The following is a 139,742-nucleotide window of genomic DNA, read 5'->3' as shown; positions in this document are numbered from 1 at the left end:
GGGGTATAATGGGAGGGTATGGGGGGTACTGGGTGGGGGGGGATTGTATATGGGGCATAATGGGAGGGTATGGGGTGTACTGGGGGGGGGGGGCGTGTGTATGGGGCATAATGGGAGGGTATGGGGTGTACTGGGTGGGGGGGGGAGTGTGTATGGGGCATAATGGGAGGGTATGGGGTGTACTGGGGGGGGGGGAGTGTGTATGGGGCATAATGGGAGGGTATGGGGGGTACTGGGTGGGGAGGGAGTGAATATAGGGCATAATGGGAGGGTATGGGGTGTACTGGGGGGGGGGGGAGTGTATATGGGGCATAATGGGAGGGTATGGGTTGTACTGGGGGGGGGGGGGGAGTGCGTATGGGGTATAATGGGAGGGTATGGGGTGTACTGAGTGGGGGGAGGAGTGAGTATGGGGCATAATGGGAGGGTATGGGGGGTACTGGGTGGGGGGGGATTGTATATGGGGCATAATGGGAGGGTATGGGGTGTACTGGGGGTGGGTTATGGGGTGTCCTGAGGATGCAGGGAGCAGCCATACAAAGGTCTGGGTCTTTGGGATGCTCCCACACGTGCAGCCCTGGGGGACCAGGAGGGTTTGGGTCGGGTCCATCTGCCTGTGCTCCCCCAGGGGCTGCAGGGCTGATCCTTACTAATCCCACACTGGCCCAGTGCCTGAGCTCAGCACCTTCCCACCACCCCATCCCCTTCTGATTGGTGCTCAGTGCCTTCATAAGGGGCAGAACAGAACCTGGGCTCATCCTGAGGTCCTGTGGTCACCACCTGAGCTCTGTTTGGGGACGATGAAGCTCTATGCAATGCTGCTGCTGGCAGGGCTGGCCTGCTGCCTGGCTGCGGGCTGTGAGTAGGGCAGCACCCCAATGGGGCAGGACGTCCCTTAGAGGGGATGTATGTCCCACTTGTGGGGTGGGCTGTCCCCAATGCTTGGGGTTGGTGACGCCGTGTCTCTTCCATTTGCAGTGCCCGCCAATGAGACGCTGCCCGCAGGGAATGGTAAGTGGGGGGTCCCACGTTGGGATCAGTGGGGCTGGGATTTCACTAGGAACCCTCTGAGCATCCCGAGCAGACAGAGGATGCTTCTCTTGTGCTCTGTATGTGGGTGAGTGATGCTCCTTCATCCCTCCCTGCCCTCCAAAGCATTGGGATCTGAGCTGCTCTAGGGATGGGGATGGGGGTTGGGGGTTGAGGGGGGGGGCGTTCCATGCATGCCCAGCTCACACAATGGGCAGCTCCCAGACCCCCATTTCTCCCCATAGATCCGAAGGTGAGTGGAAGAGCTGCTGAAGGAGCCCTGGTGGATGTGGCTGACGTGGTTGAAAACCTCCTGCGCTCCCTTGGGGACACCTTGGCTGGGGCAGTCAGGCTGCTGATAGGGGGAAAAGAGAGTGAGAAGGGCATCGGGGTGGGAGGGTTTGGGGTCTGCGGTGCTGGGGGGGGCACCCACAGCCCCTCCTGTTTGAGGGGGGGGATACATCTCACCTCTCTGCTCCTCTCTCCTAACAGAATAGCAGCCAGCACGGTGAGCGCTGCCCTCCGCTATTGGGGACATATGGGGACACGGTGCTCTGCTCCGTGCTCAGGTGCCACCGATGCCACCGGTTCTTCCTGCAGCTCTTCCTGCTTGAACACGGCTCCAAACGAAGCTTCCAATAAAGCAAAGTGCTAATTGCTGCCTGTTCTGTTCCCTCCTGCTGCTTGCTCTGACCCGGCGCCGTCATCTCCCTTGGATGAATGGGATCTTCCCGACCCCATTACCCATCCAAAGACCCAATTCTAGTGTGTGAATCCCATGGATTCCTTGTGCTTTCATAGCAAAAAAAAGCCCCATATCTTGGCACTATCCCACATTGCTGTAGGGGTTGGAAGGGACCCATTGCTAAACCAGGTTACTCACATCAGGTCTCATGGGTGGGCATCCACATAGGGCATCTTGGGCATGTCCAGAGCAGGAGAGCCCACCACCCCTCTGCTCAGCCCCTTCTAGTGCTCCATCACCGTGACAGCAAAGTCTTCCTTGTGTTAATATGGAATATTCCAGCGTCCCATTTTCTGCCCTTTGCCCCTTGTTCGACACCAAAATAGAGCCCACCCCCATTGACTCCCATGTGTGGTGCTCCTACGATGCCCACCGACCCCTATAGTCAATGCCTGCAGCCCCATGGCACTGCTGTGGGGTGACCCAATGGGATCTGAGTGCTTTGGGACACATAGGGCTTGAGCTGTGGGGTCAGGCTGTTATGGGTCTGTAGGGAAGGGCATAGGGGACACTGGGGTTGTGCTGGTGATGGAGAGCATCCTCCAAGCACAGCTTCTCCTTTGGGATCCCATGGGAGCATCCTGTGACCATGACCTTATGGGAGCATCCTTGTGCCATATTTACTCACTGGGGGTCCTGACCCCCCCCCCCCAATTGGATGAGGGGAACTGGGATGCTCAATAAGGGGGGGGGGGGTTATGGAACCAGCCCTGGCTCAGACCCTTTCCAGAGCCAATTTGGCCAATCCTTTGTGGTCCATCCCTGTGCCAGATCCCCTCCCCACAGCCGGATGCCTCCTGGGTTTATTTCCCTTCCTGGAATTCCCTCTCATTAACAGAGTTCGTTTCATTCCAGAGGGTTTTTCTCAGCCTTTTTTTATGGTCTCATTCACCCACTCTGCTGGCTCTGAGGTCTCCCAGTGCCCCCATTCAGGGAGATAGGACACCCTGGGGTGCCCTGTGTGCAAGGAGGGCTGGTGGTCTTTGAGGGCACAGATTGTCACAGGGTGGGATCTCCACCTTCCTCATTGCCTCACCCCCCACCTCCTGCCACCCACTTTGGGGCTGATTGGGCTCCCTTTTCCCCCCTGCTCAGCCTCAGGGTTGGGACCAGCCCTCCCTCAATGCTGATGCTCCCATCACAGCACCCACCACCGACCCCATCTCCTCCATGATCCCACGAGCCACCCACCCGTATGCAAAAGGGATGTGACAGAGATGACTGAAACGTTTCTCTTATGCAGGAGGAGAAACCCACTCTGGGCTCCCACATCCATCACTGCCCATCACAGGAAGGTGAGCACCGGTCCTGATCCATTTCCCATCTCTTTTCCCTTCTGCTTGAGGTAGGAGCTCAGTCTTCAGGCTTGAACAGCAGCTGGCATCTCCCATCCAAAATAAAGCCCCATCCCTTCTCTCCTCCCCACTTCCTTCACAGCCCAACCTTGTGTGTGTGGGGGGCTCAGGGTGTCAAAATGTGCAACGCTGACACCCCACGGTGCTGCAAACAGCCGGGGGATGCTGGGTTGCCATGGAGATGAGGATGATGCTGGCAGCGCCGTGGGAGGATGCTGATCTATCCAGGAATGGGGGGGGAGAAGATTCTTGTCTTGCATCTTGGAATCGTGTGCTGTCCCAATTGGAGCACCAGCAATATGCAGAGTGATGGCCAGGAGGGGTCGGTCCCATGGGGTGTACCCCAAAAGCTGGGTGTGAGAAGGGAAATGGGACGCTAGGAAAGCAAAGCACGGCCTTCTGGTGTCCCTAATCTCCGTCCCATTGCTCCCTGGTGGCCCAACCCAAAACTCAATGCCTCCTGGTGTCCCCCCTGTGGATCCTATGGGAATCCTCCTGGACTTGCTGAACTTTGTTTCAGCTTGGAGCATTGGGTTTAGGTGGACAAAAGGAGGTTGTCCACCAGCAGCCCATCTCAAAGCCTTCTCTCCAGCAGCGTGGGGATGCCCTGAGATTGGGTGGTGGCAATGCCTGGCATCCCTTAGAGCAAGATCCCTTTGCAGATAAGCAGACCTGGGCTGACAGCAAACAAGCTGAGCTGCCTTCTGCTTCCATTCCTAAACCACAGAACCATGGAATCATAGAACCATAGGATGGTTGGGTTGGAAGGGACCTCAGAGATCACAGAGCCATAGAATGGTTGGGTTGGAAGGGACCTTAAAGACCACAGGGCCATGGGATGGTTGGGTTGGAAGGGAACTCAAAGGTCACACAGCTATAGGATGATCGAGTTGGAAGGGTCCTTAAGGATCACAGGGCCATGGAATGGTTGGGTTGGAAGGGTCCTTAAGGGTCACAGGGCCATAGGATGGCTGGGTTGGAAGGGACCTCAAAGACCATAGAGTCATAGGATGGTTGGGTTGGAAGGGACCTTAAGGGTCACAGAGCCATAGGATGGCTGGGTTGGAAGGGACCTCAAAGACCATAGAGTCATAGGATGGTTGGGTTGGAAGGGACCTTAAAGACCACAGGGCCATGGGATGGTTGGGTTGGAAGGGAACTCAAAGGTCATACAGCTATAGGATGGTTGGGTTGGAAGGGACCTTAAGGGTAGCAGGGCCATAGGATGGCTGGGTTGGAAGGGACCTTAAAGACCATACAGCTATAGGATGGCTGGGTTGGAAGGGTCCTTAAGGGTAGCAGGGCCATAGGATGGCTGGGTTGGAAGGAACCACCACCTTCCAGCACCTGTGGGCAGCTCAGAGCCAGCCAGCTGCGCTGTGATGTCTCAATCCTCCATCTGCACCAGCCAAGTAAAGCACAGGGGGGTGGATAAACGTATGCAGCGACGACAGCAGCGCTGCACTGCCAGCAGCAGCAGCAGCTCCCACCTCCAATGTGCCACCTCAGGTGAGAAAAGGCTCGTGTTTTGCTGACAGAAGGGCTGCTGGGAGCTGCCACTGAGTGGGATGCCCTCAGGGGAGATGGCACACAGCATCCTGCTTGCTGTTTGAGGTGGGTTATGGCATCAGCAGTGATGGGTTTGCTCCCTCTGAAGGAGGCTGAGGCCAACAGAGCCCTGGTGGTTGCATTGAAGCACAGAGCAGTGTGGCTTCGTCCCCAAAGCATGGGGATGGACCTTAAAAAGGTGGCACTTTGGGCACCAAAGGGCAGGGTGAGGATGCTTGGGGATGGGGATGGGGATGGGATGGGATGGGGATGGGGATGGGATGGGATGGGATGAGATGGAGATGGGATGGGATGAGGATGGGGATGGGATGGGATGAGGATGGGGATGGGATGGGATGAGGATGGGGATGAAGATGGGGATGGGATGGGGATGAGGATGGGGATGGGATGGGGATGGGGATGGGATGGGATGGGGATGGGGATGGGGATGGGGATGAGGATGGGGATGAGGATGGGATGGGATGGGGATGGGATGGGGATGAGGATGGGGATGGGATGGGAATGGGATGGGATGGGATGGGATGGGATGGGATGGGATGGGATGGGATGGGATGGGATGGGATGGGATGGGATGGGATGGGATGGGATGGGGTGGGGATGAGGATGAGGATGGGGATGAGGATGGGATGGGGATGTGGATGGGGATGGGATGGGGATGGGATGGGGATGGGATGAGATGGGGATGGGGATGGGATGAGATGGGGATGGGGCACCCATGGTGGTTGTACCCTGTGACAGCAGCCCCCAGATGTCCCCATAGGACTGGGGAGACACTGGGGGTTATGGAGAGCCCTGCAGCCACCACGAGAGGGTGCACCTCCATCCCTTACAGATGGGTCTGAATTTCACCCCAGCAAAGCCAGCATGAGGCTCTGAGCCCTCTTGGAGTCCCATTACCTGGAGATGCAGCAGCCCTGGTCGCTGTTGGGTATGGATCCAAACACGAACACACCTCGTTTAACCCCAACCCTTCCGAGGAGCACCAGGAGGGGATGCAGCCCCCTCCAAGGCACCGTCTATTGCTGCACTCTCTGCTGTTTCCAAGCTGAGCCAATTCAGGAGCCTGGAGCTGACCCAGCTGGCTGCGAGGATCTCAGTTAACTCAATTCACTGCTATTACTGTCAGTCAGACCTAACGACCCGACGCCGACTATCAGCCCTTTGAGGACCCGTTTCTTAATTAACGCCCTCTCATAAACTAATGAATGGATTTTGCTTGTAAGTTCGAAAATCCACACTCCTTGCAAAGAGCAATCCTTTCTCTTTGGGGAGAACACACTATGAGGATGCTCACATCCAACCCCAGCCAACATTCCCCCCCCCCCCCCCTCTTCCTTTGCTCTCCAATAGCCTGGAAAATCCCTTGGCTGGATCCAGGTGCCAACATTGGGTCCCATCTCCCTTTCCCTGGGGCTGCTTTGCTCTGAGCTGCACAGGGCCGGGCAATCTTCATGCCTGGTCGGGGTTTGGGTCAGGGCCAGCTGGACCGGGACCGTGGCTGTTCCTAAGGGCTGTTATGGGGCTGTTTGGGAGGCAGCTGTGCCAGGAGGCTGCCAAGCGGGCAGGGAGCTCAGCCATGCCCGCAGCGCAACATCTGGGGCCCACCACGGTCAGCCAGGCAGCAGTGTCCTCATCTGTGCCAAGGAACAGCCCTCCTCATCCCCCCCATCCTCCTCTTCTTCCTCTCCTCCTCATCCTCTTCCTCCCCTCCTCCCTCTTTTCTTCCTCCCCTCCTCTCTCTTGCCTTCCTCTCCTCTTCTTCCCCTTCTCCTCCTCCTCTTCTTCCCCTTCTCCTCCTCCTCTTCTTCCCCTTCTCCTCCTCTTCTTCCTCTCCTATCCCCCCCCTTCATCCTGCCCAAGGCATGAGACTGAGAACAAACCTCCTCCATCCTCTGGGGACTTCTGGCCAGGCTCTTCATGGGATGAATCCAATCCCAAGAGCCACGGGATCCTTTTATTCCCATCATGATCCCAACTTAACACTGAGGCTGAATGCTGCCCCACAGCCCGTCCTGCATCCTCTGCCCCATCGCGCCGGCAGCGCTCAGGATTACACGAGCTTGAAGAGAACTCAGCGCCCAGCAGCTCCCAGTGCCTCCCAGTTTACACCAGATCCCCAGTCCTGGGATGGAGAGCCACCCACCACTACGGGACACGGTCACCCAGCGGGGCTGTTGTGTTTTCCTACCAGCAGATGTCAGCTCCCGCTCGGGGATGCCGCACGCCGTGATGCTCCATGAGGATGCGGTGGTGACACTGAGTGCTTGGGGGCAGCTCAGGGACGGGCAATTGGGGGCGATGGAGCCTGAGCTGTGCCCCCCAACGCAAAGGATTGGGGATGGAGGCAGCTCCTTGCGCTTAATACGAGCAGATGTCGGAGCTCTCGGCCGAACGGATGGACTTTGGAGACGCATTGAGATGCAAAGCAGGCTGGCAAGGGGCCGGGATGAGAACCGATCGCTCCCTACAGCACCCACACCAGCTCCGGGGATCCCACTGCGGGGATGGGGTGCTGCTCTCCCCTACCCTGAATGGGGACCACGGGTGCCACTCACCGCCCTCTATATGAGCTGCGTCTGCTCCAAACAGGGACTGCCCCCACTTGGGGACGCCCCCAACCCCTCTCTGGGGCTCAGGATGATGCCCGGCATCCCTGCCAGCTCTATGGGGCCGCGGGCGACTGGGAGAGAAGCTGGGCTTTCCCAGCTGTGCCATCAGGAGTCCTGCAGGCAGCCAAGAGCGGAGAGAGCCAGAGCGTGTGCTGGCCCTGCGCCCTGTGTGCTGCGCAGGGGGTCGCTCCCCGGGGACAGCAGCGCTGGGTGCTGAGCCCATCTGTGCCTCCAGACCCCATCTGGGCAGCGTCCCAGTCCCTCCTGCCAACCCTATGGGGGTTGTTTGGTGCACAGGAGGGGAAACTGAGGCAGAGAGCCACGAGAAAAGGCTGAGCAGCCCTCAGCAAAGGGGTCTGTGTGAGCACAAGTGTGGGGCTCCCATCCTCACACCGGGTGGGAGGAGCAGCTGAGATGAGCATCCCCGACACGGGAACGCTTCCCAAAGGACACGGACACACAGACGGTCCCTTCTCGCTTCCACCGCGCTGTGACAACCCCCAGACCCACATTGGGACAGGAGAGACCCCCATAGCCGAGCCCTTGGGGACCCCTTTTGTCACACAGCTCATCACCCCCCCCCCCATCCAATCCCTGCTCCCACCATCGCTCAATGTGACAAATACGGGTCAGTGAGCGCCGGCCGGGGCTTTCCCCCCTTTACCAAAGCCCAGGCGGGCCCCCCAGCCCTGATTTCACTTTAATTGCATTCCCCAATGTTATGCAAATCAAGCGGCCTCGGCGCAGCTGTCAGGATTAAATTAGACCCCGTTAATACGCGGTAATTGCGTTTCCTTACTGACCGAGGAATTCCAGGCTGGGTTGTGGGCAGCGGGGCCGGGACAGCCGTGTGCTTTCACAATATTTACTCTGGCAATTACCTTCCCTTCCAGGCCACGGCCCTGCAGAAAGAATCAGATTATGGGATGGAGAGAGAAGTGCTGGCCTGTGGGTTGGGCGTAGAGGGGGAGAGGGGGGGGGGGTTTGTCCTCTCCTTTACTCCATGTGCTGTGAGATGCTGGACCCCAAATGCAGCCCCTGGTCCGTGCAGCTCTGTGTGTCCCTAAATCCCCCAACCCCACAAATAGGATCCTAAAGGGCTGTGGTTTCATCTATGGGATCATCATAGAGAGGGGTTAGGGGGCATCTGTGAGGGGAGGCAACCTGAGAAAGGGGCAGGGGGTGGCACTGGGGTGGGGGACGTCTCCAGGGTCACCAACAGATGGGGGGAGATGGACATGGACCTGCTGCCTCCACTCCAGGTGCCATCCAGGCTGGGGGGGTATCTGTTATATATTCCTGTTGGGCTGAAGCAGAGGGAAACTGAGGCACAGGGATGGGGATGTGCAGCACGGTGGGGACACAGTGTGTGACACTGATGCCTGGGGAATGGAGACGTGGGGATGGACATCGGGTGGTGGTGGGGAGGTCCATGGGTGATGGGAAGGATGGAGAGGCACTTGGGGGGGTGGGTGGGACATACAGGGGTGATATGAGGACATGTAGGGTGAGGAGGAGGGGGGGGGGGTTCAATGGAGGACATATGGGAGGGATGGAAGACACCTATGGGGAGGGGATGGAGGGTGCCATGAGGGGATGGGTGGGCATCATGGGTGCAAGGAGAACAGGCAAGGTTATGGGGCTCTGAGGGAGGACAGCTGGGCACAGGTTGGCTGCAGGCATCACCGCAGGGGGCGTATCAATGGGAACACCCAGCAGAGCGTCACCCGCTGGGGATACGAGGGTCTCCATTCCCACCGCAGCCCCCCCCACCCTCCATACATCCAATCCCCCATCCCTGCTCTCCCGTGGGTTCACTGCCAGCCGAGCGGGAAGGGGAACATCTTGCACGAGCAGTCCCGGGAGGGGAGGGGGGTTGTTTGGAAGGGGGGGGGGGGGCTCCGAGCCGCAATAACCCGAACAGATGCGAAGCCCCCTTACAATGGGATTAACGTACGGCACGTGGACGGCCCCGGAGCGGCGCTGAAAGGCAATAGACAAAGCGCACTGCCCGCATCCGGGGGTCAGCAGTGCTCCCAAGCGTTTGGGGTTGGGGTGAGGGGGGGGATTGAGCACCGTTATCCTCCATGCGTGGGGATGTGGCCGTGTCCCCCCGGCGTTGGTCCCATGCCCCCTTTGTGCATCCGAACCTGTTGGAGCCATCTGTCAGGGAGGGGACGGGGTGGCAACAGGCAGATTTATTGGCTGCAATCTGTTTCCAACCCCCCTCAACCCCCTCCCCAAAGCTCTGCCCAGCCCGGCCCGGCTCTGGGAAGGAAGCCATGAAGCCACTAATGAATTAATTAGTATTCCCTGTAATCCCTGACTGCCAAGGATGTGATTGTGAGTGTTCTAAATGAGTGTGAAGGGTCCTCCAAGTGTGTGCAGGGAGAGCCCCACGCAGTGATGGTCAGCAGGGGTGGGAATGAGATGGGATGGGGATGGGGATGGGATAGGATGGAATAGGATGGGATGGGGAAGGGATGGGATAGGGATGGAGATGGGGATGGAGATGGGGATGGAAATGGAATAGGATGGGATGGGGAAGGAATGGGATAGGGATGGAGATGGGGATGGAGATGGGATTGGATGGAATAGGATGGGATGGGATAGAGATGGGGATGGAGATGGGATAGGATGGAATAGGATGATGTGGGGAAGGATTGGGATAGGGATGGAGATGGGGATGGAGATGGGATAGGATGGAATAGGATGGGATGGGGAAGGGATGGGATAGGGATGGAGATGGGGATGGAAATGGAATAGGATGGGATGGGGAAGGAATGGGATAGGGATGGAGATGGGGATGGAGATGGGATAGGATGGAATAGGATGGGATGGGGGAGGGATGGGATAGGGATGGAGATGGGGATGGAGATGGGATAGGATGGAATAGGATGATGTGGGGAAGGATTGGGATAGGGATGGAGATGGGGATGGAAATGGAATAGGATGGAATAGGATGGGATGGGGGAGGAATGGGATAGGGATGGAGATGGGAATGGAAATGGAATAGGATGGAATAGGATGATGTGGGGAAGGAATGGTATAGGGATGGAGATGGGGATGGAAATGGAATAGGATGGGATGGGGAAGGAATGGGATAGGGATGGGGATGGGGATGGAGATGGGATTGGATGGAATAGGATGGGATGGGGAAGGGATGGAATAGGGGTGGAGATGGGGATGGAGATGGGATAGGATGGGATAGATAGGGAATGGGATGGGATGGTGGACATAGGAATAGAGGGTGGATTTGGGGTGCAGTTCCTCCTTTCAACCCCATGCTCCCAGGGTTGCAGGGGCTCAGCCCCTTACCTGGGTGTCCGCATCCCCTCTGGGCTGAGGAGGTGAGTGATAGGTTCAGCAGTCAGGGGATGAATAAGGAAACCAATAGCTGAGTGGTTTGTACTGGGGAACACTGGGAGGGAGAGGGAAACTGATGCTGGGGAAGCATCTGTCCCAGGTAGACCAGGAGTAGAGACTGGGGCCAGCCCTGCCCTGCTCCATGAAGGGCTCCCCTTCTATCTCCTCCTTAATTAATCTATTCTACTTATTCTCCATTGCTCCCTCCCACTGCCCAGAGCCAGACCTGGAGGCAGGAGCCCTGGGCCCCTTCTCTTGTCTGCCAGCAGTGAGCTCAGACGGGCCCCTTCTGGCCACACCAGCAATTAATTACTCCCCCTTGCACTCTCATTACAGCCAGGAGGGAGACGCAGCCACCGTACCCATCCCAAGCACCTGTGTCAGAGCCAGCAGCACCCAGGGCTGTGCTCTGTTGGATGGGGACCTCTCCATGGGGAGAGGACTGTCCTGGTGCTGGGAAACTGGGGATGATGTCCAGTGGTGCCCATCCAGGGGTACCCATAGTGGGGTACCCATCCGGGGGTGCCCATCCAGGGGTGCTCATCCCAAGGGTGCCAATCTGGGGGGGCCCATCTCACCAGTGTTGTTCATCTGATGCTGTTCATCTCGGGGTACCCATCAAAGGGTGCCTTTCTGATCTTGGGGGGGTGTTCATCTGGGGATATTCACCCCATGGAGGTGCCCATTTGGGGTCACTCATCCAAAGGAGCTCATCCAGTAGGTGCCCATCCAGTAGGTGCCCATCTGAGGATGCTCACCCTGGGGTACCCACCTGGAGGTGCCCATCTATGGCTTCCAATAGAGGGGTACTGATCCAGGGGTACCCAGCCGGGGATGCCCATCTGGGGGTGCCCATCTGGGGGTGCCCATCTAGGGGTTCTCACCCCGTGGCTCCCACCTGGAGGTGCCCACCCAGTGATGTCCATCCTGAGAAACCCACCCCCATCTCCATCCAATGATGCTCACCAGGCTCACCCACCCCGGGGGGGTCGATATGGATCCCCACTCCGGAGCACCCACCCGTGTTTTGCCGTCGGGGTCCCTTGGGGCAGCGGGAGGAGCCGGGATCGGTCACCTCCCCCCCGGAGGAGGAGTCATAGGGGAACGGAGGCAACTGCAGGAGCCGCGGGCAGCGCGGAGCTCTCAAAACCGCCCCGAGAGCGAAGCTGCCGGTGCCGCTGCCGGTGCCGCTGCCGGTGTCGCTCCCGGTGCCGTCCGCACCCACCGGGGCTGCAGCCACCATGAGTGAGTGACAGCGGGGGATCGCTCCGGTGCCCAGGTAAGGGCGGACCGGGACCTCTAGGGATGCCACGACCCCTCCGATGGGGCTCCACGCCCGGCTCCGTGCAACCCCGACGGCGGGACACCGGGGGGTGTTAGTGCCATCGGCCCGAAGGCAGCACCAGGGGGGTGCGCTGCCCCCGGTTCCTCTGACTCCCAGCTGTGGTCCCGGAGACGGATTGGGACCCCCATTGGGTTTTAGCTGGCACCGGACCGGGCTCTCCCATCACGTCGGGGCTGATCCGATGCTCGGGCTGGAGGTGATGGAGCTGATGGGGATGTATCCCAGCCGACAGCCTTTGATCCTCAGCTCTTGGAGAGGGCCGGTGCCCAGCGGAGGGAGTCGGGGGGGGGGGTGGGGGTCCCAGTGCCTTCCCCTAACTAACCCTTCCTGGCCCAACCTGGTCCCACAAACTCCCCCCATCACCTGCAGTGCTGCATCCCGAGATCAGGCTGAAGGTAATGGATGAAAACACCCCCAGCTCCCCCTCACCTTTCCAGGGGTGCAGGGATGATGTCCTTGAGCAGATTCCCCTCCACCAAAATCCATTGCATCTCCTCTTCTCTGTCCCTGCTTGGCTGAGGAGGGAACTGGCACCAAGAGTGGGATTGGGGCTGCAGGAGCTCCCGTGACAGCAGCGTTCCCACAGCCATCCCATGGCCATACTGGGGTTGGAGGAGCAGCATCTCTCGTTGGCAGCTGCTGGGTTTTCTGCATGATGTTTGTGTACAGCTGGACCACATCCTGCTGAGTTCCTGGGCAGGATGCAGCACGGATCTATTGAGTAAACCCTCATTTTCATGGTCGTCCTGTGGGTGTTTTTGTCCCTCCTGCCCCTCTCTGTTCCTGCTTTATGCCTTGTTCTCACACCAGCATCCTCCCAGCATCCTTCTCCCTGGGGTTTTCTTCTGCTTTGGGTTGTCCTGGTTGGGGTCGGGCTCTTCAGTTCATGGGCTGTGCAGCTCTTTGTCCTGAAGGAAGGGCTGGAATCTGATTCCTGGTCCTGGAATAGGAAGCAGGAATGGAACAGGAGTGGGACCCTCTTGTTTTGGGGTGCCTGGGGACACAATGAGGGAGCGAGGAGTGCACAGGAGAGCTGAGCCATTGCAAGCTGGGAAGTGAGGTTTAGTTTGAACAGATTTGCTCCTACAATCATAGAATCACCAAGGTTGGAAAAGACCTAAAAGATCACCCAGTCCAACTGCTCACTTATTACTAATAGCTCCCATGGGTTCCTTCTGCTGGTTGGTTCAGGATGGAGACATCCAAAACCAAAGGTATCCCAACAAAACAGGCTGGAGGGGTTCCCTTTCCACAATGTCCTCCCAGTTCTTCTCATTGATAAACTGGGAAGCAACTGGGGCTCACAGCCCCAATGCTTTGCTGATGATCCCACCAGGATGCAGGAAGGACCAACTCCAGCCCATCCAGGTGTTCCATCAGCACCTCACCAGATTTCAAAGCATCTGATGCTCTCCTGCTCTACCTGAGAGCTAATAGAAGCCACACGGTCCTCCTGGGCTACGGTGGATGCAATGAACACCCTAATCCAGCTCACCGGCCCCATCTTGCATATTAAAAAGTGGGATTTTCCACGTGGGGTGGATGGGGGTGATGGACCCAGGGTTTGGGCAGCACACTTTCAGCAAAGCTGCTTAGATGTTAAGCTTTATTAAATGAGTCGGGCACGGTGACAGGATCTGTGGGGCTGATGGACATGAAACCACGGCTGCTTTGTGCAGGGTGGCTGTTCTCTTAGGGCAGAGGTAAAGGACGGGCTGATAAAACATGCTCAGGTTGGAGGAGATGGGGAGCTCAAGCTCCGACCCAAACTCTTGGCTGAGAATAATCCCTCTGGATTTGGTTGACATCTCCTGTTTTCTCCACCCCCTCCTCGTTGCAGAGCTGAGGGATGACGAAGACTTACACCAAACCCAAGGAGATGGCAGAGCTGGTGGGCACCCAGAGCTGGATGGATGAAGCTCTGAGCTCCAAGGATGAGCTGAAGGCAGAGAACGGCAGGCAAGGAGCTTTTGGGTTGGTACCGGGCTTGAACGAAGAGCACGACAGCATCGAGGAGGAAGAGGAAGAAGAGGATGATGGGAGAAGCCGAAGAGAAGAGGACCAAAGAAGAAGAAGATGACCAAGGCCAGGTTGGAGAGGTTCAGGGCTCGGAGGGTGAAAGCCAACGCTCGGGAACGCACAAGGATGCATGGACTGAATGATGCCCTGGATAACCTGAGGAGGGTGATGCCCTGTTACTCCAAAACCCAGAAGCTGTCCAAGATCGAGACGTTGAGGTTGGCAAGGAATTATATCTGGGCTCTGTCCGAGGTGCTCGAAACTGGGCAGACTCCAGAAGGGAAGAGCTTCGTGGAGATGCTCTGCAAAGGTTTATCCCAACCCACCAGTAACTTGGTGGCCGGCTGCCTCCAGCTGGGGCCGCAGACCTTATTCCTGGAGAAGCACGAGGAGAAGACCTCAGGGTGTGAATCGGCCATTTCCAGCCACTCCTTCACCTACCAGTCCCCAGGGCTGCCCAGCCCCCCCTATGGCTCAATGGAAACCCACCTGCTGCATCTAAAACCCCCCGCCTTCAAGAGCCTGGTGGATGCTTCTTTTGGGAACCCCCCCGACTGCACCACTCCCCCATACGAGGGTCCCCTCACGCCGCCTTTGAGCATCAGTGGGAACTTCTCCTTGAAGCAGGATGGCTCTCCAGACCTGGATAAACCCTACACCTTTATGGCTCACTACCCTTCGGTCAGCCTGGCTGGTGCACATGGACATCCCACCCACTTCCAAAACGCAGTGCCCCGCTATGAGATCCCCATAGACATGAGCTATGAGTCCTACCCTCACCACGTGGCTGGGCCTCAACTCAATGCCATCTTCAATGAGTAGCAAAGCAGGGTCGGATCCAAACTCTTGGCACAGTGATGGGCCACGTTGAGGAGCTCTTTTATTAATGGAGCTCGACTGGAGCGAGGAAATCACACTGTGGGGCAGTGTGGTGGACTCTGAGCATCCCCATGGGATATCCCCGTGGCCCTCCTGTCCCCTCCCACTTGTGTCACCGTGCTGCTTTTCAGAGCCATCCCCAGGAGCCATGCAAACCCTTCCTGTGAGCCACTGCACTGCGGAGTCCCACACCTCCATTGAACATCACACCTTTCCGGGGGGGTAATTTGTGGGTTTCAAAGCAGAACCAGCTCTGAGGAGCGACTGTATCTATGGGTCTCCTCCTCCACAAGCTGAACCCATTTGGGGTGGAGGAGCCTGGGGGTTGTATCCACCACCCCCTTCCCCATCCCTCAGGGATGCTCGTGGAGGAACCTTTGCCCCACAATGCTTCCCACCTTTGTTCCATGGGATCCTGCTCCACGTCTCTGGTTTGCCACACCATCCTGACTCGCCTCGGGGCAGTGGGATGCTGTGTGTGATGTGTCCTGCTCCAGGTGGGCTCCAACCCATATCCCTTCCCTACACCCCAATGATGTCGTGCTTCCCCAATGGGCTCCCAGGACCACCTGCCAGAACCCAAAGGGATTTTTCCTCCACGATGCTTCCCATCCAACAGAGAACCCCACCACTGTGATCCAGCCAGGCTCACACCTTCCTCAGCTCCATCCCAACCTCAGGGACCAAAAGAGGTAGACCCAAACTCTTGGGGCAGAGAGATCAGTCACAGTGTGGGTCCCTTTCTATAAGAGATGCAACCAGAGTGATGGCGTTCCTTCTGTGGGGCCAGGTAGGGAACTGCTGAGCATCACTGTAGGACTCCATCCTCCTCCTGAGCATCACTGTAGGACTCCATCCTCCTCCTGAGCATCACTGTAGGACTCCATCCCCCTTCTGAGCATCACTGTAGGACTCCATCCTCCCCCTGAGCATCACTGTAGGACTCCATCCTTCTCCTGAGCATCACTGTAGGACTCCATCCTCCTCCTGAGCATCACTGTAGGACTCCATCCTCCCCCTGAGCATCACTGTAGGACTCCATCCTCCTTCTGAGCATCACTGTAGGACTCCATCCTCCCCCTGAGCATCACTGTAGGACTCCATCCTCCCCCTGAGCATCACTGTAGGACTCCATCCCCTTCCAAAGCCCCACTCCTCACTCATGATCCCTTGGTTGGGATTGTGGGCGCACGGGTGTGATGCCTTCATGGGTGTCCATACCCAGGCTGAGCCCTGACCCTTGCTGTACCCGAAGACATCCAGCCCAAAGAACTTCATCTTCTCCTTCCCCTCTTTTATTTATTATTTACTCGGGGTGCGGACGCCATCTAACTTATTTCCTTCCCCCACCTTCCTCCTTTCCCATCCCCGTGCGTTGCTGGGGAGGTTCTCATCATGCTTTCCACCACTCCGGGATTATTTATTAGCCATTATTTATTTAATTTATTTCCCCCTCCCCCCTCCAGACCCCGATGATCCATTTTCCATCGAGTAACCTCAGCCCTCAACCCCAGGGTAACCCACCATCGTGGTGAGCTCTGTATTTCATACTGATACTTCTCATCCTTTGGATGGTGCCCGGCAACTCCCAACTCATCCCTGCTTCTTTCTATGAGCAATAACTTGGAAGGCTATGCAATACTTTGTGTTTTATTTCACCCAAATCCAGGCAACTGCACCAGCAAATCCCATTGGCCTGGTAAGCCCAGCTGGGCAAAACCTTGCCATCATACAGAGGTGTTCTGTATCGAGGTGGGAATTTGGATGTCCCTTCCCACCAACCAACCACCCCCTACCCTTCCCCAACCCCCCCAGATCCCTTTTGTACGGAGAGCAAATGTTTATCCTTTTGTAAAGAAAGTAGAATTGGGGGTTTTTAGCTCATATAATAAAGTTGTGGTCTTGTTTGATGCAGCGTCGCCCTGGGGCTGTTCTTCTCCTTGTTGGTGTGGTGATGGGGGTGGGGGGGACCGATGGGAGGTGTGATCCCAAAGGTGAAGTGTTGGGGTTGGTGGGGGGTGGGCTGGGGTCAGGATGGGCCCAAGAGGGTCCCCAAGTGGGGGTAGAAGAGGGGGTTGAGGGGCTCTGGGTGTTGCTGGGTTGAGGATGAACCTAGGAGGGTCCCCATGGTGATGGGGTGGGGATGGAGGGGTGAGGACGGTGGCATCTGACCCCCTATCTCTGCCACTGGACGCTGTCCCTTGTCACCTGCAATGGGGTGCTCATAGGGTGCTCAGCACACCCACATTCACACTCGTGTGCACATCCACACACACACATAGGGTTGCATGCAGACCTACCCGCGTGCACCCCCTGTGCCCCACGTGCAGGCAGCACTTTGCACGGCTCCTTTTGCACTCTGCCATGCAGATCTGCACACACTCACACATCAGCAACATGCAAAGGTGCACACACACAGGTGTGCATGCACAGAGCGTCCCATCTCCCCCCCCATCCACACTCAGGGTGTGCATTGCACTGATGCTCAGCGCATTGCTCCTGCAGCCCCGTGCCCCACAGCTGTCCCCAAAACCATGGGGACCTCTCCTCCCTCCATCCCCCAATGTGGGGCTGTGCCACGTGTCCCCACGCAGCTCTGGGCCTCCCTGTCCCCCCCAGCCCCACGCCGGCTGCTGCACCGAGCCCAATGGGATCCCAATGGGATCCAATGAGTGTCACATCCCTGCAAGCTGTGCACGGTGAGGGGCTCTCCAGGGGGGGGGGTCTGCAGCTGCAGCCTCTCTGCAAAGGGATTGGGGATGTGCAATGGGGGATCTCCTATGCCCCCAACTCATGGGTGGGTGTGGGGTGCATGGCTGGGATGGGGCAATGCAGACGTGTGTGCACAGACCCAGTAAACCTTCCTTACCCATGCACACACCTATGCACATGCATGCACAGACCTATACATGTGCATGCACACACCTATGCACATGCATGCACACACGTATGCACATGCATGCACACAGCCAAACACACACAATCCTATGCAACAACTCCCCCCGGATATGCAGCAAGGAGCCCCTTTGGGTGCTCCTTTGGGTAGTCCCAGAGGGTCCCAACCCCAAACCGCCCCTCTTCCCCCTATGGGGTGGCTGTATAATTGCTAAGCCTTTGTAAAACCCAGCTTTAAAAGCTGTAATTCTGATATTGTTTGTAATCTGATAACGCCGTGAGCCACTGAGCTCCTAATGTGGCCAGCTTGGGAAACCACGAGGATTTTCCCACTAAGCTGAAATATCAGACTGCTGGTTCTCGAGTTAATCGTCTTTCCTCCCCCCCCCCCCCCCTTTCTTTTGGGGTTTGGGGTGGGGGAAGACACATCAGATTTTGGCAGCTTGCTTTTCTTGCTGGTCAATGTGATCCCATGGGTGAGGAGCTGTGCGTGGTCACCATGGGGACACAGTGGTGGCACTGCGGATGGCACCTGGGGACGTGGGGCTCAGCGTTGGCCATCAATTGGGTTTAAATAGGGTTAAAATGGGGTGGTTGCAAAGCTGGGACCACGGGCACAAAGCGCCCAACCCATCCCTGCTGCTCTCAGAGAGCATCTCCTCCTACCACGGTGCTGGAGGTGGCCCCATGTTTGGGTAGATCCCTTCTGCTCCAGGAGCTGAGATGCAGATGTGTCCCCAAATGGTAGAAGATGCCCATAAACCCAAAGGAGATGAAGGCAGAGGGCTTTGGGATCACATCACCCCACAGCGACCGCATTCCCATTCATCTGAGGGCATGAAGACCACTCATAGCTCCTCAGGGCAGCGCTCCCCAACCCTACAGCCCCCCATTGCTACCTCCCTCCATACCCTACTGGGGTATAGGAGACTGGGACTGAGCCCCACAGCCCCACAGAGCCAGGCCAGGCCCCCCATCCCACAGCTCAGGGTGGGGAATTCACCTAAATCCCATTGCTGGCTCCATGAAGCCCCTAAGCTCCGCGCTGCGCTCCAGATCAGCCGTGCTTCAATCTGTTTGCAAAGCTGTACTGAGTGTTTACGCAGCAGGGCCGGGGCCAGGGGATTAGGGACGGCGTTCCCCCAGCATCTGCTCCATCCATCCTGCATCTGGAGTGTCCCACATCTACAGGGCATCCCATATCTAAAGAGCATCCCATATCATCTACAGAGCATCCCATATCTACAGGGCATCCCATATCTACAGGGCATCCCATATCTACAGGGCATCCCATACCAACAGGGCATCCCATATCAACAGGGCATCCCATACCAACAGAGCATCCCACATCTACAGGGCATCCCATATCAACAGGGCATCCCATATCTACAGAGCATCCCATATCATCTACAGAGCATCCCATATCAACAGAGCATCCCATATCTACAGGGCATCCCATATCTACAGAACATCCCATATCTACAGAACATCCCATATCTACAGGGCATCCCATATCTACAGAACATCCCATATATACAGAACATACCATATCTACAGAGCATCCCATATCAACGGAGCATCCCATATCTACAGAACATCCCATATCTACAGAGCATCCCATATCTACAGAGCATCCCATATCTACAGGGCATCCCATATCTACAGGGCATCCCATATCAATGGAGCATCCCATATCATCTACAGGGCATCCCATATCTACAGAGCATCCCATATCATCTACAGAGCATCCTATATCTACAAAGCATCCCACATCTACAGGGCATCCCATATCTACAGAGCATCCCATATCAACAGGGCATCCCATATCTACAGAACATCCCATATCTACAGGGCATCCCATATATACATAGCATCCCATATCTACAGGGCATCCCATATCTACAGAGCATCCCATATCATCTACAGAGCATCCCACACCTACAGAGCATCCCATATCTCCTGAACATCCCATATATCCAGCACATTCAGCATCTATGGAGCATCCCATGGCTCCACATCATCCCCTATCTCTATAGCATCCCTCATACCAAGAACAACCCCACATCCCAGCACCATCCCAGCTCAGCCACCATTCCCAGCCCCACTGAGAGAGGGGAAAGCACTGCCCATAGAACATCATAGGGACGGGGCAGCTCCAACCCTGGCTATGAGGCAGTGCTGGCACACACAGCCCAGCACACACACGTTCCTTTTTCCCCCCCTTTTTTTTTTGTTTCCAACCCTACTATTATAATACAAGTTCAGGAACCTCCCTGCTTAATCCCCACCAGATAAACTAACAGCGGAGAGATTGGGAGTTATTGACCAAGTCTTGCTGCTCGGGTGAGATTAGAGCTCTGCCTTAATCTTATAGCACGAGGGCTTGGGGATGGTTTAATCAGAATTTGAACAGGAATAATCCCGTCTTTAAACTCGACCCCCCCCCAGGTCACAAACAGGGGGTGGGTCTCCTATGAAGAGCCCCCAAGGATGGGGGGGGGGGGGGGTTTGGGGGTGGGGGGCGGGAATGGGGGTGATTGTGGGATCCCATAGGGATGCAGGGAGTTGAGGGGGGAGCTGTAAGGCTTTGCGCTCACACCTGGGTGCATCCCCCCACCCGGATGGGGAAACTGAGGCACTGAGCTTCAATGTGAGGGGGCAGTGAGAGCTGAGCTCGGGGGGGGGGGGGCTCATCCAGGCAATGGGGGCATGCAGAACCCACCAAAGGACCCTCAAATCCAAGAGGAAATAGAAAGCGCCCCCAAACCTGAGTGCGCCCATAGGGCCAGCAGTGAGTTTTGCTCCCCAAAGCCAACCTGGTGCTGCTCCGTGCCTCAGTTTCCCCTTCTTCAACCCCCCCCCCACCACCACCAACAACCGCCTCCCCGGGGGGGAAATGCAGAGCCCTGCAGCCTCTACGGGCCGCTTTTGTGCACCGCTGTCCCTTTCAAGGAGCACAAAGACGGGACCCGGCGGCACAGATGGACCCTTTTCAGAGGGGGAGAGCTCTCCTTTCTCCGTCTGCCACCGGGCTCTGCCTTCCGTCGCAATCCCCCCCCCCCTCCATCCCCTTTAATTGAATCCGCACTTTCATAGCTCATTACCCCCCTGATGGATTGGATTAGCCCGGCCTGCGGCCCGACGGCCTCAGCGGGGAACAGTTGGCTGCTCCGCGTCCCCGCGGGGTGTCCCTTATCATATGGGGGGGGGGATGAAGGGATGACATGGGGAGAGGTGCGTGGGGACACGCTCAGCCCCGGCCGTTGGCCCCGCGTGGCTCCGCAACGGCTGCAGGCAGCTGTGGGTCAATAGCAATGGGGGTCTCGCCCCATAGATGGGCCTGACCCACAGCCACTGAGTGCTCTGTGATGGGAGGGGGGTGAGGGGATGCGTTGGGGGGGGTGCATGAGGGGTGAGGGAGGATGTGGGGGGGATGCAGGTGGGATGTAGGGGGGATGAAGGAGGGATGCAGGTGGGATGTAGGGAGGAGGTAGGGGGGGTGCATAGGGGATGCAGGAGGGATGTAGGGGGGATGTAGGGGGGATGCATAGGGGATGCAGGTGAGATGTAGGGGGGATGCATAGGGGATGCAGGTGGGATGTAGGGGGGATGCAGGTGGGATGTAGGGGGGATGTAGGGGGGATGCATAGGGGATGCAAGAGGGATGTAGGGGGGATGCAGGAGGGATGCAGGTGAGATGTAGGGGGGATGCAGGAGGGATGTAGGGGGGATGCAGGTGGGGTGTAAGGGGGTTGCAGGAGAGATGCAGGTGGGATGTAGGGGGGAGGTAGGGGGGATGCATAGGGGATGCAGGTGAGATGTAGGGGGGATGCATAGGGGATGCAGGTGGGATGTAGGGGGGATGCAGGTGGGGTGTAAGGGGGATGCAGGAGGGATGCAGGTGAGATGTAGGGGGGAGGTAGGGGGGGTGCATAGGGGATGCAGGAGGGATGTAGGGGGGATGCAGGAGGGATGCAGGTGGGATGTAGGGGGGAGGTAGGGGGGATGCAGAAGGGATGTAGGGGGGGTGTAGGGGGGATGCAGGGAGGATATGGGGGGATACAAGACGGAGGGGATGCAATGGGGAGTGAATGGAGGGTGCAGGGGGGATGCAGGGGGGGGTGCACAGGGGAAGAAGGAGAGGTGTAGGGGGGATATAGGATGGATGCAGGGGGGATATAGGATGGATGCAGGGGGGATATAGGATGGATGCAGGGGGGTTGCAGAGGGGTTGCAGGAAAGACGTAGGGGGGATGCAGGGGGATGCAAGAAGGATGCGTGGGGGATGAAGGAGGGGGGTGCAGAGGGGATGCAGGGAGGTGGCCCTGAGCATCTCCGTAGTCGGAGCATCGTTGCTCTCACACCCCGTATTGCGGCTGGAACGGAGTCTGCAGCTGTGGGAAGCGGTGGAGAAGAGGGGAGCTCTGACCCAAACGTTGCCAGCATCCCGGCACGCGTCGCTCCCAGCTCGCGTGCCCATATGTGCTAACGGCCGCGCTCATATGGGGCTGCGCTCGTTAACCCCGCTCTAAGCTCAGCCCCCCCCCCAGCCCAGCTGCCAGCAATGCCCCCTCAGGAGGGGCTCCGGGTTTGCAGCCCAGAGGGAAACGTTGGCTGTGAAAGGAGGATCCGTGGTGCTCAGAGCCTGCCAGTAGGATGCAGCCCCCTCTCCTACATCCCCAAATGGACCGGGTTGGGGGGGGGGTCTGTTCTAGGATGCTCAAGGAGCAACCTGAGCTTGTTTGGGGTCATTTCATCCACTCAGGGAGGGGGTGGCAGCTTTCTGAGCCCCCTCCTGTGCTTGGGATAGCATCTCTTCCCTGGCACAGAGCTGAGCATTGCAGTGCAGGGCAGAGAACGGGGTTGGTGCTGGGAGGGTGGGGGGGGGGGGGGGGGGTTTGCACCGAGCATAGGGAGCTGGACGGCAGGTGGCTGCATGACGTGGGGCTCTTTGCAAGGGGCACGAAGTGAGGAGGGGGGGGGTCTCCAAGGTGCCGGCGTGCCCAGATGGAGCCTCGGCTCCGACATCTGATCGCCACCGAGAGAACAGCGCCCGCGGCGTAAATGGTTTATCCTACACCCCCCCACACCCCCCACCCCCTTCTGCATCCTCATCCTCTTAGCACAGCTCTGTGCCGGGCAGCCCCCTGTGGGTTGTGTGACCAGATGTGGTCAGAGTCCCATCGGGGCAGTTAGGGCCATATCGCTTACTGGAAGGGGATTAAGAGCCTCCAGTCGGCGTCCCACTCCCTGCAGCCTCTGGGATTAGGATGGCACACTGAGGGACCCTCCTCATCCTCACTCCTTAAAGCTCCCATAGGGACGGTGTGGCACCCGGGGTCTGGTTGTGGGATGTGGGGCAGAGCCATGCCTTAGGATGGGAACCTTTCTGGGGGTCTCTTGCCCACCTTTGGGGCCACTCATCTTACCCAAAGGCGATGATTTGGGGGCGCACAGCCTGGTGCTCATTGCACCCCCCTGCATGATGCTCATTGCCTTTGTGCAGCCCCCAAAGCCACGTTGCAGGGCTGCTCTCTCACCTCGCCTCTCATAACCCTGACTGGAGGAAGGGGGCACATCTGCCAGGCGAGTTTCTATGGGGCACCACGGGGGACGGCCCTGTTCCTCCTGGGTGCAGCCCCACACCTCCCCCCTCAGCCCCACATCCCCGACTGCGCTCAGGTGGGGGACGTGGCCGTGTGTCCCCCCCCGAGAGCGAGCATCGTCCCCATCAGACACAGCTCTGGGGGGGGGGACCCCTATTCCCTGAGCTGGCAACAGATGGCTGGAGGCAGCTTGCTGACACCTGCCCCTCCTCTCCGCCCTGCTCCTGCCCTTCCCTTTCTTCTCTGCTTGTTTTGTTCCATTGCCCAACACTTTCTTAGGGGTCCCTCTACTCTATGTGGACTCTGTCCCCAGAGCAGGAGGGATGGGGTGGCCCTGGAGGGTCCATTGGTCCATTGGGGTCCATTCTGGCAATGCACAGGATGCAGGACACCAAGGGGTCTTCAGGGTCCTTGGCCACGTCCCTATGGATGCTATGGGTCAAAGCTGGAGCAGGACTGTGCCCATGCTGACCCTCTGGTTGTGTTCTGCTTCTGGGTGCCCTCTGCAGCCTTCAGGTCCTGGTTCCCAGCTTCCAGCCCAATGTGATCCCCAGGAACATGCCCTCCTCCTTCCTTCTTGCACCTGCAGAGCCTGCAGCAACAAGGGAACGTCCTTCTGGATGCAGCCAAAGTGCGGAGCAGCCCCCCAGCGTCACCCATGCATCTCACATCCCCATTGGGATGGAATGGGAGCAAGGTGGGTGAGCTGCAACCTGGTGGGCTTTGCCTCCATTTTCACCCCAGAAATGGGTGCAAGGGAAATGAGTCCTGGGTGTCCTGCAGCTGCAAAAGGAGAGATGCAAAGGGGAGAGCTGCAAAAAGGAGAGCTGCAAAAAGGAGAGCTGCAAAGGGGAGAGATGCAAAGGGGAGAACTGCAGGTGGGAGAGCTGCAAAGGGGAGAGCTGCAAAGGGGAGAGCTGCAGGTGGGAGAGCTGCAAAGGGGAGAGCTGCAAAGGGGAGAGCTGCAAAAAGGAGAGCTGCAAAGAGGAGAGATGCAAAAGGGGAGCTGCAAAGGGGAGAGATGCAAAGGGAAGAGCTGCATCCTCTGTGATGCCGGGATCCTTGTGGATGGACAGGAAAGGACAGTTGGGCACCGTGGGGAGGATATCTGAGCTGGGGTTGGGGAGGAGGAGCTGGATGCTCTGCCAGGGCAGCCCTGCAGCAAGCAGCCGCCACCAGCTGCCTTGATAGCTCCGCTTGGAAAGCTTTTAGGGTGGGCTCCAGCAAGTAGATATGCAGGGCATCATCATTCCCTCCCTGTGCTCTGCCCTTTGCAATCTGCCCCTTGCAAACCCACCCAAACAGGAGTTGGGACCCCATGCGTCTGGCTGCATGGCACGGAGCTGGGGAGGGAGAGAAGCACCCCCCCACCTCCCCCCCCCAACCCTGCACCCATCCGTCCCACCCCCCATTGCTCCCCAGTGCCTCCCTATAAATCACGCTCTGGCATGCCCCCCTCCCCTGAGGCGGGGTTTGGGGTGGGGGGGGGGTCACCTGTGACCCCTGGCAGATGGCGAGGGGACGCCCACCCCTCCGCCAGGAACTGTTGCAGCCGCCATCTGTCGGGCAGCTCCAATCTCGGCGGTGCTGCCCTCCAGAGCTGCATCCCTACCCTGGGACCCGGCGCTGCTGCATAAGGAGGAGGGGATGGGGATGGAAATAGGACGGGACACGTAGACATACGCACATCAAGTCGCCCCATTGCTGGAGAGGAGGAGAGGGTGCATGTGTGGGGGGAGGAGGGTGGGAGAGGAGAGCTTGGAAGGGGCTCAGCGCAGCTTTGGGGTCTTTTGTCACCCCCAGGGTGTGGGGACAATGTGGGGTTATGGGGACAATGTGGGGTTATGGGGACAATGTGGGGTTATGAGGACAATGTGGGGTTATGGGGACAATGTGGGGTTATGGGGACAATGTGGGGTTATGGGGACAATGTGGGGTTATGGGGGATGGAGCTACTTTGGGTGTCGTCTCCTTTGGACAAGCTGCACAAGGGGCTCCTGGGTCTGTGCTCCGTGCTGGGGGCACTGGGGAGGGATGGGGGTCTCAGGGGAGAGTTCAGCTGGGCTTCAGTGTAGGCAGCCCCCCAGTTCCCCTGTGATGGTCCTCAGGGAGGGGATACAGCCTCAGGGATACGGCTTGAGGGGCACAGCAGCTCGGAGGATCCCCAGAGGAGCTATTCCTTGGGGCAGGACCCACTGGCAGCTGCCTGGAGCAGGAATTAGCCCGTTAGCATCCAGCTGGGATGAAGGGAGGAAAGGGGGGGAGGACGATGACAACTTATAGGGTGCTGCTCCGGATGGCGAGGCCCCAAAACCCACCCTGACCCACAGCAGTGAGGAACTGAATGTGTTTCCTTCCAGCATCACTGTTTATTCCACTCAGGGTTGCTTTTGTCCACTGCAAATCCCACACAGCCCCCCCCCTCCCCCTTCCCAGCTCTCCTGCTATGAGCACGCAATGCCTCCACTTGATGGCAACTGGGGCTGCCCTGCTCCACACTGTGGCCATCTGCCTCCCAGGGCAGGACCAGCCCTGCCCTACACAGGAGGGCCATGCTGTGGGGCAGCCCATGGCCCCAGAGCAGAGGGGCTGCAGCCACCCCGTTCCTCCTGGCTGGGATGTGGATGGGCTCAAGGTGAGACGATGTAGGCCGTGGCGATGTATTTCTTGCCGTGGCCATAGGTAGATTTGGTCCATGTGTAGGTCTGGATGCTGACACCGTGGCCACCCAAGCTCAGGTGACACCTGTAGGGGACACATAGCACTGCTCCACCCCATCACCTCCACCATGGGGTGCTCCTGGTGTCCCCAACCCCATCCCAAAGCTGAGGGCAGCGGGACCAGGCTCAGCTGTTCCATAGGGTTTCCCTAATCCAGAATGGGCTCAGCTGGCTCCATGGCCAAAGGACAGACAGACGGATGCAGTACTTACTCCCTCCCAGGTCGGGCAATGAAACACAACGTGTAGATGCCAAATTCAAACTCCGGGCTGCAGCCAATGAATGCGGAGCCCACCTCCTTGTAGAAGCCATCCCAGCTGAACTGCAGCCCCAGTACATCAGGGTAGGTGTCCCACTGGGAACAGCAATAGGGGGTTTGGGAATGAGACCCTCCATAGCACGACATGGGAGCCAAGCAAAGCCTGTCTGCACCCCAAGCAGGGCAATCCCAGCCCCACATCTACTCCATTCTCCCGTTGCATTGGGACCTCCCCACCCTGCTTCCATCCCAGGGTCCCTATATGGGGATGCAGAAGGCTGAGCAGCTCTGCCCCACATCCTGGGGGTCTTGGGATGCAGCTGAGGGAGTGGGGTCAGCATTCCCTGCCCAAATCCTGCACTGCCCCATAGGATGACTCACCGGCCCGTCGAAGTTGTGGCTGAAGTAGTTGACCAGTCCTTGCTTTTCCAAGAGGTAGAAGCGGATCCAGTTGTGAAACCCACTCACTTTCCCCTTTTTAACCTCCCCTAAATACAAAGGGAGAATCGAGGTGAGCCACCCCAAATCCCCCAGCTCTGCCCCCGTACATCCCGGATGCGCTCAGCTTGGGTTGAACCCCCCAAATCCCATCTCTGCTCCCCCAACCCAACCCAAAAGCCCATCTAGGGCCCCAATGAGCCTCTCCACACTCCCCATCCTTTTTGGGGTGCACTCCACCTGAGAAGACGTGCTCGAAGCCGCTGGAATCCTTCTCTCCATCACCTCGGGAGTAGAGTCCAAACCACATCTCCTTCAGATCCTGCAGGAATTCCTCCTCAGATCCATAACGATCTGCATTCAGATGGAAGGAGCCACGAGATCAGCAACATGGAACCCACGGTGGCCAACCCAAGCCTTGATCCACGCTCACTTTTCTTATGGAGGAAAGCGTAGAGTTTCTTCATGAGCTCCGTCTTCATCACCTCCTGGAGGAAGATGTTCTGCTCCTGCAGCTCTTCGGCTGTCACCTCTTCCTCGTGGCCTGTTGCCCTCTGGTAGTTGTCCAGCAAACGGATGAAGCTGGCATAGGTGGGTTTGGAGAAGAGCTTCTCATTGACGTATGCATAGAGCCTGGGAGAGAGAAAGACCTCAGCTGAGGAGGAGTAGGGAGGTCCTATAGAGGGGTCTGGGTGGGTTGCATCCGTGGGTTGAGGTCAATGGGATGAGGTCCAATAAGGCCAAGTGATGCATTTGGGGTCATAACAACCATTAGGAAAGACGAGATGCTGGTGTGTATCCAGAGAGGGGAATGGAGCTGGGAAGGGTCTGGAGTCTAAATGTGATGGGGAAATGGGATGGTTCAGTCTGGAGAAGATGGGGCTCAGTGGGGGGACATTATTGCTCTCAATGACACCCTGAAAGGAGACTGAGGTGAGGTGGGGATGAGAGGTGATGGCCACAGGTTGTACAGGGGGAGGTGCCATCCCTGCCCCCAGCCCTGGCCATAGCATCCCCTTGGAGCCATAGAATCATTAAGGCTGGTGGAAAAGCCCTTTCAGACCATCTAGCCCGACCTCTTGGCCATGCACTGACAAAGCACACTCACGGCTCAGGGGAGAGATCCTCCTGGAGCCCCGTTTGGTCGGGGGCAGCTCGGTGTTGTGGGTTAATGCTGATGTCGTTGGGTTGAGCCTTGTTGTGATCCACCCCATAGAGCTGCTCGGAGAGATGGAGCAGCTCCTGGTCGCTGATGGCATCGTGGCTGCTGGAGAAGTGCTCTGTGGGCAGAGATGGGAGCTGGGGGGGGCACGGCAAGACCCCAGGGCATGGAGGGGTGCTCCCAGCCAGCACCAAGCCCTCCCTTTGTGGGTAAAAGCCTTCAGGTGTATCACTGCTCCCCTCATTCCCTATAGGGGTGATGCTGCTCACCTGCAGTGCGTCTGTGCGCCGCTTCCTCACCTGCACAGAGCCAAGAGAAGAGCTCAGGGTGACGGAGCTGCACCCAACTGCAAAGCAGCCCCTTCTGCACCCCATTGCTGGGTGCTGCCCACCCATCCATGCTCACCCTCCCCGCAGTGCTCTGGGTAATCCCAGCAGCAGCTGTTGCGGCTCCGGCAGTCGGCATCGCAGTGGCATTCATCCTCATGGCTGTAGGGTTCATCGCAGCGTCCCCTGCAGGAGTCGGGGTCCGTGTATAGGGCTTATATGGGGAGAGAAACAACAGTGTGGTTCTGTGGGGTGGGCTGGCAGCTCTGCTCCATTCAGACCCAAATCCAGGACCAACTCTTCCTTCTGGGTCCTATTGCACAAGGGGACAGCATGGGGACAAAGGGATAGCATGGGGACAAAGGGATAACATGGGGACAAAGGGATAGCATGGGGACAAAGGGATAGCATGGGGACAAAGGGATAACATGGGGACAAAGGGATAACATGGGGACAAAGGGATAGCATGGGGACAAAGGGATAACATGGGGACAAAGGGATAGCATGGGGACAACCACACTGGGGGTGTCCAAAGGGGAGACTGGCTGCTATGGGGCTGAGCAACCCCTTGCTCTGCAGCATCCCAATGCCCACAGTGCAGCCCGTGTGCTCCGGCACAGCTCCCTCCTCACTTAGACAGAGTGAAATGGATCAAGACCCACAGCTGGAGCTACTCATGATCCTTTGAGGGTTGGGTTTGGATTGGATGAGTCCTCAAGGACAACATCCCTGTGGTCATTCAACCACATGGACATTGCGGCCACTTGGCACCAGGAAGCACCTTCTTGACTCCTCCATTCATTCCTACCCTGATTCACCCACTAATGCCCGGCTCAGCCTATGCCCAAAGGAGGACCACATTCCAGACGCCCTCATTTGCAATTTGCAATGAAAACAGGGGACTCCTTCCTGAGCTATTTATACCATCCATGTGTCGCGGAGCTTCATTACACACCTAAAATTAGAGCTGAGCCTTGAGCTGTGCTATGAGCGGTGCCAACGTCACGGCCCAATAGGGGCACTCGCAAGGCACTGGATGGCACCGAGGTGGGAGACAGTCCAATCCCAATCCAACCCCGAGCCCTCTGCGACCTCCCAGTGTTGCACTGAGTGATTCCTCCCTCCAACCTCATTCCTTGCTCTGCTGTCTTGCGTTTCACCCCAGCCATTTCTGCCTCTTGGAGCTGCCAATGCATGGAGCCATAGGAGGTATTGGTGGGAAGGAAGAACCTCTTTGCCCCAGCAATCCTATTTGGGCACTACTGAGTGCTGCTTGGCTTCCTGAGGTGCTCCCGGAGGAGATTTGCTCGTGGTTCTGCTTTGTTCCATCTGCTCCATCAGCCCCCAGGTCACCCAACTGAGCCCCAATGGGGATGAACAGCAGCAATCCCCATCCTGTCTCCCCATCCCTCTCACTCACAAAGAGCCAGTGGGGATCAGTCACCCCAAATGACACATCCAGGCTCATCTTCCAGCTGGAGGCCCCAGGGGAGGATTGCACAAGGCAGGAACTGCCTACGCATGATCAGCACTGAGATGTTACCTGAGTGTGCTATGGCAAAGCCCAGCCAACTGCAGCTCAGTGGGGCTGGGAGCTGCACAGAACCCTTAGAGAGAGCTCAGCATTGGCCATTCCTTTCCAAGGATTAGGTACAAGAAGAGCTGCAGCATCCCAGACTTTCCCCTGCAGTGGGATGGCTTGAACCTAAATACAACCAGGCAGCTATAGGGCAGCCTGTAACTCTTCATGGTTATGTTAGAGCTGTTGGGACTCTTTGGGGAGAAGAGCCAAAGGGAGAGCTGGCAATGCTGGAGGAGGTCAGGAGGAGCAATGTTCATCTGTGCAATGCTGTGCCCAAAGGATACTGTGCCTAAATGCTGTGCCCAAAGGATGCTGTGCAATGCTGTGCCCAAAGGATGCTGTGCCCAAAGGATGCTGTGCCCAAAGGCTGTGCCCAAAAGATGCTGTGCCCAAAGGATGCTATGCCCAAATGCTGTGCCCAAAGGATGCTGTGCAATGCTGTGCCCAAATGCTGTGCCCAAATGCTGTGCCCAAAGGATGCTGTGCCCAAAGGATGCTATGCCTAAATGCTGTGCCCAAAGGATGCTGTGCAATGCTGTGCCCAAATGCTGTGCCCAAAGGATGCTGTGCACAAAGGATGCTGTGCCCAAAGGATAATGTGCCCAAATGCTGTGCCCAAAAGATGCTGTGCCCAAATGCTGTGCCCAAAGGATGCTACGCCTAAATGCTGTGCCCAAAGGATTCTGTGCCCAAAGGATGCTGTGCCCAAAGGATGCTGTGCACAAATGCTGTGCCCAAAGGATGCTGTGCCCAAAGGATACTGTGCCCAAAGGATGCTGTGCCCGAAGGATACTGTGCCCAAATACTGTGCCCAAATGCTGTGCCCAAATGCTGTGCCCAGGCAATACTGAGGATCTGCGTGGAGGAATCCGGGCTTGTCCTCCTGCCTTCACCTCTAACCCATCACTCCCATACAAAGGAACCAAGCTTTCTGCCCTCCCCCAGCAGAATCCTCTCCCTGTGGTTGCCAAATGAGGCAAGTTGAGGCCAGATGTGGTTTTGGCAGCCAAGTCCTCAGAATGGCCTCCAAACGATGAAGGAGTCTGCACTGAGCTTGTGCCAAGGTCAGTGGATACTCTGCCTGTCTGGAGCCAAACAGTTCTTCAGCTCCTCGGCCAGAGCTGCGCTTCCTAACGAGGGTCATTAATCAGGATGAGAACGTGGTGACTCCTCATGGGCAGCCCAATGTGGGAGCAGCTCCTCTTACACTTCAGCCTTGCAAAACTCCTCGCTGCTCATCCTGCCTGCTTCTGGAGCATCAGCTCACGGCGTCAGAATGGTGACGAAACTCCTTTCCTTGAGAACAGGCCGCGGGTCCACACTTCATGCAAGAATGCAGCAGTGACAGCAGCTCATCACGTGCAGCGATGAGCAGAGCCAAAAGCATGATGCTCAGACACTGCTCCTTCTTGCAGCAGCCACCCCCATCCACGCAGCATTCGAGCCCTGTGCTCCAGCCCCGCACACTCTGCTCTGCCCCATCTCCCAAACCCTTTGCATTGCATTGCATTGCATTGCACTGCATTGCATTGCACTGCGTTGCATTGCGTTGCATTGCGTTGCGTTGCATTGCGTTGCATTGCGTTGCATTGCATTGCATGCAGCTCCTGACCATACAGAGAGGGGCTGAGCCTTCTAACTCACACCAACAGCTGCAAGGATGATCTTCGAGCTCCTCAACCACCTCTGTGTGACCCATGGGGTGACCAAACCCGCTGCCACCAGACCTGTCCCACAAGGTGCTGCTGCCCCATTGACCTGGGTTGCTCGCAGATCTGAAAGCTGCCAGCAGTTCTGGTGATGCACAGGATGGTGATGACAGCTTTCACATGGCTTTGCTCACTGCCTGAGGTGTGAGTTGGCTCAGGGTGAAGCCAGGTGAGAACCCTCAGGGTGCTGGGAGCCCCAGAGCATCCCAGTCTGCTTCCAATGTGAGCTCTGGAGCTGTGCTGGTGTGACTGAATTGGGCTCTCTGAGAGCTCAGGCTGCTGCTTGCCATGGGCAAAACACGCACATTCATGTTGGGCCTTGCTGGGCTCCACCACCCCCATCCAGCAGCAAGAAAAAAGGTTTGTGGGTAAGGAATTGGAGCAACTGCCCTCAGTTCTCCCCCCGGGATGAAGGAACAGAGGGAAGGTGGGTCTGCAGGAGGAGAGCACAGCAGCATGCCCAAACCCAGCCAACAGAAGGACAGCCCCCATAGCATCACCTTAGGGAAAGCATCCAGAATCATCCCCCACTACTTTGGGAAGGATCCGACCCCATTCCAAGCACCTGAGCTCCCCACTCCTTAAACCCCCCCTTCCTTCAGCCCAGCGTAGCCCCCCCCTCCCCACTCTGGTACTCACAGCCCAAGGCCATTCCCACCCCGAGGAAGAGGATGAAGGCCTTCATCATCCCGGTGCTCAGCAGCATCTCAGCTCTCTGGCAGTGATGTGGGTGCTGCTGAGCTCTCCCTTCTATATGTGGGTCCCCGGAGCTGAGGGAGGAGCCTGGTAAAACCGTGGACTTCACTGCAGGCTGCACCCCAACTTCAGCAGAGCTCATTACGTGTGTGTCCTAATTACAGCCTGCCCAGAGTGGGAGGAAGGCTGGTAATTCCAGCTCCTGGGATTGCTCCACTCCTCTGTCTGCGCTTCCCCAGGGTGATGGTTGTGGAGCAAAGGGAAAGCGCCTCGGGGGGGGGAGAGAGGGGGGTCCTCACCTCTATGGGGGGGTCAGTGCAGGTTTGGTGCCTTTGGGTGCTGTATCTCCACCTCCCCCTGCCTGTGCTTTCCAAGGGAGCCCCACCACAAGCCTTGCATGCAGCCCACAGCCCTGGGAGCTGCGTTTTCCTTCTGCCCATTCCCACTTCAACACCATAAGCAGGATCCCCTCCCCAACTCTACACCCCAAACAGAGCTCCCTGCTCTGAGCAGCACCCAGCTCAATGAATGCAATGTGACCCCCCCCCCATCCAGCAGTGCCCATCCTACCCACACACCTCACCCCCTGACACACAGCTGAGCAGTTCCGTGCCATAAAGGAACAAGGTCTGGCATCCTTCAAGTCATTTCCTATCCTGCTGACCCTGCTGACACGTCCGTGCTGACAGCAGCTTCTGTTTTATGCGATGATTTGGTGTCATCACGAGCTGAGTGTGCACACTGTTGCTCCTCACACCCTGCACATGACCAAGCTGGGAGATGTGATGAGATTTGGGATTTTCTCATGCCTGTAATTGCTTTGGGACCGGCTTGCCATCAGCCTGAGGCACCCGACGTGGGCTGGGCTCTGATTAATGCCAGTTGATGGGGGGGAAAAGCGGCCAACAAACAGCAAAGGTGGAGGAAACAAGGGAAAAGAAAGAGGGATTCCTGGCTGCGAGAAATGAGAGCGATGCCACAACGCTGGGAGTTGGCTGCAGCCATAGGGAGCCTATTCTGCACCTCTATGGGATGGCGTGTGGGTCCTTCAGCCCCATAGGAGGAAGAGGAGGAGATGTTGGGGGCAGCCCCATGGAGGAGGTGGGAGCTCAGCACCTGCTCTCTTCTCTTGCACCCAGAGCTTCTTCATATGGAGGACAGCAGCCTCGTGGGGCTTCTGGTCCCCATGGGATGGGATCTAAAGGAGGAGGGGGAAATCCCAGCGTGGATTTATGGAAAGTGAATGGGATGGGGGGGGGGGGTGCTTGAACAGGGAAGCAGACAGGGCTCAGCTTTTCCACTTGAGCAGAGATTCATGCAGCCAAGGTTGATGTCAGGGTCAGCATCGTGTCTGCAGGAGGAAGGGAGAAGCCCTGGGACACAACCACGGGCCCCAGGCAGCAGATCTGAAGGTAATCCACAGGCTGGAAAGCACACAGCTCCTGCTTAACCCTTCCTTCCCCAAAACAGGCTCCTCCACATCAGGGTTCCTCGAGGGCAAAGAACCTGGAGAAGGTGATGGAAGGAGCTTCGGGCTGCCTGATTTGGGGTCACATAGCAGGGCAAAGCTCCCCCGCTTTACCCCAACTCACCTGGATGTACTGAGGGGGGCACAGAGCCCCAAACCAGGGGGATACGGGGGTGATAAGAGCTGGTCCCAGCTTTCCAAATGGGGATGTTTAGCAGGGCAGGACTTGCTCCAGCACTGACACCGTGCTGTGCCATGTGCTGTCAACCCAGATGCAAACACCTCGGGATTGTTTTAGGGAGTGCAGAGGCTGCTGAGCATTGGGGGGCTCTGAGTTGGGCTGGTGGTCCTCCATGTAGGGTCCTATTGGCTGTGTGTGGCTGCAGGACAATGGTCCTATGGCAGAGCTGAGGACAGTACCCAGCATTGCCCAGATCTGGGCAGGTCACACCTGGATCCCAAATGGTTCACAAGGGGAAATGCTCCATTCAGGAGCCAAGGAAGATGGGAATCAAACCCCCTGCCCACCCCACTGATGGAACAACCCCAGAACCAAAGAGCAGGGGATCTCAAAGGCCCTACCATGGACACAAGGGGGTCCCAGGACCCCACGTCTCATCCTGGATCTGGCTACATCTGAATCTTCTCTTAGCTGTGATGGGGAACTTTATTGTAAGCAACCCACCCTCATGAACTGCAAGGTGGAACCCAGCCGTGCTCTGATCCCTTGTACCCCAGCCTTGCAATGGTGGGAGGACTTTAGGGGGCAGAGATCAGCCTTGAAGCCCACCACCCTATTCCTCCTGTTCATGGCACTGGGACAATCATTGCTCCATGCACAGAGGTGCTCTGCAGGGAGGGGTGGGTGGGGGGTTTGGGAACAGCCTGATCCGATCCCCATCTCCATCACTGCATCTCCCTCCCACCACAACGGATGCTGTCCCATCTCTGTGCTGTTCCTTCTGTTCTTCCCCTGTCCGTGTAGGGAAACTGAGGCACGCAGGCGGCTGAGCTTAGCCCAAGCTGTGCTCCCCAGGGAGCTGAGATGGAAGACACAGCCCATCCCAGGGGGCAAACAGGACAGAGGGATGGACACCCCCCCAGCCCAGCACCCCCAGGGCAGGCAGCATTGGTGCTGGGAGCACCCATGGCACCCCGACTGCAGAAATAAGGTGAGCACAGCCTTGCATACAAAAATACCTCTATTGCTCACTGCGTGGGGGCTGCAGACCCTGCTGTCCATGGCTGCACCTGCCCACAGCCCCCTTGGGCTCCTGACTGCATAGCCAGGCCTGGCTCCCAATAGCAGAGCCATGGGGCTGCTGTGCCATCAGCACACGCAGTGCCACGTCCCTGCTGCATCCTCGCTCCGTTTCCCTCCTGCCCATCAGGACTCCAGGTCTCTGGAGAGCCGCAGCAGCTCCTTCTGGCTGTCGATGGCTTTCAGGTGCTGTAGATAAGCCCAGGTGGAGACGGGGCTCCGTACGCTCAGCGACTGCTCCGAACCTGCAGGGTGATGGATGAGCTCAGCCAGACCCCCCTCCTCATTGCTCACATCCCCATCTCTGCCTGCAGCCTGACCCACGGCTCCTCCTCCAGCCCCCCAGCTGGGTTTGTGGATCCCATCTCATCTCAGTCCCCTTTATCACCCCAGCTTGGTTCAGGGGTCCCCCCTCTTGACCCACCCCATTGGAACCCATTCCATCACCTCCGCTTGGCTTCTTGGGTCCCCTCTCTTGCTCCATCCTCTTCAATGTGGCTCTCTAATCCCATTCCATCACCCTTAGCTCAGCCCACTGAACCCTCTTTGCGTGGCTCATGGATCCCCTCTATTCCCCTCTGCTCACTTCCTTTAAATACCCCCAACCCCTCTCTGGTTTCAGTTCCAGCCCCCCCTCGGCACTAAAGGAACAGAAGGAAATGGGAACAGGCGTGTTCCATGGGGCAAAGTGACATCCAGCTGGAAATGCCAAGGAACCAACAGCACCATCCCAATGTTCACAGCCCTCCACCATCAAAGAACACCAGGCACACCAGTGGATCCCATTAATGCACTTAATGAGTGGACCCCATTAAGAACCCGAGGTCTCCCAACCCCACACTTACACGTGCTGATCCTGACTGCCCTGGCATCCTCTGGTCGGTGTGGGGAGCGATTCCTCAGCGGGGACAGAGGAGCTGGGTACATACAGAAAGCAGGAGCTGAGCAATGGACCCCCCCCAGCCCTACAACAACCCCACAACCCCAAAGCTTTGCTTACCATGTGCCTGACCCCGGCAGCGCTGCAGGACGCGCACCGTCTTCGCCATCATGTGCTGTGGGGCAATGCACAAAGGTGACTTGCTGCCACCCAGCACCATTTTGCTCTCTGCCCTGTGCCCTCCCCATCTCCACTGCAGGGCACTGATGATGCTGTGTGGATGCTCTGGACCAAGCAAAGGGTGGTCCAAAGGGAGCAGCCCCCCCAACCTGCCACCACTCACCATCTTCTCAAAGTTGATGAGGTTCTCAGCCAGCGTGCGGTTGCCCTCGTGGATGAAAGTCATGTCTGCAACAGGAAGGGGTTGGAGGGGGGGTCGGGGTGAGCTCTGGGTTTGGGTTCTTGGTCCCCTGTTGTGCACAAAGCTGTGGTAACGCACCTTTAAGGAGGAGGGGGATGAAGGGGATGATGGGGGGGCTCAGCTTGGCGATGGCCAGACGATAGACCCGGTGGTTCCATGATGGGTCCTGGGGACAAGGCAGAGGGATGTGGGGGCTGATGGGGCAGCAGAGATGTGGGGATGGGGTGCCCTGGAACAGCACATCCCAAATGTGGGAGCACAAGTTGCTCTGTGCCATCCCCATGACTCTATGTATTAGGGGCAGCAGGGGCAGCAGGGAGTGGCATTAAACCCAGAGATATGGGGCAGGCACAGACCCTCCAGCTCTGCTCCATGACCCCTAAACCCCATCCCATCACTGAGACCCTCCAGCTCCATGGGAAGCAGCCACACTCACCAGCATCCGCTCCAGCGCAGCGTGCAGCTTACGGATCTTGTGGGGCAGCCTCTGCACAGAGAGGGGGTCAGGATGGACCCATGCAACCCCCTAAATCTCCATGCACCTCCAAGGCCCTCATCCCAATATCCCTCTTTAAGATCTGTTCTGTTGCTTGCTCTGGGTGCTTGGCAGCATCGGTCCTTCCAATCCAACCATCCCATGGTTCCATGATCATTAAGGACCCTTCCAACCCAACCATCCCATGGTTCCATGATCTTTAAGGACCCTTCCAACCCAGCCATCCCATCATCCCATGATCTTTAAGGACCCTTCCAACCCAGCCATCCCATGGTTCCATGATCATTAAGGACCTTTCCAACCCAACCATCCCATGGTTCCATGATCTTTAAGGACCCTTCCAACAGTTGCATCCTGATCTTGGTGGGAAATGCGCTCCCTGCCTCCCCAGGTCTTGGGGTGCAGCTCATGTAGGAACCCCATAGCTTGCCCCATAGCTTGGCCACTCCAATCTCTGTCATGGAGACTTGGATCTGTCACTGCAGAGCCCGGGGGAGGTGGCAGGAGCCCATGAGCTTTTACCTCCCAGGTCTTGGCAAGGCGACTCACGGCTGTGTTGCTCACACCAAACATCACCGCGAAGAAGGAATTGAGATTCTTCTGCTCCTTGAGGCTGCAGGGATGGGAATGAGGTCAGCAGGGAAGCCAGCAACGTGTCCCCAGCATGGAAGGGACATTGGGGACACTCACTGTGCAGCCAGCTTGATGAACTTGCGCAGCAGTTGGGCTCTCCTGCCCAGCTCATTGCAGAGGCACAGCTCTGTGGCCACCCAGTACTGCAGCTCATTGAAACGCCTCATCATTCGTTCCAGGTTGGCCGTCGTCACCTCGTGGAACTTCTGAGGCCCCACGATGTAGTGGATCATCTCCACCTGGTATGGCAGAGGATGGATGGGGTCGTGACAGGGGGACCCCTAAGAATCACCCTGGAGGATTTACCCACTCCCCCCACCCCAAAGCATCCAGGTGCTGCCCCTTACCTGGTGGATGCTCTTGAAGAGGTTCCAGTCGTAGTCGGTGAGGTGGCTGGCCAGATCCTTGGAGCTAATGAGATCCAACGTGTCCGAGGAGCCAACGTGGGGGCCCAGCTGCTCAGGGTGGGGGGTCTGCAGACAGATTGGGGGTGAGGGACACCCCAACCCACAGCCAGGATCAGAGCCTGTGGCTGGGCTCACCAAGGCCCTCCATCACCTCCACTTGGTTCACAGGTCCCCCCCTACTGCCCAGTTGATTGAAATTCCCTCCATCCCCTCCATTGTGTTTCATGGCTCCCCCTATTGCTCAGCACATTGAACTCACCTCCTCCTGCAGGATTCATGCCCCCCCTACCGCCCAGCTCAATGAAATCCCCTTCATCCTCCCCATCGTGGCTCTCTGATCCCCTCAAACTCATCAAACCCTCTCCATTATGGCTCACGGGTCTCCCTCCTGCTCAGCTCATTGAACTCCCACCCAATCACCTCTATCTCAGCTCACAGATGCCCCCCATCTCCTCAAGGACCCCTCTGGAGCTGAAGGACCAGGAGCAATGCCAGCAGCTGTGCTACATGGGGCAAAGCCATGCCCAGCTCAGCTCCAGAACCACAAGGCAAGGATTCCCCCCAGCATCTCCCATCCCACGCTGACCCCCCCCTCCCCCCAGCTCACCAAACCACCCAGCTCCTCCATGCTGACAGCAAAGAGCCTCTCGTTGAGCCCCAGCGAGGTGAACACCCCCACGGCGTCCAGCTGCAGCCCCACTTTATCTGCAGGGAGAAGGGAGGATGGGTGCTGGGCTGCTGCAGAGCTCAGGGAGCCTGGAGTGCCCCGAGACCACCACTCACCTCCGGATGAATTCACCTTCACCAGGAGATGCTCCCCATCCCAGCCAAGCTGAGGGGCGAGGGACTGCAGGACATCCCGCACCGATGCGTTAACGGGCAGCACCGTCACCAGGCACGAATGGTCAGCTCTGTAGATCTCATAGGGCACTGTCGGGGTGGAGGGGTCAGCACTGTGGCCACATCCAGAAGGGTCAGGTGTCATGAGCGTGCTCGCAATCCCCATACCTTTATCTTGGGCTCTTAAGGCACAGCTGCTGCTCAAAGCCGCTTCGTCTTGGCTGGAGAGCCAGCTCATGGAGCTCCGAGACTGCAGGGAGAGGGGGGAGAGAGGGAAGCATGGCACCCCCGTGATACCTCGCTACTGGGGGTCCCATCTCCCTGTTCCTCACACCCCCAGGGCTGCCCCTACCTTGGGCTGGGGAGAAATGCTGCTGTCCCCATTCTCCATCCTGCACCGAGAGGAGGAAAGGAGGTGTTAAAAGGGCAGCAGAGCTTGGGATGCCACCCTCAGGGGCACAAGGATGGAGGTGGCACTGGATGATTATGGGATGGAGATGCCCGTGGTCACCCCGAGCACAAAAGGACCCAACAGACAGAGGTGGCACCGGGTCGTTATGGGATGGAGATGCTCATGGGATGGAGATGCTCATGGGATGGAGATGCTCATGGGATGGAGATGCTCATGGGACTCACGCTCGGGGCCGCCGCCGCTCCTGCTCCTGCACCATGGCCCCCAGCCGAGGGTCCTGGCTCACCAGGTCGGCAAGGTTCTATGGGGGAGGACACAAGGGGGACCCTTCAGTGTGACACAGCGGTGACATGGGGACCCCAAGGGGCTGCCCTGTGCTCCCAGTACCTGCAGCAGAGCCGTGGTGCTGCGGTCGCCCTGCAGCAGGCGCCCGTAGAGCAGCACCCATTGGCTCACCAGGCGCAGGATCTTGCGGCGTTTATGCAGGCAGTAGCTGGCTTTCTCCTGCTCTGAGCCATCCAGAGGCTCCGCACGGAAACTGGGACCAGTTAAGGGCACCAGTATGGAGGATGTGGGCAAAGGAAGTGAGGGGATCCCTCACCCCCACATGGACAGGGAATGGGGGATGCGCCCTTGGCTTGGAGATTTGGGGTTCCCCACTGTGTCCCGTTTTGGGGTGACAGGGACCAAGGTGGTCCCTGCAGGGGGGGCTGCACACCACGGGCCCCCCATCAGCAGCAGAAGGATATTGATGCAGCAGAGCCCTGCAGAGCTGCGAGGTCGGCATGAACACAGTGTAGGTCAGCAGGAAATCCCCCAGGAGTGTGTCTGGAAGAGAGCAGACAGCCCTGCTGTGCTGTGGGGTTGCCATGGGGTCTTCCACCTCACGGCTCCCACTGGGTCACGTTTTGCTTCTAAAGGCTGAGGAAAAAGGCTGAGAAGAATGCGGATATAAATAGATGATGATCTGGGGAATGAAGGGAAAGGCTTTTTGGAATGGAAAGAGTAAAAGAGTTGGGTAAGGGCACGAGGTTGGTTGCTCTGCTGCTCTGATTTTTTACCCGCTGGGGACACCTCCTGGCTCCTGGCTCTCCCTGTTCTGCAGCTCTACATGGGGATGGGGGGGGATGTGGGAGAGGAGGGAGGAGACACTGCAGCTCTCCCAGCCCAAAGGAGGGACTTAATGCAGAGAAAAGGGGCAGCCCCCACCTACCCACGGGGTCGTAGAGCGTGGCATCGAGCCTCATGAACTCCAGCAGGTGCTCCAGGATCTTCTCTGGCGTCCCAGCCATCACCAGGTACCTGAAGTGCATCCCCCCCCATCCCATTGCCACCATTCTCCCCACATTCCTCCAAGAGAAGGCTCGGGGAAAGGCCAGCAGTGTGCCTGCAGCAGGAGGGATGGGGACGGGCAGCTCTCACTGTCACCTGCTGCTCCGCATCGAGGCCGGCTGGCTGCTGCCTCCCTGCAGGTTCTTCTGCAGCACCAGCACCACCTTCCCGTGCTCCTTCAGCCGCATGGTGTTGGCTTCCACATCCTAAATAGGGAAAGCAGCTTTCAGCCTGGCTTGGTGGCTACAGCTTGTTCTCCCCAGGCTGCAAAGCTAGCAGCCAGCAAGCAGCACAGGCTGCAGAGTTCATTGCTCACACAGCTTCTTGCATCCCAGTGCTCCATTGGCATTGCATATTGGCTCAATGCATCCCAGCACCCTGCTGGCATTGCATGGTGGCTCAATGCATCCCAGCACCCTGCTGGCATTGCATGGTGGCTCAGTGCACCCCAACACCCTGCTGGCATTGCATGGTGGCTCAATGCATCCCAGCACCCTGCTGGCATTGCATGGTGGCTCAATGCACCCCAGCACCCTGCTGGCATTGCATGGTGGCTCAATGCACCCCAGCACCCTGCTGGCATTGCATGGTGGCTCAATGCACCCCAGCACCCTGCTGGCATTGCATGGTGGCTCAGTGCACCCCAGCACCCTGCTGGCATTGCATGGTGGCTCAATGCATCCCAGCACCCTGCTGGCATTGAATGGCAACTCACTGCACCCCAGCACCCTGCTGGCATTGCATAGCAGCTCACTGCAAATGAGAACCATCCCCCTGCAACCACCACACCCTGCACATCCCAGAGCAAACCCCACATCCCACAGCCACAGGAGGGTCTTGGGATGGTTGTTACCCAGCACAGGAGCCCCCAGCTGCCCACCTTGAGGATGCGGTTGAAGTCCTGCTTGTCCACCCTCAGGAAGTGGCAGTTGTCCTCCCTCAGGATGATGCTGGCTGCTCGGGGAGCATCATTCACCAATGCCAGCTGCCCAAAGTCGTCCCCTTCGTGCAATGTGGCCACCAAGCCCTGCAAGGTGACAGAGCTAACCCAAACCCGAACCTGACCCATGCCAGGTTGGAGAAATGGGGTGCGCCTTGGCACCGAGGTGGCAGCAAGGATGGGGTGGCAGCAAGGATGGGGATGCACCTACCTTGCCATGGGTGACCACATTCACTGAACCCTTCCAGACGATGTACCACGAGGTGCCTTTATCTCCTTGGCTGAACACTGTGGGGGAAATGGTGGTGTCAATGACACCCAGAGCATCCCTTGTCAGCCCCCATCCCAACAACCCACTGCCAGATGGGGTGAGACCCCAAAGTACCCTCATCCCCCCCATCCACCCCTGCTCCATAGGGCCACACTGACAGCAATGCCCACCCAACCTGGGGATGCTGTATTAGGGGCTGGGACATCCCATCCCCCAGCACATGGAATTCATTGGGGACACTCACACACAGTGCCAGCTCGCTGGTGGGACTCGAACATCAGCACAGATGCCAGCTCCCTCTTCACCTGCAGCAAGGGACAGACAGCCACCCTCAGCATGGAGGGGACACATGGGGTGACAACAGGAAACCAAGGGGTGGCTGCAAAAGGCCAGGAAAGCAGGAGGATGCCCGGAGGGGAGGCAATGGGATGCAGGAGGGTTTGGAGGGGATGGATGCAGGCAAGAGGGCAGCAGGGTGTAACCCACACTCACCGAGTTGGAGAGGTGAGCCACAGCTTTAATGTGAAGCAGCTCCTCAAAAATGAGCTCCAGCTCATCCTCTGTGCGCTGGGCAGGCCTGGGAGGGCAGCAGGGATGGTAAGTGGCCACTGGGAGCATCTCATAACCCTGAGACCCATCCTGCATCCACTCCAGTCCCAGAGGGGAAAGGAAACTCAGGATACCCTGCAGCACCTCCAGCCGTGGTTGGATGGACACGAGCCCCCAGGGTCACCCAGAAGCCCCCCAGGAGCACCCAGAAACCCCCCAGAATCACCCAGAAACCCCCCAGGAGCACCTAGAAACTCCCCAGAATCACCCAGAAGCCCCCCAGGAGCACCTAGAAACCCCTCAGGAGCACCCAAAACCCCTCAGGAGCACCCAGAAACCCCCCAGGAGCACCCAAAACCACCCCAGGAGCACCCAGAAGCCCCCCAGGAGCACCCAGAAACCCCCCAGGAGCACCCAGAAGCCCCCCAGGGTCACCCAAAACCCCCCCAGAAGCACCCAGAAGCCCCCCAGGAGCACCTAGAAACCCCTCAGGAGCACCCAAAACCACCCCAGGAGCACCCAAAACCCCCCCCAGGGGTCCCCCCAGCACTCACGGTTTGCGCAGGGCCATGGTAAGGAGTGCATCAGGCCCCAGCTGTGCCAGGAAGGTCACAGCCTCCAGCAGCTCTTCTGCATCCCGCAGCCCCATGCGGGGCTCAGGGCTCAACTCCAGCTCAGCAAAGCGATAGAACTGGGTGTCCTTGTCCTGGAAATGCCATTCCTGTTTCACTGCGGGGAGGGAAGAGCACGTGAGCTGCTTTGTGGAGCCATGGGTGACCCAGCACACCCTTGGGGACCCCCTCACCGTGCGTCAAGACCCCTCCGTCCACCAGCACCTGCCCTACACCAATGGCTTGGCTCCGTGTCTGGATGCCCAGCTCTGCATTCAGCATCCAGTCCACCAGCTCCTTCCCAGAGCAACACCTCCTGCAATGAGATCAGAGAGTGAGGAAAAACCCCCACAAATGAGGCTGCAGCACCCAGGAACCCTCCAAAAGGGTCCCTAAGGGTGGGGGGGTGGTGATGGAGGTCCCACCTGTGGTGCCGCAGGTGATGCTTGTGGTCCCGGATGAGGCTGGGGCTGGTGTTGGTGAGGTAGGTGAAGAGGAGCTTTCCAGCTCTCCAGATCTTCTCTGTGGATGCCTAGAGGGGAAATGAGGTTCTATGGTACATATGGGCACTGAGAGCTCCATGCACCTCTTAGTATATGCATGGGTATATTCCATCCCAACACCTCAGGATCTCCATCTCCAGCCCTAGGAATGGCTGATCCCAAAGGATCCACTGTCCCAATACACCCCCCTCCTCCCCAGCACAGCCTTCCTTTTGTTTCATCCCCCCCATCAGCCCTTCTCTGAATGCCACACACTGCAGCATTCTCACCTGGGTAAGGCTGTGTCCATAGTCCAGGGAGGATTCAGCATCCAAAAGAGGGGTCTGGAAAAGCAAAAAGAAGGTGTTGGTGGCCTCAAAAAAGAAGGGGAAATGAAATGAAATGCAATGAAATCCACAACAGTGCAATGCAAAGCAATGGAATGCAATGCAACCCTAACCCTGACCTTAGCCCTAACCCCATCTGCTAACCCTAACCACTAACCCTAACCCAGTGCAGAGCAATGCAATGCAAACCTAGCCCTAAATTTAACCCTAACCCAAATGCAATACTATGGGATGCAACACAATGCAATGCAGTGCAATGCAATGAAAAGAAAGCAATGCAAAGCAATGCAATGCAATGCAACCCTAACCCTGTCCTTAGCCCTAACCCCATCTGCTAACCCTAACCACTAACCTTAACCCAGTGCAGAGCAATGCAATGCAAACCTAGCCCTAAATTTCACCCTAACTTAAACACAGTGCTATGGGATGCAACACAATGCAATGCAATGCAATGCAATGCAATGCAATGCAACGCAATGCAATGCAATGCAATGCAATGCAACCCTACCCCCTTCCACATTCTCTGCACAGACCATGCACCTCTCAGCCCCATCTGCTCTGCACCAGGAGGGGGTGCATCCCTGAGCCCCCACCAGCACCGTCCTCCTGAAACCATAGCAAAGCAAAGCCTCTGTTCTGCCCACCCTCCCAAAGAACAGACCCCTCCAACACCTGCATCCACAAACCACCCATTTGCAGCCCTATTTTGACCCATTTCAGCCCCACTGATGTGGTGTGCAATGCAGTGCACCAAGGAGAACAATCCAGGCACTGCTGGAAACCAGCAAGGAGGAGCTGGGGGTGACCGAATGGGGCCACAAATGGATGTGGCTCAATGCATCCCACACCTCTGCACTGCAGCAGCCCCACGTGCACAGCAGGAACCCAACCCTACAACCCACCCTGCAGCCACGTTTCACTCCGGGATGGGGAGTGAGCAGAAGGGAAAGAGAGCTGGGAGATGAAAGGAGGGAGTTAAAAGCAAAAGGCTTTTGCACGCAGGGATCAAAGGCACCGACGTGAGACACAGAGCAAGTGCTCACTGCTGGCAAAGGACATCAGAGCGACCTGCGGGAAGGGCAGGGCAAGGGAAAGCCCCGAGCTTCTCCTCCAGCTTTGAAGCCTCATCCAGGAGAGGAGGATGGTTTAAAAGGTGATGGATTCCAACAGGAGGGCCCAGGGCTGCTGCAAACTCAAGCAGCTCGTGTTCAACCATGTTGCATCCAAATGACCGCGGTTGTGATGCTCAGCCCTCTGTGTCCTCCCCCCCCACCCCTCCTTATGGCTGTTGCCATCAGCAATGCTTTTTTTCCCTCCTGATTCTGCCTTTTTCTGCTGTTTTTCCCCCCTTTTTGGCTGTGCCATCAGCTCCCAACAGCTCTTCATCATGCACCAAAGGCAGCTGGAGCATGAGCCCTATGGCACAGCATGGAGCATCCTCCCAGCAGCATCTCTAGGGCCTCAGGTTGTTCATGGAGGCTTTGCAAAACCCCCTTGGGAAGGTCCTGAAGTGGTGGAGGTCCTCAAAAGACCCTTTTGGGAAGCGATTTTTTGGGGGAACTCAGAGTCTTCTGGGCCAGATCTTCCATATATCTGAGCTGCTAAGGACGCTTTGAGCAACCCCACTGAGAGATGCACAGAGCGGCTGAAAGCCAAGGTGGAGGAGCTGCAGAATCCTCCTCTAGCAATCAACTGAATGCATAACAAAACTGCTTTGCAGGGAGCTGAAGGGACCCCAAACCTCCCAGCACCTCTGGGTGCTGGAGGTGGGCACCCAGTGCTGGTTGCTCTGCATGGCTCAGGCTGCTCCATCTCCTCCAGCCCTTTCTGCACCCCCAAAGCCTTCATCCTCCTCCCCGGGCTTATGGAAGCCCTTGAGGGCTCAAGAAGCCCTTGAGGACTCAGAAAAGCCCTTGAGGACTCAGGAAAGCCCTTTAAGGGCCCAGGAAAGCCCTTGAGGGTTCAGGAAAGCCCATTGAAGGCTTACTAAGAAGGGGCAGAAGTAAAGGGGGCTCAGGAGCGCAGCGCTCTCCGGCCACATCCGCAGCCTCCCGCTGTCACCAACGAGGGGACGTCGCCTCTTACTCACTCTGCAAACTTTCCCCGTGCCTCGTGACGCCCCGCCCAGCAGGAAACGCACCGGCGGTTGTCGAGTCAATGTTTGCAAACCTGAAGCCGGGCTGCAGCCGGAGCTGCAAAGACCCGCAGGGCGATGCCAACCCACTGAACCCGGTCCCCATGCAGAGCCGCCTCCCGCCGTCACCCTGTAACCCCATTCCGTCCTTGGGGAGGAAAGCCAAGACGTGCCACGGTGCTGCTCCGAGCAAGGACGGCAAAGGAGACTGAAGAACCCTTCCCTGCCCAAAGGCAGCTGCGGCACCCCACGGTTCCCAGCTCCGGCCATACAGGATATCCCCCCCTTTTCCCCCCATCAACCGGCTCCTTCCCATCCCTCCAGTGGCTGCAGCCCCGCAGCCGCCGTCTCCAAAGCGCTTCCGAAGGAGTTGCCTTGTTTCCATCTTCCTGCTTACGGGACAGGAGGGATCCTGTCGGGCTCCAGAAATCCGGCAGCTGCGGGCGAGGGGCCAAGGCCGGCAATGAACGTTCCGGCTTTGTTTGGGATCCCGGGGAAAAAAACAACAAGGAGCTATTTCGGGTTTGAAAGCTCCAGAGAAAGTCCTCGCCCATCCGCAGGCTCTGAAGGAGAGGCACCGAGCCAGGGGCTCCATTATCCCCAGGACCCCCACCGGGAGGGGTCTGTCCACTTGGTGCAGGGATGGCACACATGGGGTGACAAGGACTGTGGCACATATAGAGTGACCATGGCGCATATAGGGTGACCGTGGCACACATAGGGTGACCATGGCACACATGGGGTGACAAGGACTGTGGCATATATAGAGTGACCATGGCATATATAGAGTGACCATGGCACATATAGAGTGACCATGGCATATATAGGGTGACCGTGGCACATATAGGGTGACCATGGCACACATGGGGTGACAAGGACTGTGGTACATATAGAGTGACCATGGCACATATAGGGTGACCGTGGCACATATAGGGTGACCATGGCGCACATGGGATGACAAGGACTCTGGCACATGGGGGATGACCATGGCACATATAGGTTGACCATGGCACACATGGAGTAACAAGGACTGTGGCACATATAGAGTGACCATGGCACATGTGGGATGACCATGGCACATATAGGGTGACCATGGCACACATGGGGTGACAAGGACTGTGGCATATATAGGGTAACCATGGCATACATGGGATGACAAGTACTGTGGCACATGTGGGATGAACATGGCACATATAGGTTGACCATGGCACACATGGGGTGACAAGGACTGTGGCATATATAGGGTAACCATGGCACACATGGGGTGACAAGGACTGTGGCATATATAGGGTAACCATGGCACATGTGGAGTGACCATGACCATGGGGCATATGGGGTGACTGTGGCACAAGTGGGGTGACCATGGCACATAAGGGGTGACCATGGCATCCATGGAATGACAGTGACTGTGGCACACATGGGGTGACAATAACCATGGCACATATGGGGTTACCGTGGCTCATATAGGGTGACAATAACCATGGCACATATGGGGTTACCGTGGCTCATATAGGGTGACAATAACCATGGCACATATGACAACAGAAAATCAGAGAGTTTTTTGTTGTTCCATTGCAGCAGGGGAAGCTTTTTTGCTTTGGGAAGGAATGCAAACAGACGGAATCAAGCAATTTCCCTTTGTTCCTTTAGGTTTGTCCTGGGCCAGGCTGTGTGAAGGTGAATGGTTGCAGCACCCCCCCCACCCCATCCCCTTTACCCATAGCACTGAGGGGATAACAAAGGGACTTTTTACCCCCATAGGGGAATGCTGAGGGTTTGGGGACGTGGCCCGAACTGCTGCCAAGCGACCGGTTTCTCCTGTAAGCAACAGCTTGAGCTGCTGGGGAGGAGGGAATGTATGGAACCCAGTGCTGGGTGTGGGGAAGGTGTTTCCTGCTGGCATTGGGTTGGGGTGCTCTGCCCGGCCGCTGTGCGGTGGAGCACGATGGCACCGGGTTCGTTTCGTGCTGTGCTGCCAAAATCTGTCCCTGCTTGAGGCTGAAGGCTGCACAGCTGCACTCATTGCCAAGGAATGGGAACAGGGAAGCACAGCACGGACCTCAGAGCACTGGGAAGGTGGGGAAGGGGCTAAGGTTGCAGCCAGCATTGGGGTCCAGCTCGGCTCCACCTCCCCCAGACCCTGGTTGCAGGGTGGGATGCTCCTATAAAGTTCATTCACTCTTTTTCCTTAGGGTTTATGGGAAAGGGCCACCCCCAGCATGGAGGGGACAGCATGGGGTTGGCACTGGGGTACATTTGTCCTGCAGGTGCCAACAGCTCTTGGCAAAGGGACATGGAATGGGATGGGGGCACAAGGGTGAGGGGGTGGGAAGGGGCTCTCCTTCAGGTGAGGGGAGCAGAGAGGGGGCAGGCAGCATGCAGGCTCCTGTATGTGGGGTCAGTATCCATAGTCCCTGCTCTCCCCATGTCCCCGTATCCCCACGTCCCCATATCCCACCACCCTCACGTCCCCATAACCCACACTCACCCAGCGGATGCCCTGGATGCGGGGCAGACTCCCCCCTTCTCCCTCCAGCCTGATCTCGTAGCTGGAGCTCCGGAACAAGTGCATCTTCTTCAGCAGCACCGACAGCCTCTTACCGTCCCCACCGGAACCACCGGGTGACAGCGGCGGCGGCGGCGTGGATGGGGCGACAGCCCCGGGACAACGCTCCAGCCCGGTCCGTTGGCAATGGGTCCCCACCGGAGCCGATCCCCACCGCTCCGCCTCCACCCCGCTGCCGATCCCGGTCCCGGTAGCGGTGGCGGTCCCGGCCCCGCGCACCTTCATGCGGCGGCTCCGCGGGGCCGGGCCGGGCCGGGCTGGGCTCGGGGTCGGTGCCGGTACCGCCGCCGCCGCCGCCGCCGCGCTCCGCCCCGTAGGGAGAGGGATGGGAGGAGGGAACGGGGCCGTCCTCACACCCAGCTCCGCCCCGACGGCCGCGATCCCCCGTTCCCAACCTGACCCCGAGCGCTCCGCACCCCGGGGACCTTTTTAGGGACAGCCCATCCCCAAAGCTCCCACCTCCATGCTCCCCCCTCGGCCCCGAGCTCAGCCCCATCTACCAGCACCGCGGTGTCCCCACCCGTCCCCGTCCCTTCTGGGATGTCCCGTCCCTTTTCCCACTGTGACACCCCCGAAGTCCCCCGGTATCCAAAGGTTTAGGGCAGAGGAGGGGACCTGGAACACGGCCCAGGGGTCCTGGGAGTGAATGAGCTGGGGCTTGGGGCCAGAAAGCAAAGGTTTCCTGCCAAAGTGAGCTGTCACTTTTGAAATCAACCCTGTTTTTTCTATTCAAATCTATATTTAAGCAGCTCCACAACCCAACCAGCAAGGAGGAACATCAGCTAAAGGCCAGCAGTCCGCAGGCACTGTGCTGCTGGCAGCCACCTTTGGGGCTGGGGGGTCACATTGGGCTCCTCTCTGCTGTCACCACCCTGGGGATGGTTCCTGGAGCCATCAAATAGGATGGGGAGCTGCAATCCTTCCTCCCACCATCCTCTGCATCATCTGCATCTCTGCCTGGATGCCCAACATGGCATCTCCCCATCTATGTATGCATCTCCCCATCTATGTATGCATCTCCTCATCCACACGTGCCTCTTTGCACCCACATATGCATCTCCCCACCCATGTGTGCATCTCTTCGTCCACGTATGCATCTCCACATCCATGCATGCAACTTCCCATCCACGTGTCCACCTCCCCATCCATGTGTGCACCCCCCCATCCACGTGTGCATCCTCCCCCCCCCCCCCATCCACACATTGCATGCTTGGGCTACAAACCTCCCTTTTGCTCGGTTGCTTTATGACCACTGGCAGCTGGGAGTGATTGGGAGCTGCTCCTGCTCTCATAGAGCTGATGCTGGAGTGGAAATGATGCTGCTCATAGCCAGGAATCGGCCCCAGTGCTGCATGCAGGGAGGATGCTGGCTTGGCTGCTGCAGGGAGGAACCTTTGGAAAGTTCCCCAGCCCGATGGAAGGCTCTGAACTCTTTTGTGTTCTGCACAAGGAGGATCTGCTCACCTCTCACCAGCCCCTGGTTCCCTGCTGACGTGCACCAGAGGTCCCTGTGCTGTGCAGGCACGTCCCCGTGCAGATTAGAGTGCATTAAGTGTGGGTGGGGAAGGAGGAAGAGGTGTGAGGAAGGCCTGGAGCCTTCTGGAGAACCCTCACCCCTCCAATAACTCCTCCAATAACCTCTCCCTCTTCCACCTCCTCGCAGCCCCAGCTGCCCCACCAGCAGCACTGAGTTGCTCTCCATGCTGTTCTCCTCCCTCTCCTCCCTTCCTCCCATCCCTCATTCCTGGGAATGGCTCCAGGAACCTCTTGAAGGCTGTGGATGTCCCAGCTGTGCTGGTTGATGTCTCTGTTTGCTCCCCTGGGGCTGCAGCACCTGCTGGAATGAGGGCAAATATTGTACCCAGGGTGGCTCCCCAACACCCTTCACCCCATTGTCCCACCTTCATTGGACCACTAAGAGATGCTCCAGGCTGGAGACTGAGAGCATCCTGCAGCAATGTTATCCCTTCTGCATCCTTTCAGGACAAGGATATAGCAGAGCTCTGGACTTGCCATCAATCTGATAGCCTCTATAGAGCCAGAACCCCAGCACGACGCACCCAGCAGCCCTTTGTGCATCCAACATTCACTTATCCAGCTGCAAAGCAAGCACAGGAATGTCAGAACATTGCAACCCCACTGCTGCCAGCATAGGGGTCACCCATCCCCAAAGGCTGCAGCAGCCACCAGAGCCCAGTTAGCAGTGAGCAGCCAGCTCCTGCCTGCCATAAAATGCAAACAGAGCAGCTCTGCTTTATCGGAGCCATTATCTCTGGATTTAACTTGCTTGCTTTATCAGCACTTGAATAATAATTAATCTCCTGCAGCAGGCAGGCCTGGCCCTGTGGCAATGTGCCTTTCCTGGGAGCAAGGAGGTTTGCAGAGGGGTGGCCATGGGTTGGGTCCCACTTGGATATCAGCACAGCAGCAGTGTGGGATGGGGGCAACCCGCCTCCCAAAGAGCTTCTTTTTGCTCTGTGTTTCAGGGATGGTTTTGTGGCTAAAGAAAGCAAAGCATGCATGCAAAACAACAACAACAAAACCTGTTTTTATGGGCAGTCCGAGGCACAAACATCTCGCTCCTGCAATATAAACAAGGCCACCACTGAGCCCCTCCATCCACGGGCTCCTTCATAAATCACGCTGGGGATAAAATAGCATTTCAGGAATGCAATGAGCTGGTCCTGGTGCTCTGTGGGAAAAGCAGTGCTGCACAGTGCTGGTGCCACATCAGCCTGTTGCTCCTTATAGCTCCAGGGCTGCCCTTTCCCACAGAGCACCAGGCTGTTGGTCCCAGGGGTTGCATCCTGGCTGCAGCAAAGCTGTGCCTTTGGCTTAGGTGTCCCTTGGATGGCAAAAAAAACCCCAACCCAAACAGATTTGGGTTTGATTTGCAGAGCCTGATTGCACTGCATGCATCCTGCATCCCCCTGCATCCTGCATCCCCCTGCACCACGTGCATCCTGCATCCCTCTGCATCCTGCATCCCCCTGCACCACATGCATCCTTCATTCCTTCAGCCCTGGGTTCAATTTGCAGAGCCCAGCTGCACCACATGCATCCTGCTTCCCTCTGCATCCTGCATCCCTTTGCATCCCTGGGTTCATTTGCAGAGCCCAGCTGCACTGCATGCATCCCTCTGCATCCTGCATCCCTTCAGTCCTGGGTTCAGTTTGCAGAGCCCAGCTGCACCGCATGCATCCTGCATCCCTCTGCATCCTGCATCCCTGGGTTCATTTGCAGAGCCCAGCTGCACTGCATGCATCCCTCTGCATCCTGCATCCCTTCAGCCCTGGGTTCAGTTTGCAGATCCCGACTGCACAGAGCATGGAGACACCAAACCGCAGCCCCAGGGATGGTGCAGTGCTGAGGGTGATGCACAGTGCAGCAACTCCACCTCTGCTCTCCAAATCTACACCCATTCCTCATTGCTTTCTCTATCTGGGGATGCTTTCAGGGCCTTCTGGTGTGGTTGCATGGAAGAAGCTGAACAAGAGTCTCGGCTCTTTGTATCAGGGATGAGGATGCCTGCTGGGCATGCGGCTGTCAAAGAGATTTCAGTATTTATCACCTCTTTGGCTTAACAGGATTGATGTTGAAAATATGACTGCGAGGAAAAGGGCTCTAAATTACAGCGCTCTGAGCAGCCTGCTTTATTCCTCAGCATTGCTTCTTTATGTTATTTCTTGTCCTCAAACCATATATTGCTCCTTTCTTACCAGCAAGGCCTTTCCTAATTTACACCATCATTACTTTGAGCGATATCACCTCTATTATTATTACCATTATGATCCCAACACGGTTTTGTGAGTGCCTCATTGCAACACCCCGGCATTAAATAACCTTTAGGATTTAGGCTGCGTGATTTGGGATTTAATCAGCATTTTGCTTCTTAATTGGTGCAGAACGAAAACGCTCTCCATGAATTAACGCCAGCTATTTTTGCTTGTGAGGAAACCATTTGCTGGTATCCCTTTCCTCGTAGCCTTTTGCTTACGGTCATGGAGTGATGATTTGGGATCACTGCAGCTTGGGGAAGGATCCCAAAGGTAATTGGTGCTCCTTCATTACTGCTTGGGGTGCCTGACGGGTCTTGCTCAGCATTTCCATATCCAGTTTGTTTCTCCTGACTCTTCCTGTAATGTGATGCCCAGATTTGCATCTCCATAGACCTGCACCCAGCTGCAGGCTCCTTATCACCCACCAGGAAACAGCGGTTCTTGCTTTCCTTCCCAGTCCAAATATCCCCAAATCTCCATTGAGCACCATTATGGATGGGCAAAGAATGGTGGAGATTTCACCCTGAAAAAGCAAACTATAAGATACTGCAGAAAGAACACAGCTTGCATGAGGGCTGCAGCTAAGGGGATGGTTTGACACGAAGGGGTTTAGCATCCTTAGCACCACAATACATGGGGATGCTGAGCCACAGACCCCAAATAGTGCAGACACTGGGGCAGATTTGGGATCACTGAGTCAGCAGCATCGGGCTCTGCCATGAGCTTGGTGGGAGGAGAAGGGAAAACAATGGCTTTCCCAATGGGCTTCTTTAAGGAAGCCTCGGGAACCCCTCCCTTCACACCAGGAAGGGCCGGGATCTCCTCATTCCCTTCACTTTTCCTTCTTCCTTGTTTGTGTTTTCAATATTCATGGGGGTTGAAATCATTTCTTTCCTGGTTGTTCAGGCAGCTGAAACTTTTTACACACTCCTGCAAAGGATAAAACTAAAAACAAACCCTCAAGGACGACTTCTCAAGAGGTGAATGGGATGAAATCCAGCTCTCTGAAGGCCAGCAGGGCTGCCCACATCCTCTTTTAGCTCCTGGATTCATCCCCTATGAAGCTTTCCCTGCCTGGCATATGGGAAGGAGGAGGAAGGCAATGCTGCCAAGCTCCAGCTGTTGCAATGACTTCAGTCTTGCTCCAATGCAGCCTGGTAGCAGGGAAAAGGTCCAAGGTTCAAAGCTCAACAAGAAGCAGTGATCATATGGGTGGAAAAAAAACAACCCCATCCAGGGCTGTTCCAGAGCTAATTGTTGCTATGGGTATTTCCAGTGAGTGAGGAAACCCATTTAGTGACAACAGATGGAAAGAAAAACACCATTGGGTTGAGTTGTATTGAGGAGTTGGGATCGTTGGGTTGAGAGGTTGGAGTTTTTGGGTTGATAAGTTGGGGTTTTTGGGGTTGAGAAGTTGGGTTCATTGGGTTGAGAAGTTGGGTTTGTTGGGTTGAGAAGTTGGGTTCATTGGGTTGAGAAGTTGGGTTCATTGGGATTGAGAAGTTGGGTTTGTTGGGTTTGTTGGGTTGTGAAGTTGGGGGTCATTGGGTTGAGGAGTTGGGGTCCTTGGGTTGAGGATTAGGTTTTTTGGGTTGAGAAGTTGAGGGTTTTGGGTTGAGAAGCTGGGTTTGTGGGGTTGAGAAGTTGGGTTTGTTGGGGTTGAGACGCTGGGGTCATTGGGTTGAGGAATGGGGCCTGTTGAGTTGAGAAGTTGGGATTTGGGGTTTGAGTAGTTGGGTTTGTTGGACTGAGGAGCTGGGTTTGTTGGGTTGAGAAGTTCGGTTTTTTGGGTTAAGAAGTTGGTTTTGTTGGGTTTGTTGGGTTTGTTGGGTTGAGGAGCTGGGGTCACTGGGTTGAGGCATTGGCTTTGCTGGGTTGAGAAGTTGAGGGTTTTGGGTTGAGAAGCTGGGTTTGTGGGGTTGAGAAGTTGGGTTTGTTGGGTTAAGAGATTGGGTTTGTTGGGTTTGTTGGGTTTATTGGGTTGAGGAGCTGGGGTCACTGGGTTGAGACACTGGGTTTGTTGGGTTGAGAAGTTGGGGTCATTGGGTTGAGACATTGGGTTTGTTGGGTTGAGAAGCTGGGTATGTTGGGTTTGTTGGGTTGAGGAGTTAGGGTTTTTGGGTTGAGAAGTTGGGTTTATTGGGTTGAGAAGTTGGGTTGAGGATTTGGGTTTGTTGGGTTGAGAAGTTGGAGTTTGGGGGTTGAGAAGTTGGGTTTTTTGGGTTAAGAAGTTGGGTTGAGAAGCTGGGTTTGTTGGGTTGAAGAGTTGGAGTCCTTGGGTTGAGTAATACACCCAATGCCAAACACGAGGATTATCTGTGTTGGCATCACATGTTTCTCTCCTTGCCCAAAATGAAAAACCCTGCCCTAAATTGGGTCCTAAAACCCCTTTATGCTCCCATCCATTGTCTGCGGGGCGGTCCCACAGGACTCAGCTCCTTTCGCACCCCGTGAGAGCAGAGATCTCCTACGTGTGGGATGTGAATCATGCCCTGAAACGTGACCCAGGGCGGCCACAGGGAAATGCTGAGCACGGGGCGGCTGCTCAGGCTCAGTCTCGTTGTGTCTGCTCAGTGAATCTTTAATTAGGCTATGCAAATCCCAGCAGCTTCTAATTGTCCTAATCCCAAGGTTGCTCTCTTGCTTTCAATGTTTTGGTGGCTGCTTTCTCTTCTTGCTGGGCTGAGGATGCTCCAAACTCATCTCATATCCTGAGGTGGAAAAGGTCATTCCTCCCCTCATCTCTCTCCTCCATTTTATGGGTCCTAACCCAAAAAGGCCTCAAAAAGCCAAGCCTATCTGCAAACCATATGGCCCCTCTTGTCTGAGAATGGACAGGGCTGTGGATCAAGGTGATGCTGAATGGGAACAGCAGGAGACACGTCTCTCACTGAGCATCCCAATGGATGCAGCACTTGTGCAGTGGTTGTGTTGGTCTTGATACATCTGTGCAAGGAAGGAGGACCACGTGCTGCACACTCGGCTTCCATTAACAAGAGACTGGGGGTCTGTTGCTCCGTGGATGGTGCTTGGACCCTGTTTGCTTAGGGGTTGGTTCTCAGAACTCCATTTGCTTAGGGGTGCTGTTTGCAGCAGCAGCGCCTTTCCATGAGGATCAGCGCATTTTTGCTCTCTGACTGTGAAATACTCCAAAAGCACTGACCCAAAGCAGACTCCTCCAGCATCGGGGTGCAGCTCTTGCCAGCACCCAGCCCTGCCTTCGTGGTTCTGGCAGGGGATCAGGGTGAGATCTCTCCTTGGGCACAGTTATCCTGAGCTGGCAGAGATCTTTGCCTGGGGATGAGGTGACTCACAGCCTGCAGTGCCCAATGCCTCCCACTGCTGCCCAGACACGCACGGCTGCACGCAGCAGTGATGTCAGCCCCTATGGGATGCGGATCACAGACAGCATCATCTCATCCCCATCAAAGGGACACGCATTATTCCCCCCTTTCCTGGGTATAAAGCTATTTCTGTGTAGCTGTTCTGCTCCCGAGTCCTCCCATGCATCAGATCTTAGACCCACACCTTTAAGCCACGCACCCATCCTGGTGGATCCCTTTGAAGCCTTCAGCTTTGGCATAGAGCTCCATGCTTTCCCCAGCTCGTGCTGGAGGCAGCTGGATGAACACCCGGCCCCAACTCCCGTCATCATGCAAAGCTTCTTTTATCTTTGTTTTGGATCTGCTGCCGTCTCAGGCATGAAACTACTTTTTCCTGCCCTGCTGCTGAGCTTTCCCATCTCAAGAGCCCCACAAAATCCCATTGCCCAGAATCCAGCCCTCTCCTTTCCATCACTTGGAGGTGTAGGGCGATACCCTGCATGTGCACTCCTGCCTCCTGATGCTCTTCAGGTGGGTGCTTAACACACAGCAATGGATTTCTACAGAAGCCAATGTGCATTGTATCCTCAAGGCCATGTTATCCACATGTCCCCTTCCAAGGCAGCGTGCTCACTATTTATATGAGTCACTATCCCACTGTTTTCTATGGAAACAAACCCAAGGTCTCCCAAACCCATCCATACAATGACCTTGTTCAACCTCGCTCGTTCACAGGCAGCAAACTGCCCCATTTCTGATGGGCTTTTCCACCTGGAAAAGACAAATAAGATGGTTCTGCAAAGTCTCTTTGGCTTCCACTCCCAGCACAACCGAGGGTGAGGAAACAGCCTCTGAATTTCTGCTGGGTCATTTGCACACCACACACGTGTGAACAGTCAGAGAGAACGGCAGCAGAGCTGATGTTTATCTGCTTTGACACGGGATGGCTGCCTGGCATTTGCTGACATCGCTTATTGCTCTATCAGGTGTGAGAGCACAGACAGCACCTGAATTCCTGCGAGTGCTGGAGAAGGTGCCAGAAAAGGTGGTTTTAGGGTGGGTTTTTTTTTGCAGCTTTCAAGCTTTTCCCAGTTAAAAAACACCCCAAAGCCATCACAGCACATCCACACATCAAAACAGGCAGATCTCTGCTGCTCATACCCAAAGGTTTTAGTAGTGCCCCCCATTAGGGCTGCACCCATCCCTGGGCATTGGGCTCAAGATCAGCCCCACTGAACCTCAATAGGGAACACATGGAGGTCCATAAGTGACAGCGTTGCCCCTGAGGGATCATTGCTGGGATCACTATTTAATATCTTCATCAGGGATATGGGAAGTGGGACAGATCCCCCATGGCACCAAATAGGAAAGATAAGGGTTTGGTGGGTGGATTGTTTGGTGGTTGCAAGGTCATATCCAGAGCATGGTGGCCAATGGGTCAGCGGATGGACAGTGGTGACCCTCCCTCAGGGTGGGTGGTGGGACCGACCACCTTTAATATCTTCATCATTGACACTGATAGTGATAGATCGGTGCCCCCCCAAGCTGCTGGTGACATGCCTGGGGATGGGATGGCACCCAGACAGGACCTTTGACTGTGAGCAACGGCAGCAGAAGATGCTTTTGGGTGCAAAGAGGATGGGGTTTGTTCAACCCCAAGAGGAGAACGGCTTTGCAGACACCTGTGGGGACACTTTGGAGGCAGCAGCCATACGGAGAGGATACAGACAGCAGGATGAGAGGGTTCAGAAGGGGTTCGTTCCCATTGCATCTATGGAGAAACCCCGCTCTGATTAGTGCTCCTCGGAGGGATGCAGGGAAGGGTGTCTCAGTGCAGAAGGGAATGGGGCTGCTGCCATCTAGAGCAGGGACTGCTCCGCCTGCACGCAGCTCGGGGATAGGATGGAGCAGCGCAGGGTCGTACCCGTGTGTCCCCTCCCGCTGTCACCTCCCCCCTGTCCCCAACCCCCCCCCCCCCCCCCGGTGTCATCGTGTCCCTCATCCATACGTGACCCCATAGGGAGATCTCCCTGCATCCCTTTGCCCCCCGTTTCCTCCCATGTCCCCCCCATGACCCTACACCCTCACAGCCCCCATGTCCCTCTTCTGTCCCAATGTCCCCTGTGGTGTCCCCGACCCCTCCATGTCCCCCCCACACACTCCCATGTCCCCCGTACATCCCCTGTTCCCATATCTTCCTCACATCCCCATATCCCAGATTGCCCCCCCCATGCCTCCTGTAACCCTCATATTCCCTTCTTGACCCTGTGGCCCCATGCCCCCTTAACCCCCTACACCCCATATCTCCCCATCACCCCCTGAAGACCCCTTATCTCCCCCTCAGATCCCCACATCCCTACACTCTCCCGGCACCCTCACACTCTCTGTCCCACCCCCTATCCCCCCTCGTCCCCCCATGACCCCTCCATCCCCCTTATCTCCCTCCATCCCCCACATCCTTTACACCCTCCGTTCTCCCTACGCCCCCTATGACCCCAAGTGTCCCCCCCCACGTAACCCCCCAAGGTCCTCCTGGCCGCAAGGGGGCGCTATTCAAAGGGGGGGCGGTACCACGGGAAGGCCCAGTGGGCGGAGCTTAACGGGGCGGTGGGCGGAGCTTCGTGCAGTGGCGGCGGCGCAGCGCTCGGATGGCGGTGAGCCGTGCGCTCGCGGTGCGCTTGGCCTACTCGGCCGCCGGAGCCCTTATGGGTTTCTCGGCTTTCTTTACCTGGAGTTTGGCTCCCAACTTCCGACAACCAGCCACGGCCGCAGCCGGGGGGCTCTCGGGTACGCTGGGGTGGTGGTTAGGGGGGTGGCCGGGGTGGGCAGTGTGAGGTAACCCCGCCTCGAGGTGACCCCCCCCCCCCCCCCAGGGTAGCCTCCCCCCTGAGGTGACCCCCCCCCCCTGAGGTGACCCCCCCCCACCGAAGTGTCACCCCCCCCCCCCCTCCCTCAGGTGATCCCCCCACCCACAATATGAGCCCCCTTTTTGAGGTGGTCCCTCCTGAGGTGCCCCCCCCCCCTTCATGAGAACCCCCCCCTTCATATGAACCCCCCCCTTTCATATGAACCCCCCCCCCTTCATATGAACCCCCCCCCCTTCATATGAACCCCCCCCCTTCATATGAACCCCCACCCTTCATATGAACCCCCCCCCCTTCATATGAACCCCCCCCCCTTCATATGAACCCCCCCCCCCTTCATATGAACCCCCCCCTTCATATGGATACCCCCCCCCCCCCTTTGAGGTTAACCCAGAGCTCACAGCATCCCCCAGGCCCACAGGGGGGGTCTTTGTGCCCCTTCCCCATGCCCACAGGCCCTAAAACACCCCCAAAATACTCTGGGTAAGCTGAGCATCTCCCCCAGTGCTGGGGGGCATAGGAGGGGTGTTTGCCTTGGATCTGAATGGGAAAGCTGGGGGTATAGGGGGGGTGTTTGCCTTGGATCTGAATGGGAAAACTGGGGGGGGAGGGGGGAAAGATGGGGCTGTTAGCATGGGGAGAGTGAGGCTGCAGGAGAGAGGATGGGGACAGGTGGGTTTGGGGGCAGCCTGTGGTGTTTTGGGTGCTCTCTTTTGTGTGTGTGTGTGTGTTATTGAGGGAGCAAAGTGAGTCCTGGCTCACTTTGGTAGCTGAGCAGCTCGAGGGTCTTTATGGGGCCGAATGCAAGTGAGCACCTGGAGGAAGAGCACAAAGTGAAACTTGATGGGGAGCAATGGCAGCTCTGCACTGTGCAGCTCACTGTGGGTCATGCCATTCAGTTCTTTCAGCTTCACCTTCTTCCTCATCCAAAAGAGCTTTAATTCCAGCTGGAATTGGAGTGAAGCTGAATGATTCTAACGTGCTTATCTTGCTTTACTCGGTGTTGTAGGGCCCGAGCAATGCATAGGGAAATAAGTAATGTTTTACACTGCACCTATGGACTGTCTTTGCATTCACAGAGGAGGCTGCATTCTAAAAGGAAGCTGGTGAGAAAGCAGAGAGAGAAAGCATCCTGTGCTGCTGGAGTCACTTAGGTTATTTATCTGCTGGGAGGTTTGTGTGCTGGTTACCAGGTAGTGAAGGTAGTAAGGGGGAGATAAAGGTAAGCAACAGTTGAGATAACAAGTGGTCATTTGCTAGTTTGCACTCTATATACACTCAGACATAGAGTCTCAGTGGGATCTCAAAGCCTGAGAAAGCCATTAAGGAAAGGCAGAAAGGCTTTCAGTGTGTCCTGCTGTTATGACGGAGCTGTTTGAAGGAGGTTCCTTTCCCTCTTAGGTTCTTGGCTGCTTTTTCCTCCCCCTTTCTGCTTCACTTTTTTGCCTCCTGGTGTTTCAGGAGGTGAAATTCTTCCCCAGGTAATTGCAATGAGATTTCAGCCTTATTACTCCTGCTCCTTGTTCTTGCATTCTGTCTCACCAGCAAAGCAGGGGCCAGGAAGGAACGGGAGCAACCAGTCATGTATGGAAAGGAGCTTTGAAATCACTTGCTGCCCTTCATTGGTGTTCATTGCTGGGAAGTCTCTCCATGCTTCCCTCCTTCCTTCCAGTCTTCTTCTCTGCTTTAATCTTCCCATTTCAGTTCAATTACCTCTCCCTATGAAACCAGAAAGAGCAGCAATTGAAGATGCTGAGCAGCCACCTTTCCAGTCTTTCCAGTCTTTCATAACAACAACCACCCCCCCATCACTTATACACACAGCACTGAGGAACATCGCAGCTCCCTGATCTTCGCAGGGCAACCTCAGCACCTGGAATGTGGTTCCTGCGTTCATGTTGGCCATCTCAGTGCTCTGCTCTTCCATTCCAAGCCACTCAAAGAGACTTTATGGGCTCGTTTCCTGGCCAAACAGAATGCAGTTTGTGCTGAGCTCAATGCATGCTGCACATAGATGCGCTCGTAGCTCATCTCACCTGCATTTATCAGGTAAATGTGGGGCAGGTTGGCTTGTTCCCAGCCCAGAGTGAAGGCAGCGTGTACAGAAAGCATTGCAGTTGTGGAGCAGAGCATGGTCAGGTAGTGGGATTCATATACAGGGCACTGCATGCTTCTTCTATTCCATTGTCTTCAATGGAGGACAGCACACTGAGGGGAAGCCCTGCTGAGTGCTGAAGGGGGAGCTGGATCCCTTCAGGTGCTGCTGAAGGGCAGGAAAATGTGCTGTTGCTTTCCTCTTAAATGCCCTTTTTCACACCCCCTGCCCAAGGACAGAAGGGGACGTGTGCTGGTAAAGCATGGGCTCCTTTTGGGGGTGGGTACAGCTTATACCCAGTGCACAAAGGAGGGTTTGTGTGCATGCAGAGGGCTCTTCAAGCACTGCAGGCGTCCCCATTGCTCACCACAGGCTTCGTCTTTTCCAGGGCCATTCAGGCACTCTTTAATGCGTGCTTTGTTTTGTTTTGCTTTTGCTTTGCTTGTGTTTTTTCTTTCCCTCATCGTTTGCTCTCAGCTGCCTGTTTCAAGCCCCAGGAAGAGGAAGGCTGGCTGCAGAGCAGCTCCCTTGTGTGTATGTGTGTGCACATGCTTCTCCTTGGCCTCACGCCGTTGTTGTTTTGTCCCTGGGATCCACAACACCCATCCGTGCTGTACACGGCGTCCTGGCAGGCTGCAGCGTGCTCCGAGCTCAAGAAAGCAGCTGCTCTGCTGTTCACTGCCAGCAACACTGCTTTGCCTCACCAGGAGCAATGGGGAAGCCTCGTCATGGCCCCTGTTGGAAGGGACTTCAAGGATCACGAAGCTCCAACCCCCCCCACCACATGCAGGGCCACCAACCTCTGCATTGAATACCAGCCCAGGGCCCCATCCAAGCTGGCCTTCAACACCTCCAGGGATGGATGGGGGGCATCCACAGCTTCTCTAGGCAGCTATTCCAGCACCTCACTGCTCTCTTGGTAAAGAACTTCCCCCTGACATCCAATCTGAATCTTCTCCTTCAACTTCAAAGCTGTCCTGCTGTTATCTGCCCCTTCAAAGACTTGGCTCCTCTCCTGTCTGTAGGCTCCCTTCAGGTCCTGGCAGGCTGCAATGAGGTCACCCAGCAGCCTTCTGCAGGCTGAACAAGCCCAGCTCCTTCAGCCTGTCTTTGTAATGGAGGTGCTGCAGCCCTCTATGCATCTTCATGGCTTCCTCTGGACCCTCTCCCTTATCTTTGTTGTATTGGGAGCTCCACACCTGAACACAGCACTGCAGAAGGGGCCTCATAAAGGCAGAGCAAAGCAGAGAGGGACCTTTCTGTCCCTGCTGGCCACCCCTCTGCTGATGGAGCCCAGGATCCCATTGGCTTTCCAAGCTGTAATCACACACTGCTGGCTTATGGTCTGTTTTTCACCCCCCCAGGAACCCCACGTCCTTCTTTGCAGGGCTGCTCTCAAGGTCTGCTCCTCTCAGTCTGTATCTCTGCTGTGTCAATGCATGTCAGCATTGTCCTGTTGCATTGCCAGGCTGCAGGCTGGGGTCGATCCAGCTGTCAATGAGAGCTCCTTTCAACTCCATCCAAGCTCAGTGTGGGTGCACTCCTGGATTGAAGCTACGAATTAAAGGCATTTAGTCAAAGCTCCTGCTAACCACCATTAAAGAAAACAAGCAGCCAGCCCCGTTGTTTCAGATGGATCGTTTCCTTTTCCTGGAGCTTTGTGTGCTTTTGGGCAATGAGTTTTTTTTTCGTGTTGTTCCACTTGTTTGCTCCAGGTCGGAAATCCCTCCATTGTGTTTGATTCTGCAGCTCTCATTGCAAGACTCAAAGCATGAGGGGAGTGAATCCAACCCAGACATGTTGTGTGCTGCAATGGGAGCTGATGAGCAGCATGAATGCAGTTCAGCTGGGGAGCAGAGGTGCAGGTTTGGAGGAGGAGCAGATTTGAGGCGGGGGGGGGGGGGGAGATGGAGGTGAACAAAAGCTGAATGCACTGCAGGTCGAACATTGCACGCCTTAAATAACCAAGCTTTTATTCCCTATTCCAGCTAAAAAGCCTTCAAAAAGGCCCTTTTTGAGCTGAAGGAGCGAGCTGTGATGCTACAGTTTGGGTTAAACACGCAGGGTTTTTTTGCTCTGGGCCTTTTCCATGCTCTCTTTCCTCCTGTCCCCCACTTGTGCTGATGCAGATGCTGATTCAAACAGCTCTGGGTGCTCATTGCAACACTTCGCCATTATAGAGAAGAAGCAAACAAGTTGAGGGGGGGGGAGGAAGAAAAGGCACCTCATGCTTTGCCAGCTCCATTGCTTCACTGGAGGATCTGAGTGCCCCCAGGAGACAGGCGAGCATCACATGGCTGGAGCTGGATGAGTCTCCTTCCCCTCTGCTTCACGTGTGTATTGCTGGGTGAAAGGATTCCCTGTTCTTAATGGGCCTCATGACCCAGCTCTGCGTGTTGTGATGCTGTCAGCAGGCTTCTCTTCTTTGGGAAGTGCTTGGTGTGGGGTTAAGGGGGGATTAGCTGAGCTTCCTTCCCAGTGCTGTGTCAGGCATTGGGCTGAGCTCAGGCCTGCTGACAGCTCATGTGCTGCCTCTTCTTGCTGCCTCTTCTTGCTGCCTTGCATTCAGAGCCCTGACTCAGCACTTGAGCTGAATTCTGCTGACTCATCCGGAAGCTTGCAGCAGGGAAGCTGCTTGTTTTGCACGCTGCATAAGCCGGAGCTCCCCTCCATCAGCAGCTTCAAGGCATTGCAAAGCTGAGGAACATCAGGAGGAGCTGAAGCTTTTGCTTTCGCTGTTATGGCTTTTATCTCCCTGAGCCACCTGCCTGCCCTTTGGGTTAATATGGCTCATCCAAGACCCCAAAGAGACAGAAAGCACCGCCAGGTTTGCTAGCAAAGAGCTGCCTTTGTGTAGGTTCAGCTTCGTTTGGAGATCAGAAGGGCTGCAAGCAAGGAGCTGCAAAGCAAAACCCAACACAGTGCTGCTGCTTGCTGGCTGTGGTGCTCAGCTGCCATCCTCCCTGCTGTTGTTTTTGCACTGTGCCACAAAGCACTGTGTGTTCTGCAGGCTGGGATTGGAGCTGTGCTGTTGGCTTGGAATGGGGGTCACTGGTGCCAATAGGGCTGCTTGATGGGATGGGGGGTCATTGGTGCCAATAGGGCTGCTTGATGGGATGGGGGTCATTGGTGCCAATAGGGCTGTTTGATGGGATGGGGGTCACTGGTGCCAATAGGGTTGTTTGATGGGATGGGGGTCATTGGTGCCAATAGGGCTGTTTGATGGGATGGGGGTCACTGGTGCCAATAGGGCTGCTTGATGGGATGGGGGTCACTGGTGCCAATAGGGCTGTTTGATGGGATGGGGGTCATTGGTGCCAATAGGGCTGTTTGATAGGATGGGGGTCACTGGTGCCAATAGGGCTGTTTGATGGGATGGGGGTCACTGGTGCCAATAGGGCTGCTTGATGGGATGGGGGTCACTGGTGCCAATAGGGCTGTTTGATGGGATGGGGGTCACTGGTGCCAATAGGGGGGCTGCTTGGTGGGGCCAGGGGGCAGAAAACAACCACAACTGCCCAATCCTCACCTCCAAGTCTCCTTCCATTGTGGCTCCTGGAGCACAGGAGCAATGGGAGCTGTTCTATGGGTCTCTCCAAGCATTTGGAGGGGGATGTATGTGAGGTGGAGGTCGTCCCGCTGTGTTTGTTCGTGGCCTTCTTACTGCTGAGTGCTGCGTTGCCGTACTGACTGCCCTTGCTGTCTGATCAAGCAGGTGTTCTGGCGCTCTGGGCCCTAATCACGCATGTGATGTATGTGCAGGATTACTGGAGGACCTGGTTAAAAGGGCTGAGGTTCTTCCTCTTCATCGGGATCCTCTTCTCAGCTCTTTCCGTGGTCGGATTCTGCACATTCCTCGTCCTGGCCATCACCCAGCATCAGTGTGAGTTGATCTGACCTCAGTTCTTCCTCCTATAGAAACCACAATGTACTTAATATAATATGACAGATAAAGGGGGAGTGCTCTTATAACTCTGCTTCTTCAGCACTCATAGAGCAGGTGGGTGAGGGTTTGGGAGACACATATAAATCCCATAGAGCCCCATGGAGACCCATATAAACCCCATAGAGCCCCACAGAGACCCATATAAACCCCATAGAGCCCCACAGAAACCCATATAAACCCCATAGAGCCCCACAGAGACCCATATAAACCCCATAGAGCCCCACAGAGACCCATATAAACCCCATAGAGCCCCACAGAGACCCATATAAACCCCATAGAGACCCACAGAGACCCATATAAACCCCATAGAGAATCATAGAATGACCAAGGTTGGAGAAGACCTACGAGATCATCCAGTCCAACCATTCACCTCTTTCCAATAGCTCCCACTGAACCATGTCCCTCAACACAACATCCCATAAGAAAAGAAACCCCATAGAGCCCCATAGAGACCCATATAAACCCCATAGAGCCCCACAGAAACCCATATAAACCCCATAGAGCCCCACAGAGACACATATAAACCCCATAGAGAATCATAGAATGACCAAAGTTGGAGAAGACCTACAAGATCATCCAGTCCAACCATTCACCTCTTACCAATAGCTCCCACTGAACCACATCCCTCAACACAACATCCCATAAGAAAAGAAACCCCATAGAGACCCATAGAGACCCACAGAGACCCATATAAACCCCACAGAGACCCATATAAACCCCACAGAGACCCATATAAACCCCACAGAGACCCATATAAACCCCATAGAGCCCCACAGAGACCCACACAAACCCCTCAGAGCTCACATAATGACTCCCAATGGGTAAGGGGTGAAAGTCAGGAAGTCTGGGTGGGTTTGGGGGGTGTTAAGGGCTGTTTATTGTGTGTTTTTCTTTGGGGTTGAGGTGGGTTCAGACCGTGTGAGGGATAAAGGGGGGGGTTGATAGAAGTCCCTTTTTCTCTCCTAGCCCTGACTGATCCCAGAAGCTACTACTTGTCTTGTGTCTGGAGCTTCATCTCCCTGAAATGGGCTTTCCTGCTCAGCCTCTACGCCTACCGGTACAGGAATGAGTTTGCAGACATCAGTATCCTCAGTGACTTCTAACAGCTGGGAACTTTTGCTCCTGTCTGAAAAGGTGCTGGATGTCTGAGCTGCCCCCCAGCGGTACGTGCAAGAAACACACAGGAGGCAAGAGAAGGAAACCACCCAGTGCTGCTTGGTTTGTCTGCAAGAAGGGTTTTGGGTTTTGTTTTTTTTCCTCCTAATTGCTTTTACTCAACCATTTAAAGTTTGGCTCACGCTCTCAGTCTGTTCCTTCTGTCACTTCCCTGTGTCTGGCAATGAGCTGCAAGGCTCCATCTGCTCACAGACAGCAGGTTTGCATCCACACCCTCATTGCCCCAATGCTCCGTGGGGGTTCATGTGGGTCAGAAACCCCCAGTGTGGTGGGGACTGTGGGTTAATGCCTTCAGGATGCAGCCCCTGAGGGTGTGCACAGCAAACAACCCTGCTGTGTGCAAGCCAAACCCTACACCAAACTCCTCCTTGCTCTGCCCCATGGAGAGAAAGGGAAGGGAGGCCCTGGGTACCCCCAGCATCCCGTATCTCCTATAGTGTGATACAGCTGAGATCAAGGAACATCTTTGGCTCAGTGTGTACAGCAGAGCAGCAGGCAGCTGTGCCAGGGGGGGGAAGGCTGGGAGTCACTAAAGCCAGACCTCACTAAAGCCAGAACTCACTAAAGCCAGAGTCCAACTGTGTGGAACACACTTTGGAGCCTCAATGCTCAGGCTTTTAAATACTAACCCCTCCCTTCCTGCTCTTGCAATGGCAGGAGGTGCAGCGATGATCCCTGCTGACCACTGGTGCAGTCTGCAAGTGCTTTTACACTGGCTTGTCCTAACCCATCTCCTACACAACACTGCCCTTGGGTTTGCTGCTTGGCTGCTATAAGCTGCTGCTGGTCCCTTCCCATCACCGAGTAACATCACAGCAAGGCCAAGCATCCAAAACTCCCATCACTTTGTTCCCCCCTGGAGGTTTTTAAACATGATTTACTCACAGTGAACCCACTGAACCCAACCCCTTGTTGTTGTTTCCCCCCCCCTCCCCCTTCTGGCATCTTTTAGCTCTGGACTTTATACTCTGGTATAAAGATGGTGGATGTAAATATATGAGATATATAGATATATATATATATATTTTTACATTGTGCTTTGGTTGCACGCTTGGTTGAAGGCCTGGCCCTGCAGCGGGGTGGTGATTGACAGCAGAGCTCGTCTGTGTGTATCCCAGCATCTCCTTGTACTAAACCACACTGTAACTCCGATGTGATGCCACAATAAGAGCAGAAATACAGTCTCTTTCTCACCGGACCAGTTGCCTGTAGTCACTGCTCCAAGTCAAGAAGGGGGGAGGGAAAGGGAAGGGGAAGAGGAAGGGGAGGGGAACCAAAAAGGGAAGGGGAGGGGAAAGGGAGGAATGGGGAAGGGAAGGGGAAGGGAAAAGGGAGGGGAAGGGTAAAAGAAAGGGAAGGGATCGTGTTCTCCCACCCTGATGGAGCAGGGGGGTCTGCACCCATGGGTGCAGTGTAGGCAGCGGCCAGCAGGGGGCAGCAGCGAGCTGCCGTTGGGTAAGCAGAGCAGCAGCGGGGGGGGACCCATCTGGGTGCCCCCTACCCCATCCCAGCAGCAGGGTCCCAGCCAAGCCCACCCTGAGGGCTGCACCGAGCCGTCTCCCACCTCACAGACCCACCTTCCTGCAAGCTGAAGGCTGCAGAAGCTCTTATTTCACACCCACTGGGGCCGATGGGGTGGTGGGATGCTCCAGGAGGGGTTTGTTTTAGTGGATGTGAATGGGTCTGTGTGTTGGGAGGTCTCTCCTGGCATCGCTTCCAGTTTGCTCACACGGAAATCCCAGCTGGTTTCGTTCTGCTCTGGAGCCACACGGTCTTCCCAAGTGATGGGGGATGCGATGATGTGATGGGGCTGACAGATGGTGACAGTGCTGGGGGGGCTCCATCCCCTGTGTTGGGTACGGCAGGGCCAGCAGGAGGGATGCTCAGTGATATTAGTGCCCATTGGGGGTCGTTTTACCCACCAGGCAGTGCCAGTGCTGCTCCCAGCATCACCGTGTGTCGCACCATCCTTTCTGGTCCCAATGGCTGCAGGGGGCTGAGGACAGGGAGGTGACATCCCTTCTCATTTCAGCTTGCAGAAGGGATGAGGGTCCCCTGGGCCATACCCTGCCCTGTGCTATGGGATGGGGGGTTTTCTAACCCAACAGGACAACGTCCAGCACCTTCTGATCCCCATCTCTGGGTCTCAGCACCTTCCAAACCAGCTTGAGGAGGGTCTTGGGGGGCAGAGGAGGATCCCACCTTCCTTCCTGAGCAGCTCTTGAAGACGTTCAAAAAGCAACATGGATGAAAACTTAACAGGTTTTTTGCATCTTAGCAATCTGCTTTCAAGATGTGGGCAGGACGGAAGCGGCCTTTCAAAGGCTCTGAGCACCCCCCCCCCCCAACCCTGCTGGAGATGCAGGATGTGACCCTCAGAGAGGAGGAGGATGCTCAGAGCCTTCAGCCTGCTCTGAGCCCATCCATCCTGCTCTTGTTTCCTCTATAGGGGCTCTGAGGTTGTCCTTAGGGTAGATACATTGTGCTGTGCAGTGCTGTGCCCATTGCTCCCAATGCTTGCTTTCCCCAGCCTCACATCAGGACCAGCCCCCCCCCCACCCTCACCATGCAAACAGGGAGCCAGCTCAACACATATTTGCTCTTTGTTTAATGGATGTTGCTTGTAACTATAGTCATAATAATAATAAATAGCCACTTTTCATAATGGCAGCCCTCTCATGCAACGTCCCCCATGGAGCAAAGGGATGCCAACATGAGCTGTGATGGTGGACCTGGGCACATTGGGGGCAGTGCTGGTGCAGGGATAGGGCAGGATGAGGCCATGGAAGGGCTGGGATGCTGGGTTATGGTGGGGTGTGATGGGTGCAGGGGGTGGTGGTTGTGGTTTGGTGGGGTAGATGGGGGTTTGGGATGATGGTGGATGGGGTTGGATGGGGTGGATGGGGTTAGATGGGGTGGGTGGGGTTAGATGGGGATGTGGTTTGGTGGGATGGATGGGGTTTGGGATGATGGTGGATGGGGTTGGATGGGGTGGATGGGGTTAGATGGCAATGTGGTTTAGTGGGGTTGGATGGGGGTTTGGGATGATGGTAGATGGGGTTGGATGGGGATGTGGTTTGGTGGGGTTGGATGGGGGGTTTGGGATGATGGTGGATGGGGTTGGATGGGGTGGATGGGGTTAGATGGGGATGTGGTTTGGTGGGGTTGGATGGGGGTTTGGGATGATGGTGGATGGAGTTGGATGGGGTGGATGGGGTTAGATGGGGATGTGGTTTGGTGGGGTGGATGGGGGTTTGGGATGATGGTGGATGGGGTTGGATGGGGTGGATGGGGTTAGATGGGGATGTGGTTTGGTGGGGTGGATGGGGGGTTTGGGATGATGGTAGATGGGGTTGGATGGGGTGGATGGGGTTAGATGGGGATGTGGTTTGGTGGGGTTGGATGGGGGTTTGAGATGATGGTGGATGGGGTTGGATGGGGTGGATGGGGTTAGATGGGGATGTGGCTTAGTGGGGTTGGATGGGGGTTTGGGATGATGGTGGATGGGGTTGGATGGGGGTGGAGATGTTGTTCACTGGGGTGGATCCTATTGGATGGGATGGATGGGGAGAGGGATACATGGGTTTGGATGCTGGACCCAAGGACCCAAAGCCTGGCCAAGTTCCTCAGCTCATCACCTTCATCACCCACTGGTGATGTCTCTCCGTGGGCTGTTCACCCCCTCTGTGCAATGGGGCCATGCAATTTACCCCCTCTTTTGGCTACGTAGCAGAGAAAGGCTTCAGATGAGGTTTGGGAATGCAGAGCTGAGCACCAAATCCCACCGTGCCAAAGGGGATCTGTGATGCTGCAGGTCTCAAGAGCCAAAAAGGCAGAGATGGGTGGTGGTAAAGATCAGATTAAAAGCCCCCAATGGAGCCTGTTTAGTGCTGGGATAAGAAAAGCACAGAGCTGGGAGGCAGCCATGGTCCTATAGGGAGGGAGGGGGGGGGGGTTGAGCATCACACTCAGAACTGGGAATGGTTATTTTTAGGGCATCTTTCAGCTTGGAGAAGAACCAAGGCAGTAAAAATGGTTCAATGTGGTTCCAATATTAAACACACACACGAAAGAAGAAGAAAGAAGAGGCTGAAAATTGCCATTGGGTTGAAGTGTTGTATCTGGGAAGAGCCTTTGAGGGGAGGTAAGATTGATGGGGGAGCAGTGATGGGCTGCAGTACTTTGTTGAGGGGTTATGGACCGGTTCTGGCACTGCTGGGGGGGTCCCCATTGCTGAGGTTGGGCTTTGGGGTCCTCTGCTATAGCTCAGTGCTTTGAAGGCCACGTAGGGAGGGCTCATTATGGGAATCATTACAGCAAAAACTGGATTTTTAGGGTCCAAAGCTGAAAACCAGCCCTCAAACAAAGGTCTGATGCACCCCATGCAGGAAGATGGAGCCACACTGTGTGTGTGTATATGGGTGTGGGGTGGGGAGCTGATGGACACAGTGATGCCCACTGTGATGCTACAAGCTCTTCCTCCTTCCCAAACCTCTAAATCTCTTGGGTTTTATGTTAGATTTCCTATAGTTTTCCACCCTGGGAAAGGTTTGAACAATGGGGTGAGATCCTTCAGGCTTTACCTGGGGGCAGCTTCACCCATGGATGGGGATGAGGATGGAGGGGGAACCCTAACCCTAACCCTAACCCTAACCCTAACCCTAACCCTAACCCTAACCCTAACCCTAACCCATCTCCATCTGCTCCCATCTTTAGGCACGGCCTGGTCTCATGGGAAGGGATTCAGGTCCTCTTTCCCTCCCCAATGCACGATGTGGTGTCAGCAGCAAATTGCTTTCACCTTCCTGATGGTCTCTGGGGGGAGCACAAAGGTTGACCCCAACCCATCCCATTGGCACCCAGTTAGCGACGGTCCCTTCTTCCACCCCATCCCATTTCCCTCTGCTTTTTAACGAGCCCTTTTTTCCTATGGAGCAATTCATCAGGAGTGTTAATGAAGTCCAGACAGAGGAGATCTACAGCGTGGCCTCCCTTGGGAAAACAGGTTTTGATCAAAGACAATTATCGGGTGAGCCCAAGGTGAAGCCGTTCTTATCCAATTATCCCCCCCCCCCCCTTCCTCCTCCCCAATCTTTGATAGCTTTTCCCTTCCAGATTTCCTCCCAACCCTCAGGTCACACTCGTTGCCTCCCTCACCCCTCCTGGCAATAAAAGCTCTGTATTTATTGACCGTCCTTCCTCCATTGGTTGCGTTTTCCACCCACTCCTGCTATTTATTACCAATAGGGGTTGGTGGGGTGGGATCCGGTGCTTCACCTTCATCCCCATCAGCTCCTCTTCCTCCTCACCCAATGAAGTACTTTGGGGTGGCATCCAAATTCCCTCTCAGCTCCCCCCCAACCCCCTTTTCTGAAGGGTTTTCCTGTTTCCAGCTCTGTTCTACCATCACTTTGCCCATCTCTATTCAACCCCCAAATGATTTCATCCATCAGTGATGGCAGAGGGTCCTGCAGGGAGCAATGGGGACGGCCCCATATGGCACTTTGGGGTTGGTTCTGGAGAAGGCATTGGGAAGAGACCACCATCTTTGGGGGCTGATTGAATGGGGAGGGGAGCAGATAGGAAAAGAAGGAATGGGCTTCAACTGCAGTAGAGAGGTTGGTGGGGGGGGGTTGAAGGGGTACTGACTGCCCCCAGGCTGTGGTTTGATGCTGGGTGATCCCTTCTCTCCCTTCAATGCATCCCTTGTTTAAATCAATGCCATCTCCAGTTTGTGCCCTGGCCGTTCCTTTCAGCCTTCCTTGCAAGCTTTAAGCCGATGCATCAGCCCAATAAAAGCCCAAGAACTGGAGAGAAACCCAACCCTACCCCCATCCCCCCCACCCCCCCCCCTCACCCCCCTCCTCCTTCCAGATCAAACGGGTTTCAAATCAGAACCGAATTTCCTCTGACAAAATGAGGAAGGTCTGTCTCTCGCATCGACCCCATTGGCTGCTCCCCCAACAGCACCCAACACCTCCGCTTCGTGTCCTCCTTGGGGTGGCTCTGTCAGCTTACCCAAGGGGTGCTGTCACCCTACGGGTGGTGACAAAGGGTTTTGTGGCTCCCACATTGAGCACATTGGGTTCATAGGGGGAATGCGAGCCAGAGCATCCCTAGAGCTGCATCCATCCCCCCCTTCATTGCTTGGGGACGGGGACAAGCTGACATCTCGGCCATCTGCTCCCATGTCCCATCAGCAAAGTCCCCCTTTGCAAATGAAAGCTCCTCGTTGTGGTGCTCAGGAAATGGGCCTCAGCCCCAGCTCCAAAGCACCAGAACTCGTTCCAGGCGCCGAGGGAAACGTTTCCTTTCATCTCAGGCCAGGAGTGGAAGCAACCCTTTTAGTCTTACCCCTCCACCCCCCCAACAAGCCCAGATGGAGCTTTGAAGGCTTGCAGGGCCCTCCCACATGTGCTGCTGGGGCTGTGAGCAGTGTCTGCTGAGGGATGGGAAGGTGGGGAGCAGCCCCATAGAGCTCAGCACTCAGACATACCCAAATGGGGCCACGATCCCACAGCTCACCCAGCCCCATCACCAGGCATGGGGACATCCATAGCATAGAGGGCAGAGGGAGCACTGCGAGCATCTCTTGTCTGCTTGGGGTTTCTGTGGTCACTTCTTCCCCATCAGGAAGGTTGTTTGGGATGGAGGTGGAGCTGCTGCTCTTTGCTGTGGGATGCCTTCAGGGTTTGGGTTTGGGGGGGGGGTATTTTGGAGGGCTGTGGGGAGGGCAAAGGGGTTTCACATGGGTCGTAGGGATGGAGTTAAAGGGCAGAGAAGTGTCACGGAGTCATAGAGGATCAATGAGTCCAACTCCTGTCTGTTGGTGTTGGGGTGGGGAAGGGTCCTCACCCTGCAGCCCTCCTCACTTCCCCCCTCCCCCCCAAATTCTTCCTCTTCTTTCCATCCCATGTATTGATAGCAGAGCAATGGAGGGCAATGCTCTTGTCCCATCCTACCCCAACCCATGCTAAAGACACTGGCCCCATATGGATCCATGGAGAGGACCCAGGGCCTTTCCTCCATGCCTGGCTCTGGCAAAGCTCCATTTTGGCCCAGAGCTCGAAGGGAGGAGATGCTGAGCACTGAGTCAGCTGTGAGAGCCTGCAAAGTCGCTCACATAAAAATAACTCGGCGTTCTTTGGGACGTGCATCATCAGCATCACCCGACTGGCTGTCTGCTCTGTGCTTTGTGGCCTTATCCCACTGCAAGGCTTCGAGATAACAGCCTGAGGATAACAGCCTGCTTTCTTGGTGCCTTCCTTTTTCTCCCCCCCTGGATGGGTCCCATCCAGCTCTGCTTGCATTGAGAAGGGAGAAACCCAACTTCCCTTCATGATTCTCACTCCCATTTCCAACCCATCCCAAGGCAGTTTTGCTCCCTGCCCTTCCAGCACCTTATTTATTGCTCAGCTTTATTTCCAGAAGCAGATGAAGCAAATCCTCCCATAAATGCCTTCCTTGTTGCTAATATCTTTGCTTTCCCACAGGCTTCAGGAGCCAATTGCAGGAGGGCTGAGTGGATCCCTGCATGGGGATGGGTGGAGGTTGGGGTGGTTTGGTAACTGCACACACACAGCCACATCTCCACCTCGACTCTGTTCCTTTGGAAGCAGGAGATGGTAGGATCAGCATCAGCAGGATGGGAACCAATGGGGCTGGGATGGAGCCTTGTGTTCTGGGAGTTACCCAGGCTGGGGCTGGCTGCATACTGGGAGCACTGGGATGGAGCTCTGTGTCACCAAGGCAAGGAGTTAAAGGATGCTGAGTTCCCGCTGCCCCCCCACCCCGGGGGTCTCCCATCCCCTCCATCACCGCTCGACCCCCCCCCCCCACCCCACCACGGGGCTGCTGGGAGGGAGGGGAGGTGTCAGGGATGGCTGCGGGGCGGGGGGCCAATGGGGAGGGTTATTTGGGGGGGGGGGGGTGGGGGTGACGGACATCTTTTAGCTCTTAAAAAGTCCGCTCCGTTCCAGGAACTCGAAGTCACCGCGAGAAGGAAACGAGCTGCTCGGGCGTCCATCAGCGCTGCGGGGCTCGGATCAAAGCCTCCCGCAGCCCCGAGCCGCCCCCCCCCCCCCCCCCCCCCCCTCCGGTCCGCCGTCACCTCGGTAACAGCACGAGGCTGAGGATGCTTCGCATTTCTCTTCGCCCCGCATCTGTTTCCACTCTCGGGCCGCGATAACGAGAAAAAGCTGCGAAACCGGAGCTGCTCCCCCGGCCTCCAGGGGCTGCGGCTGTTCCCGGCTGCCTTTAATGTCGGCGATTTATTAGGCTGATCCTCCTTTATTCTGTTCTATTCTGTTCTATTCTATTCTATTCTATTCTATTCTATTCTATTCTATTCTATTCTATTCTATTCTATTCTATTCTATTCTATTCTATTCTATTCCATTCCATTCCATTCCATTCCATTCCATTCCATTCCATTCCATTCCATTCCATTCACTTTATCCCATCCCCATCCCATCCCATCCTATCCTATTCCACCCCGTTCCATCTCATCCCATCCCATCCCATCCCATCCCATCCAACCCCAATCCATTCCATTCTACTCCATCCCCATCCCATCCCATCCCTATCCCATCCCATCCCATCTCATCCCATCCCCATCCCATCCCATCCCCATCCCATCCCCATCCCATCCCATCCCATCCCCATCCCATCCCATCCCCATCCCATCCCATCCCATCCCATTCCATCCCATCCCATCCCATCCCATCCCATCCCATCCCATCCCATCCCATCCCATCCTATCCTATCCCATTCCACCCCATTCCACCCCATCCCACCCCATCCCACCCCACCCCAATCCATTCCACTCCATCCCCATTCCATCCCATTCTATTCTATCCCATCCCATCCCATTCAACCCACCCCATTTATTTCACGCAGGGTGAAAGTGGAGGTCATCGTCATCCCCTCTAACAAAGAGCCTGCACAAAAAAAAGGAAGAAGAAATGAAACGAAACGAGATAATAAATAACAATAACAGAACTCAACACCAAAAGGAACCTCGCCGTCGAGGTTCGCTCTCTGATTTTGTGCCTGGAATTATTTGCAGGCGCCATCAAAGCGGAGCTGTGGGCTCACACATGGAGTGTGTTATCCTGCAGGTTCACAGCCCGGGGTTGAGCAGCACGGAGAGGGGAGGGGGCAATTTTTAAACCCCCAAGTTGGATTTGCACACGCTTGCGTGTGTTCTGTCCCAACCTCACTCTGTGCAATGCACATATAAAAGGGGTGTTGGGTTGAGCATCCGCACTCTACGCCACTGGGTCAAGATGCTGCTCTGGGTTAGGGTCAGAATTATGGGTTCAGAGCTTGGGGATGTGAAAGTCTTCTTGGTTTATGTGGTGGAGGAGCATCAGCTCCGTATCGAGCTCCTTGTTGGCACGTGTGCACCCAACGAGCCCTTGGGTTCGTCCTTGGGCCGTCCCTTCTGACCCAACCACCCTATGGTTGTATGGCCTTCAAGGACTCTTCCACCCCAACCATCCCATGGTTCTATGATCTTCTAGGACCCTTCCATCCCAACCATCCCATGGTTCTATGACCTTCAAGGACCCTTCCACCCCAACCATCCCATGGTTCAATGATTGTTAAGGACCTTTCCAACCCAACCACCCCCACAGTTCTATGATCTTCAATTACTCTTCCATCCCATCCACTTTATGGTTCTATGATCCCCAAGGACCCTTCCAACCCAACCACCCCATGGTTGTATGATCTTCTAGGACCCTTCCATCCCATCCACTTTATGGTTCTATGATCCTCAAGGACCCTTCCATCCCAACCACCCCATGGTTGTATGATCTTCTAGGACCCTTCCAACCCAACCATCCCATGGTTCTATGATCCTCAAGGACCCTTCCAACCCAACCACCCCATGGTTGTATGATCTTCTAGGACCCTTCCAACCCAACCATCCCATGATTCTACGACCTTCTAAGAAAGCCTCAGCTCCGTTGTCTCATTTGATGGCACTTCTTTCTCTCCTCTTTTAATTTCTTCCTTTCCAAAGCTCTGAGCAGTTCCCACCACCTCATCAACCCAACCAACATCCACATCCTGCCCACTAAAAGCCCCCCAAGTGGAGTGAATGGGACCAAAGGGAGCTGAGCAGAGGCAGAGGGTCGGGACGTGGTGAGAAATCCAACCTTTCTCCCATCTGGTGGCATCTCACTGAACCGAACAATCCAGGCTTCTTTTTTCTTCCTTATTTCTCTTTTCTCTCTGCATTTTTAAGGCCTGAAATGAGAGCTATAAACCCCCCCCCCAGAGAGATGGAAAGAAAACCAAAGTTCTCAAAACCAGTTTGGCAACGCGTGACCTTCCCATGAACAGTTTATACCAAAGCTCTTCCAGCAACGTGCACTGAAAGAACAGACTGAAATGTTTGAGGGGAGGAAAACACTCTCACCACAAAACATCCAACTGAGGGTGAAAAAGCCCCATTGAGCAGCTCGGGGTGAGTCGTTGGTTGTCTCCATTGATCAAAGAGCATCCATATCCATTTGCTTGGGGATATCAGCACCAACCCTGGGCTCTGCAGGAGATTGAAACAGAATTAAGCTTGTTTTGTGGGGGAAAAAAACCTCAAAACCCATCAATTAAAAGATAAATTAATGAACAAAAGCCAGGCAAAAGCCCGTGCCCCAGCTGGTGTCAATTGGCCACCATCCCGTTCCTGCTGATCTCAGCCAGTTCCTCCAAGCACGGGATCAGAGGAGCCAGGATCTGCCTCAATTCTCCCCTCCCTGGAGGGATTTTTCTCTCTCCCTTTGTTTTCTCTTGCTTTCCCAGGCCCCTCTGATCCATTGTCTTCCCGCATTAGGAACAGCTGATATTGGCTGCTGTCTTCAACAACGGTCGCGTGTGAGCAGCGCACTGAGCCCTACCAAGAAAAGCCATTGGGCTTCCATCCTCTCCCAGCATTTCCCTTCCTTCCTTCCTTCCTTCCTTCCTTCCTTCCTTCCTTCCTTCCTTCCTTCCTTCCTTCCTTCCTTCCTTCCTTCCTTCCTTCCTTCCTTGACTACTAGAACTGTGGACAGAGGAAGAGAAGTGGGTGAGTGGGTGCAAACTCAAACCCAATTTGGGTTTGGTGCTATTCCTTAAGAGCAATGGATGCCCAACAGAGTCACATCTTCCATTGGGTTAAGAGCACATCCATTGCTCATTGGGGCATCCATTGCTCCACGCTTCCACTTGAACATCCCATGGATGGAAGTCTTCTCTTCCATTCTGGATGGATGAAAACTGCTGGCTGGCTTTTGTAGGGTCTTAAAATTAAGACTAAAACCAAATCATCCTCCCTTGGCCTCCATGGCTGGTGTTCACATCGGCATAGGCGACGTCCGGGCAGCAGGCAGAAGCATCTGTGCCGGAGGGCTTGGGGGGTGTCAGTGGAGGAGGGAGGGAGGAAATCTGGAACCCATAAGCTCCAATGCTGTTTGCGTTACCTTGCACCGCTGCATTGGTCTGCGCCTGGTCCGCCCCCGTTCCTCCTCACCCTATCAGCAAAAGCCATTCCCCAAAGTTATCCGAACGCCCTCCTCTCCTTCGCCCAAAGGAAAAACCAACGGAGCTCCTTGGAGGGCTCTGCGGGGCTCTGGAGGAGTTTGGTGGGGTTGAAGGACGGATGCTGAGCGTCACCTCCGCCGATGCTCCGCGCGCCGTGAGAGCACGAAGGGAAAAGCTCCTTGGTTACAACATCTGGTGGCTGCCAAGAAGATGAAGGAAGAAAACATGTGCCCAGAGTCTCCCGAAGGCAGCCTGGTTACCAGCGAGGAGGAAGGCGAGAGGCTGCACAAGAAATGCCTCCGTAAACGAGGCCAAGTTGGCAAAGCTTTGGAGGACGGCAGAGCCTCCTCTCCGCAGGGCAAACGCTGCAAGCGCAGCCCGGTGCCGCAGTCCTTCGAGGATGTGCACACACAGAGGGTGATTGCCAACGTCAGGGAGAGGCAGAGGACCCAATCGCTCAACGATGCCTTCGCGGAGCTGAGGAAAATCATCCCCACGTTGCCCTCCGATAAGCTGAGCAAGATCCAGACCCTGAAGCTGGCTGCGCGCTACATTGACTTCTTGTACCAGGTGCTGCAGAGCGATGAGCTGGACCACAAGATCACCAGCTGCAATTACCTGGCCCACGAGAGGCTCAGCTATGCCTTCTCTGTCTGGAGGATGGAAGGGGCTTGGTCCATGTCTGCGTCCCACTGAGCCGGGGTATGTATGGCGAGGGTGCAGAGTGCACCCGCATCCTACATCCCACTCTGCGTCTCCCAGCCCACCCCCTTTGTGATCCACATGCTGCAACAAACCCAGCTCATCCCTGCTGGGTCTAGGAATCCCTAAAGAAGGATTGGGTTTTCCTTTGGTATTTTTGGGTCCCAGCTCTGGTGTTGGGGTCAGAGCCCACCCGGTGCTTTGGGGAAGACAACTGAAAGAGGAACGGGGACTCCATCTTCTTGCGTCCCAATGAGGGTCACCCAATGGGGGAAAAAAAATCCCTTTTCTTTTCTTGGTCACCCTGGTGTTCATCCCTCCTTGGGTGCTGCTTGGCCTTATTGGAGATGCTGTAAGAATTGATGGAGCTGTGCCCAAAGCTGTGGCTGCATTACGGCCATAAAGGGCCAGAAAAGGGGATTGAAATGGTGCACAGCCCTATTCCTAAGCCTGCAGTGCAGTGTCTGCGGGGTCCCCATCTGTGTCATTGCAGGCTGTGGGTTGGGACACTCTCAGACCCTCCTGAGTTCCATCAGTTCTCATTGCCTTTGTCTTTAGGGTGAACCTGGAGGAGGCCGGAGGGCAAAGTTCTCCTCTTTGCCCCATCCTCGTATCTTGAAAGAGAGGAGGGAGAGGGAAAGGGGGAGAACTGCCCTGCTGAGACATTGCCAGGCTGGGAAGCAGCCCCAGTGAAACCCAAACAGGGACCCTGGGTGAATCCACTGCTAAACAGCCCCAATTCCAGGGCAGCTCTGGAGACGGAGGCGCAAACGGAGGCTGAAGATGGAGAACGTTCCCATTGGGATTTCACTGCCGTGATTAAACTCTTACTTCCCACCCCACGGCCCCAAATGTGGGGCTCTGCAGTTCCACCCCCAAGGATGCAGCTGACATTGAGGGTCTGCACAGCTCTGCTTATAGGAGAGATGGAAACGTGACCGGAGTGTGGAGAGCTGCAGGAGGAGCCCAAGCTGAGGAGCACTTTGCTAATGGACCCGAGCTCTTCCCTTGAGGACTTCGGGGCTTTTTTGGTGAGGGTCCCTTCCTATTGGTTGCAATCTGAGCTGATGGGCAGCTCAGGCTCCTGCCGCTGACTTCCAGACCTCTTTATTAGAGCTGAATGCTTGGCAGGAGCTTAACAGAGGAACGAAAGTCCTTTCGTGATCCTAAAGACCTTTCTAAGTGAAAAACCTCCCCACCAAATCCCACTCCCACCCCCCACCCCTCGTGGTGCCCTGGCTGCTCTCATTGCCCAACCTCAGCATCCATCCCCGGCTGCAGGCGGAGCATCCTCGTGTTGCACGGATAACGACCTGCTTTGTGCCAACCTGCAGCGACACTCGCTTCCAATTAGCAGCTCCCGTTCGGGCTGTGCGATGGGAGGAGGATTTGCTGAGCAAAGAACAATAAGAAGGGAGCGTTGCCGGCCCTGGGGAGGCTCCATTCGCTCTCTCCCGTAGGTGAATTAACCCGGAGCGTGCAAAGGGACCTCAATGTTCTAATGGAAAGCAGCGAATGGAAGTCAGCCTATTAAATATCAAAGGGAGCTGGAGGAGCTGGATGGGGATGTGCCCTCGTTAAGCGGGAGCCATCATCCGGGGAAAGAGGGATGGAGCCCTCGGGCAACCAAATCCATGTTTGAAGTCCCCGAAAGCTCTGAGCTCTCAGCGCATTGAAATGGTTTCTGTTCTGCTATAGGAGAAAACGAAGCTGGGAGCACAAAGTGGGGAAGGAGGGAGGGAGAAGGGAGATGGGGGGGCGATATTCTGTGCCCTTCATTTGTCCCCCCCATACCGGATTTATCGTCTGTCTCTCTCGCGTTGCCTTCACTTAATTGTCTATCTTGAAAGACCTTGGATAAATCTTCCCTTTGGGGACCTGCTGCTCTCGGTCGGAGTCTGCTTTGTCGGGGGGATGTTTATAAACACGTCTCATTGCAGGGCATTAAAACGGAGGGGCAGGGAAGGAACCCCGAGGAGGGTGGGAGGGGGGGGAGCTCTGTTTAGGAAATGCCTTGAAATCGGTGTCAAAACGGGGCAACACGGGGCTCATTTGTGCCCTTCTCTGTTTGGAGCTGCAGCATCCGCCCCCATTTGGTTCTATAAGAGGGATGATGAATTGCCTGAACGCTGTGAAATCTGTGCCTTGGGATTTCCCAATGGGTCCCATTGCTGGGGATGGGGGGGGTTGTAAAGAAGGGAGGCACTGTGGTCTCAGTGCAGGATGCTGCCCACCAAGAGCACTGCAATGGGGTTGGGCTGCAAACATGTTGCTCTGGATGTGCTGGTTGTGATGGGGAAGGGATATTCAGTGCACATGGGGCGCTCCCCAAAGCCCCCCCCAAGCCTCAAAGCTCTGATGTTGGGTCAGCCCATGGGCTCTGTCACCAACTTGGAAAGGCCTCGGGTTCGTGCTGAGCCCCAAAGCGAGCAGTTCTATGGCCAAACCAGCAGCTGTGGGAGCCGCAGAGGGGGCAGTGCTGGTGCAGCAGCCCATGGCACAGCTGTGTGCTCTCACAGGCTGTCATCAAGCAGAAAGTGAAACCAAAGGGCTGGGAAGGGATGCGTGCAGCGAGGAGCTGTGCTGGAGGGCCGTGCTTTGGGATGTGCCATTGCTCCAAAAGGGTTTTGTGTTGCTGTTCCCAGAGCTGGAATGTGCTCCTTAATCAGACAAGCAGTGCAGGGTGGGCTCAGGGGGTGAATTGCGTGCATCCCAATACTGGAGAAGCAGCAGCTCCTGCCCACCACCCCCTGGGATGGAGGAACAGCATCCACCCCAGCGTGAACCAGAGAAGACAGAGAGAGCTTTGGGGTGCTCTGCAACCCACTGTCCCCCTCCTATCCCTATGGCTGCCACAGGGGATACCCTCAGTACATAAGAGCACACGGTGACTTCTTCCCCCCCCACCCTCCCGCAGAGCTCTGGGCAGTTTGAGACACATCAATGTTTATTTTTTCCAAGATATTCTTTTTTTTCTTTCTTTTTTTTTTTTTTTCTTTTATTTTTTATACAAAATTTCCTCCCTGTGCCTGCAGATGGAGCCTGGCTGCCCCCCCCCCTGAGCTCAGCACCCCATCCATCCCCTTCCCCCACACCAAGCCTAGCTGTCCATTGAACCCCACTGTGACACCCAGAGCCCAAGGGGTGGAGAGGAGGGGGACACAGGGAAGGATGAGGCTCTTGGGGTGAGGATGCTCTGTTGCATTATGAGAGGAAAAGAAGGCAAATCCAGCTGGATGCAGCACTTCAGGGGGGCTGACCCCATCTCTGGTCATCCCAATACAACCCAGAGGGTGAGCAGGACTGGATCTGATCACAGCTGGAGAAGTGGGTGCAGACACCAGTGACACCAGGTGCCACTTGATCCAAGGGGACACTGGAAGACAACCCAGGGACTGCAGGGACACAGATCCTCAGGGCAGTGGGTTGTTGGAAAGGGCTGAAGGCACCTCGGTAACATCCACACACACACACACACAGGTGTTTGTTCCCAAAATTCCCATGGAAAAGAAGAGTACATAAGGTTCACATTAGCACATCTCATATGTATATAGTGCAAATCAGAGCCCCAGCACCAGAGGGGTTCGCTCTCTGGTTAGTGGTTAAGATGTCCCACAGGTGCAATCCTGGGCACTGCAGGCACTCTGGCCCTCGCTCTTCCCCAGCTGCAAAGCAATGGGTGCATCATCCAATGCTTTCCAAACCCTTTCTCGTGCAGAATGAGGTCACAGCCCACAGCACTGGCAATGCTTGCTCCCACCTCGTGCCCTACTGGAGAGGAAGAGGAGCACTGGGGATGCCTTTGAGAGCCTCTCCCTCTCAAGCAAGACAGAGAGCTGCTGCTCCACGGGACAGCTGGCTGCAGAGGAGCTCTGGGTGCAGAGTTCTGATGGTGTAGCCACAAGATCCATCCCATCACCCACCCCTTCCCCCGAGCGTGAGGAAGATCCCAAGAGAAGGGCAGGTCTGCACCAGAAAGATGGTGGCCTCTTGCACGTCCCCAAGAAAGACTTTGGGTTCTGAAGGTTGGGGACTGATTGCAGGCACAGTGTAAGGTGGCAGCACCGTGCTGTGCAGAGGGAGGTTGATGTGTTCCATCTGTCCCAAGCAGGAGGGCCTGTCTCCTGGGTTGGCTGCAGGAGCATCCTCTCTTGGATGTGTGGCAGCCAAAGGTCCAGCCCCTTTCAGGACCGTGACTCAGAGAGTGAGTGGCAAATGGGAAGCCAGGAGTGAAGAGAGAGCACTGGGCTCAGGAAGAGTCCAACCACGTCCTGGAAGCAGGGGAGCAGAGAACATCACCGCTCATCACTGGTTCATGGGCTCCTCCTCTTCCATAGGCTCATCTTGTGGCCTGGAGAAACACAGTACATGAGATGAGATCTGCTCTTCCCAACACAATGCATTCCTTTTAGTGCTCATCACCTGGCATATCCAGCTTCCAGCCCCATTGCCTGGGATGAGGAGGTTACAGGACCAGAGCTCCCAGTGAACAGAATGGGCACAACATCCACCTCCCACCCTCTGAGACCAGTTTACATCCAGCACCACCCAGAGCTCCCTACAGGGCTGTAGGACACCAACCCCCTGCTGCCAACCCAAGCATCCCTAAGGCTCAGAGCTCAGCACATGGACTGTGGGTCACCTGCACATCCCAGGATGATAAAGAGCATTACCTCTTCTCCACCATCACAGCCACTGAGAGGGAAGCCAAGGCTGTGACTGTCTCTACCTCTTCTGCCTCGTGGTGCTGAGCCTCCAGGAAGGAGCAGCCCAGTTTGGAGGCAAAGCGCTGCACGGCCACCCAGTATTTACCTGCAGGGGAAGCAAAGGTCAGGATAGATGTTGGGACAGGGGTTGCCCAGGTGGCTTCCCATGGGAATGCATGCAAGTGGCATCAACCCACTCCAAGGAGGAGGAGGATGGTGGAGGGCTCCACCAAAGTGCTTCATTCCCTGGGTGGTTTTCCTATGGAGTAAATGGCAACGCTTGGGCCATCCATGCTAACTCAGCTGTGGGACACTCACTTTGGACCTGGATCACGGCTTCCAAGGAGCGCACAGCGTTGGCATTGGGCTTCTGCCTCATGCTCTCTTCTGGGAGAGGGTCCAGCTGCCAAGGGGAGAGATATGAAGGGTCAAAGGGAGAGTGTTGTGCACAGGGCTGGGCTCACAGCCACAACCCACCCTTCCACCCTGCTCCCATTGCTCCCAGTGCACCCAACAAGTCCCAGCAACCAGATGGGGAGAGTAGATTCTCCAAAGCTGCACTACAGGGACACAGCAAACCCCCCCCCCAGCCCCCTTTGGGGTCCTGGCTCTCACCTCATTGCCCAGCAAGGCTGACACGCAGGCTTCAGAAGCATCACAGATGGCTGTGAGGTCATGGCCACCTTCAAGGGCCAGGACGATGGCCCCTCCAGCCAGACTCATCAGCTGCTTGGTCATGTAGCCAAAACCTGCCCAGGAAATCCAAGGGGCAGCCATCAGCTTCCCTGCCCAACACAGAGGGGAAAGAGCCCCCTCTGCTGTGCCAGAATAGCTCAAGAGCTGTCCCTGTGAGCTGCCAGCTCCAGCCAAGCAATGGGAAGAGCTCAGGGGGTTGCTTGTACTTCCTTACATTTAGCAGAGACTTTGTAGCCACCCAGGGGTGGCGGGTGGCCATCAGCTGCATCGAAGCCAGCTGATACCAGCACCACGTCGGGGGAGAATTCATGTGCGATTGGCATCACCACCGTCCTGTCAGGGTGAAAAAGAACAAGTAATAAGAGGGGTTAAGGGTTGGCCTGGCCTGAAGATGGGGGAAATATAGAGGAATGCAGAAAATAGTACCTGAAAGCAGCCAGATACTCAGGGTCACCCATGGGGGGGTCAAGGCCTCCAGTCCAGGCTACGTTGACGTTAAATCCCTCACCAGGGCCAGCACCAACCTGGGGGAGAGCAAGGATGATGGTGAAGGGCTGGATGTGGCCATACATGGGTCATATCCCCTCCATCCTCATAACCATCAGCAAGCAGTCCCATGCTTCACCATGTCCTGCACTATGGGAACAGGAAACCTCAACTCTGCATTAAGGCAAAGCAATGGAGACCAGCTACCATAGAGACCTCTGCCTGATGCTGGAGGGGATGGACACCCTGGGGTCTTTCACTTGCAGGACTGAACCAAAGGGCTGCTCCAAAACAGAGCTGTGTGGATCTTGGGGGCCTGTCTGTTCGTTTTATACCTCATCAGCAGCCCCGCTGCCAGGGAAGAAGTTCCCATCGTCGTGACGATGCAAAGAGATGTAGAGAACATCGGGGTCTCTGTAGAAGATCTGCTGGGTCCCATTGCCGTGGTGAACATCCTACAGCAAGATACAGATGGTGTGAGGGCTCCTTTTGTGCACTTGAAGCTGCCCTGCAGTTCAATGGAGCTAAAAGCACCTGGATTCCTGCCCTGCTTCAGACTACCCTGTCTCAGATCTGGTCCCAGTTCTCCCACCCTAACATGACAGGGAGATCCCAGCCATGTTCCTGAAGCCAGACCCCAATTAGGATTGTCTACCCTCAGGTCTAGCCCCAAATCAGAGCTGGGATGTCCTGGGGAGGCACAAGAACCTGCTAGGGGACAGGAGCAACTTACCCAGTCCACAATGAGGATCTTGCTGAGTTTCCCTTTCTGCTGCAGCTGCCTGGCAGCAATGGCCACCGAGTTGAAGAAGCAGAACCCCCTGCAAAGAGGCAGGTGGAGCTGCTCAGCACCACGATCCCCTGAGCACCCTTCCATCACCAAAGGATGGGCTCTGCCTCCCCTCCCCCCTTGGTCTGAGTACTTGGTCCTGGGGCTGTTAGCAGGGAACAATTAGCGTTATCACCCCCTGGGGGGAGCCCTGTGTTGACCCAGATTCAGAGGCTTCCCCTACACCACCCATCTGGGAAGGGGCCCTTACATGGCAGTGGATGGATCCGCGTGATGTCCGGGCGGCCTCACCACAGCAAAACCATTCTGGGGACAAAAAAATCCATGAGGAGATCAGACCCCAGCAAGCCATTCATACTGCAGGGACATTCAGTGCCATACTGGTGGGACCTCCAGGCCCCTCCGTCCCTCTCCTTACCTTCAGCTCCCTACTGGCCACTTTGAAGGCCAATTCAGTGACGCTGCCTGCGGCCCAGCGGGCTGCATTGGAGGAGTGCAGCTCATTCCAGATGGTATCACTGTCCACCTGCAAGCAAGGGAACAGTCAGACACGGATGGGGATAGGGCACCTCAGCAGGGGAACCCACGCTCTCTGCCAGCCACCCTGCTCAGAGGATGAAGCCACCCTGCACACCATGGGGCAAGCTGCTTGGCTCCACAGTGGCCATCTGGGACAGCAGGCAGGGTAATGGCTCCTCACTGTGACCCCCCCAGGAAAGCTCTGCACATGGAGCAACTCACCCTGCACCCAAGGGCTAGAGAAGGAGTGACTGAGAAAACGCTCGTTACCTTCTTTATCTTATTTTATTGTTTAACCAAACATCTTGGTTTGATCAGGATCACGTCAAGGGCTGAGCCAGAGCCGGAAAACTCAAGTCTCTTCTGATCAACTCCATGTGTGTAACTCAAATGCTCCCCCTTTGCCCCCCGAGGGGGCAGCTCCGGGCCCCTGCCTTCAAGCAGGGCGAGAGGAGGGCAGGGAGGGAGGCAGAGCAGGGAAAGTGGATGTAAACGAGGCTGAGAAGAGCTGGTGCCCAGCAGCTGGGGCAAGGAGAGGAGAAGAACCAGAAGAGGCAGCAGGAAGGCATGGAGTGAGACCCTTCCTGAAAGAGAGAGAAAGAAAAGGACAGAGACGGGGAGAGAGGAAGAGAGGAGAATGCAATGAATGGAGAGAAACCAGGGCAGCAAGCTCTGAGAGGAGAGGCCACAGAAATGTCTGGAGAGAAGTGGAAAGCTGCTGTCCCCATGCCACTGTCCATGACCCTGGTGAAGGCCCATGCTGCACCCTGGCCATCCCACTGGGATGTGGGATGCTGTGCACACAGCTGGGGTCCCCATCTGTCCCACAAATCTGCTCCCTCCTAAAGCCTGGCTCTCAGATGTGGCTGCAAGGGGTTTGTTGTTGCAGGGTTCCCTGGGGGAAGGGTCTGCAAAGGGCCTGATTCGAGGGCAGGATGCTCCCAAGGATAGTGGGAAGCCATTCTACAATGATGTCCTGCTCCCATTTGAGGGAGGCTGGGACAATTTTCTGTGTCCACATGCAGGCTGTTGTTGCTTGGGCTGAGTCTGTAGGAAACCACAGACCAGCTTCTACCCCAGTCACCTCAAGGCTCTGAGCTCCCTTGGGACCCCATCCAAAAACACCCTGAGCAAAGAAGGAGCACTTACCCCCACCCCTCCACAGGGCAGCATGACGAACATCCGCTGTGACAGAATCCCTGCAAGGAGGAGACGAGGAGGATTCAGAGCCACGGGAGCCAGGGATAAGGGCACACAGCAGAGGGACGGCACAGGAGGGCAGATGGGGGGGCTCACCTGCCAGCTTCCCATTGTCCAGTTTCAGGCGGTTGAGGGGATTGGTGCCATAGAGGAAGACGTGGCGTTCGGTGTGGACGCACTGCAGCTCCTCCAGGGTGGCCTTGCGTCCCCGCAGACACTGCAGGGCACAGGGGCTGTGACTGAGCCACCCCAGGATGGGACACGTGTTCCCCTCCCCATGGACAGACAGGAACTACCAGCACTATTTTCATACAGTTGTAGATCCCTCTATGGCTCCAAGTCAGTCCTACTAAATCAGGACTAACAGATGAGAGCTGACACTGATGTTCTCCAAGCTGGCAAAACACCTCATTTCTATCTCAGCAGGGATTGTGCCCATCTTCCAGCACAGCAAACTCATGGCCATGGTCACACCAGTGTCAGCAACAGCCAAATGTAAGCCCCCTTCCCAAGACCTCTTTGTTGTTTGGATAGTGATGGTGGAAAACAGACTGAGAAGATCTGGGAACAAAAGGAGTGGAAGGTGGGAGCAGGACACCCTATCACCTTTTGACAGCACAAGATCTACTCATAGCAGCACCCCCTTCCCCTGCTCCTCACCTCACACTGGCTGCGCAGACCCCTTTCCTGCAGTCGGGACCAGATGCTCTGAATCCTACCCGCGTGCTCTGGATGGTTGCTGTTGTCACCACAGGAGCACTGGTGTTTGAGCATCACCGAGTCATAAACCAGTCCTGCAACAACACCCAAGAAGAGCCGTCATCCTCAGACTGAACTGGATGCCCAAGTCTCAGCGCTGCCAACCCTAATGCTGCCCCTTTGCCAGGGCTGGGTTTGAAGCTGGGACCTAAAACACCCATAATTATTCAGTTTGAATGCAAACATCTTCATCAAAACCACGTGAGCCTCTGCCCCAAGGTTTTTGATGCACATGGATGCTTAAGAAGCTAAACCAATCATTACAATGAGCCAGATGGCAGCTGTGGGGCCAGAAGGGCAAATTCTGCTTGGAAAATGCAACTTAATAAGGAGAAGGGAACTCTCATGCCCTCCTCTGCAGGAGTCCAGGAGAGATTGAGAGTGACATTCAACTGCCCCCCAAGCACCCCCACCAGGGGCAGTGTCCTACCTGTTGTGAAATGGGGCTTGGTGGTCTGCTCCTGCACCGGCAGGGAGAGTGCTTTGGAGGTCGTATCCTGGGCAGGGAGGGAGACAGTCGCAGTGGCAGGAGATGATTGGGCCCTGGAGAGAGGTCTGTGCCCTGCCAGGACAGTTGGGACCATGGGGGAGTCAGACAGGGGCTGCCGCTTGAGGAGCTGGTGCTGCATACGTGGGTAGGGGTCCCAGAGATAGGCCTGATGGAGAGAGGTAGCAATAAGCATGACATCACCCAGCATCGGGTGACATGAACCTTTCTAGGAAGGAGAATGTCCCTGGAGCATCTGGCTGTGAGAGCTCCCTCCATGCTGGAGGACTTGGAGCTGCTCTGCAGGAGCTGGCATGTATGAGGCAGCATCTGCTGCTCTCTGCTGGCTCAGTCCTGCAGTGCTGGGCAGCCCTGATGCAAGGTGAAACAGTATGGGGATGATGCCAGCACTTCAGGGATGATGCCCAGTCTTGCTGGCACCAGAAGTGGCTGTTGATCACTGTCCCTGTCCTAGCAAACCGCCCCTGGATTGAGAAAGGGAAAGATGTAGTGCCTGCGTCCCCACACACACAGCAGTCCTTTACAGAGCTCTCTGGGTCTGAGCTGAACTTCCCCATGACCAGGAGATGCTGCTGGGTTTGTGCAAAATTTCACGTGGCACCACGAGATGCAGATGAGAAGTGCTCTGAAATGCATGAACAGGGGGCGGGAGTTCCATTTCTTACAGCCCCATCCCTGCCATTCCTTGCTTACCTGCTGAAGGATGAGTTCCTCCTGAGGCTGCAGCATCTTCTGAGGCCTCTCAGGCTCCTTCCCGCTGCTCCCTGGCCGTGCAGGCTCCACACGTGCCCTCGCCTGCTCACTGCTCTCAGCCCCAGCCTCCATCCCCTCAGCCTCCATGTCCTCTGAGGAGGGGATCTGCCGCAGCCGGGGCTTCTCGCTGGTTTTCACCATGCGCTGCAAGCAGAGGGGTGACAAGTGAGCACACAGAGGTGATGGGGACAGCTGAGGAGGCTGGTTGTAGCAGGGCACCCCGGAGCCCAAGAATGATAGATATGGGAGCCAACAAAGCTGAGCACAGCCCCACAGCAAGGCAGCAGCATGCAGGCTTGGCCCTGTGTTTTAGGTAACTGCTGCCCTGCAGAAAAGGCTGCAATCCTGAACCCTGCCAGCACCCTTCTCCCAGTGCCTCCTGCACCCCACACTGTAGCTCAGTACTTACCTTGCCCAGGTGTGTCTGCTGCTTGAGCCTCTCCAGGAACTGGGCATGGTGCTGCTGATACACCAGCTGCTGCTGAATGGCCTTGGGGTTCTGGGGCAGGGGCTCCGAGCGGGTCCTGCCCAGTGGTTTGTGGTGGCCTGGGAGCGACAGGCGCTCTGCAGAGATGAGCGACGGGGCGAAGGAGAAAGGGACTGTCCCCAGACCTGGCACTGCAGGGGAAAGGAAGGAGAGGTGAGGCGTTTCTTTGTCCACTGGGCAGATGCTAAGATGAACGCCTTCCATCTCCTCAGCTGGAGATTGTGGAAGAGAAATGGGGAAACCAAAAGGCTGCCTGCCCTAAGAGAAGCTCAGTGCTATGCCTTGAGTGCTGCTGGCTCAAGCTCAACACTTACCTGCCACAAGTGGAGTGTGGGTGACTGAGGGCTCGAGGATAATGACGGGCTGGAGCCGAGGGGACAAGGGGCTCCCAGCCTCGTGCTGTTCCAAGCCAGCTGGGATGAACATGGGTGAGTGTGTGCCTGTGAGGACAGGCCCATTCAGCACAGGCACCCGGTGTGCCAGGCCAGAGAGAGAGCGACGATCCGCATCTCCCTGCAGAGAGGAGGGCTGGATTAGTAATGGGACACAGCACAGAGAGAGGATGGCACGTCCTCCCCATATCCATGGGCAGGCTCAGACTACTCAGAGGCAGCATATGACTGGCACCCACCCAACAACCTCAAGATCCCTCCTGCCTTGCAGGAACCCTCTGCCCAGGTCTGGGGGGTTCCTACAACCAGGTCACCTACCCTGGCACTAGTGGTAGCTGGCAATCCCAGTGTGATGGCAGGAAGGGAGACTGCGCTCTGCAGGGCAAACTGGGCCAAGGAGCTCTCCTGCATCATCAGGCGCTGGGCCAGGGGTGCCTGCACCAAACACGATCCATCAGTCTCCTGCTCTGGGAATTGCAGAGCTCAGCATGGGACATGCAGCTTAGGATGGGCAGCAGAAGTGGGCGGCTAAGTCCCAGCTGCCTGCAAGGACATCCAGGGCCAGGGGCACCAGGGACCCATATGGAGACAGCACATGCACTAGGAAAGCACTAGGGCACGCTGCAGAGGAAGGCAGCACGTCACCACACTGGGCAGAGGGTCCCACCATGCAGGAACAGCTGGGCTAAGGGCAGCTCAGTGCAGAACTGGGGTCCCCAGGGAGGATGCTAGCTTATCTTGAGCCCGGGATGGTAGTGAGAGAGGCAAAGTTGAGGAGCTCACCTCGTGGGCCATGCTGGAGGCAGAGGGGAGAGCTCCATGCTCGGCAGGGAGGCTGTCGTTGGGAGAGCTGCAGCCAGACACTGGGGTGCTGCTGCTGCTTGGGGAGGAATCTGTGAGTGAAAAGAAAGGGGAAAATGAACATCTATACCCAGAGAGGGCTACACAGCCCTGCTCCAAGCCTGCAAATTCCCCAGTTTGCCTACTAGAGGCAAAACTCTCCTTGGCAAGGTGGCAAGCTGGAGCTGCAGTCAGCCATGGAGGAAGCCTAGCCAGCTGTACTTGCACAGCACCTTGCATGCTTCCAGCCTTGTAGGTCCATCAAGAGCCCAAAAATCAGCACAATACAGTGGCAGCAATATCCTTCCCCACTTCATCCACCCCTGTACCATCACAGCACAGAGCTTGCTCCCACAGGCTGTGCCCCACAGAGGGCACCAATGATTGCCAAGCCTCTAAGACATCAATTTCTCCCTTGGAGCCCCACAGCAGGTATTATACATGACCCCAGGCTGCTCCAGCCTCCCTGAACTCCCAAGCTCTCCCCACACAAGCAAAGCCCTCACCAATGGTCTCAGGTGGTCTCCTTTTCAGAGAGGGGGGAGCACTTTCCTTCCGTGTCAGGGGGTTCTTGCGGCGGTCCAGGCACTTCCTGGGCTTGCAACGCACCTTCAGGTTGGGCTCAGATGCTGTGAGGGGACAGGGCAGTCAGTCCCAGCTCCGCCACAAGTAGGGGCAAAGCTAGACTGATTAGGTGGGGTTACTTCTTGGCTCCAGCCATCCCCTGGGAGCGAGCTCAATGGCCTCATGACAGGAGTGAGATGGTGTTGGACCCCAGCCTTACCTGTCTTCCGGAGTGGAAAATGCTCTGGGGGATCAAGAGAAGTGCTAGGAACCGGGGACAGGAAGGTGCTGAGTACAGGAGGGGAAGGACCTTCAGGATCCAGAGGCTCCAGAGTCCTATGGGGAAAAGCCTCATCAGAGATCCTTCCCTCTTTGCTGAGATGATCAGCAATGCCTTGACTCATTCAAACCCACTTTTGCAGGGTCCCAAGCAGCTGCCCTGCACTGGGTGGGTCATACTACCCAGGGTGTTCTTGTTTTACCTGTATGGCATTGCTGGAGGGTTGGGGTTGCTGGTTCTTTCCAAAGCTGCTGCCTGCTGCTTCTTCAGGATGACCTCAGCCAGTTTCTGCTTCACCACTGTGCTGGCCACTGCACCTGTGGGTGTTACATGTTGATGATTAGCAGCTGATGTGGCTCTGCCTATCCTGCACCTCAGCAGGAAAAATATCACTGGAAAAATATGAGCATCCTGAGAGAGCTCAGACTCAAAGGGCAGGTGGGCAGAAGGCTCATGGAAACAGGGAACAGCTGCACTGAAGAGTTCTGCACCTCCAAAGGCCCGGCAAGCTCCTGGTGCAGCAGGCACTAGATGGCGCAGGGAGATTGCAGCAGAAGGTTTGCTCTCCTGCATGGTGCAAACCTTCCTGCCAGCTCTCAGCACCCCCCCATCGATCCCTCCTGTGCTCCAGCCTTGGATCTGTCAGCTCTGGAAGGCAATTTGTGCCTTGCCTTGTACATGGAGGAGCACAAGCACCACCAGTTTTGACTGCAGCACTGCAGTGGCTGTTGGGCATAGTGTAACACCAAAGCAGGGATCTACTGCTACCACTTGGTTGGCACCAATAAAAAGGACACAAAGGACAAATCCTGGCTAGTGAGTTCCATGATGCAGCTATTGGGTGTAGCTCCCTGCTCACAAGGATCCAGGCTTCCCCACACTCTTTTCCTGAAGCTCTCTGATACTCAAGACAGAGATGCTCAGACCAAGAGCATGCAGAGCATAGCCTGGTTAAAGGCAGCACCACCTGCTGAGCCCCTGCTTTAAGCTGCTTTACCCTCACTCCCCATCCACTTGGTCCCCCTGATTTTGGGTACTGCCTCCTCAGGTGGAGATGCCACATGTCACAAAACACCGAGGCTCTTACTTCGTTTGCTCTTGTCCTTATTAAGGATCTGCCGCAGCTCCTGCTCCTGCTGCCCAGGCTCTGCTTCACGGTGCGAGGTCTCCATGGTCACCTGTGAGAGGAGAGGGCACTGTCAGCACCAGGGGACCTGAAACCCCTGGGAAAGGACCCTTCCAACCCAAGCCAACCTACAGTTCTATGCTGGCAGACACACACACAGCACCACGAGTTGTGCACGCCCTACAGGGAAAAAAGTATTTCAGAAGCATCCATACCCTGACGTGCTGGTGGGCAAGCTGCTCCACTTGCTGCTGGTGCAGGCTGGCGAGGAAGAGCTGGTGCTGCAGCTGCTGTGTGTGCTTCAGAGCCAGTAACGCCGTGTCGGAGCCGGGCTTGACAACGCGCTGCCCGATGCGCAGGTCCATGGGGACGGCCTGGGGCACCCGTGGAGAGGTGCACGGGGTCACAGCAGCTGTTGGGACACAAAGAAAGGTGCAGCTGGGTGAGGAGCAGCACACAGAAGGGCCTCCTGTGCCTCCCACCTTTGGGAAAGCAGTGGGATGGGGATGAGGATATCCCGACGTGCAGGAGGGCACTGCAAGGAATGCGTCCTGCTGTTGAGAAGGGCTTGCCACATCCCATCTGCTGCCTGTGAGAGCCTCCTCCGTCATCCAGGCAGAAATCCTGTATGTTATACACCCTTGGAGTGCCTCCAAGGCGCTGCAGGCAGCTCTCCCTGACAGCACAGCATTGCAAACTGAAGGCACTCCCATGTTGCACAGGGAACCCCTTCAAACCTCACAAGACCACTTGAAACCAACCCTCTCTAGAGAGGGACTAAAGCACCCATCGCAGCAAGAGACTTTTACCGCACAGCTCCTAAAGCCTTGCAGCAATTACCCTGCAGCGTGGCACTGCTGTAATGCTGCTACAAAACCCCACAACATGCAATATTGTTTTGGAGGCTCAGCCTCTGAGCAGCAATGCCACCTCTGCTGCCCTGCCTCTACACAAGCAGACCTCAGCAAAGGTCAGACGGTGCCATTTGCAGGAGCAGGGATGGAGGGAGCAGTCTTGCAGGCCAGATGGATGCAGTGGGACATTGCCACCCCCAGAGCAGCCACATCCAGTGCAGGTTGCTGGGGATGCTCAATGCAGCACAGCACGTGCAGGTGGAAAGGGGATGAGCAAGCACAAGAGCAACTGAAGGATGCAAAGACAGTCCCAGTGGATCTGTGGCATCCCAAAAACCACACAGCCATGGCAGCTCCATGCTTCAGGCCCTGCAGCATAGAATGAAAGAAGCTGGAAGCAAGCAGGTAGGCAGGAAACCCAGAATTAAAAGACACTGCACGGGAATGCATTTGCAGGGACGAAGGCACTGCAGCCTGAGAACTAATTGTTTTCCTTAAGTAGTGAAGCAGCTCCAATTATTAAATATAAAAAAAAAATAATAATAATAAATGCAAATGTTATTTTTATAGGCAGAGAACCACACCCTGCCCTGTGCAAATCTCAGCCTCAACAGCATCAGGGAGCTTGTGCTGACGACTGCAATACTGTAGGAGAAATCTCTGCAGGCTTCAGCCCTGCCGTGCAGCAATGCAACAGGGAAACCCAGCACAGCCTCCTGCAGTGCCAGGAGGGAATGCTGCCCCTCATCCATAAGGCCAGCATTTCCCCATACAGCAAAACCCCCAGACACACGTAACAAGATTCAGCCCATAGGAGCTGATGCTCCCAGCCCCATGGTTGGGTTTGACCTGGTTCTCTACATCTCTTTGATAACCACCTGGGCTTTCATTTGTCTCTGGCTAATTAGTTCTAATTGCTACAGCCCGGGTGATAGGAGGCTGTGGAAGATAACAGCTGGAGGCTGAATGCTGCTGAGCTCCCATGTCCTGGAGCAGGAGGGGGTGTGCTGCGACCCCCAGCCCATAGGCTGCATCAACATTGAGATGCATCTGAACCAACACAAGTTACCCTGAGCCAGAAGACCCCCCCTGCTCCATCCTCAGCCCTTTGCTTCAATTCTTCCAGTTCCAAAAACGCAGACATCCTTCACAGTGCTGACAGCTCATCCTCTGCTGCCCAAGCAGCTGCGGTGCTCGCTCCCATCTCCGCAGAGCTCCAGCCATCCCTGCATTCCTGCTAAACATCAGCAATTTTGAAGGATGGGAGCGATAAGGCTGCCTCCTCCCCACTCATGGTTCCCATGACCCAGTGAGGAGGAGGACGCTGGGCTGCAGCACTCTCCCAATGCACCGTGGCTGCACAAGGATGGGCTGTAATGAGCAAACCTCAGGGTGGGAGATGGGGACTTTGAACAGCACCTACCCACATCCCTATGGAGGGATGCTCACTGCCTGCAGCCCCATCCATCCAGACCATCCTGCATCCAAAGCACAGAGGTTGGGATCAGCATTAATGCAATTAACTGCATAGTTTGAGTATAACGGCAGCCAACTGCTGTTAAGAGATGCTTGCGTTGTCCACCTCCAAAATAACTCCATTTGGGGAAATAAGGCCCTGATTTTCCTCGAGAATCTGTGGGTCACAGCAGTGAAGTCAGTGAGTGAGAAACCACTCATTAAAGCACTCAACTTTCCCATACAAATTCCTCTGCCCTGCTTTTATGCTGCCTATACAAAAAAGCCACGTTAACAGATGGCAAGTCAGCACACTAACAAAGGATTTGGTAAAGCTCCCTTCGTTTCCCTCTGCTGGAGATTTATTCTCCAGCGTCGCAGCGTTGTTTGTAACAACACATTTCAGGCATCAGCAAAATAACACGAGTTACTCCAAACATAATTGCTTGGCTCTGAGATACACAGAGAGCTGCGTGTGTGCAGGAACACCCTGAGGAAGGGGACGGGGAGGACCGGAGCAGCCCAGCAAGCTGCAGCCCCCATCCCCACAGCTGATGGCATCCAGGGGAGCTCTGAGAGCAGCCCCAGCCTCCCTCCATGTATGATGCTCCAAACACCCGGAGAGAGCTCCATGCACAGCCCCATTCTCACCCCTTCATCCAACCGGGCAGAAAAAGGGGCGGTTTTGTTTAAGCCTTTTTAAAAACAAACTCCAAAGCAGCACAAAGGAAGGAGAGGGAGGGAGGCCGTGTGGGACAGCAGCCAGAAAAACAACTCCTCACTGCGTGCCCCAAGCCAGGAAAAAGGCAGTCGAGCATCCCTGCAGCCAAGAGGCACCAGCGCTGCTCCGCGCACCGAGTGCCAGGGCACAGCTGCTTCCCAGCCTCACTCCCTGGGACCCACAGCAACCCAGGGCTGCCACCCACCCCTCCTACAGATCCAGGTGCCCCCACTCAGCCCCTTTCCTTCCTTAAGGGCTGCTGGGTTCAGCTGTCAGCTCCCTCCGTGGCTTGAATTCACGTGGGGTTCACAGCTGGGATGTGAGCCAAGAGCTACAGCACACAGCTCCTCTCTCTGGAGCTCCGCATGACGGGGGCAGGCGGCCAGCAGTGCGCTCCTCCTCTTCCCTTCACCCCAAGGAAGGGCCTGGAGTCAAACCCAGCACTGCAAGGGCTCCCAGGGGGCTGCTCCCATCCCCACAGCCTCCAGGGGATCCCTGCAAGCCCCCAGTGCCACGAGGACAAACCCAATATAGAGGGGTTGACACAGGGATGCTCCAAACCCACTGCAGAGACATTGGGGTAAGGCAAAGCGAGCGTCCTGCTCCCATAGAAGAAGAGGATTAGAGGCCAGGCTTTTCTCTTGGCTGCCAACATCTTTTTTTGTGTGTGTGTGTGTGTGAATTATTTTTAGTTTGTTAGAACATTCACATGGGAAGACCGGAGCTCAGCAGCGCATCACCCTGCCACACCAAAATGCAGCCAGCCTCGCTGCAAGGACACACCAATTCTCCTGCACAAACCATGCATGGAACAGCACGGAGGAGGGTCTTCGGGGTGCAATGCAAGCACAGCACTGCTCATGCAATAAGGGGTGAAGTCACCCCTGTGAGTGCCACCGTGCCAGGGTTGTTTTTCTGGGTCACTGGGTGCAAGCAGGTGGCAAGGAGGAAAACACTGCTCTGCCAGCGCGCCCAGAGGAAGCCAAGGAGGGGAAAGCAGTGGGGCCCCATGTGGAGGCGATGGCCCAGGGCAAGTGAACCCATTGCACAAACCTTCCCCACCTGTGCAGGTCACACTGCAGCTCCACCCTTCCTCTGTGGAAAGGGGAGATTGCAACAGGCCCTGGGAAAGCTGCAGGGTGAGAGTGAACGTGGTTCCATGCAGGTTATAGGCATTTTCCTGCTGCTTTTTCCTGCAGTAAAGCTTCTGCTTTCTATGCTATCTCCTCCTTGGGATGATGCCTGCTGCAAGTGCCCTCTGAGCACTGGATGTGGGGCTTCTCCTACCTTGCCATGCTCTTTGTGCTGGTGCTTTCTCAGTCTTGAGTGCATTACTGTATTGGTGCAGCTCACTCTCTGCTGGGGCAATGGGGAACCAGTGAAAACAGAAAGCAACAAGAAATCTTTGCTTTGCTATCCTCCTGGCTTTTAACCAGGCATGAGCAGCAGTGAGCTGAGCTTATATAATAGGGAAATAAAGGCAGAAGCAAATGGTATAAATGCATGGAGCAAAGCAAGCTGTGGGTCTTTGCAGCCCTTCACCTCCGGGTCTTCACACAGCCCCACAGCTCTGAGCTGCAGCTAAATGCACTTCTTGAAACCCCTTTCCCATCTTTTGCTGATGAGCTGTGAAAGGTTCAGGGTTCAGCCGGGTTGAAAAATGCATGTGATTAAAAACATTCCTCTGAAATAAAAAAAGGAAAAGGTTTTCTCCAGAGCCACGCACAAGCAACAACAAAAAATAACCAGCCGGAGGGAGATTTGTTCAAATTAAAAACACTTAAATAAGAAACCACACACACACACACACAGAAAAAAATAGATTATGTTGAAATAATGTTAAGATCACAAAGCTGGGACTCCAGCAATAGGAAATCCCAGAGCTGGGGGTACCTCACATAACCTCCCTGCAGCCCTTAGGGCGCACGTACATACTGAGATAGTGGCTTTAATTATGGGGCTGAACACTGTGCTCCCCACAAAGATGGGAAAAGCATCATCATCCCGTTATCTTCACCCTACTGCAGAGGGGAGGGATGTGGCATGTGGGTGCTGCAGCCCTATGGGGATGTTCCATGTGTCCCTCTGCTCGCACAGACCCCATAAAATCAGAGCATTTGGGTGTTTTTCTCCTCCCCAGGCCTGCAGGGGCAGCATGGGGAGCTGATGCTCACTCCAACCCCAAGGGCATGATGTGGGTGGGTCCCACTCCTCCCTACCAGACATCACATTCCTGCTCCAAAACAAGAAGGGGATGATGCATCTCTATGACGAGCCCTAAAGACTTTTTCCACAAGGGTATAACTGCATCTTTCCTTCGCTCTGACTCTTCCAAACCTCATTTTCTTTTCCTCCCCTGCAGAAAAATCCAAGGCACCTGATGACTGAAGCCCGGCAGCTGTACCCACCTTACCCTTGTAACCAAAGCATGAGCCACCACTAAAAGCAACGCACCTGGAACCAGCAACTCCATACACATACACCTGTGAGCAAAACACATTACTGAGGTATTTCCAGCACCTAAATCAGAACCTGAGCCATAAATGAGACCCACATAAGGCAGCAAACAGCCCAGGGCTGGCTAGGATGACTCCCACTGGTTATTTGCAGCTCATGACCTTTGAGTCAGACATTTAATAGCACTCCCAGGAATTTTCTCCCCACAAATACGTGCAGTTACATTTTGAAACTTATGACTCCAGGACCCAAAATCTCACAGCTTGCTGCTGGGGTCAGGTTGCATTACACAAGCATCAGAGCAAAATGCTTTGCACCTGGAGCTGCAGCTCTTATTAATGCTGGCAACGAGCTGGGAGATGCAAAAGTCCAATCTTGATTTCGCTGGGCTATTCTCCCTATCTGAAATACAAAAGGGGAAAAGAAAACCCCTTCCATCCAGGTAGGAGCACTCTGTACCTGCAGCATCATTACCAAGCAGAGGACACAGTGTGCCAGAGGACTCAGGAACCCTCCAGCACTCAGCAATGCATTCCTGCTTGCTCTTCCTGCACACACAAGGTCCAGCTGCCCCTTCAGCAGGGATGTGGGTGCCCACAATGCAGCCAGCAGCTCCGTGCAGCTGTGTTTTGGTGCCTTATCCAAGGCAGCTTTTCAAAGTGCTCCCAAATCCACATGTTGGGTTTGGCCTCCGAAGTGTTTTGCCTGCAGGGCAAAGGCGGTCAAGAGGATTCCAGGTAACCCTGCACCATAGAATTACCCCCAGAGCCCCAAATTGTATTCCCAGCCCTGAATTTTCCTTCAAGCAATGCTTAAACCAAGCAGCTTCCTTCACATTCTGCACAGCTCCCACAGCATCCTGCATGCATGCCAGCAGCTCAGCACCTCCCCATACTGCCCCTGCTGTAGGGGGGGCTTTTAAAACCTTCAAAGCATTGAGCACATCCGTGCAGAGAGAGATGAGCCTGGAAACCTGGTGGTGGTTCAAGCCTAAGTTTGAGAGCATTCAGGCACAGGGGCAAAGCTGAGGGCACAGGACTGAATCAAGCCATGGGCAGGCAGCATAGGAATAAGTACTAAGTACTTCTTGCTTTATTTTAATTGATTTCTCTGCAGAGAAACTGCATCCTTGTCAGCAGCACAAAGTGGGGCTGACAGCCCACGGGGGGGGGGGATATAGCATCTATCCCTGCCACAGCTGGACACCTATGGCTGCAGTTTCCACCCATCCCAAAGAGCAGCACCCGAGCTGTCCCTGGGAAGTCTCCCCCCAGCTGCAGTTCTCCCCTGAGATCCATAGAAATCCAGGACCAAAGAGCCTTGCTGACGGCAAAGCCAGCAGCTCTGTGTGCTCCCCAGAGTCACGTGGGCAGCTTCTGCTGTTGGAAAGTGCCAAGAAGCAGGAAAAGTCCTTAGCCAAGCAGAGCACGGAGAGGAACCATCCCTCCCCGTTGGATTCCTTCCCCAAAGCCCCTCACCTGGTATCACAGCCTGGGCTGGGTCTGCAGTGCAGCCCGCAGCATGGTGCACCTCCTCACCTTGCAGGCACAGATCCCACAACAGCAGCAGAAGAGGTGATCCCACAGCCTGCTCCTGAAGCCTCAAATACCACCAAGCCTCACAGGAGGAGATGAAAGCAGGTGATGTGCAGCAGCTCCAAGCAAGTAAGTCCTCGTGCCGTGCCCAAACTCCAGCACCCCGACGTCTTCCAGCAGCACCATCTCCTCCCTCAGCACAGGCTCCAGAAGGAGACAGTGTCCAGCCTCAGCACCACCGCCCTCCAGCAGTGCTCCCAGAGCTTTGCTGAGGCTCTAGCAGCTCTCCCTGCACCCGGAGCAGGTGGGTGCAGAGCCCCGAGCAGCACGCAGGACGCCTCGCCTTCCCGCACCGGCTCCTTACATCAGCACGAGAGGATGTTGCCTCCGTGCCAAGGGAAGCAGAGGAGAGATCAAACGATTACATAAACCTCTCCCTCAATTACCAACCGTTTGCACAAGTGGAGGAGAGCGTTCCCAACCGGTTTGGACTGTGGCAGCCCTGCTCTGCTGCCCAAAGCATCTCTTGAGGGTTCCCAGTGTTACTGGGTGCACGAGGCAGGTGTGCTCAGCATCCCACCCAGCAGCCAGCTCTCCATCCCCTTTGCATAAGGGATTGCAGCAGCCTTGCTTAGCTCTGGGTCGCTGCTGTGCTGTCACCAATGTTCCAACTCAGCCCTTTTTTTTTTCCCCTCCTTCTCATTTTAATTGCTGCGTGCAACACAGCAAGAGCCCAGCTTGACTCATAACCCCCCAGGGAGGAGCTCGGAGCTCACAAGCGGTGCTTTGCTTGATGTGGAATTGCTGAGACAAAAGCCTCAGCTCCCACAATACCCAGTGACTCCTCAAGGGGATCTGCCCTTTAATCAAGGCCTTTCTGCAGGCTGTAGAGAAGGAAACCCCTTTGGCAAACGCTGGCTGAGGTCCAACGCTGGGGATAGAAGCCAGATTTGGTCATGAAAAAAGGTAAAAATAACTCGAGCCCAATGCAATCCAGAGAGCTAGAGAGCAAGGAGTAGGAAGAACAGCACTGGCATGGCTCATAGGGAACGGGATGTACAGGGAACAGGGCTCACAGTGCTTCAGCATCTCTCTCCAACCAGCACTAAAGCTGAGATGCGGTGTTCAGGCTATTTATGTCAGAGGAAGGAAGCCACCAACACTTTCAATTTCCTGCACAGGTACATTTCTGGCATCCTTTGCCCTGGGTCCTCACCAAGAAGCTGCAAAATGAATCCTTCAGCTCTAAGCTGGTGCAGTGGGGCAAGGTGCAGGCATCAAATCCTCAGCACAGATGGAGCTGAAGTGTGCCTGGATCCAGCAAACACTCCTACACTCCCATAGGGACACCAGTGGCAACCACCCTGGGTCAGCACAGGTGCATGTGTGCAGCTGGGTTTGCTGCTGGACTGAAGCAGGGAAATGCAGCAAAGGTTGGAAAAGCCACACAAGGCAGCAGGGCCAGGTCTGAGCAGGGTTCATCCCAGATCTGGCCAGGAAAGAACAGGAAGAGCAGGCACACAGCAGCTGCAGGACATGGGTGTCCCCAGCAGCCAAAGTAGGGCACAGAGGGTGCAGCAGGGCACACTGTGTGCTCACATAGCAATGCTGCCCAGAATGCTGGACCAATCCTGCTGCTGAGCTGCTTGAGAAAGAAAAATAGCAAAGTAAGCCCTCGAGATCCCAAAGCATCAGCGTTAGCTTACCCCAGTGTCTCCTTGGTGGATATAAGACCACCACGCGGAGCTGGTGCCAAAACCACATCACCACCCAGGACCCCAAATATCACCTCACTGGGTGCACGCTGCAGGGTTGCACTCAGCCCCGAGGATGCTCAAGGCTCCAGCACCTGCAAGAGATCCTCCCAATCCCTTTGACAGTCACTCCAAGGAGTCACTGGGCATCCCCCATGGCCAGCACGCCCCATGCAGCCACCCCACAGCAGGATGAGCGTGGCAGAGGTTGGTGGGAGCCCTGGGATCTCTCCTAGCAGCTGCAGAACCAGGCACAGCTACCACACCCCTGTGGTTCTCACGGGCAAGCAAGAACCTTGGCAAAGCCCTGTCCTGCTGGCAGCCAGCCCCATCAGGCTCATTAAATGCAATTAAGCTGGAGTGGGTATTCCCTCTCCCCCCCATCGTCTTCTACTCCTCCTCCTTTTGGGGATATTGCTTTTAGACAAAATAAACAGGGCAGCTTTGCGTGGGCTCAGGCAGGTGGCTGGCACCTGGGCCCCACGCAGCAGCAGGTGGAAACGGCAAAGGCTCTGCAAAGGGGAATGTGCAATAAGATAGATCATAATGAAGCTCGTGTTCCAGCACATTCATTTTACAAACGAGGGAAGGATTCCTGCCTCGGCCTGAAGTTGCAGCAGCATCCTACATCGTTCTATGAAGGTGCAGCAGCCCTTCAACCTGGGCATAGCAGGATGGTGCTTCCAAGCCCTTTGCACAACGGGCAGCCAGCAAAATCCATTCCCCGCCCCCTCCCCACATCCCTTTGAGGCAGAAAGGAAGAAGGCTGGAAACATCCTTCCTCTCCTCCGCACAATACGATGGAAATAGCACGGGAGGAGCAGCGGAGGCGGCTCCACTCAGCCCCAGTGCCTGGCCAGCAACGAGGACAGCACGGCCAGCAGCTTCCTGCCATTGTCCCGGCCCTGTGCAGCTGCACCCAGCCCAGGACAGTAAAACCAGAGCCAAACTCAGCTCCAAAGGGATTGAGAAGTAGAAGGAAGGCAAGATGAGACACACAGCCCAAGCTGCCTCTTTGTTGCCAAGTGCAAACCCTGTCCATGCTCAGATTGCTGTACCCTTGTGCCCAGCAGCCAGGTTTGGGATGAACCCCAGTCCTGAAGCTGGTGGGCTTTTGCACTGCACAAGGAGAAAAGCAAACCAACAAGAGAGCAGAAGATCCCTTCCTTGCATCCAGCCTAGGAGGTGAAACTAAGCCCCCAGGGAGCAAGTCCAACACTAAGTCCTCACTGTCTGCTCCAAAGGAGCGGTGACGTGCCCACCCCTGCTCCAGCATGCACATCAGCAGCCAGAAAACCCTGCAAGCAACCCACACCAACGTAAACCCACTGCTTGTGAGTGGGTGAGGCTGGCAGAAGAACTCATAGCCTTAATAGCAAGAGAAACAGGAGCAGGAAGAGGAGGGACAACACCAAACAGCTCCGTACTTCTCTGCTGAGCCCAGGGCAGCAGGGGAAGGACAATGAGCATCATGCAGGCAGCGAGGGCTCTGCATCCCCACCAGCCCTGCCCAGCATGAGCTCTCTGTACCTGCTGCAAAGTGGAACCAGGCACTCTCACAGCAGCTGCTGCTCACTGCACCGCTGCCATCCCATCCGCAGCCCAGCTGCTCCACTCCCCAAAGGCTCCCGAGTGCATTTTTGTCCCTCATGACACGTTAAAAATAGAAAGCAGCAGTGTTATTGTCTTGCAAGCAAATATAGAAAGCTTACATCCTCGCTTGCAAAACGTCTACGCAGCAGAGGCTATTCCAACACATTGGAAAGCTCTATTCACAGAGCAAAACGTGGGAAACCAGCAGAATTTGATGCACTGTAGCACTACACACCAGTGGGTTAACTTGCCCTCCCCCACCTCTCCTCGCTTCCCTGCCTTCTTTCAGGCTCTTACGCATCTGCTCATGCTGGCCTCCAAGGAGGGTGCGCAGGCTCACACGGCACTCAGCAGAAGAACGCACTGCCCCGGTGCTGCCCTCACAGATGGGAAAGCAAACATGATCCAATCTGGGAGTGGACTTGTCACTGTCCTCCCTTAACACTTTCCAGCTCTAGACAAAGTGGTTTTGCTGCAGGGAAACCAGCGGCACAGCCAGAAGGGAGCTGGAGGATGCTGCGTCCACGCTCCAGGTTCCAAAGGGTGAAAAGCATTTGCATGCTCCATACAGACCCCTGAAGGGAAAAGGCAGCGGTGACCCCAGCAGCAGGAGAGTGCTGAGCTTCCCCATCCATCACCCCTGCTGACTCAGGAGGGAGGGGGCCTCAGCCTCATTCTTGGAAAGGGAAGATTTCTACGCAAGCTCGGCTTTTCCATGAGCGTTTGGGCGAACGCAATGCACCACTCCCACCCAGCTGGGACAAGCCTTGAGATCCAATTTCATTTCTCCAAAAAGAAAATAATAATAATAATAAATAAATAAACCACATGGGAGATGAAGAATCTGTCAGGTCACTTCCAGCTCCAAGCCAGCCCGCCTTCTGCAAAGGCAATCCTGTGCAGGGACTCTCTTGTCCTTCCTGCAGCTACCTGGAATGCTGATTGAGATGGAGATGCAGCACCAGGACCCGCTGCTGCTGCAGAGACTCAGGTGCAATGTTCCAGGGGAGCTGCCTCAGCCTCCAGCAGCACAGCAAAGTCCATGCAGGGATGGCAGCGGGTTTGTGTTGCATCCCACGGTGCTGCCCCTCGCTGCATCCCACCTGCTGATTCCAGGGATCTGCCAATTCCAACTGAGAGAAGCATTTAAAGGCTGGCTTCTGCACTTGTGCTGTGCCACGTGCTGGCTTGCTAGACTCAGCAGAAGGGAGCAGCAGACAAAGCCAGGAGCACGCAGGCTATCGCACTGCAGGCACCCACCTGCTCCAAACAAGGCACCCCTCCGGCTTTGAGCCCATCTCTCTGGGGTGTAGAAGCACCCCAAGAGGAGGACAGGGAAAGTGTCAGGGCTGATCCATCACCAACACCCCAGCGAGCACTGCTGCAGCAGTCAGGCTGTAAATATCCTCATGCAGACGCAGCGAACAGACTGAGCATAACTCACTTCACCCCCCCCTTCGCCCCAAAAGAAAACACACACCCAGAAACAGAAGGAAACCAGGCAGGAAAAACCCGATGGTCATTCGACAACTATTCCAAACCTCCCTCCATCCCAGGAGGGAGCTGCTCTGTGTTCCACCACATCCCCATAGCCACATCACAGCTGCCCCGTGCCCTCCCCCATGATCCCATGCCAGCTGCCAGGATCTGGGTGCACCAGGGCTGCTTTCTCCTCGTTTCATACCATGCACATCTCAGCTGGCATTTCAGAGCCAGCCCAGTGCCAGATTTCTCTCTGCTGAGCCAAGGCACTTGGAAATGCATGACGACTTCAGCAGATTAATTGGAAACACAGCCTGGGTGTTGCAATCCCAGGAATGACTCCAATTTCAGGAACAAATGTTTTCATCTCAAAGTGGGAGCAGTCACCCAAAGTGGAAGGATGCATTTTTGTTGCCGTAGCTCACCCCTCTCCTGGTGTGAGGGGTCCCAATGGGGCAGCCATTCAGGCACTCACGTCACCGGGAGCTGCTGCAGGGATTCCTGATGGCTCCAGCTGGCTCCAGAGAGGGACAGCTGAGGTCTGCCCACGTTCTCTCTCCTTCTACAGCAGCACATCATCCCTGCCATCATCTACAGGAGATGGTGGGGTCCCTTCTGCAGTTCACCAGGTTCCCAAGGGCAGATGCAAGGCAAGAAGAGTCCTCCTGTGGTTCCATCCACGTCCTAAGGGTACGTTCCTAGTTCTTGCACAGGTGACTTTCCAAAAGGTCGCTTACACCCTGCCTACAGCCCAGCAGGATCTGCTCCAGCACTTCATCCAGGCTGGAAAAGATGTCCCCTTGGCTCTTTTAACTTCCATCCTCACACATGGAGCCTTTCACCTTAAGGACCAGGTGGCCAAAGAGTCCCCAGAAAAGTCACTGCTGAAGGCTACAAGAGCTCAGAGATTCCCTTTCTGGTCCCAGCACTCTTGAAGGTGACTCTTCTGCTCCATGTCAAACGGGTGCTGACAGCCCAGACCACCACACTGTAGCAGTGCTGGAGGAGATGCTGGCTGCCAGCTCAGCTCCCCAGAGCCGAGCCCAGCAACAGGTCAAGAAAGAAGAGACCTAATCCCACAAGGAATAGGGCTGAACTTGCCAGAAGCTGAAAATAAATCCCCGTGGGACCATTCACTCCATCTAGTGACAAGCCATCCCCGTGCTCCCATGTTATTTCTCCTTCTCTACAGCAATAACTCTTTCCCCCTTCCAGGAGTTTCAACATCAATTTGCCATTCCTTTGTTCAATGCTCTTTCCTGCCAACCTCCCATGCTCTCTTAGGTGGTCCCTCCGCAGCCATCACAACTCTTCAGCTCTCTCCCTTGGCTGCCAAAAACAAAAGCTCTGCCACAGCTCAGCAGCTGCACAGCAGCTTCCCTGCTCCTGAAGCTGAAGGTGATAAGGGAAGAAGAAAAGCTGGTCTGGCCGGAGTCCTGGCAGGGACGTCAGCTCTGATAGCCTGCTGCCAGGGCTCCTGCAACCCAAGAAAAACTGTGTGGGCTGTGGAAAGGGCATGTGGCTGCTGCTGGAGAAGAAACCAAGCTGGAAGCCCAGGGATGGATGCTGGGAGAAGCCTGCTTGCTCAGCCCCTGCAAGCTGCACACATAGTTAGCAGGGACCCGAGTGGGAAGGAAGGATGGAGGTGCTGCAGTTGCTTTGCTGAGCCTGCATCTGCTGCAGACATGGAGCAGTGCTCATGCCCACTTCTGATTTGGCAGAGGTGCAGCAGCACTGTCCCACACTGAGCTGCGAGGACGTGAAGCAAGCAAGAGCAGCCTGTCTCACACAGATGAGATGGGGGCCACGACTTGGGCATGCTCACCTTCCCAGCTAACTCACTCCTGCAGGTCCCATTTCTGCTGGCTGTACCTCCAGCTGCTTGGCCTCCTTCAGCAAAGCCTTGCCAGAGCTGGACCCAGAGCACTGCACACACCATGGTTTCTTTGCTGCCATAAAGATGCAAACCCCTCTCCTTGCTGGTACCAGAGGAGCTGCAAGCACCACCAAAATGCTCTCACCTCTGCACTGCACCACACTCACAGAAGTCAACCAGATCTGACCAGCTCCAGCATGCTCTTCCATTAAGACTCACTGAGACACAACCCAATGCCATCCTAACCCACAAGCCTACTGGAAACCATTGTGACCAAATCCTTGCATCAAATCCATGCAAATCATGGCTTTTCTGCAATTCATTTAGATATTCTGACAAAACAAAACCACCAGATGTTGTAATGAGATGCCACTCACAGAGCTTTCCTCATTCCAGCACCTCCTGTGAGATCTGCATGTGAGGCAGCCCTCTCTCCCTAACAAGGATATCTGTATGCTCAAAGCACATAGGAAAAGCAACCAGCAGCCTGGTGAGCTCCAGTCAGGTTTCATCTCTCACTCCCATGGTCAGCAACACCCGAGTCGTGAGCAGAGAGGAAAAAGCTGCACAGATGGAGAAGAAAGCTGTTGGATTATGCAAGGATGCCCTCCGGCCAGCAGCAGTGCTGGGAGGCCTCCTGCCCCAAGCCAGGAGATAAGGCAGCAGAAGGGAGGACAAGCAGATCCAGCACACGCCCAAGCTCACGCCAGCCCCAGCCCACAAATCCTTCTGCAAGTTTCTCCGTCCCACCTCCAGATGTGCCAGCACCCCATCCTACACCCTGTGCCCCTCCCAGGCTTCTCCTCTGTCACACCCTCCACCTTCTTTGCTCACTTGGCACATCGTCCCCGACACGTCTGCGTGGTGTGAAATGACCTCGGTGTGCTAGCCAAGCACTATCACTCGTTCCCATCGCTGTCACAGGCCATCATCCAGTCTGGGCTCCTGCAGAAAGGAGAAAACCTCCACCCAACAGCACAGTTACTCACGGGTAAGCCAGACCCAACAGGACATCCAGCATGGTCTCACCAAGAAGGAAAAATTCCTTCCAGTTCCTTGAGCTTGACAGATCTTTCAAGGGTTCATCATTTGTCACCGTTATGAATCCACACCTCAAACCACAAGCCAAAAAAAAAAGGCAGCTAATAAGACAAACAGGAGCTGCAGACAAAACTGGGAGCTCTTTGGAAGGAATGAGGCTCCAGTCAGTTCTCCAAGGGCTCCTTTTTGCTGCTATTTGATGTGATATCAGCTCAGACACAGTACTGCTAGGATGGCATTTCAGAGCCAATGCACAGCTTGCAAACTATTTTCTGCCCCCACCACGGCGCTGCTTTGCTCCATTCCTTTGGATCCCTTGGGTCTCCTTTGCTGATGAAGCCAGTCCAAGCTTCACCATCATGTCCTACACCAAGGCAGATCCAGCACTGTGCAGCTATGAGCCTTCCTGAAGTGGAACTGCTTGAGATCTTTGTGCTCCAGATGTGATGGGAAGTCCCTTCTCCTGCCTAATGGCCCACCTGTGGCACCATTCCGAAGCAGACTTGAAGCCTTCAACCCTGGTCAGTTATTTTTCAGGACCAACAGCACCGTGGCACTTCCATCAGCATCATCTCTCCTGACACCAGTTCCTGTTGATCTGCTACTGATCAACCTCTGCTATAGCAAAACCAATAAGATTTAGGCACAACCTTGCGCATGCAAGGAGAAAGAAAGCAAAGCGTGCCCAAACAGGTAAGCTGCAAACACTTCTGCTCAGTTGCATCCACATCAGGAACACTTCAGAGCTTCATTTGAGCTCCCAAGAAAAGGTCAGCATCCAGCTGCAATATATACAAAGCCAACAAGAAGCACTGAGCTGGCATCTGCTGCCCTGCAAGGCTCGTACCTGTCCATGCATGGCTCCTCAGGTTGCTGCTCGCTCCCGAGCTGAGGTTGCATTGCAGCGAAGCCTCTTTGGTGACAGATGAGACGCAGAACCACCACCCTCTGGTTGGTTACAGTATTTCTTTTATATCAGAACAATCACACAGTGCAAGTGAAGCATCAAAGCACATCTCTACAATCCGCATAGCAGGCTGGGGAGTGGAGCTCTCCTTCTGGAGAGCCTTCACCTACGAAGGCTTAGCATCACTATATCTGCAGAGGAGTATTGGCACCTGAGACCTTCAGGGCGTCCCACAAACACTGTCACAAGCCACAGCAGCTGAGTGACACCCAGCAGCTGCTGTCCCACTGCTTCTAAAGCAGCATAACACGTAGCAACCCCTTGTTTTCAGGGCTTTAGTGCTCGCTTTATCACTTAACTTCCACTGAGAGACTCAGAAATAATGCAGAAATAGCCCCTGAGATGCTCTAGGAAAGAGAGCACACGCAGAGCTGAGCATCACCAGACTCTTTAGCCCCATATCTGACCTGGGATATACATGACAGCACCTGCACTATTTCCTAGTCAGTCTGGAACCTGACAGCAAAGCAAGATCCAAATCCAGTGGCTGCAGCTGCAGTGCCTCAGCCAGAGTCCACATTTCAGTGCAGACCTCAGAGGTGGCTGCAGCTACAACCCCATTGCGGGCATTAAAACACAGCACAGCAAGGACGGGTGCAGGCTCAGCTGCCTCCCACTGCAGACACCTCAAACTCAGGGAGTACAGCCTAAACCACGTGCTGCTCCCAACCTCTGCTGCTGTTGCAAATCCACCCTCCTTCAAATCCAACAACAGTTCCTCTCCCCAAACCCACTCACACAGGAAAGGTCCCCAGATTGTGTTGAAATCCCCTACAGAATACTCCCACTGTGGCGAGGCCATGTCAGCGACGGTTTAATTGGTGCCAATTTCACAACTTCTCTGAGAAATGAGGAGCTTAACAAAGCCCTTCCTGCAGTTTTAAGGAGCTTGAAGACTCCGAGCTCAGAGCTGAAGCTATCCAAAAGCTACTGGAAAACTAAAACTGAAGATGACAGCAACTTCCAGCCATGCAAAACCTATTCTGTGTGCAGACACACAGCTGCAGAGGGTATTTGCAGGTGCTCTGTGCCCATACAGGTGTACAGCCTGGATGTTTGCCTTCCTGGGTGTTTATCTTCAGGCTGTGTCTGCACACAAGCTTATCTCCCAGGGGAGGGGTGTGTTTCTCCTGCACACACTGTTATCTCAAGGGATGTGGGCTCCTTCTGAGGCGAACACCGCACATTCATCCCAGTGCCAGCAGCAGTGCAGGCAGTGGGGATGGAGCTCCTGATCCTCTCCATCATCTCCTTTTACCAGTGGGAGGGAAAACACAGCAGCTCTAACAAGGAGGGGAAGGAAGAGAGATGTGGGAAGGATGGAACAGGGAGGGAGGATGGCAGGGTCTTAATGGAAGAGCACTGATCCCACCTAGATGTGTTCAGAGCCCCCTCGCAGCAGCTCAAAGAACCCCAGTCTCTCTATAAGTGCATTACCTCCCATTACCTTCCCACAGCCCACTAGTTCACATAGGGGACAATTCACACAGCCATTCCTAATGCTCATTCCATGTGCTGACCCCTCTAGGGACGGGCACTCCACGCAGCCCAGCACATCCTCACCACATCCTAACACAGACAAGAAGAGCTCTGCCTGCTGCCATCCCAGATCACCATACAGGAAGGCACTAATTAGCTCTCTCATCACCACAGAAGTATTTGAATGCTTCCATCTCACTGCAAGCAGCATCACCTGGCTTTGCAGCACCCAGCTTCAGGATGCACCCTGTGAGCCCCCCACCACCCTGGTGCTTTTCTCCATCACTCCATCCCCACGTAGCACTGACAAGTTCCACTCTGAAACCTCCCACCCTGTTGGTCATGCCCTGGGACCTTGGCTCTCTTCACAACACCAGGACCTTGAGCCAATCTCAGCTCAGAAAAACACCCAGCAATGCCTCACCTGAGCAGCTCCATCCCCTGCATCCATGTGGGACCCTCAGTGCTGAACCTGCTGCAGCTGGCATGCAGGAGCCTTTTCCCCCAGCAAAGCTCCCAGCCAGTTTTTGTGCAGCCACTGCCTCACATCTGCCTGCTCTCCTGCCAATTGCCCAAGAGCCTCTCATGCCCAACAGTTCAGCTGTCACAGGCTGTGGGAAACCTCAGCTTTGGAAACACTGCGTTTACACTGATGCAACCCAGCAGACATTCGTTTTCCGGAGTTGCTGTTAAGGGGGAGTGGAGGAATATCCAGCCTGGGTTATGGGCTGACCTGTATCAGGGCTGTGGCCAAGTGCACAGCCTCCCTGGGCTGTAACTCAACCTCTTTCCTCTTGGTCCCATCCCACTGCTTGCTCCCTCCATCGGTTCCACGCGCCGTACGGCTTCCTCCACCATCTGGGCTCCATTTAGGGGAGCTGATGTTTTTCACAGGGCTGTAATCTAAACTTTGGTATTGAGTTTACATCTCGCATACCAGCGTCTCACCACTGCGCCTGGCCACGCCGCGGGGGTGTCTGGGCTGCCAGGCTCCATCCTGACACAGAGGGATGCAGCATCTCAGCAGCACCGTGTACCTGCAAACCATCAGATGGACCAAGAACTGCAGATGCTGATGCATAAATCCCACAAGGATCCAGCCAGGCGCTGGGCACGAGGTTGGAAAGCAGAGCAGCTTCCCCTGGGAGGCTGCAGATGGGAGCTGGAGCTCCTAATCAGTGTTATCCAGCCTCCATCACCAGCAGCAGGAAATTCTCTTAATTTTTTTGCCTTATCTCCATCCATACATTGCAGTCAGACCCTGCAAGCAGCATTTCTCAGAGCAGGGACAAAGGTTGTCCTTTGGGAAGCGGAGAAGGGACACTGAGAGACACCAAGCCCTGCAGCATCACACTGCTTGCTGCTGCTCTGCTTGACCCAGACCAACCAGATGCAGCCATCAAAGCCAAGCTCTCTTCTTTCCACCAACAGCAAGCCCAGACCACCAGGGAGCAAGAGATGGGAGCACAGGAAGCAGCAGCAGGTCAGGGGCTTCCAGCACTGAAGAACTGCTGAGTTTATAGGCACCTGCACTTGCAGCTGCCTGTGCTGCAGAGGTGGGACAGGAAGACCCGTGCTCCCAGGACACCTCGCTGGACTGGGCTGTGAGCAGTTTGTTCTCCATCCCCTTTCCTGCTCAGCTCAGTGTATGTTAAACAGATATTAAAAAGCACAAAGTCTATGCTCTGAGCTGCTCTCCATTCCCAGAGCAGTGTGCCCTGAGCACTTAACATTGAGTCTTCCATCTTATATCCATACAAAGCAGAATTAGGCAGCCAGGCTGCGATGAGAACAAACCCACCACCACCCAAAGTAACAAGCAAATTCAGGCAACACACAGATCCCCACCATGCAAGCAGTAAGAAGGAGCTTCACCTCCCAAACACAGCTAAGGTGCTGCATTTGCAAAGAGGCTGGCACGACAACTCCTCTACCAGACACTGTCCCAGCTCTCCAGCCCCCACAGTTATTTATGAACTGCAAGGGCTTGCAAGCTGCCAGCACACTCTGCCAGCGGGCACAGCAGCACCAGTGAGCACTGTGAGCTGGTTGAGCTCTGCTCCAAGCCCTGCAGCAGCCCCCCACCCCCATTATTTCCCCCATCCCAACCCAAGGGTCTGCTCTACTCTTTGGCCAAGCAACCACGATGGCTCCATTCCAGCAATCCACATGGCCAAGCCAAAACTGAGAAGTAATGTTTTTATACTTGGACTTTTCAGGCAGGATTTAGTCATTTGTGGACACTAAGGCTTGGCAGGATTCACTGCCTCCACTCACCTACTGCAGTGAGCAGCTGTTTGTGATGGCAGAGCCCTGGAGATGGAAGAAGAGAGACTGCTTGTGATTTATTCCAGGTGAACCCTGATTTAATCCAGGAGCATCCAGCTGACAAGGAAGGAGTCACATCCAACATGCAGTCGGGTACAGACTCACACAACACAACTTCACAACAACAAATCCAGCAGGGACTTTTACCCCAATCTACCTAATGGCTAAAAAATTAGTTATAAGCAGAAAAGCCAAAACCCTCTTTGAGTGCACAACTTGCTTTAAGGAGGCAGAACAACTGAGACCTGGTCTGTCATACTAGAAAAGCAGGTTCCAGCACAGCTCTGTAAGGGCTATACAAACCCTGTTTGCTTTCCCTGCACCATGGAGAAAAGCTTCCTGCCGTGAGCACCAGCCATCAATGCCCATCTCTGGGAGGCCCAAGGAATCACTGACACTGCAGGAGAAGCCCACGGCCCTGAACACACTCTGCTGGGGATCCAAGCAAAGCTCTGTGCAGCCTACAGTCTTCCTATGGAGAGTCGGTGTGCTAACAGGCCTTTGTGCACTTGTGCCCTGATTGCAATTCCTTAATTCTTCCTGCCACGTCGACAGCAAGGTTTACCATTGCTGCCACAAAGCGGAGGGCAGTTCATATTCCCAGCATTGCAGTGAGGAAACGTTTTGTCCCATTGCACAGCAAAACCTTGCAGCATCTTTGGGGAGCCTGCAGGCACTACAGCATGTGTTCAGTGAAGATTTGCTCAGAGGAGTTTGCACCATGTGGTCACATATCTGAGCCTGCTGGCTCATCCCACCAGCTCCTCAACAGCTCCGGTGTTGTAAGCAAGCCCTGTGTGACAGTTAAGGCAGAGAAGGGGGTGAGTTGAGCCTAATCTGGGCTGCCAGAAGAGAGAGAGACAGCAGGAGGAGGGGAAGGGGAGTGGGCATCGTCCCCTCCATCTCAGCAAAACACCAACTCCACTGTAAATCTCCACCTTAGAACCAGAGCAAAACTTCTCAGGCACGAGCCTAAGGCTTATCTGCTGCTCCCTCCCTACTCCCACATTTCTGTTATCAAACCAACGCCACTTATCTACAAATCCTGCCTCTTAAACCAGCAAAGCCACGCCGGTTCCTGCAGTGCTGAGGCTTGGCTGTACTCCTCAGCTTCAGCAGAGAGCCCCAGAAACACCAGCAGTCCCCCATGGCACCTTGTGACTGAGGCCACATCTGTCTGTTCAACTGCATCCATGTGTGGGTCCCACCATTGTGCTCTGCAGCCACTGACCCCTTTTTCCCCACAGGTTAAATCACTTCAAGCATCCTACAGGCTGAATTTATTTAGGAGCCCATAACAAAAGCTTGAAGGAAAAGGGAGTTAGTCTGGAGCTGTGCTTCATAACCAAGCGTGGGATAAAGCTCAAAGGAACACAGCAGAATTCACCATGTCACAGCTCAGCAGCACAAACCCATTAAACACTGACCACTGGAGGAGAAGTGCCTCAATGAGGAGCCTCTGTGCCCTGCAGGCAGGCTCCTGCAGCAGTCACACAGCTGTCCCGGCTTTGAGACAGATAAGGCTCAAATGATTCATTCACTCTAAACCTTTATTTGTTCTTGCTTACCCAGAAAGAGCCAGCAGCTGCTAATGCTAAACTGGGACAGCTCCCAAGCTCAGACAAAGGCCTGCAAAAAACAGGTTTAAGGAGGAACTGATTGTTCAAAAAGCAATCCTAGAAGAGGGAGTTAGAAAGAAGGAGCGCAGCGCTGTGCAGGAGGAAGAGGAAGCCAGAAAGCACCTAAAAATACATCTGAAAAGAAGCAACCAAGCACAGGACAAGGGCCTCGCCTGCACGTGACCATCACCCACAGCACAGGCAGGATGTGAGCTTGGTACACAACACTCACTCCCCAGCAACCCCGCATACAGAGTGCTTAGCAAAAGTCACAGCCATCATCTTCTGCCCCAAGAAAGCTCAGTTCTGCCATGACACCAATGTTCTGGGTGTGGAATGCTGCCCCATTTGTGCTCTGTGTAGGATGGTCAATGTGCCAGATCCACCCCAGCTGGGTACCCACCAAAACACAGCAGAGACGGCATCGGGCAGCTTCAACAAGTTGAAGGAATTTAAAGGAAGATAAATAAGATCGCTCCTGAGATGCACTCTAAAAAGATAAGTCCTGCTGAAGGACTAACACAGGGTCGGTCCTCTGGGCTGCGTACCCATCTGGGCAACACCTTCAGATGTGATAAGTTAGTTTCCTGTCAAACAGCCAGAAATGGCAGAGCTGAGCCTGTCCTCCTCCTGCTGCTATGGCTGCCACTGCCTGCTCCTCTCTTGCAACTGCAAGGCTGCAGAAAGCTCTCATGGGCTGAGAATGGAGCACAGGTAAGCAAACCAGCAAAGAACTTGACCTGCTCCTGCATGGAGCCAGTGGGGTCAGAGCTTCAGCTCTGCCCCATGCAGGCACCACTCAGTGCGACATCCAGAAGGATGCTCCCAAATACCTTCAGCCAACCCACCCCAGTCAGGAGTCAGCACCGTGCAAGGAAGGAAAACCCCCCCAGGTGTATGAGAGGCACTTACAGGATGGGCTGAACATCACCAGCGCTGCAGACAGAGTCAGAGCTGTGCCCTGAGGCTGAGAACATCCAGCTAGTTCCGCTCCTGGGAAGCCACCTCTCCGCATCCCACATTCACTTCTGCTTCACTCCCGCTGTGCACGTATCTGGTCATTGGGGCAGCACCGAGACGCAGTAAGATAAGCCTGCTTGAAGATGGGCCAGATGCAAAAGGGCACTTAATGAACTCTCGTGCATTGAGTCATCCCGTCTGCAGAGCCGTCTGCCTCCTCCAGAGCACACACCAACGCCGGCAACTCTTATTTCATGCTCACGTAGGTGTGGATCCCTTTGAGCACAGCAAGCTGAGGCTGCTGGGTAAGGCTGTGCCCGAGCTGTCCCTTCAAAGCTGCCATGAAACGCAAACAAAACTACTGCATGGCACAAGTTTGCTATTCTTTACCCTTCGGTCCTTGAACTCATGACTACTGAGTAAGGCGGCTTGCTCAGCTAACCAGCAAGCTAAGAATAGAGACCTTGAAGTGAAACCTACAGGGATTGGCAGCTATTTTGAGAGCACTCAGCCGGCGGGGCGGCGTGACATAAGAGGATATAAAGAGGAAACTCTGCACAACAACTCTCACCTCACCAAGAAAGATTTGGTTAAGTGAAGGTAGAGCCTCCATGAGTGCTTTTGAGGCAAAATAAACACTGAGATGAGCCCCCGAGGCCACCTCCACATCAACATGGGATCCCAAACCAGGGCTGGCAGCTCCGTGATGCACCCCCAGGAGCAGCTCAGCCCCTTCTCTGTGCTTCCAAACCCCCTGCAGAGCCTCACAGCTCTCCAGCAAAGCACACGCATAGAAGGGAGGGCTGCAATCGTGCCCGGTCACCAGATGTGTTTGAGAAAGATCTGGTCTCAGTTAGCAGCCAGCATTAAGATTAATGTAAGGAAATTTAAATGGCAATACTCAGAGCGTATTTGATTTCAAGCCTTAGATACTTAGAAAACAAACATACAAGCTATGGTTTCTGGAAATCAAGCCTGCCACCTGAAACCAGTCCCTGCAGCAGCACGCTGCAAGCTCCCAGCACATCCACTGGAGAGGCTCCGAGCATCAGAACATCCTTGTCAGAGGTGAGAATGGTGGTTTTCTCCTGGTTTTTGGACAGGAAGAAGCTGCAAGCAGGGACTCCCAACTGACCAGCTTCAACTTCTATAAAGACATCCACTAAAACCTGCACAGGGAACTGGGAGAACAACACACCTCCAGCAGCTGCTTCTTACCCTCCTTCCGGCTTTACCACCAGCCTCTCTGCAGCGGATCTTCTCACCCTGTAGCCATCAACAGATAATACTGCAAAGCTTGGGGCCTCTTAAGTGTTGCTTAAGGCAGCCAGAGCTGGAAAATAGCAATGCAGGAAAGAGGAGACTCTTCTCAGTAGTTGTACCCCCGGGCTATGCACAGAAACATCCTCTGAAGCCTCAGTGCATCAAACTGCCAGCGAACCTGCAGGATTTACATAAGCCTTGAAGTTTTGGATAAGCATCGAGGAAGAAATTCAAAAGGCAATCCTGTATCAGGCTCTTTGGGAAATGACGTTCTCCACATTTTCTGTGCCGCCCAAGGCTTCACTCTTATGCAACAGCAGCTTTTGAAAAGGCAGCATCAGCATCAACACAGCCTTCTCCCCCATTGCATAAGAGATTCCCCTTCCGTGAAGGCTTGGTTTTAAGGCATTGCTTTTGGATAACAGTCAGGAGGGCTTTTTTGATCCTAAGTGATTCAGTAAACGCACTGAGCACCAGGGAGGGCCATCAGCAAGCAGTGCCACAAGCTGGCAGCCCGAGCTGTGCACCACCCAGCAACACATCCCACTCCCAGGTTGGAACCAGAGGATGCTCCAGGCAGAAGCACACCCTGCGCAGCCAAAGCGTTTCTCCACCATGATCACAGTCCCTCCTGGAGGCCAGTCCAAGGTCCTCGTTGCTCTCAGCCCCTTCAAAGAGGAGAGAAGGCAAGCAGGTACATGTGATGGATGTGTTAATGCATCCAAGCCTCACACAGAGCTGCTGCCCCACTCCAGCCCATCCTTGGGACCAGGAGCACCATGGACACCCTTGCTCTGAAGCTCCCTGCCCAGGAGCAGCGTGGCTGGCAGGCTGGCATCGACTCACAGCTCTTTCCTAAACATCCTCCCATATTACCCAATAGGGACCACAGTGACAGGGACATACGTACTGACTGCCACCACATACACTGGCAGACAGGTTCCTGTGCATCACCACCTCCAGCCCTGCTCTGCCCAGGGCTGATGTGCTCCAGTACAGATCCTTCTTCCTGGGCTCACCTTGGAGACTTCCAAAGTCAGCCCAGCAAGCACTTGGGCTACATTTACTATTTATAGTTCGATGACTTGGATGAAGCCACCCAAGCATGCCAGCTTCACTTGCTCTGGCTAAACTCAAGCAGCACTGACTGAATCCTGCACAGCACACAGAGAGGCTCAGAGCTGCCGAAGTGCAGCACAGGCTCATTCAGTGTTAGCAACAGCCTCTATATCTGGAAGGCTGTTTCAAGGGAGAGCTGGAGAGAAAGAAAACAAATCCTTCACATACATTCTGCACGGCAGCGCTGCCCTCCTAAACATCCTCGGCTCAGTTTAACAACCCTGAGTTTAAAAGCTTCTGCTAAAAGCAACCAACTGCAGCTCAGCAGCTCTGCAACCCCAAATGCTGATCACCTGCTGGAAAAACCTCATGTCACATCATCCTACAGCAAACACAAATGCAAGAAAACTGCCTCCAAAGCACTGCGCCCTGGTCACCAGGGGAAGGCAGCTTGGCAGCACGGGAGTGGAGTGGTCAGACCCAAACCACACTCTCTGCAGGCACCAACAAAGGAAGAAAAACATCACAGCAGCTCAGCGCAGCTTTCTGCAGTGTTTTTAGTGCGAGCTGCAGGGCTCTCTGTAATATTTTTAGGGCCGCTTGGCAGAGAGCAGGGCTCTCAGAGCCTCGCTCACAGAGGGCTGCTCAAGCCTGACACGAGCCCACCCAGCTGCAGCCAGACTCAGCAGGGCCAGGACACGGTCCCTTGGCCATCAGTCATCAGCCCCATTTTACTAACGACACAAAAAGTCAGCAAAGAAGCTGCTAAGAGGAAGCCAGCAAAGCCTGAATCGGGGAAGGATGCATTCTTGCCTTCAGGGAGCATAGCAAGATAATGAGACACAGACCTCGGGAAGGACTTGATGCAGCAGCTCACAGCACTGACTCACCTCCCCGTCTTGCGCAGCCGTCCCTGTCCCCACGCTCTGGCTGGAGGGAACAAAGCAGGACACTGCTACAGCTGGAAGAAGACAAGAGGTAACCAATCACTTCAGAAAACATAAGGTCTGGGTGCTTGAACCTTCGACAAACATGGTTCAGACCCCAGTCAAAGCAAAGGGATTCGCACACAGCCCTGCTGGAGCTAGGTATCCATGTAGGAGCTGCTCTGGTTCACAGCACTGCCAGCATTCTGGTTTGTTATTGCTCCTCCTCAAGGTCCCAGCTGTTAAATACACGACTGCAGGATCTCTTGGTCTCTCTCATAAAAGCACATTTACCATTTCATCCATCACTTGAACAGGAAGAAGCCCCAAAGCCTGCTCCACAAAGACTCCAAGCACACAAAGCTTCTCACTACTGACATTTTCAAGTCTTAATAGATAGTCTATGAACAGTTTCTAAATGGTTTGGCAGAGTTGGCTTTCAGCCTCCCAAGGGTCATTTCTAAGTACCCTGAAGTCAGAGAACTCCGCTTGGCCTCAGCCCGGCACCCCAAAGCTATCAGTGCTGCCACTCACATCCCCAGAGCCACCTGCCTCAGAACACACCAAGCCACTATTCCCAACCATAGCTGAGCTCCCAGCACCAGGTAGAGCCTGGCTTTTCATTTTAACCAGCAGCCCAATGAAGTGTGAACATAGAAACAAAGGCCAGAGCCGTGACACTCGTGCTCCAGCCACTACAGACCTCAGTTTCCCATCTTCGCCAGAGACACACCACAAATCCAGCCCCACAGCCTCAGAAGGATGCTGGAGTTCATTGCTCCGAACACCAACAAATGATGCTGCAGAGCTCTAAAACACTTCTGCCAAGTCAGAGCTGCCCTAGACAGGACAGAGAACCACGCACAGACCCAAAACTGGGCACCATTCCCATCCCAGAGAGCTTCTTGCCCATGCAGGACACAGCCAAACAGTGTAATATACTGCTGGAAAAGGCACCTCACATTCACCTGTACTACACCTTCATTCTCCTGCCATCCTGCCCAGGATTACATGGGTTGGCACTAACATTTTCACGTGTCCGTGCCCAAATGACACATCAGAAAAGCTCAGGACCTGGTCGTGCCAACTCTAACCCCACCACCTTCCCACATGCTCGTGCCTTCAATGCTTTCAGCCCTGCTTGCAAAGAAACTTCTGCTGCCATTTTTCACTCTCCCACTTCCTGCTCACATCAGGAAGGACTGAAATCCTCAGAGCAAACCAGGAAGCACCAGAGACCTGCTGCGATGAGAGACCTGCCGGGTGAAGCGCTCTGCAGACACCTGGGCACAGGCTTCCCAATGCAAACAGCTTTGCAAGAGGAGCTGAGCCCATTCTCTAAGCTAAAAACAAGGCAAAAACCACAACACAGCCCAAGTCCTGAGGGCGTTTGCTCCCAGAGGTGACAGCTCTTCCCTTCTCTGTGCAGTCCAGTTCCCCCCTACTACCTCTGCAGGAGCCTCTATATACTCAAAGCCTGAATAATGCTTCTATCAAGGAAAATAAAAGCTGTGGGAAGCTCGGGTTTTTTTGGAGCATGGGAACTGCAAAGAGCAATCACGGGATAAACCTGCAGGTCCATAGCTGGGATACTTCCATGTATCAACACCTCTTTATTCTACAGCAGCTGCTCCCACCTGAACAACTCAGAACAAGGGGATACAACTTCATTAAGCGGGTCACAAACCGACAGAGCTGCTCCCGTCTATTACAGCTGGGAAAAGGCACCGGGACCCAAAGACCAGAGCCCAAATCCCGCACCCAAACACCGCTCTGTGCCTCTACAAAGCTCTGGAGCGCTGCAATCTCACACCACAACGAGCTGCACCTCCACCCCCTAAACCGCCCCCTGTGGCCACAACCATCCTCAGTGGGGCAGAACCGGGGGGGGAAAGCCCGGTATCCCCCTGTAGACCCCCAGGACCCGCCTGCACCGCAGGCCGCGTGGAGGCCGCTGCCAACCCCCGGATCCCCCTCACCTCAGGCGGGGCCTTGTAGGGACAAAGGCGAGGCCGGGCCGTCCGTGGGGAATAGCGGCCGTTAAGGGCCGGTTGACGGCGTGGATCCATGGCTCGGAGCTCCGAGCCCGCCCGCCGGGCTCCACCTGCAGAGCCGCAACGGAACGGGGAGGAGCGGGGCAGAGGAGGCCCGGCCTGGTCCGGCCCACCGCGCTTTGTCTGCGGGCGGCACCGCCCCGAGGCCGCGTTGAAGCCAATGGCGCCGCCCGCAGCTCCGGGCCGGGTTGAGGCCTCATAGAGCGGGTGGGCCGGACCGGGTCGTGGGGCCGGAACTGAAGGTGTTTCCGAGGGCAAGGAGGGCTCTGGGAAGGGGGGAGAGAACGGGGTGTGGGGGAGTGGAATGGGGGGTTCAGAAAGGAAGGTCGGGATCCGGCCCTTTTGGGGTGGTTTCATATGGCTCTGTGTGGGGTGGTGTGGGTGGGCAAAGGAGCCCCGGTGCCACCCTATAGTATCTGCTGCATCTCCTGCAGCACCCACTGCATCTCCTGCATCTCCTATTGCATCTCCTGCAGCACCTCCTGAATCTCCTGCATCACCCATTGCATCTCCTGCAGTGCCTATTGCATCTTCTGCATCTCCTATTGCATCTCCTGCAGCACCCATTGCATCTCCTGCAGCACCCATTGCATCTCCTGAATCTCCTATTGCATCTCCTGCAGCACCTCCTGAATCTCCTGCATCACCCATTGCATCTCCTGCAGTGCCTATTGCATCTTCTGCATCTCCTATTGCATCTCCTGCAGCACTCATTGCATCTCCTGCAGCATCTATTGCCTCTCCTGCAGCACCCATTGCATCTCCTGCAGCACCCATTGCATCTCTAGTACCTATTGCTCCTCCTAAAGCACACATTGCATCTCCTGCAGCACCCGCACCTCACACATGCATAGAGCTGGTGCCAAACAATCAGAAAACTATAGGAACTATATCAATCCAGAATATTAAGCAGGTCCATGGTCTGCTATTAATTCAAGGAGGGTAGCAGCTCTTTATTATTATAAATTGAGTCGGGAGCTCTTTTCAGAGCAGAACTCTTATCTTGAAGGTCCCTTCCAACCCACACCACTCTATCATTGCTGAAACATGTACGTTGTCAAGCGGTCAGCATGGAGCATCCTGGCCACCATGGTGACCATGAGCCAGTAGTGTTCCGTCATGGCCAAGAAGACCAATGGTATCCTGGTTGACCAATGGTTGACCAAACATTGACCATGAACCAGCAGTGTTCCGTCATGGCCAAGAAGACCAATGGTGTTCTGGTTGACCAATGGTTGACCAATGGTTGACCAAACATTGACCATGAACCAGCAGTGTGCTCTGGTGGCCAAGAAGACCAATGGTGTCCTGGTTGACCAATGGATGACCAACAGTTGGCAAAACATTGACCATGAACCAGCAGTATGCTCTGGTGGCCAAGACCAACGTTGTCCTGGTTGACCAATGGTTGACCAATGGTTGACCAAACCATGAACCAGCAGTGTTCCATCATGGCCAAGAAGACCAATGGTGTCCTCGTTGACCAATGGTTGACCAACAGTTGACCAAAGTGACCATGAACCAGCAGTGTTCCGTCATGGCCAAGAAGACCAATGGTATCCTGGTTGACCAATGGTTGTCCAACGGTTGACCAAACATTGACCATGAACCAGCAGTGTTCCATCATGGCCAAGAAGACCAATGTTGTCCTGGTTGACCAATGGTTGACCAACGGTTGACCAAACACTGACCATGAACCAGCAGTGTTCCATCATGGCCAAGAAGACCAATGTTGTCCTGGTTGACCAATGGTTGACCAATGGTTGACCAAACACTGACCATGAACCAGCAGTGTTCCGTCATGGCCAAGAAGACCAATGTTGTCCTGGTTGACCAATGGTTGACCAACGGTTGACCAAACATTGACCATGAACCAGCAGTGTGCTCTGGTGGTTAAGAAAGCCAATGGGATGCTGGGTTGCAGCATGCAGAGCATGGTTATCAGGGCAAGGAGGTTCTCCTCCCCTCTGCTCTGCCATGGGGTGGCACTGAGCAGAGGGCAGGGGAGCATCCCCATATCTCAAAGAAAGAAGAGTAAAAAAAGAAGAAGAAAGCCACACTTGGACCCAAGGAGATGGTTCTCAAGGGCTTCAAACCACCCCCAAAGTTATCCCATAGATTTCCCTGCTGACAACCAGGAACATCCTGCAGGTGGGGCTCAGCAATCCCGCCAGAGGACAGCTGCATTTCCAGGAAATCCAAAGTAGGGGAGGGGGAGATTCTCTGACCGCTGAATCACACTTCTCTTTTCCAAAGAAGAAATCGCTTCAGATACAGAGCAGAGCTCTGCCTCATCCCTGAGCAAAGAGACCTGCGCTGGGCTGCGGCTCAGCCGTGGGGTTCCACATCTCCAGAGGTCAAGCAGTGCAAGATGCAGTGAGATAAACACCGAAACACGAGTGGGCAGCAGCTGGGCTTTTGCTGAGCTATTTTGTTCTCTTTTACACTACCAGAACAGAACATGGGAAGTTACATATCGAGCATGCATGCGTGCACGCAGGCTGGCACCCGATGCGAGCTATTTTTGGTGCTCTCTGAAGCTGGCTCAAGCTGCAGCTGCTCACAGTGAGTCTCACCTTTGGGGCTTTCCCTTTCCCTTTCACCAGTGCTTTTTATTTTTATTCCCGGACCGGCTTTTCCTTCCCATTCATTTTCAAATCTCATTTATCTCCAGGTTCATCTCTTTAAGTTTGGCTTGATCCCCTCTGAGATGATGCTTGAGCAGCACCTGATGGTGCTCTGAGCTTTCAGCCCACCCTGACCTCACCCCACACAGAGCAGAGCACATCAATGTGCCCCCTGAATCCCCAATGATGCCAAAGGGACCACTGTGATGATTTGATGACAGACAGCTCATTCTGAGAAAGCCCAATAACTTGACAGTGAAAGTCCCAGCAGTGCCCACTCTGTGTATATCTGCATATCACTCAGTGCCACCAATTCCAAGTGCAGTTTGTTGGGATCTTTATGCTTTAAGACTGGAAGCTGCAGGAAGAAGGGATTCATTCTCCCCTTTTAGCCCTTTTTTCCCTGCTCAGAGCCCTAAATTCCCCTCCATCCATCCTTCCCAAAGGATGGGGAAGGCAGCCAGGGGCTGAGCTTTCCAAGCTGGATCTGTCCCTTCAGCTCTACTCCTGGCTCCACATGGAACTTAAGGGCACATCCCAGGGCAAGCTGCTATTTTCCTCCTCCAAAACAAGAGCCCTGTCGGAAAGGAGAGGTTTGAGGTTGGCTGCCAAGTGAAGAATCGCAGCAGTCTTTGACATTTGTGATCTTCCTTGCAAAACCTGCCTCCAACTGCAAAAGGGTCCCACCAAGACCTCCCTCCATCCAGGCGTAGGGTAAGGCCAAAGCTCGGATGGAGATATCAGAGCACTGAACTAGCTGGCAGCACCGCAGGGTTAACACCAACCATTCACCAGAGACTATTTTGGAAGCACGGGCAGTATTTTTAGCCAGGAAAGCAGGCACCACTTCCCTTTCTGCCATCTCTCCTCCCTCTCCCAACGAGCCAGGCCTCTTTGCTGCAGCCCAGCGTGGGGATGCACGCAGAACCCGCTGCTGGTTGTGAAAGAACCGTGCTGCTATTTTGATCAGAGGAGCTGAACACGCTTCACCCCTCTGCGTTTTGCAATCCTCGTGCCGACAAAGGAGGAGCAGCCGCCTCAGGCTGCCTGGGCTCACCCCAATCCCTGCCTGCTGCCCACAGCATCCTGCAGCCAAGAGAGGGTCTATGGGGAGGGCGGGCAGGGATGGCAGCACCTCATTCTGTGCTGCTCTGCATCCTCCTCCCTCTGCTTCCTATTGCTGTCTTCTTCCATCTCATCTCCTTCCTGTCCTCCAGCCCCAAAGCTCCACACTCACTGGGCCCACTCCAGGTCTGCACCCCACAGCTCATCTCTGGACCTCACAAACTATGAACATGCAAAACATGTGACAAAGAGAACGGAGCTGTGCTTGCCTTTCCAATGGAGCTGTACTTGGTTTTCCACTTCCTTTTATTTTTCCCCAGTCGGATCCCCTGCTTAGGGTTGAATTGGGGATGCTGGAGGCTGACCTGCTAAGCCTGCCAGCCATGGCTGACCCAGCAAGCAGGCAGGAGGTGGGCGAGTTGCTGACTCGGGCACAAGAGGGCTTGATGCTTTTTATTTGCTGATGTACGATAGATATGGGAGCAGAAACTCACACCCTGAATTGGGCAACGCTGTACTGGGCACGGGAGGAGGCTGCAAGTGGAGCTTTGGGAAACTGCAGCAGTGGGGTGCTCAGGATGCATCCTGTGTGCAGACCTTTGTGCTCTGTATTCTGAGGCCTTCAACGTGAAGGCAAGCAGAGGCTGAGCAAGGGTTGAGAAGGTCACCCAGCCCAGCATCAGCCCGCTGCTGGTGCAGCTCTGTGCCCAGTTGCATGTTGAACGCACCGGGCAGAACTGCTGCATCCCTGCAGAGAGCAGCTGATGGTCACTGCGTTGTGCTGTGACTTCTCTACTTCCATTCAGCAAGTGGGAAACTATTCACATTTCAAAGCAAAACACTGAGAGCACGCACACTCTCCGCACACAGGAGTTGGCTGCCTACTCAATAGCTTCCCTCCTCCACAACACCTTTGCCTTGCATCATTGCTGCAGGATCTGACCCTCCTCTATGGAGACCCTCAAAGGTCCCCCTGCATCCGGAGACCCCCAGCCCACCTCCCGCCACCCCCATCCTCCTCTGTTCTAATAACCAAACAACCGCGCTCACCCATCAGCCCGGAGGTCTGTTTTAAATAGACTCTCCTTCAATAAAGACCTACAAAAATACCTTTGGTCGTCCTTTTGCTGAGCATGAAACCACAGCGCTGCAAAGAGGAACCAGCGACTCAAAGCAGGGCACGCTGCCGCCCGGCCGTTCCGCCCTCCCGTTGCTGTTTGCGCAAAGCAAAGGGCAATTAATGGGGATGGAAGATGCGTGCTTCGCCCGCCCGCTTCCCCCCGTCGCTCTTGTGGGTCTTTCGGACGGCCCCAGGGGAGAGAAAAACATTTGTTTTAAAAACAGGAAAATGTGATTGTAAAACCACAACAATGGGCCGGGGAAGGAGCCGGAGCAGCTCTCAATTTAGCTTTCGAAACAGCCTTCCAGTTGACTAAATGTTTCTGTAGAGCAAACAGCCGCCGCTCCGTGCGCCCTCTCCCGACTCCAGCAGCGCACGCAGCCAGCGGAGCTTTGCTGTCTGTGCCACATCTGCACCGCCTACTGCAAAACCCCTTCCTTGTGCAAGCACTGGGACAGCCCACTGCAAACCCCTTCCTTGTGCAAGCACTGGGACAGCCCACTGCAAACCCCTTCCTTGTGCAAGCACTGGGACAGCCCACTGCAAACCCCTTCCTTGTGCAAGCGCTGGGACGGCCCGCTGCGCTCCTCACTGCACGTCCCCTGCGCTGCCCAATTGATGCAGCGTTTTCTCTTCACTTTTGGCTTTTTTCTTCCTGAAAACTCACTGCATGGATCCTCATTCTTGCTATTTGCATCAGTAGGGGAAACAAAAAAAGCCAAACGTTTTCACATAAAGGGGCCGTGTGAGGTTACAGCACAGTTCACGCCTATCACCGCCACCTGAACGGCTGGAAATTGTTTATTTCCCTTCCAAATGCCCAGAGGGTTTGTATCCAGATAAAGAAATAATAGCCGGCAAACAAAAAAAACAACCTCTGTTTTCCAAAACACAAAGAGAATGCACTGAAGGCAGACCAGGATCCGGGCTGCTTCTGGGGATGGGAAGCCAAAGAACCAAAGGAGCCATTTGCAGGTTTTCCCCTTGTTCCCCACCTTTCCAGCTGTGTGCCACGCTCAGTTCTTGCTTGTAGCAGAGCAGGATGGCAACAATCAAAGCCCTGAAGGCTGGGAGGCACTAAGGTCCACTGACTGCCCATCCTGCTCAACAAGGGGCTGAATGAAGAGCCCATATTATACAAGATGGAAGGTGACTTAACCATAGGTTATCCAGGATGGAAGCAAACCTGGTCACCCTCGTGCTTGAAACAAAGTCATGCACTTCAGGATCCCATCGCTGCCACAGCTAAGAGCTAAAGACAACTAAGCAGGTAAAGACAGAAAGAAGTGGGGATGGAGCTGCATAAAACCCCCAGGCAGTGAAGAACCCCAAGGCTGCTGAGCAGCCACATCCTACCCACAACCAGGCCACCCTCAGGAAGAGGCCAGTGCTGTGCCTGCTGCTCTCAGCTCACCCACCTACCCCTATGACAGCACCCATGTGGGGACCCACCTGGTGCCTGCACCCCGAGCTCAAATCCAGCCTTGAGTCCACAGGGACCGATGCTCTGTGCTGAGCTCTGGTTCTGACCCATGCTGGGCTCTGCTCTGTGCTTTGAATGGGATGGGAATGCCAGCTGCTCCCCTCAACGCCCAGCACCTGCTGAGTGTTTCAGGTGGTCCTTCTGCATGGCAGAAGTGCATGGCACTGCCCTCCCGTCCATTTTGGGGACATCTATTGATTTTTCATGGATTTCTTTATGAATTGACACTGAATGCTGTGGAAGCCCTGATGGAACCTCCCCCAGAGCCATGGGGTTGGATGGAGCCGTCCAGATGAGCCATCCAGCACTGCTACACCCCAGGTCACAGAAATCCCAACTGATAAGAGGACAGCCTATGGTGTGAGCATCCCATTCTGGGCCAGCAGGGACCTCCAAATCCCTCCCAACATCCTCTCACTGAGATCTGAAGCGTTTTTCTACCTCTACCCCAAAAAGAACAGAGGAACACCTACCCTACCCTGCACCCCAAACTCCCCACGTGGGATTTCTCTCCGGCTCACAATTAATCTGCAGAGCTGTTTAGAAGAGAACAACAAAGATTAAGGCTTGCACGACAAGGTCTCACTGAGCAGCATTTCAGCACGTTGTGGTCCCCATTACGTGGGTGCTTCTCTCTCCTGAGCTTTGAACGTGACGCTCAGCAGTGAATGCTTCAGGCTTAACAATGGTGACCTCTCCATCCGCAAGTCTTTGTCATTACTCACACTTCAGATTCAAAGTGATCCGTTGGAAACCATCCTCTCTGGGTGGAAAAAGCACCCCCCCAAAGTGTTAACAGCACAGCACAGCTCCTCTGTGTTGTTTGGCACTGCAGGGTGAGGGCTTGATTTGCAAGCAAGGTTGCAACTGTGAGCAGAGCAACTCAGCCCAAAGCAACTCAGCCCAAAGCAACTCAGCCCAAAGCATCGCATCACAGCTCTCAGCTCCCTGATGCTCAGATTTCCAGCATCAATTCATTCTTATCTTGCAGCCTTCCTGAGCTGGGACAGCACCTGTTTGTGAGCATCACTGCTGTGCTGAGCATCCAGAGCCACCATGTTGTGTGCGTGCAGATCGCTTTGCTTTAAGGGCCTTGCTGCTTTCCATCTGTTGGCTCTCCCAGTCTACAACCTTGTTTTTGAAGCACGCTGCGCACGTGCTCAGCCTTCTCTACAGCCCAGAGAAATGAAGCGAGTTGGAAATTCCCATGCTGGGCCGTGGGAGCGTTGCACCACTCTCAGCACTTCTGAAGCAGGGTGAAACTCAAGAATCCTTCCATCACAGCTTCCCTCCTCCTAACCTCACAATGCACACCAGTCTATCTCGATGCCATTTCCCAAGCTCTTCACCAAGACAAAAGAGCAGGGAAGTACCAGGGGTTGACCGGAGAAGTGCTGCACTGCTTTGTGACAAAGGAAACAAGGAGATGCCATCCCGTCCCTTGGTGCAGGCTGAGGAGCTGCTGCAATGTGAGCAGAGTGCAGCTGTGTATCCTTATGGTTTAGCAGCACAAAGGCAGTGCCAGGTGAGCACGCATCAGATAAAGCCGCCCGTGCTGTGGGGTGTGCAGCAACGCTGTGCCATGCAAAGAGTGTGGGGGGAAAGGGGGGGGGGGGGGGTCTGTGGGGCAGCAAAAAGAACTTTGTGCTTTCAAAAGCCGAAGCTGAGCATCTGGGCTGCAAACAAGTGAGCACAGGTGACCCGCAAGAGCCTTTTAGTGCTACGTGAGAAAGGAAAAACTCAAACCCAGAGCGCTGCTGCTTGGAGGAGGGGAATGGTGCCCACCTGTGGGGAGGTTTTCCTGCTCTGCATGGTCCACATGCATGGAACGTGAGTGAGAGCTGCTGCCCCTTGTGCCCTTCCCCTCCCAGCTGGTGGCTGCCAGGAGCCAGGAAACGAGCACTGTGAGATGGCTCAGCCCAGAGCAGCCCTGCAGCAACACAGGGGACTGGGGGGGGATATCGGAGCACAGCAATAGCACAGATCAACCAGAGCAGAAATCCCAGGCAGGATGCATCAGGCTGAGACCGGAGCAGAAACCCTGTGTGCTCCTGGGAAGGCTGCAGCAGAGCGATGCTGTGCACACCAACATCATTTGCAACTAGTGCTCCCCACGCTCCTGCATGCACAAGCAGCTCCAAAAGCCACCTGCAGCCTCTTCCATTTGCCACCCTCTGCCCTCTGCCCTGGGGCAGCGGCCAGCCAAAACCCACAGCCATCAGAGAAACACCACGGAGGTGTTCAGCAAAGAGCACACAGTGTTAACAAAGCCCAAATGGAGACACGTTAAGCCCAGAAGATGGTTTGGAGGAGTACCTTTGTTGTCAGTGCTCATCTGCCCGGCCTGCACGCGGAGCTGCCTGCTGCCCTTTAGCTTTGTCTCTCTTTCCCCCCAGTGCATTGTGACAGTCCCCCAGGGCAGAGCAGCTCTTTAGTGTGGTCTGCACCGTGTGTGGTGAGGAGCCCTGCTCTCTAGCTTTTTTCTCAGTGCAGTTTCCATGCTCGGTTTCAGAATGACAACCTCTGATGTAGCTCTGCCGCGGGCAGCGGCTCTCTCTAGCACACAAGTGGGTTTATCTCGCATCCTTTCATTTAACTCTCACACCCAGCTGGGGGGCTGAAGGCTTTCAAAATAGACATCAAGCTGCCAGGAGGCTCTTGGGGCTCTACCAACCTGTTTACAAACGCTCTGCTGAGAACGGCCCTTTTCCATCAGTTCTCCCATTGGTATCATTGGTCACCTGGGGGATCCCTGGACAATGGGTACCCCAGGAACAGATGCAGCGCCTGGTTTTATATCAGCTGGGTGGTGTAGAAAGACTAAAACTGGAGCTGCTTCGAAGCCACCCACGCTTGCCCAGGAAGGGAAAAGTCCCTCCCTTAGAGCATGAACAGCCCAAAGCTCAGCTTTCCAAATGGCACCTATGCTATCGAAGGGCTGATCCCAATTAATGGCACCTAAAGACGAAGGAGCCGACCCCCTCCTCATGCTGCAAGTGATGCCTGAGCACCAGGGGCGGTCAGGGAGTCTGTAACATAAGCAGAAATGGCCCCAGCTCTGCACTCAGCATCTCAGAGCACTGGAATTGTCCCCCTCCATGCTTGGCAGCACATCTCTCCCATGCAACAGGAATGCTCTGTGCTCGCTGCTCCCAGCACCATCCCTGCAGCAGATGGAGGAGCTGTGAGCATACAGAGCCCTTTTGCATCTCGATGGGAAGGCCAGGAGCAGAGAGAATCCGAGGGGGCTGAGAACAAGAGAGCTCACACAGAGCACCATGATCCCAAATAGCCGTGGGCAGAGAACCTGGGCCGGTTGTTCTGCTGGAAGGACACCGCGGTTCACACAATACAGCACTGTCTTTCCCTGCTACGCTGGGGGAAATTGGTTTTTCCTCCTTTTAATTGTCCTTCTGTTTGCAAATTGCTCGTGTGCACTTTTAGTCTCGGTCGCTTCTATTTTAGGAGCGAGGCAAATGGCAAACGAGGAGAGAGAGAGCAAGTGAAGTTTCCATGAGACTTCTGCCTCCGCTGCTACGACATGGGATGATGATCCCTCAGGGCCAACATGAAGCGACACGGCCCCAAATCACCCCCCCCCAGCAGCACAGAGCGTGCTCTGCTCAGATTGATTGCTTCAAAGCAAAAGCCAACAGTTGGAACTCAGTGCACGCCATGAGCATCCGCAGCGCCCATTGCAGCAGGGAAATGCCAGCAGGGACAGTTCTCTGCAGAGCCAAGGAAGGAAAACCCCAATGCTGGTTCTCCCCACCTTGTGATAAAGGGCAGCAATTCCTGGCCTTGGGGGGACACAACTGATAGGACAAAGGCACCAAAAGGTGCATGGGATCCTTTGAGCTGCGTCAACCTCCTCTTCACCCCACCAAAATAATGGGTGAGCATCGGAGTAAAGATGCCCAACAGGGGGGGAAAGAGAAAGAAAGGGGGGGGGAAAAAAAGAGCTCTTAAGAAATAGAAGGTCAAATTCTCTTCTTATGCAACTCCCTCACCAACTTGTAAAACCTAAAGCTGCAGGACATAAATCAACCACTAACTGCCTGGGGTTACAGAGACACTTCCTCTAATAGCACCCGATTGCGTAAGTGCCTTTTAACGGGGAGTTTGTCTCTGCTGAAATCTCTGTTAGGGAGAAGCTGAGCAGCCCCTGCTGGGCTGAGGCTTTGAGCTCCATCCCTGCCCCGCTCCCCTTCCTGGGGACACCCAAGGTTCTCTTCCTTCAGCCCCTTTTGCACCTGGGGAAAGGTTGGAAGGATCTCTCGGCTCAAACAGCGTTTTCCTCCAGGGATGCAGAAGGGAGAAAGCAGCGGGATCTCACCCTTCTTCCCACAGCAATGCCATCTATGGGGTCCTCTGCCCACAGTACACCAGTTCTGGCTGGAAATGGCTTCATTTATATCTTATCTCCTATTTTGTACCCCCTCCTTCCTCCCCCCCATCCACAAACAAAGCCAGAAACCGAGAGAAATCACTGCGCTCCACTGCTGCTTCAGAGCATCACGTTATTACGACCAAAAAAACACAACAGGGGAAGGAAAGGCCATCGTGTGTCTCACATCCCCCCCACCCCCCCTTCCCCTTCAATCCATGGGACAGAGCCCTGCACCCAACGCAGCCCTGCTGTTTGTTTGGTGACTGTTCTGCTAATGCCTATTTTTAGCTGGTGACGCCCCGGGGTATTTCGCTTCAGGATGTCCGGTCTGAGCCTCTTTCTGGGAATCCCATGTTCTCTAATTGTAAACAGCCCCATTCAGTTGCTGTAAGCACCGAGAGGCCCCAACTCATACGACTGGGGCCCGTCAGGTGTGAGTCAAACAGGAAGCCGCTGCCGCTTCCACAAGCAAAGCATCGGGTGTGAAAATGTGCTCCATTCACACAGCCCCACAGCCCAGCCCAGATCCCACAGCACGGGATGGCTCTGGATGCAGGATCAGCTCCAGCCCTCCTCCAACGTGCTGTCCCTAGGAGAAAAAGGGTTCCCAAGGGCCTCACGTGTGGATGTTGTAAGGGAGAGGGGATGGGATAGGGATGCTGAAGGAATGGGATGGGGATGCTGATGAGGATGGGATGGGGTGGGCACAAGGATGCTGAAGGAATGGGATGGGGATGCTGATGAGGATAGGATGGGGTGGGCACAAGGATGCTGAAGGAATGGGATGGGGATGCTGATGAGGATGGGATGGGGATGCTGATGAGGATGGGATGGGGATGCTGATGAGGATGGGATGGGGATGCTGATGAGGATGGGATGGGGATGCTGATGAGGATGGGATGGGGATGCTGATGAGGATAGGATGGTGATGCCAATGCAGGAGGTGTGGAGGCACAAGAGGGGACAGGATGGAAATGAGGAGCAGTTTCAGCCCCATCTCCCACCCCATGAGACTGAGCTGAAGCAGCTGCCAACCCGAGCTCAAAAACACTGACAGGGAACAGTTTGATCCTCTGCTAACAGCAGCACGCTGCTGCCCCTGTGCAATAACCCAGCCTGGGGTGACCCAAACACACATTCCCTGTGCCTTAGGAGATGAGCATCCAGGTCTGCATCACCCCAGGGTCCAATCACTGTGCAAAAGGATGGGGTGTAAGGGCATGGGATGTCCTTACAGGAGAAGACCTGCCACAGTGACCACAACCATTGCAGCATGCAGGATAGGAAGGCACCAAAACGTGTGTCCTAATTTCACTGGGGCCACAAAGAGCTGCAGCAGCACCAGCCGCCCTCTGCACCCCATCATTTGAGCCCTCAGATTCCAGCAAGCAGCAGCAATGGCACCGCAGCAATCCTCACAGCTCAGCTGCCCTGAAGGACCCAATAGTCAGCAGTGCAACAACAGAGACAGCAAAACCCTCCCTTGTGCTTCTCTGGAATCACAGCATCATGGAGCTCAGTGACCTCTGCATTTTGCACAGGGTAGGAAGGTCAGAGCCAACACCTGCAGCACTGTTACAGGACGCTGATGTTCCTCCAGCCTCCCCAATGCACCTTGCAGCCTTTTGGGTCCTTTTGGGACAGCCACCCCCCTGCATGGGCTCAAAACCCAGCGAGGAACTGAGCCAGCTGAGCAGCCCATGGCAGAGCACGATGCTTACAGAAGGCTAAGGATGGCTTTGGATGCTGTAACGTATCCTGTAGGAACCCATCCACACCAAACATCCCCATGGACCTCAGCACAGAGCTCCCCATGCTCGGAGCATGGTTGTACCCATCCTTTATCTGACTCATTTCAGCATCTCAGGGGAAACCCTGGCATCGATAAACAGCTCTCTGCTCTCTGCCTCCACATTCACCAACTGAAATCTGGAGTCTATTTTTAACCCTCTGACACCCACAGCTGGGAGGGAGCCGGCAGCTCCCCGCACTCGTGCTGTTGTTTACCGGGTGGGTGAAGTGACTGCAGCGCTGGCGAGGTATCGAGCAAAGTGAGACCAAAACAAGAGTGCTGATGTGTCATGCTGCCACTTTCCATGCTCGGAGCCTGCACTGTTGCCCCCGGATGGGGTATGCAAAACCAGCAAGCTCCCTTGTTTTATTTTCCAGTGCATCCTCATATGAGTGTGCTGCTTGGTATGCTCAGTGCTCTGCTTGCTGGGGGGCTGGGCTTCAGGCATGGCCATGAATGAATGGGGAAAAGAACTTAAGGAGGAGATGGGTTCATCCTGCAGCACGGACATGGCATGAAGGCTGCCTGAATCCAGCAGGGTGGGTAGAGCTGCTACTGCTTGGAGCCTTCATGGAGGTTTTTTGCACGCTGCTTGTGCACAGGGGAGCGGATGCAGCCTTTGTGGTCAGGGCAGGACACAGCGTGCTTCCTCCAGTTCTGGAGGATCCAAGAGCAAAACTTCCAGCTTTCCCTTGAGGAAACACCTCCACTCTGACCGCTGCAGGAGAGAAGGTCTGGTTGTAATTCCTGAACAAAGGCTGCCTTGAACAGCAGCGTCCCAACCCCACCGCAGCACAACACCTGATGCTTCCTTCCCGAAGCCCCCACACTCCCTGTAAGGCTTTTGGTGACCTCTGAATCCAGGATGGCTTTAGGAAAACCACTGGCTGGCTCCTAGAACTGTGGCTGGCAGCTCTGCTTGCTCTGCTTGCTCTGCTTGCTGCCTATCCCCAGCTCAGCTGAGAGGCATCGCATCAACCTGGGCTCCTCATCCAGCCAGCAGCCAAGGGGCAACACAACATCACCCAGGAAACATTCTCTCTTTGGGTTTAATGATGGAAACCATCTGCTGTTGCGTTGCTCAGAGCTTCACGCAGCCTTCTTTCCTTCTCTCTGGGCACCAACTTAAAAGCTCCACATTGCCTCCCCGGCAGCCCAGAAATAGCTCAGAAGATGCAAATCCATCTGGTAATCCCAGTTGGTCTCCATTTCCCCATTGCAGAGGGGGCAGAACCATGTGCTTGTCCCTGAGCTGCTGGTCCCTCTCCAGCTCTTCCTGCTCCGCTTCAGCGTCGTGCTGTAAAACCTTCATTTCCTGACACACATGGGACGAGGCCAAGGGGTCGTGTTTTGGACAACCTGCCTTTTCCATGGCAACTGGCAATGATGTCAGTGACGTGCAATGATAGGAAGGGGCCAGCAGAATGGTGAGCCCTCCAGGAACTGGGTAGGAGGGGTGGCTGAAGCAGTGCCCTGGGCTGGGGGAGCCCTGAATCTGCCCTCCTCCCAGCCACATCCTTCCATCCACCCCTGTGATGCTCCATTCACAAAGCAGAGCATCCAATGCTCTCCCCTGCGTGGGTGTTTGCAGGACGTATCTGTCCTGTGGTTGTGGGGTTCTGAGCTCCCCCATTCCCTCTGTTCTCTCATCCCCATCACAAACCCTCTCCATCCAGGAGAGCCCCTTTTACAACAGCAAAGTAATTACAAACTCCAGCAGATGAGCTTGCGGGACACTGATGGCCAAACATCAGTTTGAATGCTCCCACTTGGCCATGCCTGTCTGTCTACCTGTCTGGCCTTCCAGTGGCTGGAAGCATCTGCCACCACAGCTCTGAGCACAGCATTGCTACAGCAAAGTCCTGTCTGGGTCAGCCCTGAGATACCACACATGGATCAAAACCACCTTCCTACGCATAGAGTTGCCAAGGGACCCCCATCCTAATTGCCTTTGATGCAACAGGAAATCCTACAGACTTCTTTTCCATCTCAGAAGCAGCTCTCCAGGTGGGAAGCATCATCAATTCTATCCCCATTCCTTATGCTTTACAGACTGACCTGGGCACGCAGCTGCAGCCAGAAGGGAACAAAGCCAGAGGAGCATTGCAGAGACGAGAGACAAGCTGCTGGAAAGCACAAGCCATGCACCCACAGCAGAGTTCTCACACAAATTTAATGGGTAATTGGTAATAATATTAACCTGCTGCATTCCCACAGAGCACTTATCTGCCTAAAGGTCCCAGCAAGGAAAGGAGCTAACAGGGCAGGCTTGGTCCAACTCCCTGCTTTAACTCTTCCCCTGACAGCAGGTAGTTCAGGTACAGCAAATAACATCCAGAAAAACCCACAGGCATCAACAAAACAGCAGGGAGAGAAGAACTGGGTGACTGCAGGCATGGATCTGCACCGGGCAGGTCTATGAAAGCAGAGGGATGAGCTCATGCTGTTGGTGGTAGCACAAAACTGATGGCAGATGCCATCCAAACAGTGGCAAACCTCATTTAAACAGCGGCAAACACCATCACAGCGATGACAAACAAACACCATCGAAGCAGTGATGCTGCTTTCCCTTCGTTTTAGACCTCGTAGGGTCCAAACATGGGGAAATAGCCCTATCAAAGCTCAGCCCCCCTATGGGAACCCAACAGCACCGGGGTGGGGAAAGAGAAAACAAAACAACCCCACGAGAGGACTTCCACTAACGCTGCATGAAAAGTGAACACTCAGCAGAGCGAGGTTTCCTGCGCAGTGAGAGTTGGAACAGGAAATCACTGCTTCCTGCATGCAGAGGAAGCGCCTATCTAATGCCTGTGATCAAAAACAAACATCGCCTCGATTCAACAAACAAAAGGGCCTAAAAAACTTCAACAGCTTTTGCAGCCCGGGTCAGCTCCAACAGGAGGGAGAAAGTGGCCAAAAATAAGCTGGTCACTTTGTGAAAGACCCTCGTCCTCTTCCCTGCGTGGCAATAAGGTTGCACTGCATGCAGGAGGCAATGGGGGTTGGTGAGCCCCAGCTGTGTCCCCAACTCTGCTCTCATCCCAAGGCATGGAGGGGACAGAGGTGGGCACCAGCAACGACCCCAAGTGCTTGAGTTTGGTAAAGCATTGATCAAATGCCCTCTCAACCTTCTCCAAGTGCTCTGGTCGACCTTTGGGTCAACCTTGTTGCCCAGCTGGGATACTACAGCCCAGAAACACTGCTGGCTCATGATCAGCCTTTGATCACTGCTGACCAGCCAAGATACTATCAGCCTTCTGGCCATAGGGCACACTGCTGGCTCAGCCTTTGGTCAGCCATCTCCCAGTGCTTGGTCTCTGTGCCTGCTCTTGGATTTGTATTGAGATTTCATTTCACCTCTAGAAATAATTCCCTTCCAAACCGCTGCGGAGGTTCCTTTTGTTCGAATGCAGAATCCCTTCTCTTCAATATAATGAATTCAGGCTATGGGGATAGGAATACTTTCTTATTCCAGAGAAGGGCTTACAGACCTTGGTCTATAAATCATCCCCGTGAGCAATGAGATCGTGAGGCTCTGCTCATCTCAGGGCTGGAGGATGCTGCAGGCTGTGCAGTGCCCAGGGACCTCGTGCTGTTATTCCAGCTTGCTGCAAACCTTTTGTTTTTGGACAAATCCCAGCTGGGAGATGGATGTGAGGAGGCTGCAGGATCCAGGTGCTGCCCGGCCCCCAGCACAGCACCAGTCATGCTGGGGAATGGATCTGTACAGCCTTCATCCCCTGAGTTATGGGCTCTGGGTGTCACCAAATGCTGCACGCGTGTTGTTTGCCAGATTTAAAGCACAGACACAGTGAGGTGGAGGAGGTGGTTTTGCTTCAAGCCCAAAGTAAAGAGTGGGGGGGTTTTTTTCCAGCCCTGGCTGAGCCTGAAGCTCCAACATCATTCATTCTGCACACGTCTGATACTCCAAACCATCCTGGCTGGAAAAACCCTGCTCTCCCAGCACGAAGCTGAGCACACTAAAAAGAAACAAAGAGACCAGGGTTGATGCAGGACGGCGTGTCTGAAAGGCAGCGCTCCTCCACATCAATGACAGCAAGAAGAGAAATATAGCTCAGGAACAAAGGGAGGGCCAAGCAGCAAACAGGGCTGGCCCACAGGGACAGGGAAAGGACATGGGGACAGCACCACGCATGCCATCTCTTTGCTTCCCCCACCACTTTGCATCCCCCACCACCTTGCATCCCCCACCACCTTGCTTGGCCCTCAGCTTGCTGTGGGTTTGCACCAGCACTGCAAAGCTCATGATGGGTTTTGCAGACCCACACGCATCAGCCAGGCCACAGCACAGGGCAGGATGCAGCAGGTTTCTCCCCTGTGTGTTTTGCACTCAAAGGATGCCAATGCAAAGAGCAGCAGATCCAACCACAGGCTGATGGAAAAATGATTCCAGCATCACTGATAGCCCCGCAATGGACAGCAAATATGAAGGGTAGGGGAACTTGCAACTGTGTGGCCACCACACCAAATCTATTCCTGAGCAGCTTGTCCAATGATATTAAAACCATCAGGTGCAGCCAGCATGAATTTGCTGAGTGCTCACAAAAGCATTGAGGCTTTTTTGGTGCACCTGGTTCGTTAAAAACAAATAATGACAGTTTCCCCATTTCCTGCTCTGGAAAGAAAACTTCCATAACTAATCATAGCCAGTTAACGTGCATTTAAAGCGCATTCTCCTGTGCAAAAGCAGAACACGAGGCTGTGTCTGTGCAGGAGGGTCGGCCTCTGGATGCTCCTTTAAACGCTGTCTGCTCCTTCCTAATGCAGAGCTGCAGTCCCACGCTGGCGGATTGAAGGGTTGTTGAGGCTGTTCCATCCCTGGCTGGAAAATCCATGCAACATCCCTGGAAAGTTGATGGCTGCTGTGGAAGTGCTGGCCAATTTCCTCATTGTGCAAGTGCCAAAGAAACAGAGATGAACTCCCAGAGGCTGCAATGGAGGGGGTTGTGGGCACTGGGATGGGGAAGGCAGCTTTGAGCTGTTGGGGGTAGAAGGAGAAGTGCTCAGGTCCTCCCAAAAACCAAGGAGACACAACGATGCCTGAGATCCAAAGGCTTCATCTCCATTTATACGAGCACTTCAGCTCCTGCTGGGAACACAGGTCAGGGGGTGTCCTCACACTGCAGGATCTGGTCGCTATCACAGCTGATGCTTCTCATTCCATCTCCATCTTTACTTTTGAGTTGTGAACCCAATGTCATCCCTCAATGAACAGGGCAGTTTTAGCTGAAGGACTCTGATACTCCCTGGAATGGAGCAGCCCTTCCACGACCACCCAACCCATCATCCAACCTCAAACCCTTCCACCTACAGCTCCCATCCCATATCCACACACCCAATAGCATTGCCCACAGCTGCTGCATTGAGCAGAGCTCTCAGTGAGCAAATGCCACAAACACAGGTGGGATGGGAGGAAAACACCCAGGGTTGCATTGGACCAAGAAATGTGATTTTAAGGAGGAAAAGCACACATTCAGCACACATTCAGGCTGCTCTGACACAGAGCTCTGAATGATTTTTGCACAACAGGTTCTGTTCATTCATAGCTCCCCTGGCCATAATACCCAGAATCACACTTGGTTACCAGGAGGTTTCTCCTTTCAGAGCCTCCCATTGCCTGCTCAGGGCACAAAACCCATCTCCTCAGCCCCACATCTACACCTGATGGTACAGACATTTCCTTTTATCTATGTTTACCTCCAAAGAATTTAGTTCCCATGAGATTACAGCACACTGGAGGCTCAGCACTGCCCAGGTGCCCCACTGGGCTGCATGAGAGAAGTGGGGCACTTCCTCCTGCCTCCCCATACCAATGGCCAAAGCCTGTCCAGAGCTGCTTTCCTACAGCAGCCACACCACTCAGCATCTGACCTACATCTGCTGGTCTCAGCTGCAATCTTCCAGTGCTTTTTAACACTAAATCCTGTTGCTTGCACGTGCCCAGGTTTACCCAATTAAACCTACATTTCCCTCCATCAGTGTCTTTTCCCTCTTTTCCATCAGCTGTTTCCAAAGCCCCCATGAAACACAAATATCCCTCATGGTTGGGCTGAGTGGTTGCCAGATGAGCCTCCTCCTCCTCCTCCTCCTCCTTTCTTTTCCTCCTCCTCTTCCTCCAACCACCACCAGGTTTGTCCCCTTCACCTGAATGGATTCCTTCTGACATGGAATCCACCCTCGCTGTGGTTATCCCACACCTCCCCTCTATGTTCCAGAGCAGGAAGCAGCAACGTGGGAAGCTCACCTGTAATAAAGCTTTGAGGTTTTCTCATCTGGTTTTGGCACAGAGGATTACGACAGGCTTTAGGGGCTGCTCTTTTCCATGCCCGGTCCCAAAGACCTCAGACACCCCGTGGCATTTCCCAGACTGAGATACTATTTCCTATGAATCAGATTTCAGCACAGACAGCAGATCCTGGAGACAGATGGAGACGAGGAGGAAAATCCCCACATGAGAGCTCAGACATCGACTGCAGCGTCTGGGCTGGATTGGGTTGCGTGCTCAGCTCAGCCCTATGCAGGGTCTGTAACACACTGCTGTCCCCTGCCCCTCTGTGCCACGAGGCTGCACAGCCCACCTGCATCACCTGTATTTATTTTACACGTCGCATTCCTCCTCATTCCCCAAAGTAAGGTAAAGGAAAGGAATTCGTTGTTAGCCATTAGGAGCAGACACAGCAGGATAGGAGCTGCTCTGTCCCAAACATCCTTTGGAGTGACAGCCCCTGTGCCTTTGTTCCCATTGCAAAACAACAGACAACATGGGCAGCAGAAGGGGGTTGCAGCCCCCACACTGTGCAGCCCCCACCTCCAAAACCACACACCTGGCACCACCGGATGGCCCTCCCGCAGCGCAGCTCCTGGGAACACGGTTGCATCACATTTGTTTTGCTTTGCTTTGCATTGGAGAGGAGGATTCCTCCCACCGTGCTGAGCAGACGGTGTGGCCCCCGGGTGACATAGGTGACAATGCCACCCAGAGATGGGACGGCGCAATGGGGACATGGGGAGAGCATAATGGGGACGGCACCATGGGAGCATGGGGACAGCGCAATGGGGATGGCACAATGGGGACACGGGGACAATGCAATGGGGATGGTACCATGGGGACATGGGGACAATGCAATGGGGATGGTACCATGGGGACGTGGGGACAATGCAATGGGGATGGTACCATGGGGACATGGGGACAATGCAATGGGGATGGCACCATGGGGACAATGCAATGGGGATGGTACCATGGGGACGTGGGGACAATGCAATGGGGATGGTACCATGGGGACAGCATTGGCACCAGCTTGGGTTGGGTTGGAGCAATTGGGATGCTTTGCAGCATCACACGCATGGGACCCCCACCCCCCCCCCAGTACTCACCGTGGCTTTGTCCTTGCATCCAGAGGAGTTAAAGCCCTTGGAGATGCGGCCGCATTGTCCGAGATGTGTTCGTTGTGGAGGGTGGGGGGGGAGGTGGGGAGGCAGCTGCTTTCTTTATATCTCAAGATTCACTAAAGTTCAGGAAGAGAGAGAGAGAGAGAAAAGAGAAGGGAAGGCGAAAGGGGAGGGACTGAGCAAAGGGCCCAGAGGCCGTATAGAATGACAATGGAAGGAAATGCTTTATCAAACCTAGAAAGCCAACCCTGTCCTGGGAACACAGAGGGAGTTAAAAAAAAAAGAAAAGCAAGCTCGATGAAGAAAAGCGAGTTCAGCTGCCTCAGTTCCTCCCTTGGCAGCAGCCCTCCTCCCCCATCCCCTCACTGCAAACACAATGAGAGCCGAAAGCGTCCGGCTCCAACACTCCTGTTTTTTTTTCCCCTTTTCTTTCATTAAACAGAGAGAAGTTTCAGTTCTTCAATAATAATAATAAAAAAATAGAAAGAAATCCAACAACCAAACCCTGCCCGGGAATGGGAATGTGACGCTCTTCCCCCTCCCCCGACTAGCAGCC

General features: G+C 55.1%; 6 protein-coding genes across 19 annotated transcripts; 3 read left to right on the top strand and 3 right to left on the bottom strand.

Moving 5' to 3' along the window:
- Nucleotides 1-11,879: 11,879 nt before the first annotated feature.
- NEUROD4 (neuronal differentiation 4) lies at nt 11,880-14,859 on the top strand. Its single transcript, XM_072358120.1, is given in 3 exon segments — nt 11,880-11,952; nt 13,859-14,057; nt 14,060-14,859. Coding segments are annotated over 2 exon segments (990 nt in total). The 5' UTR covers nt 11,880-11,952; nt 13,859-13,867.
- A 10,910-nt stretch (nt 14,860-25,769) lies between these two features.
- ENDOU (endonuclease, poly(U) specific) lies at nt 25,770-32,485 on the bottom strand. Its single transcript, XM_072357994.1, has 9 exons — nt 32,253-32,485; nt 28,402-28,536; nt 28,266-28,295; nt 27,943-28,114; nt 27,268-27,467; nt 27,075-27,188; nt 26,778-26,884; nt 26,350-26,492; nt 25,770-26,162 (listed from the first exon to the last, which is right to left on the bottom strand). Exons 1-9 carry the CDS (start codon nt 32,449-32,451, stop codon nt 26,048-26,050), a joined length of 1,215 nt encoding a protein of 404 aa, XP_072214095.1. The 5' UTR covers nt 32,452-32,485; the 3' UTR covers nt 25,770-26,047.
- Nucleotides 32,486-34,699: 2,214 nt separating this feature from the next.
- Nucleotides 34,700-48,724, bottom strand: RAPGEF3 (Rap guanine nucleotide exchange factor 3). Its single transcript, XM_072357992.1, has 27 exons — nt 48,282-48,724; nt 43,603-43,656; nt 43,256-43,362; nt 43,025-43,146; nt 42,774-42,948; nt 42,163-42,247; nt 41,915-41,975; nt 41,611-41,687; nt 41,340-41,486; nt 40,556-40,665; nt 40,341-40,429; nt 39,877-39,955; nt 39,515-39,665; nt 39,352-39,428; nt 39,068-39,107; nt 38,884-38,965; nt 38,659-38,805; nt 38,483-38,580; nt 37,816-37,941; nt 37,526-37,707; nt 37,358-37,448; nt 36,776-36,826; nt 36,418-36,505; nt 36,262-36,326; nt 36,039-36,093; nt 35,884-35,955; nt 34,700-35,283 (listed from the first exon to the last, which is right to left on the bottom strand). Exons 1-27 carry the CDS (start codon nt 48,582-48,584, stop codon nt 35,165-35,167), a joined length of 2,853 nt encoding a protein of 950 aa, XP_072214093.1. The 5' UTR covers nt 48,585-48,724; the 3' UTR covers nt 34,700-35,164.
- Nucleotides 48,725-58,061: 9,337 nt separating this feature from the next.
- Nucleotides 58,062-66,736, top strand: SLC48A1 (solute carrier family 48 member 1). 2 transcript variants are annotated; one of them, XM_072357973.1, is made up of 3 exons: nt 58,062-58,248; nt 64,136-64,303; nt 65,333-66,736. In XM_072357973.1, the coding sequence occupies exons 1-3, from the start codon at nt 58,110-58,112 to the stop codon at nt 65,467-65,469; spliced, it is 444 nt and encodes a 147-aa protein (XP_072214074.1). In that variant the 5' UTR covers nt 58,062-58,109; the 3' UTR covers nt 65,470-66,736. The 2 variants fall into 2 exon arrangements, with proteins under 2 accessions (XP_072214074.1, XP_072214073.1); XM_072357972.1 differs by having other exon boundaries at nt 64,133-64,303.
- Nucleotides 66,737-77,278: 10,542 nt separating this feature from the next.
- LOC140263295 (twist-related protein 2-like) lies at nt 77,279-77,764 on the top strand. Its single transcript, XM_072358131.1, has one exon. It carries the CDS (start codon nt 77,279-77,281, stop codon nt 77,762-77,764), a length of 486 nt encoding a protein of 161 aa, XP_072214232.1.
- A 3,013-nt stretch (nt 77,765-80,777) lies between these two features.
- HDAC7 (histone deacetylase 7) lies at nt 80,778-139,299 on the bottom strand. 13 transcript variants are annotated; one of them, XM_072358001.1, is made up of 27 exons: nt 119,225-119,365; nt 117,210-117,280; nt 113,950-114,130; nt 92,092-92,288; nt 91,838-91,928; nt 90,953-91,067; nt 90,691-90,806; nt 90,413-90,535; nt 89,850-89,959; nt 89,385-89,501; nt 88,989-89,187; nt 88,597-88,805; nt 88,128-88,331; nt 87,357-87,582; nt 86,828-86,961; nt 86,264-86,384; nt 86,117-86,166; nt 84,867-84,974; nt 84,699-84,754; nt 84,392-84,479; nt 83,994-84,113; nt 83,599-83,696; nt 83,387-83,505; nt 83,092-83,225; nt 82,795-82,879; nt 82,444-82,582; nt 80,778-82,121 (listed from the first exon to the last, which is right to left on the bottom strand). In XM_072358001.1, exons 3-27 carry the CDS (start codon nt 114,050-114,052, stop codon nt 82,076-82,078), a joined length of 3,108 nt encoding a protein of 1,035 aa, XP_072214102.1. In that variant the 5' UTR covers nt 114,053-114,130; nt 117,210-117,280; nt 119,225-119,365; the 3' UTR covers nt 80,778-82,075. The 13 variants fall into 13 exon arrangements, with proteins under 13 accessions (XP_072214102.1, XP_072214109.1, XP_072214106.1 ...); XM_072358008.1 differs by lacking the exons at nt 113,950-114,130; nt 119,225-119,365 and adding an exon at nt 139,172-139,244; XM_072358005.1 differs by lacking the exon at nt 113,950-114,130 and having other exon boundaries at nt 119,225-119,367.
- Nucleotides 139,300-139,742: the final 443 nt, after the last annotated feature.

Source organism: Excalfactoria chinensis, chromosome 28 (assembly GCF_039878825.1).
Source record: "Excalfactoria chinensis isolate bCotChi1 chromosome 28, bCotChi1.hap2, whole genome shotgun sequence".
Lineage (NCBI taxonomy): Eukaryota > Metazoa > Chordata > Aves > Galliformes > Phasianidae > Excalfactoria > Excalfactoria chinensis.
This window is presented reverse-complemented; position numbering and strand designations above follow the sequence as displayed.

Bases quoted from the DNA above. Each gene is read 5' to 3' on its own strand.
- ENDOU (XM_072357994.1), bottom strand. From the start codon at position 32,451: ATGAGCTCTGCTGAAGTTGGGGTGCAGCCTGCAGTGAAGTCCACGGTT. The intron at 28,537-32,252 runs GTGAGTACCAGA...TCCCCATATAAG, and splicing joins GGTGGGAATGGCCTTGGGCT to CCCTATACACGGACCCCGAC. The intron at 27,468-27,942 runs GTGAGTGTGCTT...TCTCTCTCCCAG, and splicing joins GAGGATCTCTCCCCTGAGCC to GCTCTATGCATACGTCAATG.
- RAPGEF3 (XM_072357992.1), bottom strand. From the start codon at position 48,584: ATGAAGGTGCGCGGGGCCGGGACCGCCACCGCTACCGGGACCGGGATC. The intron at 40,430-40,555 runs GTGACAGTGAGA...GATGCACTTCAG, and splicing joins GCCTCGATGCGGAGCAGCAG to GTACCTGGTGATGGCTGGGA. The intron at 39,666-39,876 runs ATATCCTTCTGC...AACTGGTCCCAG, and splicing joins TGCAGGGCTCTGCTGCATCA to TTTCCGTGCGGAGCCTCTGG.
- SLC48A1 (XM_072357972.1), top strand. From the start codon at position 58,110: ATGGCGGTGAGCCGTGCGCTCGCGGTGCGCTTGGCCTACTCGGCCGCC. The intron at 58,249-64,132 runs GTACGCTGGGGT...TGTCTGATCAAG, and splicing joins CGCAGCCGGGGGGCTCTCGG to CAGGTGTTCTGGCGCTCTGG. The intron at 64,304-65,332 runs GTGAGTTGATCT...TTTCTCTCCTAG, and splicing joins GGCCATCACCCAGCATCAGT to CCCTGACTGATCCCAGAAGC.
- LOC140263295 (XM_072358131.1), top strand. From the start codon at position 77,279: ATGAAGGAAGAAAACATGTGCCCAGAGTCTCCCGAAGGCAGCCTGGTT.
- HDAC7 (XM_072358001.1), bottom strand. From the start codon at position 114,052: ATGCGGAGAGGTGGCTTCCCAGGAGCGGAACTAGCTGGATGTTCTCAG. The intron at 90,807-90,952 runs GTAAAACAAGAA...TTTTCCCCATAG, and splicing joins CCTCCAGCAATGCCATACAG to GACTCTGGAGCCTCTGGATC. The intron at 82,880-83,091 runs GTGAGAGCCAGG...TCCCCTTGGCAG, and splicing joins CAGCCTTGCTGGGCAATGAG to CTGGACCCTCTCCCAGAAGA.